The sequence below is a fragment of the Zingiber officinale genome, chromosome 1B (assembly GCF_018446385.1).
Source record: "Zingiber officinale cultivar Zhangliang chromosome 1B, Zo_v1.1, whole genome shotgun sequence".
NCBI lineage: Eukaryota > Viridiplantae > Streptophyta > Magnoliopsida > Zingiberales > Zingiberaceae > Zingiber > Zingiber officinale.
Genome location: NC_055986.1, coordinates 7643963 through 7785985, shown reverse-complemented (window position 1 = coordinate 7785985; position 142023 = coordinate 7643963). Strand labels below are relative to the sequence as shown.

At 37.9% G+C, this 142023-nt stretch overlaps 15 protein-coding genes and 2 long non-coding RNA genes across 32 annotated transcripts; 10 read left to right on the top strand and 7 right to left on the bottom strand.

Annotated features, from left to right (window-relative positions):
- Positions 1-8325: 8325 nt before the first annotated feature.
- On the bottom strand, positions 8326-10934 carry LOC122048726. The gene is made up of 3 exons (XR_006130737.1): positions 10753-10934; positions 9903-9981; positions 8326-8609 (listed from the first exon to the last, which is right to left on the bottom strand). It is a non-coding gene; the product is annotated as an uncharacterized LOC122048726 (long non-coding RNA).
- Positions 10935-32603: 21669 nt separating this feature from the next.
- Positions 32604-34935, bottom strand: LOC122048709 (L-type lectin-domain containing receptor kinase IX.1-like). Of its 2 annotated transcripts, XM_042610252.1 has the most exons (2): positions 34770-34935; positions 32604-34647 (listed from the first exon to the last, which is right to left on the bottom strand). In XM_042610252.1, the coding sequence occupies exon 2, from the start codon at positions 34527-34529 to the stop codon at positions 32736-32738; it is 1794 nt and encodes a 597-aa protein (XP_042466186.1). In that variant the 5' UTR covers positions 34530-34647; positions 34770-34935; the 3' UTR covers positions 32604-32735. The 2 variants fall into 2 exon arrangements, with proteins under 2 accessions (XP_042466186.1, XP_042466179.1); XM_042610245.1 differs by having other exon boundaries at positions 32604-34935.
- A 1291-nt stretch (positions 34936-36226) lies between these two features.
- Positions 36227-42250, bottom strand: LOC122048700 (abasic site processing protein YobE-like). The gene is made up of 8 exons (XM_042610237.1): positions 42039-42250; positions 41803-41965; positions 41073-41158; positions 40741-40853; positions 39315-39380; positions 37831-37937; positions 37453-37518; positions 36227-36838 (listed from the first exon to the last, which is right to left on the bottom strand). The coding sequence occupies exons 1-8, from the start codon at positions 42128-42130 to the stop codon at positions 36398-36400; spliced, it is 1134 nt and encodes a 377-aa protein (XP_042466171.1). The 5' UTR covers positions 42131-42250; the 3' UTR covers positions 36227-36397.
- A 533-nt stretch (positions 42251-42783) lies between these two features.
- LOC122034679 lies at positions 42784-43719 on the top strand. Its single transcript, XM_042594344.1, has 3 exons — positions 42784-42908; positions 43029-43241; positions 43328-43719. The coding sequence occupies exons 1-3, from the start codon at positions 42903-42905 to the stop codon at positions 43550-43552; spliced, it is 444 nt and encodes a 147-aa protein (XP_042450278.1). The 5' UTR covers positions 42784-42902; the 3' UTR covers positions 43553-43719.
- Positions 43720-55446: 11727 nt separating this feature from the next.
- LOC122048689 (induced stolen tip protein TUB8-like) lies at positions 55447-56264 on the top strand. The gene is made up of 2 exons (XM_042610226.1): positions 55447-55607; positions 55682-56264. The coding sequence occupies exons 1-2, from the start codon at positions 55593-55595 to the stop codon at positions 56069-56071; spliced, it is 405 nt and encodes a 134-aa protein (XP_042466160.1). The 5' UTR covers positions 55447-55592; the 3' UTR covers positions 56072-56264.
- Positions 56265-56713: 449 nt separating this feature from the next.
- On the bottom strand, positions 56714-62227 carry LOC122048679 (probable xyloglucan glycosyltransferase 6). Its single transcript, XM_042610217.1, has 5 exons — positions 61389-62227; positions 58767-59075; positions 58157-58447; positions 57948-58061; positions 56714-57864 (listed from the first exon to the last, which is right to left on the bottom strand). Exons 1-5 carry the CDS (start codon positions 62115-62117, stop codon positions 57229-57231), a joined length of 2079 nt encoding a protein of 692 aa, XP_042466151.1. The 5' UTR covers positions 62118-62227; the 3' UTR covers positions 56714-57228.
- A 12386-nt stretch (positions 62228-74613) lies between these two features.
- LOC122048670 (kinesin-like protein KIN-12B) lies at positions 74614-82387 on the top strand. Its single transcript, XM_042610209.1, has 17 exons — positions 74614-75030; positions 75104-75241; positions 75335-75418; positions 75510-75635; positions 75709-75768; positions 75878-75931; positions 76016-76108; positions 76197-76292; positions 76906-77051; positions 78588-78737; positions 78801-78930; positions 79020-79247; positions 79324-80133; positions 80254-80352; positions 80431-80583; positions 80699-81460; positions 81886-82387. The coding sequence occupies exons 1-17, from the start codon at positions 74716-74718 to the stop codon at positions 82210-82212; spliced, it is 3771 nt and encodes a 1256-aa protein (XP_042466143.1). The 5' UTR covers positions 74614-74715; the 3' UTR covers positions 82213-82387.
- Positions 82388-83082: 695 nt separating this feature from the next.
- LOC122048644 (heat stress transcription factor A-5-like) lies at positions 83083-85004 on the top strand. Of its 2 annotated transcripts, XM_042610194.1 has the most exons (3): positions 83083-83436; positions 83534-84626; positions 84704-85004. In XM_042610194.1, exons 1-2 carry the CDS (start codon positions 83218-83220, stop codon positions 84584-84586), a joined length of 1272 nt encoding a protein of 423 aa, XP_042466128.1. In that variant the 5' UTR covers positions 83083-83217; the 3' UTR covers positions 84587-84626; positions 84704-85004. The 2 variants fall into 2 exon arrangements, with proteins under 2 accessions (XP_042466128.1, XP_042466121.1); XM_042610187.1 differs by having other exon boundaries at positions 83534-85004.
- Positions 84712-85507, top strand: LOC122048660. Its single transcript, XM_042610200.1, has one exon. The coding sequence runs from the start codon at positions 84712-84714 to the stop codon at positions 85234-85236; it is 525 nt and encodes a 174-aa protein (XP_042466134.1). The 3' UTR covers positions 85237-85507.
- Positions 85508-92037: 6530 nt separating this feature from the next.
- LOC122033839 (probable WRKY transcription factor 75) lies at positions 92038-92917 on the bottom strand. Its single transcript, XM_042593263.1, has 2 exons — positions 92551-92917; positions 92038-92320 (listed from the first exon to the last, which is right to left on the bottom strand). Exons 1-2 carry the CDS (start codon positions 92820-92822, stop codon positions 92143-92145), a joined length of 450 nt encoding a protein of 149 aa, XP_042449197.1. The 5' UTR covers positions 92823-92917; the 3' UTR covers positions 92038-92142.
- A 3112-nt stretch (positions 92918-96029) lies between these two features.
- On the top strand, positions 96030-97461 carry LOC122048633 (F-box protein At1g67340-like). The gene is made up of 3 exons (XM_042610179.1): positions 96030-96342; positions 96443-96605; positions 96679-97461. Exons 1-3 carry the CDS (start codon positions 96140-96142, stop codon positions 97384-97386), a joined length of 1074 nt encoding a protein of 357 aa, XP_042466113.1. The 5' UTR covers positions 96030-96139; the 3' UTR covers positions 97387-97461.
- Positions 97462-98697: 1236 nt separating this feature from the next.
- On the bottom strand, positions 98698-118929 carry LOC122048617 (protein transport protein Sec24-like At4g32640). 2 transcript variants are annotated; one of them, XM_042610166.1, is made up of 24 exons: positions 117808-118929; positions 117328-117564; positions 117119-117193; positions 116940-117038; positions 109525-109636; positions 109176-109303; positions 108139-108258; positions 107450-107530; positions 106181-106258; positions 105991-106083; positions 105754-105808; positions 104870-104946; positions 104373-104444; positions 104216-104299; positions 103031-103150; positions 102862-102930; positions 101562-101639; positions 101257-101395; positions 100890-101048; positions 100663-100808; positions 100389-100568; positions 99428-99516; positions 99312-99343; positions 98698-99173 (listed from the first exon to the last, which is right to left on the bottom strand). In XM_042610166.1, the coding sequence occupies exons 1-24, from the start codon at positions 118804-118806 to the stop codon at positions 99073-99075; spliced, it is 3423 nt and encodes a 1140-aa protein (XP_042466100.1). In that variant the 5' UTR covers positions 118807-118929; the 3' UTR covers positions 98698-99072. The 2 variants fall into 2 exon arrangements, with proteins under 2 accessions (XP_042466100.1, XP_042466106.1); XM_042610172.1 differs by having other exon boundaries at positions 104373-104441.
- On the top strand, positions 118824-120066 carry LOC122024339 (GDP-L-galactose phosphorylase 1-like). Its single transcript, XM_042582984.1, has 3 exons — positions 118824-118956; positions 119312-119604; positions 119708-120066. Exons 1-3 carry the CDS (start codon positions 118824-118826, stop codon positions 120047-120049), a joined length of 768 nt encoding a protein of 255 aa, XP_042438918.1. The 3' UTR covers positions 120050-120066.
- A 746-nt stretch (positions 120067-120812) lies between these two features.
- Positions 120813-122413, top strand: LOC122024255 (RHOMBOID-like protein 1). The gene is made up of 2 exons (XM_042582874.1): positions 120813-121346; positions 122236-122413. The coding sequence occupies exons 1-2, from the start codon at positions 121018-121020 to the stop codon at positions 122411-122413; spliced, it is 507 nt and encodes a 168-aa protein (XP_042438808.1). The 5' UTR covers positions 120813-121017.
- A 5475-nt stretch (positions 122414-127888) lies between these two features.
- On the top strand, positions 127889-129171 carry LOC122032856 (transcription factor TCP13-like). Its single transcript, XM_042592314.1, has 2 exons — positions 127889-128075; positions 128368-129171. The coding sequence occupies exon 2, from the start codon at positions 128376-128378 to the stop codon at positions 128970-128972; it is 597 nt and encodes a 198-aa protein (XP_042448248.1). The 5' UTR covers positions 127889-128075; positions 128368-128375; the 3' UTR covers positions 128973-129171.
- Positions 129172-130972: 1801 nt separating this feature from the next.
- Positions 130973-139833, top strand: LOC122048583. Of its 12 annotated transcripts, XR_006130730.1 has the most exons (8): positions 130973-131263; positions 131690-131816; positions 135872-135946; positions 136770-136920; positions 137142-137213; positions 138475-138949; positions 139022-139276; positions 139342-139833. It is a non-coding gene; the product is annotated as an uncharacterized LOC122048583 (long non-coding RNA). The 12 variants fall into 12 exon arrangements; XR_006130733.1 differs by lacking the exon at positions 131690-131816 and having other exon boundaries at positions 130974-131263; XR_006130731.1 differs by lacking the exon at positions 135872-135946 and having other exon boundaries at positions 130974-131263.
- LOC122048566 (carbonic anhydrase, chloroplastic-like) lies at positions 138038-139618 on the bottom strand. Of its 2 annotated transcripts, XM_042610128.1 has the most exons (7): positions 139476-139618; positions 139357-139405; positions 139163-139279; positions 139029-139082; positions 138656-138741; positions 138457-138562; positions 138038-138330 (listed from the first exon to the last, which is right to left on the bottom strand). In XM_042610128.1, the coding sequence occupies exons 1-7, from the start codon at positions 139532-139534 to the stop codon at positions 138196-138198; spliced, it is 606 nt and encodes a 201-aa protein (XP_042466062.1). In that variant the 5' UTR covers positions 139535-139618; the 3' UTR covers positions 138038-138195. The 2 variants fall into 2 exon arrangements, with proteins under 2 accessions (XP_042466062.1, XP_042466054.1); XM_042610120.1 differs by having other exon boundaries at positions 139357-139492.
- Positions 139834-142023: the final 2190 nt, after the last annotated feature.

Below are 142023 nucleotides of genomic sequence, written 5' to 3'. Positions count from 1 at the left end.
CTTGGCCCTTCTTCTTGGCCAATTTGGGGTACTTGCTCTTGTAGTGCCCATGTTCCCTATACTCAAAACATATAATATGATTTTTATTTTTAATTGAAACATTTATACCTTCATGTGTAGGGACGGCACTTGATCCTCCATTTGATTTAGCTTGACTTATGGAGGTGGAAGCTTCTTCATCCTCTTCTTCTACATGGAACAAGGAGTATGCCCTCTCCTTGCCCTCTTCATTGCATTCCTTTGAAGATGAAGCTTCTTGGACTTCTTCTTCGGAAGATGAGCATCTCTCACCTTCGGAATTCTCCTCCTCTTGGTCTTGCTCCAACGAGTCACCCTTTTTGGATTCTTCATTGTTTTGTACAGTGGAGGGGATCTCATGAATCTTGGCCAACTTGCTCCATAGCTCTTTGTCATCTTCAAAATCTCCAATTTTCTCCAAGATGTTACTCGGTAATAAATTGACCAAAAGCTTGGTCACTTTGTCATTGGCCTCACATCTTTGGATTTGGTCTTGGCTCCACTTGCTCCTCTTGAGAATTTTGCCCTTTGAATTCTTTGGAGCTTCGAAGCCTTCCATTAGAGCAAACCATTACTCTATCTCCACCATTAAGAAATTCTCGATCCTTGATCTCCAAAGATCGAAGCTCATCATTGTAAATGGTGGAGGCACCCTTGTATCGAAACCGAGTCCATCTCGGAATTCCATCTTGAAGTTGAGCTTCTTGAATGAAGTCTTCGACTTGTAGAATTTACCCCAACTTCTACACCTTCTAGCCTTGTTGCCCCTTCCGACGATGATTCCGGTGAAGAACGGTCTCGCTCTGATACCACTTGTTGGGACCAATTATGTAGCTAGAGGGGGTGAATAGCTCGGCGCGATCTCGTGCTTGTCGTTGCTTGTTTCTTGAGATGATGTGCATTGGAAAATACAAAGAAACACACACACAACGCTAACACAAGGGATTTACTTGGTATCCACCTCAAGAAGAGGTGACTAATCCAAGGATCCATACACTCACGCACCCTCCACTAATAAAAACCCTCCTTTACGGTAACTACCGAAGGCGGAGAAACTTTACAAGCTCTCAGTACAAGAAGAAGGAAAGGGAAAATAAAATACAAGCAAAAGCTTACAAGTTTGCACACGAAACCCTAACCCTAACTTCTTCCTCGCCTCTTGACTTGGATGTGCAACAGCACAAGCCTCCAAGAACCTTCAAGAACTGGCGATCTGAACCTGAGAGAGATGTTGTGGAGATGCGGTGAAGATCAGAAATGGAAGCTGTGAAATCTACCGAGAGAAGCGCTCGCCAATAGCTATATCCTGCGCCAACGGTCAAATTCCGATCGATTAGATTGCTCCCAATCGATCGGGGAGGCTTTGGATCTATCCGTCAATCGATCCAGAGCCCCTCTGTGCTCTCGGGAAGTGTCTGGATCGATCGGCTGATCGATCCAAGGCTTATCGTGCGAAATCACACCTCCCAATCGATCGCCCGATCGATTGGAGGCTCCCAATCGATCGGCTGATTGATTGGGAGGCTTTCTGTTTGCGCGACACTTCTCCTCAATCGATCCACTGATCGATTGTGAGGAGGCTTGTCACGGGGACTCTCCCAATCGATCGACCGATCGATTGAGCATGAGCTAATCGATCAGCTGATCGATCCAGCCCTTGTTTTTGCCCAAAAACAAGTCCAAAGTCCCCTAAACCAACATCCGGTCAACCATGACCTGTTGGTACATCATGCCTAGCATCCGGTCACCCTTGACCTGCTAGAACTCCCTCACCAAGTGTCCGGTCAATCCCTTTGACCCACTTAGACTTTTCTCCTCGTGCCAACTGTCTGGTCATCCTTGACCCACTTGGACTTATCTCCACCATGTGTCCGATCAACCTTGATCCATCTGGATTTCCCGTGCCAAGTATCCGGTCAATCCCTTTAACCTACTTGGGCTTCCCAACACCAGATGTCTGATCAAACTTGATCCATCTGGATTTCCTGTGCCTGGCTTCACTCACCAGGACTTTCCTTCTGCCTAGCTTCACTCACTAGGACTTCTCATTTGTCTGGCTTCACTCACTAGGACTTTCCATACTGCCTAGCTTCACTCACTAGATCTTTCACCTGGCTTCACTCACCAGGATTTTCCAGCTGCCCGGATTCACTCACCGGGACTTTCACCTGATCAAACTTAATCCATCTGGATTTCCTGTGCCTGGCTTCACTCACCAGGACTTTCCTTTTGCCTAGTTTCACTCTCCAAGACTTTCCAGTCAAGTATCCAGTCAACCTTGACCTACTTGACTCTCCTTCACAATCTCCCACATGAACAATTACACCTGCAATCTCCATGTCTTGTCTCTATGTATTGTCAAACATCGAAACCCAAACATCAAGACTCGAGCTTGAGCCAATTCAAGCTCAGTCAACCAGGTCAACCTTGACCTAGGGAATATTGCACCAACAGTGTGTCCCTTCCAGAGGCGCAGATGAGGAACACAAACCCAAACTTCTCCTGGTAACGGATATTCCAGTTCACCAATTCCTACAGTTTGACGAAAGAAAAAGAATTCAAATCTCAAATTAAAAGAATGATCTCTAAAATAAAGAGGGGAACATGATCAGATCCACCTGCAACGTGGTATCATTGGCAGTAGCCATTACAGCAGATTGTTCTTCCTTGGACCACCTAATCTGTGCAACAATAAAAAGTTAAAAGGATTCCAAAATATAAAAAGGAATGAGAGGGATTGGAAGAATAGTGACTGCGAAACAGAGGGAGAGATGGATCCGATCGGCGGGTGAGCCGCGAAGGCCTCGAGCCATCCGACGACGTCAATCTGAAGAATTAGAAGGTGAGGAAAGGGGTCGGCGAGGGTGATCGAGAGTAGAGAAGAGGGGGACAAAGGTGTGACCTTGTTGAACCAGATCCCGCAGGCGAACTGGATTGCGTGGCGGAGGTCGGAAAACAGCGAGGTGGAGGCGAGCTCCTTGGTGAAACGCTTGCTACCGCAGCACCGTAGCACATCCTCCTTCGTCCACGAAAAAGGCGCCATCTTTCGTAGATCTTTGAAGGGGAAGAGGGAGATGAGGCGAGGAGGAAAGTGGTGGTGGCATCACGATGGTATACGGTGGATGGCGCGATATAGGTTTAGGTTTGGAGGGAAGAGTGAAGTGTTGTAAATTTTGGCTAAGTATTGGTGGAAAAATTAAATTATTTTATTTTGGTTCATTAACACTACTTTAACAATGGTTTTTTCATATATGATTTCGTAGATAGAACAAGGAAGCTATCATAGACACCGGGTTTTAAAAATCGCTATTAAAATCGATGTCTATTAACGAAAAAAAGGCGCTCAAAGACATTGGCTAAAAAAACCGATGTCTATGAGCGAAAATCTGCGCTCATAGACATCGATTTTTGGAAAAATCAGTGTAAAATACTCAAAGACATTGGAATTTACTTAAAACAGTTGTTGTTCCACCGATGTCTATAAGGGTTTTTCTTGTAGTGTCAATGTTGCAATATGACATATTGAAATATTGTAACATCTTAGTGATATAAACTTCTTGAGACAAACCCAAAAGTTTTTTTGATCGATCTCTAACGAATTCTCTCCTAAGATGTACTCAGCTTCTCCCAAATCTATTATGTCAAATTATGGTGAAAGCCATGATTTGACTTCTATCACACACTTTATATCACTTTCAGCTATTACATATAATCAACATATAATGATAAAATAATAAACTTTTCTTTTTTCCTTTCTTAAGTAAACACAATGATTCTTATTAATCAATTCAAAATCATAAGATAAAATGACTTCATTAAATTTTATGTTCTATTGTCTTGATTCCTGCTTTAGCCCATATATAGACTTCTTAAGTCTACATATTCTATTTTCTTAGCCTTTAGCAATGTAACCTTCTAGCTGTGCCATATAGATTTCTTCGTCAAGATTACCATTAAGGAAAGTCATTTTTCCTTCTATCTGATTTAATTGCATGTTAAATTGTGCTATTGTAGCTAAGATGACACGTATTGACACAAACTTCACAACTGGAGAGAATGTCTCTTTAAAATCAACACCCTCCATCTGTATATCATTTTACAACTAAACAAGTTTTGTATCAATTAATCGATCCATATGCTTTTCTCTTTATTTTGAAAATCTACTTATTCCCAAAAGCCCTTCGGCTCCGAGGAAGATCGACTAAATCCTAAACTTGATTCTTTCTCATTGACTCTATCTCCTCATCCATTGCAATTTTTTATTTTTCTTTTACTGAGCTTTTCAAAGCTTCCTCAGCTGTTCGAGGTTCCTCATCGTCGACTAGGAGAATCATTAATGCCTCATTCTCAATGTCAAACTTTCTACGAGGAATAATCTGACGACTACTTCTTTGTTGGTTAGATTATTGAGAAACTGACTCATTCAATAGCAAATTACTCCCACTAGGTTGACTAAATTTAGACATCTTCTGATTTGTTGATAAAGGAACATTATCCTCCTCCACTATTGCATATATAGGAATTGTCTTATCAACTTCACCTCGTGTTAGAAACTCAGTTTTGAGAAAAGTAGCATCTCTTGACTCTATTTCAGAGATGGTCACAGCTTGTCGCTCACCAATGTTAAATTTTATCATTAACATCAGCATTACTAGTAAGAGCAATGTTTAAAAAATAATCATCATTATTATTTGGTTCTACATCAAGAATCATAAGATCATTTGTTACATAACTATGCCCAATTAATACAAAGTTAATGCGAAGTTTCACACAACGACTATAAAAGTTCATACAATAACCTAAATCAAGAAAACAAGTAACAGAAACTAGATTCCGTCTAATCTCAGGAGCATACAGGACATCATGTAGAAACAAGGTTCGTCCACCACATAGGTTCAGGTTGCAAGTGGCAATTCCTTTGACTTCAATTCTTACATTATTACCTACATATATCTATTTGTTGCTAGCTGGTACCCGATGGTACTCCACATATGTAGCTCGATTACAAGCTATATGGTTCGTTGCTCCTGAATCTATAATCGACAAAGGATAAGAATCAGCTAACGATACTGTACTTGCAATATAATACTCATGGAAAGAAATTAAAGATAGATCTACCTTTTTTAGGCTCAGTACAATCCCAAGCAAAATATCCCTTCTTGCCACAGTTATAGCAAGTTAACTTGCTCTTAGGTTTTTGTCCATATTTCTTTCCTTTCTTCTTGATTTGCTTTTTTGCAGCAACAACACTAGCCTCCTTTCCTTTTTTCCTTTCCTTTCTTAAATCATCTTTTCTTATTCTTGAAACCCGAATCTTCAGCTACAAAAACTTGACCAAAAATCCTTATGGATTCAATTCTCTCCGCCTCAAGTTCTACATGATGTGAGACATCAATGAAAGTCTTGATACTCTCACTGTGGGTAAGGTTCTATTTCATCATTTCCTAAGAATCAAGAAGGGAAAGGATTACTGCTTGAACCTGTTGTTATCGGTCAACTCATGACCAGTAGTCTTCATCTTTCGTATCATATTACCCATTTCCCTTAGATATTGGGTCATCATAACATTTGAGCACTTTTTATAGTTATCAAACTTAATTGTTAGGTAACGAAACTTACTCAGACTTACTCCACTTTACTTCTCTCTAAGGGCTGCCTAGATAGCATGAGCTGATGGTAATGGCTCATACTCGAATACCAGATCATCAACCATTGAACTAATCAATATTCCCTTAGCAGTGGTGTCCTTCCTTTTCTATGCCTTATAAGCATCAAGGTCACGTCTGTGCTGTATTGTAGAACCATAAGCCGGTTCTTCCATTAACTAATTTATAGTCTCTATCACTTCTTGTTCATCAAGAATGTATTGTATCTTGATATGTCAGATTTTGTAATTATCCCCATACAATATCTCTCCTTTATTAAGTTCAACTATGATGTTCTTAGTTGTCATAATCTACAATAAATAAATATATCATTTATTATTTCAGTGTAATTCATATGCATGTAATTAATTATTGACTCAGTGTAAATTAGAATTAGTTTACAAAATCAAGTGATAATTATATTTCTACTCATCATTGTATGTGTCAATCTAATCAACATTGATCAATTATATTGCACATATCCTATCAAATGAACTAATCATAAAATATGAACTAATCATTAGCAAGTTAGTTAAAACATAAATGTTTTTATTTTTCATAAAATATATCACTATTTATACAAAAAAATAGGTTCCACTGTATTATTTTCAGAAAAACAAAATGAGTTCGTACAGAACATTAATAACATAGATAAGCTAGCACCACTCTCACTAGAAAATATACTAGTGCAATGGGCAATACTATCTCGTTCATGCTGAACTTGACGATGGCAAGATCAGCCTCAAAATCATTCTTCAGATCCATATTTAGATTCATTTCTTGATCTTCTATACACTCTTCTGGATCCTCCTCTGATTCTTCAGGATCCATCTCTAGATCCTCTTCAAATTCTTTGAGATCCATTTCTGGATCCTCTTCAAATTCTTCAAGGTTCATTTATGGATCCTCCGATTTTATAGGATCCATTTCTTCGGGATCTGGGTCATCTTCAGATTCTTTAGGATCTCATTCCAATGTAACTCCCTGCACATCTCTAAATATGAGATGCGTCATTCAGAATGATCTTATAACTGGTGTGTTATATCACTGAGATGTTCTGGCAATAACTGAACAAGAGCCTATCTTCTATCTTTGTCCCGGACTAGATACTATCCTCGCTCGAGTTTCCAGAATATCTGATTGAGTCGATCAATAAGCCATCTAACTTTGTGATGTGGGTCATATTATAGCTCCTTGATTTCCTCCCAAAGCTTATGTTGTCATTCATAGTGACTAGTCATCGTGTATATTGTTAACGGTATTTGGAATTGAAAATAATGATATCAGTAGAAAATCGACAAACTAGTAACAAAACCGGTCAAATTCAATTCTCACATATGCTTAGAAAAAATATATACAAAATACATAAGCAAATAAAAAAATAAGGGGAGTATCCAGTTGACTGACACATTAGATCTGTTGATCAACTCCTGTGTTCAGTCTATTTTCTAATCAAAACAAATCTAATTAAACAGAAATGTCTTATCTATGTTTGTTGTGGTTTATATCTAATCTATTTCATCAAATCTTTATCTATTAGGTAATTTGACTCATTTGATCAAATCTCGCATATTAGAATGAATCTGGTCTGATTTGATTAATCCAATCCATGTAATTAAACTACCTAATTAATTCAATAATAAATTGATCTGATTAAACTAACCAATGGTTTGAACTAGATTTAGGTATTATTGAATCAAATTGGTATAATTAAACTAACCAATGGGTTGAACCAAATTAGGATCTTTATAGACCAATCTAATTTGATATGAGCTATTTCAAATAAACTAAACCGATTCGGATGGGACTATTAAATAGTCAGGTAAATCCAAACATAATTAATTAAAAATTCTAATTTTTCATTTAATTTTATTAAAAAAGTATTTAAAATTTTCGTTTTGCATGCTTGGAGAAAAAAACAAAGCAACAGACATTTTATTTTTTTTCATGCTTCGGTTTTTTTTTCACGTGCACACACTAAAAAAAATACGGTTTTGGGACAAATTTCAAAAAAAAATTCATTGCAAAAATTTTTGGAACTAATTCTGGGACGAAAAAATTTTTATCCCAAAATTCTCGTTGCTAACTTGGCGACGAATTTAGGATCGAAATTGACGACGAATAATATTTTTATCGCCAAATTCATCGCAAAGTTTGCAACAAAAATAATATTAGTTGCAAATTACTGCAAAATTAGGGACAAATTTGACAACGAAATTGGAAACAAATTATAATTTTGTCACAAATTCATTGCAAATTTTGTAACAAAAATAAAATTCGTCACAAAATTATCATAGACAACTATGCAACAAAAACAACTCTTGGGACGAATAATATTTTTGTTGCAAAATTTGCAACAAATTTGGCTATAAAAATAACAATATAAAAAAATGTGATAGCTAATTTTTTTTGTCCCAAATTTGCAACAATTTGGCAACAAAAATAATAATAATAAAAATTATGATTTGCAACAAATTAAATTTCATCCCAAATTGTCTCAGATTCTGGGACGCAAAATAATTACGATAATTTGACGACAAATTATTTTTGTCACCAAATTCAACCCTAAATCCCCAAAATTCCAACAGAACCAATTTATTTTTATAATTTCTAATTTAATATATATAAACTTATGCACAACAAAACTAAATACCACATCATAAATATTCAAGACATCCTGATTAACATTATCACATCCTATTTAACATATATACACATCTATTAATATTTGAAATCAATTTTACAATAATACAATTCCAAAGTTCTCAAAAAGTTCTACAAGAACTTTCTTCTTACTCCAAGAACTTATACAAGTCCAATACTCCAAAAAAAGTAATACAAGTACAACACCTCCTAAAAGTTATATAAGTTTTTCAAAATAAACAAACCATACATCAACTCATCTTCTTTTTCCACAAACTATCTTCCTCATCAAATCATCTTTTCCTGCATAAAAACAAACAAACAAACTAGATCAATAAAGGACACTTGAATGTTGTCTCATCTAGTATATTTTTTGTGGATATAGAACTAATAATTCCATTGTCAATTGTTAATGCGGATCTAATATATCTTTTTACCTTAAAGTACAAAAAAAATTGTATTTGATTAAAGAAAAAAAATATTTTGGAGATCTATGATGCACTCCAATAAGGAAGTGGCATGTTTTTTTGAAGCAACTATGTAAGCAGTTAATGAAAACAAATAATATGACCATTTTCAAGTATCCATAAAGGACACTTGAATGTTGCCTCATCTAGTATATAGGAAGGGGTGGTAATGATGCTCATATGCTCAAAAGGATGCATAGATGTAGAATCCGTTACCTTTTACATAATTTCCAAGACTCCACTAAACACACTTCAATACTGCCTCTTCTTGTGTTCAGGAAGGGTGATAATAATGCTTGTATGCTCAAAAGGATGCATAGATGTAGTGCATGCTCAAATATCTATTCAGCTTGTAGTTCTCACAACACAACTTGTGTTTTATTAATTTCACTACTAGTTTTCACATCTGTGTTGTAGTGTGGTGATGGTTATATATTAGGGATTAAGATTCAAGATAGCCATGCAATTTACAGTACAATTATTATCTTGGTGGGTCTTCCATGTATATGTTTAATATCATTAATTATTCTCATACAGATTTATGGTTCTTGGCATTGAATAGCAAATCACCAAAATGTTGATAATAGTAGACTTATTTCAATTCTGAAGACCTTAATATTTCATGCCTTCTTATGTATGCACATTGAAAATCCTTTCTTAAATTTTTGTAACTAAAAAAAGTTGACACAGGTATCAAGGGGTTTGTCTGTTGGATGCAATAGATTCATTGTAGACACCTTTGAGGGATGTGTCAAAGTCTCTTATTCTTCCTATATGTGATGTTGTCAAGACCTCTATGGGGAAGGTTGTAGCTTGTGGAAAATTGGAGATTGGGGCTATCCGTAATGGTTCAAAGGTAAAATTTGGACACTGCTTACCATTGATTGCAAAATCTACTTTGGTCTACTTAATACAGACACATATTATTAGTTTCCATGTAGGTTAACCATCAGAATGCCTAATTGATGTTGCCATGCACACACATATTATTAGCTTAAACCCTATAACCGTTTTTCTACTAAAGTTGTTTAACACTAAATATGTCTCTAATAAGTAGAAAGTTAATTGAATTCAAATTTAATAAGTTGGAAAAATCTAACAAGCATCTTAGTAACTAACGTAGATATACCTTAAACAGGTGACGAAAAAAGAGTATCTCCAAACACACTAAGCTCACAGGAAAATGTAAGCTCACAGGAAAATGAGACCTGCACAAAAAAAACCTTACGAACTCAACAATCAAATATAAGGGTAACAATAATTTATAACTATTTGTAATCCAATTGAAATATCTAACAAACATCATCAACATAAAGAAAACTATATTAAATATGAAGCAATTTAAAATTACCGATAACCGATCTATTCTAAATTGAATGCAATGCTTTGCAGGTTCGAGGTCCATCATGTGCGCATAAGTTTTTAGATTATTTATCAGAGATAAAATAAGATGCAAGAATCAACAATGTTATGGTTTTGGATGGCGGCTTTAATGGCTGGCATGCTTCTGGCAACCCGGTTTGCCAATGCACTACTAATCCTTTCACAGGTAATTGTTCTTAAGATGTAGGAATAATCCTGTTTGCCAATGCATTACTAACCCTGCACCAGAAGCCCTCCTCACGACGCTCACCAGCAGCCCTCCTCACGACGCCCAGCTTGACACAAGTAAATTCAGACACAAACTAAAACTCATTCGATGTCACAACTACAAAAAGCACAGGGCACATCTCAACACCAAACACAGACGAAAAAAAACAAGGGAGAAATGTAAATATATCCCAGAAGCACTACGAACTCAAGCACATGCGTCGGATCAAGAGAGTGATCCACTACCAGGGGCCAGACGCAGCCACCAGGGGCCGGACGCGGCCACGCCAGGACACCAGGGGCGGACGGGACAAGCAGGAGTCGGCCGAGGGCACCCACGACCGGCCGCCGTTGAGGAGGAGAAAAGAGAGAGGAGAGGGGGAGCTTACGCTTCGTTGCCTTCGCTGCCGTCTCCTTCACCGTCGCCGCCCTAGGGAGGGGAGATCGAAGAGAAGAAGAATACGAGATTGAGGAAGCTGTAAGGGGAGAGTGAATTAGTTATCGGATAGCTGGGGATATTAGGGATAAGTCCCAAATTTTTTTGGACAAAAAGAGAGTTCATCTCAAATTTTGGGACGAAAGATATTTTGGTCCCAAATTTTGAGATGAAAATAACATTTGTCCCAAAGAGAAAAATAAAAAAATAAAAAAAAATTAATTAATATATTAAAAATAGATCTATAAAGTTTGGAATTACAAAAATCACTATAATTAATATATTAGGTTAAAATTATGGATAAGAATATTTTTATGACTAGGAGAAAAATACAAATAAATAGAAACTTGTTTTATAAAATTCTGACATCTCTAGATTCATATTTAGGAGTTTGGAGTCTTTTTTAAAAATTTTTAATTCTGGGGTGAATCCTGAATTCGTCCCAGATTCAAATAAAATAAAAAAAATTAAAAAATTAGAAGGTCTAAATATGGGAGTAGAGATATCGGAATATCATAAAATAAGTTTCTATGGGTTCATAGTATTCTTATGATCATGAAAACGACATCATTCATAATTTTGACCCAATAAATTGAGTGTAGCAATTTTTTTAACACAAATTAGGTCATATACAAATAAAAAATTACTACACAAATTGTTCTTCTGATCATGAAAATGACCCATCTATAATTTTGACCTAGTAAATTGAGTGTGATAATTTTTTTAATACATATTAGGTCATACACAAATAAAAAAATACACAATTTATTATGTCAAATTATGGATGAGGACATTTTTATGACCAGGAAAACAATATGAACCCATAATAACTTATTTTATAAAATTTTGATATCTCTAACTTCATATTTAGGCATTCCTATTTTTTAATTTTTTTTAAAAAAAATTCTAATCTAGAACAAATCCAGGATTCGTCCCAAAATCTGGGACGAATCCTGGATTCGTCCCAGATTCAAAAAAAATAAAATAATTTTAAAAAATAGAATACATAAATATGGACCTAGAGATATCAGAATTTCATGAAATAAGTTCCTATGAGTTCATATTGTTCTCCTGGTCATAAAAATGACCTCGTCCATAATTTGACATAATAAATTAAGTGTGTACTTTTTTATTTGTATATGACCTAATATGTGTTTAAAAAAATTACCACACTCAATTTACTAGGTCAAACTTATAGATGGAGTCATTTTCATGATCAGGAGAACAATACGAACACATAGAAACTTGTTTCATAAAATTTCGATATTTCTATGTCCATATTTAGGCCTTCTAATTTTTTTATTTTTTTTATTTTATTTGAATCTAGGACGAATCCTGGATCCGTCCTAGATTTTGGGACGAATCCATGATTCATCCTAGATTTTGCGACGAATCCAGATTCGTCCCAGCTTTTGGACGAATCCATATTTGTCCCAAATTTTGCAATGAATCCAGATTTATCCTAGATTTTGCGTCAAATCCAGGATTCATCCTAGATTTTGGGACGAATCTAGGATTCATCCCAAATTCAAAAAAAAACCTAAATATGGACTTAGAGATATCGAATTTTCATGAAACAAATTTCTATGGAGTTGTATTATTCTCTTGATCATGAAAATGACTTCATCCATAATTTTGAACTAATAAATTGAGTGTGGTAATTTTTTATTTGTATAAGACCTAATTTGTGTTAAAAAATTACCACTCTCAATTGATTTGGTCAAAATTATGGATGAGATCGATTTTATGATCAGCAAAACAATACAAACTATAGAAACTTGTTTCATGAAATTCTGATATCTCTAACACAATATTTAAGGATTTGGATATACATTATGAGTTGAGCGAAACTCTAAGTGATTGTTCGTGAAACCTAGAGATACATTATACGTTTAACAAAAATTAGAATGCCTAAATATGAAGGTAGAGATATCAGAATTTTATGAAACAAGTTCTTATAGGTTGCTGTTATCCTGATCATAAAAACGACCTTATCCATAATTTTGACATAATAAACTGATTATGGTAATTTTGTATGTGTATATGATCTAATTTGTGTTAAAAAATTACCATACTCAATTTATTGGGTCAAAATTATAGATAAGGGCATTTCATTATCCAGAGAACAATACGAACTCATAGAAACTTGTTTCATGAAATTCTGATATCTCTAGGTCTATATTTAAGTCTTCTAATTATTTTTAAAAAAATTATTTTATTTGCATCTGGGATAAAATTTTTTGAAATAAGTTCCTATAGGCTCGTATTGTTCTTTTGATCATAAAAATGACCTTATCCATAATTTTGATATAATAAATTAAGTGTGGTAATTCTTTATTTGTATATGATCTATTTTGTGTTAAAAAAAATACCATACTCAATTTATTAGGTCAAAATTATAAATGAGATCATTTTCATTATTAGGAGAATAATATGAACCCATATAAACTTGTTTCATGAAATTTTGATATTTCTAGATCCATATTTAGACCTTATATTTTTTTTAAAAAAAAATTACAATCTGGGACGAATCCTAGATTCGTCCTAGAATCTGGAACGAATACTGAATTTGTCGCAGAATTTGGGATAAATCCTGGTTTCGCACCAGAATTTGGGACAAATTTAGTGACAAAAATATATTTTGTTGGTAATTTACGCCAAAGTTATTGCGATTTGGCGACGAAAAATATTCGTCCCAGATTTTTGTCCCTAAATCATTATTTTTTTTTGTAGCGACAGTGATTCTCAATTTTTTTTCTTCGCACGAGAAAATGACTTGAAAGATTCGTCATTTTAATCCATTACACATATTATTCAATATATTAAAATCTATTTTAATCGATTAAAACTTATTTTTGTTTTTTTAATTAATTAATTTTATCGATTAAAATTTTATTTTATTCAATCAATTTAAAAAATGGCGAAACTACTTTTTCATTAAAAATATTACAGTATTTTCTCTCCATCAAAATTTAAAAAAATGACGAAACTACTTTGTCATCAAAAATATTATAATATTTTCTCTCCATCACGATGAATGCGTTGGCTACCAATCGTCGGCCTTTCAACACAGTAGAGGGCGTTCACCGACCACGGACACTGGTCACCAGCCCCTCACTGACGCTTGCATCAATTCCGATGACGGAGAGAAAATGACTCGGTCACTTTTTCCCTACACAACTATGCGGTAAATGTCGCGATGCGATCTCCGATCGCTGGAGGAATTTCTCCTCTCCTAACTCCTAAGCAACGGCTCTGATACCATTGTTGCTCGTAATAACATACTTCGTACGAAACGAAATGAACTTACAGTGCTTTGGTGGAAAAACTCAAAGAAGACACTAGATACACTCTGCTGCTGTCGCGACGACGATCACCACAAAGGAGAAGCAATTGTCCCAGAGAAGTGTCGGTTGCTACTCTGAATATCGTACTGGTTCCCCTGTACAAAAATTTTATACAAGTCCTGAACCATTCCTAACAACCTATTGTGTTCTTTAGAAATTAAATTTGAAATCGTAAACAGAACTTAACATTATTGATTCCAAATTCAATTTATCTATTCTTAGAGGTTTAGACTTGGATCGCAAACGATGCTTAACATTATTAATCCAAATCCACCTATGTTACAAATTTAATTAAATATTTATTTCAGAGATCGACTTCGAGGTTAAACATGGCGAGGCACTAGGTCTCCTTGGTTATGGGAGCATCCACCACTTCCTAGACAAAGTCTTTCAACGAAATTCAATATTTAATCTCCTTATAGTAACCCTAGGTTTAACCAATAAGAACAATCGAATCACAAGATCGAAAAAACAAAAGAAACACAAATTCGAATCATAAATCCGAAACCTAGAAACGTTAGCCTCTTGTGTTTGGTATTTCAAGATCTAAACAAAAAGATGAACTAGTTATGATGCGGAAACTAGGGGTGTAATCGAGCCGAACCGAGCCGAACTCTTGGATGTTTGAGTTTGACTCGTTTATAATTGAGCCGAGCTCGAGCTTTATTTAACGAATATATTCATGGCTCACGAGCTTATTCGAGCTTTTATCAAGCCTAAACGAGCTTAATAAATATAAATTATAAATTTAAATATTTATTAAAAATTAAATTATATATTTTTAGAAAATTATAATATTCTTGTTAAAATTTATAATTTTATTCTAATAAATAAATTTAATATATTTGTCTATGTTTTTCATAATTAGAGTGTAAAATCTATAAATTCAATATCAAAACTATTATTTTTTTTATTTAAAAGTTGATTTATGAGCTTAACGAACATGTTCATGAGCTAACGAGCCGAATATTGTGAAGCTTGAGCTTGGTTTATTTATCTTAACGAGCCTCATTAAACGAACTCAAACAAGCTTTTATCGAATCGAGCTTCGAATAGCTCACGAGCGGCTTGGCTCATTTACACCCCTAGTGGAAACTAATAACTAGTTATACCTTTTGTAGCTTATAGACCTCATGATCTTCTATCGTATTCCTTTTCTTATCTCAAACGTCGTGTGGGCGACGATCTACCGAGACGAGAATCCACCCAAGCTTCCTTCTTCTCCAAGCAAGTTTCAGCCACCACCAATCTTCAAGAGATGAAGAACTTTCGGTCACCAACCAAGCTCCAAGGGATGCTAAGAAACAAAGCTTCCTATCTCTCCTTCTTCCTCTAACAAGATCCGGCTACCACCAAGCTCCTTGAGATGAAGATGCCGCCGGCCACACAAGGAAGAAGAATAGGAGAGGAAGAGGAAGAGAGGGTCGGCGACCACCAAGGAAAAGAGGAATAATAGAAGATATATTGTTGTAAGGTGAAACACCTCTACCCTCTCTTTTATATTCCTTGGTCTTGGCAAATAAGGAAAGTTTTAATTAAAATTTTCTTTTCTTGTTTCTATTTGTCGGCCACCTCAAATCCTCCAAACAAGAAAAGTTTTAAACACAAAATTAAAATTTCCTAATTTGTTTCCGGAAATTTTGTAAAATAAAATTTCTCTTTAAAAATTTCCTTCATGGTTGGTTATAAAAGGAAATTTTATAAATTAAAATCTCTCTATTAAAACATGTGGATGATTACAATAAGGAAAATTTTCTCCAAAATTAAAATCTTCCTTTCAATCTACATATAAGGAAAGATATCAAACCTTTCTCTTAATCTTTTGTAGAAACTATAAAAGGAAAGATTTAATTTTAAAACTCTCTTTTAAATCATGGCTTCCACATAAGAAAAGATTTTAAAAAATGAAATCCTTTTAATTTTATTGTGGTCGGCCACCTAAGCTTGGGTTCAAGCTTGGCTTGGCCGGCCACCTTGGGATGGGTAAGAAGGTGGGTTTGAGTGGGTATAAAACTTTATAACTAAGAGGCTATGATAGGGACCGAGAGGAGGAATTGGTTTTGGTCTCCCGATAAACTTGAGCTTCCCGTGTTCGCCCCGAACACCCAACTCGAGTTCATCAATAATAACTCATACCACTAAAGAGTTATTATTGAACTACCTCATCAATCCCATATTACTATATGGGCTCCTTCTTATCATGAGTGTGTTAATCTCCCTGTGTTTAAGATATAGAATGTCCACTAATTAAATGAGTTACTGACAACTCAATTAATATCTAGCTCCAAGAGTAGTACCACTCAACCTTATCATCATGTCGGACTAAGTCTACCTGCAGGGTTTACATGACAATCCTTATGAGCTCCTCTTGGGGACATCATCAACCTAGATTCCTAGGACACAATTTCCTTCTATAATCAACAACACACACTATAAATAATATTATTTCCCAACTTATCGGGCCTATTGATTTATCGAACTAAATGGCACCCTTTGATAAATTAAAAAAGTAAATACTAAATATATGCGCTTGTTATTATATCAGGATTAAGAGCACACACTTCCATAATAACAAAGGTCTTGTTCTTTTATGAAGTTAGTATAAAAATAAACTACCTTAAATGAGCCTGCTCAATACACTCAGAGTGTACTAGTGTAATTTTATAGTCAAGATAAACCAATACCAAATTACACTACGACTATTCCAATGGTTTATTCCTATCCATCTTAGTCGTGAGCTACTGTTTATAATTTATAAGGAATTGATAACATGATCTTCTGTGTGTGACACCACACACCATATTATTTACAATATAAATTAATTGAACTACACTTAGCATATAAATGTAGACATTTGACCAATTGATTCTTTATTTCAAAATAAATGTTTACAAAAACCTAGGCTTTTAGTATACACTCTAACAAGAAAATCACCATGTAGTAGTAACCTTCACCTCTTTCCATAAACCAAAACCCACTCGCCAAACATTCTTCTCTTTGATCACCTTCGATCTCAAGCCTTGTCGGATTGCTCTTGGACGCATAGTTATATAGGAAGAAAGCATCGATTTGTAATCGATGCTTTGATGGCCTTCATTGAAATAAACGTTGAGGGATTAAATGGGGGGAGGTGAACAAATCACCCCTTCACTTCTTAAACGCTGGCAACGTCTAACAATATGTACCCTGGGAGGTGTATAGTCACCGTTCGAGGAATCTTTCATTACCTGTGTGCAGCCTTTGTGTAATTGACGCTGTTAATGAGGTAGTTGAAAGAATATGCTGTTATAATGTGTCGGCTAATAGAAAATGTAGAGTCACCTTCGAGGAAGGTTTTATTGAATACCCATATAATAACAAAAGAATATTTACTGACAAATGGTTGTTATTCTCTGACAAGTTTTTGCAATTCTCTGATAATGTGATCCCCTGAGTATATCCCAGCTAGTCATTTAGCCGACCGAATGCATATTATAGTGGCAAATTGATATATATGGATGAACCACTGAGCTCTGTAAGGATGTTTGACCCCTTAGGACTACCCTAATATATGTCGTGCAATACTAGAGATCTGATTATGAAGCAAAGGAGAACCAAGTCCCCTAAATTTGGGTGGTTCTATGACGACTGACCATTTTCATGGATACATGTGATAAAAATGTAATAAGCAAAAGAGAAAAAAGAAATAATTGCTTTATCATTAATATTATCTAACAAACTTATTTATAAAGATAGTCAAATAATATATGTAAAAGTATTATAGTATATATGGTTACATATTGTGATACCTATAGTAATAATAAATATAGAAATAATGATAAATACGGCTGCGATTGCAATCCAAACATAGTAAGCCATCAATAATTGAAATCAATTTCTAATTTTATTCAGAACATGATAACTCTTCTGATTATTATTCTGGACACGTTGAGTTTGGTTGTCAATTTAAGAAATTGTTGCCGGGATAACGACTTGGTGAAGGTGTCAACAACTTGATCCTCTGTAGAGATGTATGAGACTGACAGTTGTTTATCTGCTATATGTTCCCTTACAAAGTCAAAATCTATCTCCACATGTTTAGTACGAGCATGAAAAACTGGATTTACAGTAATATATGTTGCTTCAATGTTATCACACTATATCTTAGGTATAACATCAGTAAAAAGATATAATTCTGAGACAAGGGATTGAAGTCAAATGATTTCAGACATTACATTAACAATAGCTTTATATTCAGCTTCAGTATTGATCGAGATATAGTAGGTTGCTTATTAGAATGTCATGAGATAAGATTTCGTTCAAGAAATATTATATATCCTCTAGTAGAATGTCTGTCTTCAAGAGAGCCAGCCCAATCTGTGTCACAAAATGCATTCAACTCCCGTGAGGAACATCAATATAAAAAGAGATCGCGAAGGATCCTCTTAACTCTTTCACAATGTTGTTCAGTGGGAGAGTGCATATATTGACAAGCATGATTGACAGTAAAAGATATATCTGGACGTGTGATAGTGACATATTATAAGGATCCAACAATACTCCAATATATTTGAGGATCGACCAAAGCAAGAGATGATGAGGGTGAAGAAAAGTTGCCTACAACAATCGGTGTTGAGATAGGACATGCACCATCCATCTTGGCCTATTGAAGAATTCCAGTAATGTATTTGCTTTGTGAAAGGAGATAACCATCAGGATTTAAGAAAAATTCAATACCAAGAAAGAAACGGGCTATATACCGAGATCTCTAATAGGAAATTTATGATTAAGAAGATGAAGTAGAGAAGTGATGCTTTCTTGATCATTACCGGTTAGAAAAATATTATCCACATAAATAAGGAAAAAAAACATAGAGTTGGCATTCTACTTATAAAATAAAGAGGAGTCAGTTTTTGAGCCAGAGAACCCTTGAGTGTGTAGCCAAGTAAAGAGACGATGAAACCATGCACAAGGGGCTTTTATAATGATTTCTTCAACTGGCAACCATGTGTTTGAATGTTGCAGATGAATAAACCCAGGAGGCTGCTCCATATACACGGTTTACTCAAGATCAACATGAAGAAGGGCATTAGAAATATCTAATTGGGGTATTGGCCAGTTAGAGATAACAACTATATATATTAATAATCTGATGGTTGTAATATTAATATCCAGACTAAATGTATCATTAAAGTTAATTCCTGACTGTTGTTTGAAACCTTTTGCCACAAAACCAACTTTATATCGTTTAAGAGAGTCATCAGCATGATACTTGAGATGGGAGACCCATTTGGAACCCACAATATTCACGGAGGCAGTATGAGGAACTAAGAACCAAGTCTCATTACGAAAGAGAGCATCAAATTATATAGTCATCGCAACACACCAATTTGGATCCTTAATAGCCTGTGTAAAACATGTTGGTTCAATGGATTTTGAGGAGATCACTAGAGCTCATGGAATGGTATATCGAGTGGCTTCTGGCGGACATCGTGTTATCCTTGTCATCATTAACTTGTTCTTGAATAATGGGGAGCTAAGTCTCGAGAGGCCCAGTCAGTACTTTCAACTGATCGTCCTGACGTTTGGAGACTTGTCCCTATAGTGATAATCTGAGCTCTGGAAATCCGGTGGGGTTCCTTCAGAGAGTTGCCTTTCATATTTATTATGCGGAGATAAAGATACTGAGCCCTGATCAGCATCACAACTTACCGTATATGGGAAGGAGGGCGAGTGCATGAACAATGAGGGCCCATATGTTTGACTAGCCGTATATTAAGTTGTACTTTGAGAGTGAAAGGTTGGATCACTTAGACCCGAACGAATATATTATCGGACAACCTTGTGGCAGATCGATCCTTCCGATCAGCCTAAGAATGATCAGTTATATGCTAAGTATCTTGTAGAAGAGCGACACATTAGGTCCCTCAGGCTCAGTTGGCTCTAGGATCGGTCGTCCTTGTACTGGGGTTCTTAACACTGAGCAAGAAGCCAGGCTCTGTTGAGAGTAGTCCTTTGGTTGTCACCTCCTGATGACTTTGACTGTCATATCATATTAACTTTCACCTCCACGTAATCCCAAGATCCGTATAAATATATATACACGGTCGACCTCCAGAATATTTATCTATTAAAATTCAAATTCTGGCCGATGGTAAATTTTTGTGGAGTCAGTGAGGCTAATTAAGATTCTCATTTTTTTTTTCCATTTTTATTAAAATTCAAATTCTAATCTTTTATTTGTCTTTATCATTCCACCATATGGGTGGAGACATGAGACATTTGATTCTATTTCGTCTAGACATCATATTGTTGATGTTCTCAATAATTAACTTTATTTATTCGTTTTAGTTTTTTTCCTTTTTAAATATATTTTACATACATTAATGCTCAAAGCCTGCTAACTTTAAAAACAGTATGACAATTACCACCATCATTTCCGCTCGAAGACAGAGAAGCCGTTGGAAATATTTTATTTTGATTATAAATCTTTAATAACCTTACTAAGTAAGGTATATTTATTAAGATTTTATTTTTATATAATCTTTTACCTGTATTAACAGGTTATATAATGTAAGATTTAAATTTAAATATATATAATTAATTAAATAGTAATGATATGTTCAAAGAAAAAATCTCAAGGAAAAATTCAAAGATAGACATATAAATTTATGATCCATCATTTCATTTTTTGTGGGCCCAATGAATTTATGTATATATTCTTGAACTTTTCATTGAGATTTTTTCCTTGAACATATCATTTTTCTTAATTAAAATTTTATCTTATATATCATATCTTTTAATATGGTATGATTATCTCGACATGATTTACCATAATACTAAGAATTAACTCATTGGTAATGAATCCCTATAAATAGTAGTCTTTAAGGTCCCTAAACATACATATATGATGCTATGATAAAGGTGGGCATACCAAATGCGGGTCAAGGGCGGAGATAGCAGTCAATGTGGAGGTCAAAGTCAAGGTGGTCAACACCAGAGAACTAACTGACTCACCAAAGGTGGACCGAGTGGAGGTCTACTGCAATTATAGATCAGGCATTAATGTCCGATCAACAAATGGTTGGTCCAAGCAGAACGCCCGTACAACCAAGAGCACTACGGCAAGAACATCATATACTTATCATGGAGCAGAGGAACGTTAAGACGACCAGAGCGCTCGTCCGGTCAGGCGGAAACAATCTACGAACCAAAGCACTGTAGGGAAAGCAGCAGAGGTTGATCAGGCGGGGATCTCCGGCCGAGCGGATCCTCGCTTGGTCAAACAGTGGGACCTTTCTCATATCTCTTAATATCCCTTTGGGAGATAATGTTGTTGACAACGAGGCAGAGTCAATAGACGGATCATACGACAGAAGTTTCTACTGTCTCATCAGGGATTTGCATACCATGTTAAGGTATGGTGTCAAAGACACTTTCTTGACAGATCTTTTCCTAAGACGGTTAGGGAAGTGTTCCTGTATCTTGGGGTGAGTGCACATCGCCCGCTGGGGAGCCATATAAAATGGGGGTTCATGTACCGACAGAGGTACGCGTTATTCACTATTCACGCATGTGCTTACTGTTGCTTCGCTTTCTTCCATTTTTTTGGTGACTGACTTGAGCGTCAAAGGGCCAATGCTGGAGACCCCTTCCCTGGCCTGGCATTGATGTTTTTGTGTTGCAGAGTGGAGCGAGGTCTACATGCGGTCAACCCAGAAGTCACATCCTGGCTAGCCTTCTTCATAATTTTCAGACAATATCAATATCTTTCAAGAATAACAATACCATCTATAGAAAAGGTTTGGAGTGTTCAGAAGATTCTAAAACATTGAACAACAAAAGTGGTGTTCAAGCGCTCTTCAATATTAATGGATGGAAGTAACAATCGATTTATTTTTTCACTTTCAATTATTATATTTATTTTGGACTCAGCATGATTTAAAAGTTTAACCATTGATATCAATATAATTTTTACTTTGGCTTGATATAATTTTCAATCAAGCAATTTTTTTTATTATTCAATTTTCTAACTTTCAAAATTAAAAAAAATGGAATTTAGAATTTGAAAATTTTGCCTATACTTAATTTGGATTAAAAATATCCTTCCAAAATTATGAATATTGGTTTTCTTGGAATAAATTTACCTGTGGTGTATCAATGATTGTGAATTATTTCTTATATACATATATGATTTACATGTATGAAATTTAAAATTTAGAAAAATTATACTTCCAAAATTATGAATATTAATTTTCTTGGAATAAATTACATATTATATATCAATTATTATAAATTTTTCTTTACATACATGTGATTTGATGTTGCACTTAAAAATTTTATATGTAAATTAAGTTGAAAATTTTGGCTAATGAAGATTCATTATTTGAATAATTAGGTTTAAATAGAAATTATAAGGTGACATAAGAAAACATGATTCATGGAATTATTCATAGACTAGCCTTGTTGATGCTCCCGTCTTGAGCTAACGCCTGAGCCACTAGTCTGCTTGGTAATGTTGTTATCTCTTAAGAGGTTGGTTTTTAAAGAGAACTTGGCCTACCAATTTTTCCTAGGAACACTCTTGGAAAGTGTTGATTGTGTTACTAAATAATTAATATATAAATATTAAGAAAAACAGTCTAGTGAACCGTATAATTTTAAATAATTGAGATTTAGCCACAACACCCTTAATTATATAAATTATACATTAAGTGGATTAGGATCATATAATGGACATAAATTGTACTTAATTATATAAACTTTACAAATTTTATCCGTAGGGATCTTTGTTATATTTATATGATTAACTAGAATAAAATACAAATTATATTTTTTTTAATGTACCCACAGGAGTTAAAGAAAATATAATTAGATAGTTTTATCATAAAATTATAGTAAAATCTAATTGAATTAAACTTTAGCCCATAGGCAAGTTTTATGTCACTAGATTTTTTTCTCTAAACATGATTTACATTAGTAAACATGGCATTTTTCTCAATTTTTTTTAATAAACATGTATTTAATTTATATAGCACGATCTTCAAATTTCTCTAATATGCATTGTGATATCCTCGAACTCAAGGGTGATAACTATAAAGTCTAGAAGGAAAGGGTTCTTCTTCATTTGGGGTGGTTGGACATTAACTATGTCATAAGGAAAGACGAACCATTTGCTATTAATGAAATTAGCATTCCTGATGAGATTAACCTTTATGAAAAATGGGAGGATCTAATCGTCTTTACGTAATGTTCATAAAGACCAAAATCTCTACTGGTATTCGTGATTCGATTGAGGAGCATGGAAAAGTCAAGGGCCTACTTAAGGGAATTGATGAAGAATTTACAACTTTTGACAAGGCCCTTGTTAGCACCCTAATAATGGAATTCTCATCATTAAGGATCACCAGCATGAAAGGTGTGCGAGAGCACATCATGGTGGCAGCGATTACGCTCGCCCCCAGCGCCTCCGCCAACCAACGAGAGCACATCATGAAGATAAGGAATATAATAGGTCGATTAAAGACATTCGAGGTGGAAATATCTGAAACTTTCCTTGTGCAGTACATCTTATGCACTCTTCCTCATCAATGTTGTCCTTTCAAAATCTCCTACAATACACATAAGGATAAGCGGTCAATCAATAAGTTAATGACCATGTGTGTATAAGATGAATGAAGGTTGTTGATGAAAATAAGTGATAATATTCTTATGATTGCACAAGGAAAGCCACAAACAAGGGAAAAAGTAAAGGGAAGATTTCATCCCAACCTGACATCAAGAAGGAATCCAAGTGTTTCTTCTGTAAAAAGAATGGGAACATGAAGAAGGATTGCACCACATTTAAGATTAGTTTGAAAGAAAGGTATTTCTATCTTATTTGTTTGTTATGAATCTAATATGGTTAGTACGATTTATACCACTTGGTGGATTGAGTCCGGTTCTACAATCCACGTCATAAATACCTTGCAAGGGATGCAAAGCCTAAGGAAGCCAATAGAAAGTGAGCATAGCATCTATTCTGGAAACAAGGTGTACTCATATGTGGAGGCAATTGAAACATGCTTTTTAATTTTGGATAGTGGTTTTATTTTACAGTCAGAAAAAATATTTTATGTTCCTAATTCTACAAGAAATTTAATTTATATTTCAAAGCTTGTACCGTTTGGATACTCTTTTAAATTTTTAAATAACACTATGAGTTTATTTTATAAATCTAATATGGTTGGAAAGGGTGCCTTTATTTTATATCTTTATAAAATAATAGCAATACCACTATGCTTGTTTGAGAGGGTATTAAAAGATGTGTTATAAATGAGGATTCCTCTACTTTGTGGCACCAAAGATTGGGGCATATCTCCATAGAGAGGCTAAAATAATTAGTAAATGGAGGAGTACTTGGTATTTTAGAGTTTGCTAATTTTGAGACTTGTGTGGACTACATTAAGGGAAAATAGGCCAACAAATCCAAAAAGATTATCAAGAGGAACACTAAAATATTAGAGATCATACATTCAGATATATGTTGTTCAAATATGGATATGCATGATCTAAAATACTTCATTTCTTTTATTGATGATTGCTCATGATATATGTATAACTATCTGCTTCATAACATTAGTGAAGTATTAAATGTCTTTAAGATATTTAAGGTGGAGATAGAAAAATAATGTGAAAAATAAATTAAGATCATGAGAATAGATAAAGTTAGAGAATATTATGGTAGATACACTGAGAGCGGACAAACACTTGATTAATTTGCAAAGTTTCTTCAAAATTTCTTGACCCAGTTCATTCCTACATATACTCCTACATATACGTATTTCGAGATGCCCATTTGAATTAAGAGTTTATAACACACAAGAAAAGAAACTTGACCCAAGGACTATAAGTGGGTATTTCATTATATATACATAAAAATCCAAAGGATATAGATTTTATTGTTCATTTCACATCACTAGAATTGTGGAATCATGAAATGTAAAATTTCTTAAGAATGACTTGACAGTGGAACTGATCATTCTCAAGACATAGCTTTTGAGAAATATCACATTAATGATCAACCACCTTATTCAAGTTATAAATGGGATGTCATTCACACCCCTCAAGCACAAATGAGTGTTAGACAACCAATTGAGGAGATTCCATAAAATATTGATGACTATAAGTGGGTATTTCATTAGATATACATAAAAATCCAAAGGATATAGATTTTATTGTCCATTTCACATCACTAGAATTGTGGAATCATGAAATGTAAAATTTCTTAAGAATGACTTGATAGTGACAGTGATCATTCTCAAGACATAACTTTTGAGAAAGATCACATTAATGATCAACCACCTTATTCAAGTTATAAATGGGATATCATTCGCACCCCTCAAGCACAAATGAGTGTTAGATAACCAATTGATGAGATTCCATAAAATATTAATGAAAAATTAGTCGATCAAATTGTTAATGAGGAACTACAAGGAATTGTTTGACCGATTGAACAACAAGTTCCTCAAGAGAATACCTTAAGAAGATCTACTAGAATAAGGAAATTAGAAATACCTAGTGACTATGTTGTGTATCTACAAGAATTGAATTTTAATGTTGGAGCCGAAAATAACCCTAAAACATTTTCACAAGCCATAAGTTGTAGTGAATCAAAATTTTGGTATGATGCTATGAAAGAAGAATTCAATTTTATGACATTGAATGGAGTTTGGGATCTTGCCGAGTTGCTTGATAATGCAAAAATCATAGGATGTAAATTGGTCTTCAAAACAAAGGACTCATTAGGCAACATTGAGAGATATAAAGTAAGACTCGTTGCTAAAGGATTCACTCAAAGAGAAATAATCGACTACAAAAGACATTTTCTCCTATCTCTAAGAAAGATTCGTTTCGTATTATTATAACATTGATTGCATATTTTGACTTAGAATTACAATAAATGGATGTAAAAATTATATTTCTTAATGAAAATCTAGAAGAAGAGGTTTATATGAAACAATTAGAAGGTTTTTTCTAGTAATGGTGAGCACTTGGTATGCAAGCTCAAGAAATCCATATATGGATTGAAACAAGCTTCCCGTCAATGATATTTAAAATTTCATGATGTCATCTCTTCATTTGGTTTCTTGGAGAATGTCATGGATCAATGTATATACTAGAAGGTCAATGGGAGCAAGATTTGTTTCATTATTCTCTATGTGGATGATATTTTGCTTGCAACCAATGATAGGGTTTTACTATATGAGATAAAACAATTTCTCTCTAAAAACTTTGATATACAAGATATGAGTGATGCATATTATGTCATTGGTATTAAGATACACAAAGACAAATTTCAATGAATCTTAGGACTATCTCAAGAAACCTATATCAACAAAGTTTTAGAGAGATTTTGGATGGAAATTGTTCACCAAATATAGCTTCCATTGTGAAAGGTGATAAATTCAATATGGATCAATGTCCAAAAAATGAGTTTGAAAGAAAACAAATAAAAAACACTACATATACTTCTGCTGTCAGAAGCTTGATGTATGCTCAGGTTTGCACTAGACCTGACATTGCATTTGTTGTTGCTATATTGGGAAGATATCAAAGTAATCCGATTATAGACCACTTAAAAGATGCAAAGAAGGTGATGAGATACCTTCAAGAGACTAAAGACTACATGCTTGTATTTAAACGAGCTGAGAATTTAGAGGTGATTGACTACTCTGATTCAGACTACGCCGACTGCATTGATTCACAAAAATCAACTTTTGGATATATTTTTATGCTATCCAGTGGAGTTGTCTTGGAGAAGTGCAAAGTAGACATTGACTGCTACTTCCACTATGAAGACTAAGTTTTCGTTTCTTGTTTTGAGGTGACCTCACATGGTGTTTGGATGAAGAGTTTCATTTCAGGGCTTAGAATTGTGGATTTTATATCTAAGCATTAAGAATATTTTGTGATAATTTAGCTGTTGTCTTTATGGTTAAGAAGAATAAAAGTGAGATAAGACAGTGGTTATTGAACACATTAAAAAACATATCAACATTAAATATCTAGCCATTAAAGAACGTGTTCGAGATAAGACAGTGGTTATTGAACACATTAGCACTAAATTCATGATTGTTGATCCTTTGACTAAGATATGACACTATTGAAATTTAGGGATCAAGTAGAGAGGATGAGACTTGATTCCCTTATGTAATTTTTGTTGTTAGAGCATTTTGGTTATCAATGAAACTCAATTATAATATTTTTTTATATTTGTCTACACATTAATTAATTTGAGAAATATCACTAAAGTTGGATCTTGAATAAATATAAGGTTTATTCATTAAGATATATTGGTTGAGAAGCATAAAGTAATGTAATACATGGAAGATAAATAGATAATGTAGAAACAGTGTATTCAATGTACTAGATGACATGATGATCTACAAAAATAAAATACATAAATAAATATCATATTCAGATCATTTAATTAAGCCTTTAATAAATGATTCTCCGATTGAATTGTAAATCTTGATATGAGCAAGTCATAGATGTGGTTTTACCCACACTACTAGTTCCATATCCAATAACAATGACGTTTATGTGGGGCAAGACCCATATTATATCTCATCCTAAGTTAGCTTTGACTAATCACCCAAGACTAAGTACAACTTAGGTAGGCAATGTTTACCAATTACATCCTATGTAACTCTTGACTCATTGGATGAATAAGACTATTTGTTCGTTTGTCCATCTTATGAAATTCATATTATAACTCATCTTGAGTTAGCTTTGGCTAATCGCCCAAGACTAGTATAATTTGAATTACATCGTATGAGAAATGTTTCTAAGTTCTCAATCCAATTGAGGTAACTTAGTTAAGTCACACCCAAAGTTCAATAGTCAGACATTACAATTGTCCTATCTCACTCTATTAAGATAAAACGAGTCACTTTGTTTTGCCAAACCTAACTACATATGATCGAGGTAGTAGTGAGTATCAAACTTTGATAGACATATGAAAAGGACCTAATTATGATAGCTACACATGCATCATATACATTCATGGCATATCATGGCATACAACAACATATACGCTAATTAAATGTGACATGGTTATAGCCCCATCAACTGCGATCTTCTCAAGCTAATGAGAAGATCGAAAGGTTAACATAGGTTAAAGCATCTTCTCTAAGTACTTCCTTGGTCATCATGTGTTGTTGTCCTTCTCCCTTTTTCACCATTATCCAGTAGACTGGTTCTTTATCTAATTTTTACATTACAAAATCTAAAGAACCTCAAGTTACATTCGAGGGTAGTCTAAATTTACAATAAGAATGAAAAAGAAGAGGCACAACACGCAAACCGTATTATGAATTACAACACACACACATCCAATCACATTGAGGTTAAAGGCCATAACCATGCACCATATCATATAACATTCACAATATTTTTATGACATAAAATCTACTATGATTTCAACAAAAACTTATGAGTTGCAACGCCACAATGATCCCACTATCCACAAAACCTTTGACCAAAACCTTACTATTCAAAATAGTGTTTTAGTTGAGACCTTGTTGTTCACAACAATTTTTAGGCTGAGACCTTTGGCCGAAATCTAACTCATAATCATGCAAATCATAGTAAATCTCTCATACAATTTCTATATTGTTGGTGCAATATTTCCTAGGTCAAGGTTGACCTGGTTGACTGAGCTTAAATTGGTTCAAGCTCGAATCTTGATGTTTGGGTTTCAATGTTTGACAATACATGGAGACAAGACATGGAGATTGCATGAAAAGTCCTAGTGAGTGAAGCTAGGCAGAAGAGAAATCCTGGTGAGTGAAGTCAGGTGAAAGTCCTAGTGAGTGAAGGTAGGCAGAAGAGAAGTCCTGGTGAGTGAAGCCAGGCAGACGTGAAGTCCTAGTGAGTGAAGTTAGGCAGAAGGGAAGTCCTAGTAAGTGAAGCTAGGCAGAAGAGAAGTCCTGGTGAGTGAAGTCAGGCAGACGTGAAGTCCTAGTGAGTGAAGCTAGGCAGAAAGGAAGTCCTGGTGAGTGAAGCCAGGCAAGGAAAATCCAGATGGATCAAGGTTGATCAGGCATCTGGTGTTGGGAAGTCCAAGTAGGTTAAAGGAATTGACCGGATACTTGGCACGAGGAAATCCAGATGGATCAAGGTTGATCGGACATCTGGTGTTGGGAAGTCCAAGTAGGTCAAAGGGATTGACCGGATACTTGGCACGAGGAAATCCATATGGGTCAAGGTTGACCAGACATCTGGTGGAAGTCCAAGTGGGTCAAAGGAATTGACCGGACGCTTGGTAAGGGAGTCCTAGTAGGTCAAGGGTGACCAGATGCTAGGCATGATGTACCAACAGGTCATGGTTGACCGGATGTTGGTTTGAGGGACGTTTGGACTTGATTTGGCAAGTCTTACATGGGCTGGATCGATCAACCGATTGATTGGCTCATGCCCAATCGATCGGTCGATCGATTGGGAGAGTCCCCACGACAAGCCTTCTCCCAATCGATCGGTGGATTGATTGGGGAGAAGTGTCGCGCGAACAGAAAGCCTCCCAATCGATCAGCCGATCGATTGGGAGCCTCCAATCGATCCACTGATCGATTGGGAGCTGCGATTTGTCGCGATAAGTCCTGAATCGATCCGCTGATCGATCCAGGCAATTCCTAGGAGCACAGAGGCGCTCTGGATCGATCAGTCGATCGATCCAAAGCCTCCCCAATCGATTGGGAGCAATCCGATCGATTGAGACCCGACCGTTGGCGACATATTTAGATGCTAACGAGCTGTTCTCTCGGCAGAACTTCCACGGCTTCTTCTCCAGCGAGCACAGATCTTCACAGAGCTTCTCCACAGAGTTCTCACCGTCAATTCTTGAAGTTCTTGGAGGTTCTTCCAAGTCAAGAGGCGGATCTACAACAAGAAGAAGAAATCTAGGGTTAGGGTTTTCTTGTGCTAACTTGTAAGCTTTTAGCTTGTATTTTGCTCCCTTTCCCTTTCTTCTTGTAGTGTGAACTTGTAGGGCTTCTCCGCCTTTGGTAGTTACCATAAAGGAGTATTTTCATAGTGGAGGGTGCATGAGTGTGTGGATCCTTGGATTAGTCACCTCTTGTGAGGTGGATACCAAGTAAATCCTCTTGTTAGCGTTGTGTATTTTGTTTCTTTGTATTTTCCGCTGCATATCTTAAAGAAACAAGCAACGAAGAGCAAGACGAGCGCACCGAGCTATTCACCCCCCCCCCCTCTAGCTACACATTCGGTCCCAACATATATCTCATATAAAAATCTAACTATAACTTTAGTATATGCCTTCGCAAGAGCCTCTGATTCCACTGTTAGGATCTAGAGCGTTAAACACGCAGAAAGCGCTACAAAAAAGCTAACTAGATCCTTCCAAAAGATACATGCGAAGGAGATAAATCACATATACTAAGTTAAATTAGGAGTTATACTTTTGTTGTGTGCCCTTCACTCTCCCGACAACAACTTTTCTTTGGATGCAGATCTCAACGTAATCAAGTGTTCTCGCCTCTATGGTATCCACACGAACACGTTCCGTCCGTCGCACGAACACGACTTCAGAGAAGAACCACCTTCTTGTGCTAGCAAGTAAAGAGTGGTTCGGCCATGAGGAAGGATCGGCTAAGAGGAATAAGAGGAGGAAGAAGGAGAAGGAGAAGACAAAATGAACATCCACCTATTCGATGGTCGTAAATCACCTTTTGTACTCTCATAGAATACCAAAAGTCCCTTTTTAGCTTTTAATCTTCCTTCATGAATTAACTCTTAGTCATCTTTCATGAAGAGGCTTTTCATCTTCCATGAAGAGCCTTTTAGTCTTCTTCTTTTACATGATCAAATCATGTAAAAGTCCTTTCCTCTTCCTTGGTGAATTCAAGTTCACCCAATGAGTGCAACTCAATAAGTTTAATTCTGATTAAACTTAATCTAATGATCCATCATATGAACCCATGATTTTTTTTCTTTTTGTCTTCCTCTTAATGGGTTGGATTATTATATTAGATTAACCATTAACTCAATAACCCGGCCAATAAGCCTAATCATCTCATAATTGGCTTTTAGGGCTAATACTAACACCCACAAAATCTTAGAAAATGCGAGAAGAGGAAAAAGATGTGAGAGTCGAGAGCGGCTCGTGTTGCTAAAAGAATGCAGTAGTTGATGATGTGTTTCTTGCTTGTTGGAGAATAGAAAGGGGAAGAAAAGAGAGTTTTTGTGCTTAACAAGAGAAGAGTAAAAAATTACAGTTTACTGTCCTTGGAGAAGAGAAGGAAAAGAAGAAAATAGGGAAAAGGAGAAAGGAAAAATAAAAGAGAAGGATGGAAGAAGATGACAGTGGCGTATGACATGATGGGGCTACATCGACAGTAGGGAGAAAAGGGAGAAAAAGAAAAGAAAAGAATAAGTTTTTCAAAAATATTCTAATTCATTTTGAATTGATTGAATCCCTTTTACCCTTTGAATGTGGTTCGTTAAACTTGATCAAATCAATTCCAAATCAATCCTGGAACGATGGAGGCTATTGTTGGATTTAGTTTGAATCTGATCTAATTTTAATTTAGCACTCTCAATTAGTGTTTACAATTTAGCTATTCATTTATTATTAGATATATATTGTTTAAATTCAATATTTAACATTCTAAGTCGTGATATTTTCTCATAAAAATAGTACCGAAGAATAACTTAGGTCGTATGGTCAATTTTAAGTTTTCAATGGCACGCGAACGATGATATATCGACAGACAAATTGATGGTGAAATATAATATTATTTTTTAGAAAAATGTCAACAGGGGTGTTGCTCCCCTTCCTCCCCACCTGGCTATGCCCCTGGCTATAAGGGCCTTTCAGTTCTTGGACTTCACTTGGGAGCATAGTGATGTAGTTTTGTATTAACTACCTGATGTAGTTTTGATCTCACTTTCCTCTTGTAATAATGGATGATTACGTTCATTCTAAATGTGTCAAATTGAGAATCTTTTCCCCCCGATTGGTCTCTCTTTCCTAGATAGAAGGAACATGGCCTTGCAGCAATTTATGGAGAAAAGGAATGGTCGCTGCCCAAATTCTGGTGGTTTTGTATACACACACGTAAACAAAGGTAGGCAACGCGGACTTGTGGTGTTGCATGTGGGCCCTGATATCATTGTCGGCCAGTCCTATACTATACGTTGTTCTGTGGTTCCATGAAGAGTTGACTCACGAGTCAAGCTTTAACGGATTGAGTTGGCTACCGTCTGCTGTTATAATTATTCGACTAATCTTGACAGTGACAGTGACAAAGGAACATTAACGGAATAAATAGGTCAGAATTAATTAAGTAAAACCTACGTCTCTATTATTATTATTATGATTATCTAGTGTCAAATATTTAATCGTTCAACATACGTAAATAACAACATCAAAGTTAAAGAACAAATCTAACAACGTTCTTGCTTATTTCAGAGTCCAAAAACAAACTATTCCCGCATCAACTTTAAGAAGGAAACATGAAACAATAGTTGATTACAGAAGAAGAAGACCGATTATATTGTTGTTCCCCTAAAACAAATGAAACGGTAGTTGATTACAGTTGAGAACTAACTACCTTCCAGTGGTGAGGCTTCCGAAGGTATTCGTCGGCGTGCTGGAAATGGAACCCTGAGGCGCCGGCACCAGCGGCTGGAAGACCGGCACCGGCATCGTCTTCGGGAGGCTCGGTATCGCCGTTGCCTCGAACCTCAGAGCTTGGATGGCCTCTCTCATGGAGGGCCTCTGCGCTTGGTCGGGGTGCGCGCACCACAGCCCCACCAGCATCAGCCTCTCCATCTGCGCCTCGAACTGCGCCTCCTCGAACTGCTCCTCCAGCCTCCGGTCGACCGCCTCTATCAGCCGCCCCTTCCCGTTCATGTCCCACACCCACTCCAACAGCCGCACCTCCTCCTCCGCCTCCTTGTCGTGCTCCACCGCCCGCCGTCCCGTCGCGATCTCCAGCGCCACCACCCCGAAGCTGTACACGTCCGACTCCTTGCTCGCCTTCCCCGTGTGGAAGCACTCCGGCGCCAGGTAGCCCAGCGTGCCGGCGACCCCCGTGGCGTGTTGTCCCAGCTGGTGGTCCACCAGCCGCGCCAGCCCGAAGTCGCCCAGCTTGGCGTTGAAGCCCGAGTCGAGCATCACGTTGCTGGGCTTGATGTCCCGGTGCACCACGCACTGCTCCCACTCCTCGTGCAGATACAGCAGCGCCTTCGCCAGACCCACCGCCACGTTGTACCGAATCTCCCATGGCAGCGGCGGCGACGACGACGTCGGCCGCCGGAACAGGTGCCGATCGAGGCTGCCGTTGGGGAGGAACTCGTACACCAGCAGGAACTCGCCGCGCTCGTGGCACCAACCTAGGAGCTGCACCAGGTTCCGGTGGCGGAGGCGGCTGATGATCTTCACCTCCGACGCGTACTCCTTCCGCCCCTGTTTCGACGTGCTCGATATCTTCTTAACCGCCACTTCGCTGCCGGACCTAACTAAGAACCCCTTGTAGACGCCGCCGAACCCTCCCTGGCCCAGCTTCCTCTTCTCCGAGAAGTTGTTCGTCGCCAACGCGAGCTCCCGGTACGAGAACCGCCGCGGCCCCGTCCCCGTGCTGAACTCGTCGTCCATCGACTCGCCCGAGCTCAAATTGCCATCTTCGCCCTTCCCTCTCCTCCGCATCAATCGACACCATAACAACGGACGGCGCGCAAAGGTCACGCCTTTCTCCACGCTCAGTATAATCCAATACAGGATCTTGGTTCTCAACGACCCTTCTCCTCTCCAAATGTAGAGTATCAGCGCCGCCAGAAACAGAGCAAGGATCAAAGCGATGGCCGGAGCCACCATCCATAGTTTGAGGGCAGATTTCTTACTTTCCGGCTCGAGATCAGAGGTAAAATTCCAATTCGTGATCCTCTGAAGAACCGCTGCCGATCCATTGGTAGCGGAGAAGCCCACCAGGACTTGATCCGGCAAGACTTTCCTCAAATCCACCCGATAAGTAAGATTCAGAGGGCTGGAGTTGGGACTAGCCTTCAGTTCCTCTACGCGGACGACGAGGAGGTTGGAGATCGCTGTGTAGGAGATTCGGGCGGCGAGCGAGTCATTGTTAACGGCGGCGGTGCCGTTGGAGATCGAGTTCGCCCAAAAGGAATCGAACTCCACGGCTAGAAGTCGATCGGGGGACGTTGTGGTGCCATTGGACAAGTTGATCGGATTGGAAGTTCCGTGGTCGAACGAGTCGACCGGGGCCAAGAAGAAGGCGAAGCCGCCAAAGGGGGATGAGTTCGCGGCGCCGCCGCTGGGGAAGGAGACAGAGAACTCGAAGTAGGTGGAGAAGTTGGCGGTCTCGTTGGTGGCGGCGCGCCACATCGGGATGGGATGGGCGTAGTAGGTGGAAGCTGCAGGTTGGCCGTCAGTGAGCTGGAGGGAGCCGTCGGAGGCGATGGATCTGTTGCCGGAGGACTTGATGGCTGACTCTGAATCGAATCTGGGGAAAGTAAAGCCGATGCATGATGAGATGGGAACTCGAGCAAGGAAGAAGGAAAAGAAGGCTAAGGATGAGAGGAAGAACAAAGGCATGATTTTGGGAGGAGGATTGGATTGGCAAACCTTGAGCTTTGATGATTAGGTTGGAGAAGGCATTTGATTAAGCTTGTGGAATCCGTCTTTCCGTAGAGTTTCTACGTTGACTCTCTGGAGAAATTTTCTGGTTGGTTGATTGGAAAAGTTCATTGCCGTGTGAGAAGTGCTCCTAATTTCATTCATTACGCTCCCGTGTCCAACTGGGCGCCATAAGCTAAAACTATGTCTCAAACATTGTTCGAGTTTAATTTAATTTATTTTTAATAAGTTTGATTTAAATGTGATTCGTTTAAAAATTATCAAGATATTAATTTAAATTTATTTAATTATTTAAAATTTTTATTTATTAAATTGATTATTGAGATGGATAATTTAAGTTTATTTGAGAGCAGTATTTTTTAGACTTACAATAGCTTCGTAGAATTTATCACAAATTTGTTGTAAGACCTGAAACTTTGATACTTACTGGTCAACGTCACCAATAAATTATCATGAAAAAAACTATCAAATTTGATCACGTTCAAAAATCGTGAAGAAAATTAGTTGAGGATATGATTCCTCAGTTGATCGTGTGAAGATTGTATCCTGCTTTGTAATAAAAAAAATGTCAGTGTCGGATCAAAGAAGGGGTCTCCGGTATTGACCCTTCGACATTCAAGTCAATCATCAGAACGATAGAAAATAGAACAATAATGAAAGTACAAGTGTGAATAGTGAATAACATATTTCTCTGTCGACATATGGATCTTCCTTTATATAATATTACAGTAGGCAACGTGTACGCTTCTCAAGGTACGAGCACATTTTTCCAACCGTCCTATAAAAGGATATGTTAGAAAAGTATCTCCGACACCATATTTTAACAGGGCATGTGGATCCTTGACGTGACAGTAAAAGCTTCCGATGTACGATTCTTCTGTTGATTATGCCCTGTTGTCAGCAGCATTACCTCCCAAAGGGATACTAAGAGATACGAGAAGGGTCACACTGTTCGGCCGAGCGACATAGCTGCTTGACTGGGACTCCTCCACTCGATCGACCTTTGCTGCTTTTCCCCGCGATGACTTGATTCAGTAGATTGTTTCCGTTCGACTGGACAAGCGCTCCAGTTACCTTAACATTCCTCCGATCCATAATGAATATATGATGTTCTTACCGTAGTGCTCTTGGTTGGACAGATGTTCTGCTTAAATAAGCCACCTGATCGATCGAACACTTCATGCCTAATCGACAGTTGACATCAATTTCCACTTGGCCATCTTTAGTAGAACCGTTAACTACTACTGATCATCTTAATTTTGACTTTCACGTCAACTATTATCTCCACCATTGACCCACACTGGATAGACCCCCTTTATTGCCACGTCAAAATTCAAATCCGTAGACAAATACATTAAAAATGCTTTCAAAAATACATTAATTTTGATTTAAAATTCTCTAAATCCATCGATCAAGAACGGATGGCGTGAAAGAAAGAGAAGCCGTATTTTGAGAATACGTTAGGGGGTTTGGATATTATGAAAAATGCAGCAATTACATTCACATTAGAACCGACCCAAGGGACAACAAAAGGGCCTGTCAGAAGATAACTTGGTTATACGACATGCATATGGCAGGCATCAAAAGCTACAAGGAACGCGTAGAAACATGAGAATTTATGCCTTTCCAAAATAAGATAGAAGGGAAGCCTGCTTGTCATCAACATTCTTGACCCTCCGTGCCTTCTTTAATAGACTGGAGACCTTCTCTGATGTTGATCCAGAATCAAGAGGTATTTCTTGGGTTTGTCTTTTGGTACCAAAGATATCTGGTGACACATTTTCTTTCTTGAGTAAACCATCGGAGCTATGCTTTTCATCTACGTGATGTTCACAATCTTCTTTCATGCAATTAAACATATCATTCTGAGGAGATTCTTCTTTAAAATTGGCAACATTTTCAGTTCTGCTAGCATCTTTTTTGGTATCATCAACTCTGTCTCCTTTTGGAGATAATTCTAAACGCTTAGTGTGTTCTTCCTCCATCTGGTTCTTTCCATCAGCTTTCTTCGTGAAGAATTTTGCTATTTGGTTTTCAACAGGTCGTTTTAACTTAATCTGCATTTTGTAGTGCAAGGAATAAACCTTAAGCAGTTGTTATGAGATGTAAAGAATTAGACTTACTATTTATCCAATTAATATCCAAAAATTTAACTTTAACTGTTTGAAATTCTAAAGGGTAAACCTTAGAGATCATCTTTGGTTTAGTCTACAATGAATTGACAACTATTACTTTCTCTTAAACTTTAACCTTTTTAAGAAATACACCTTGATGTTCCAGTACTACCTAGTCTTTAAAATTAATTCATTATCAGCCAACTCTAACTTCGGCATCAGGTCTATTAATCTCCATAAGATCTTAATACAGATCATATAATGAAGAAATAAATTTCTTGAGTTCCTATCCCAGAGTAAGCATGCTAACTATCCTTTTAGCACTACTCAAATCCTTCAAATTCAGATTTTAGAAAGCTGTCAAGGATGTTAGACTAGTGACTCTACAGACCAATAGACTACAGGAAGCACTTATGGATGAAATAATGACCTTGAGGTCATTCAAGATAAACACAAGCATCAAAATTGCATCTAGTTAAATTATGAGAGATTGTACAAGTATCAAACTTATTTTATAACTCACTTTTGAAGTGATGCAAGTTAAGATAAGATTATACCTCTGTAATGCAATCAGGCCCATCAAAGGATGGTTTGCCAACTGCAGTGGTCACAGGATACCAAACCTATTCAACAGTTTGCAAACAAACAACTGAGACCAAATATGCAATGGAATCAATTGAAACAAGAATAAAATCAAAGAATTGAGTCATGCAACCAAGCCACCATGAAAGCAAATGAAGAAGAAAGGGAACTGCTTTCAGGAATTTCTTTCTAGAAAAAAAAATAGGCAAAGGAATAATCAAAAAGAAAATTTCTGAAGAAATATTCATTGAGAGCATAACATTTCATTGCTGCAAAAGTTGAACAAGTTTGGGGGCATATTGACAAGTCTGATAAAAAAAAACTAAGTTAATAGCATCTGCATAATGACTAACCAAATCTTCATCCTCGTATGGCCTAAGTACAATTTCAGATTTTGGCATGCCATTGTTTAACCATACATCAACAGAAACATCATCCCCCAAGATCACAGGCATTCTATCTGCAGTTAAGTACACATTATTGAGTCAACAAAGTACATTAAAATTGAAGCTCAACAATAGAAATAAAAAAAAATGAAAATTTTGGTTGATGAATGTTGTCAATTTAAGATACAAACATATTCCACTGTATTGCTCAAACAAGAAGAAGCACAGCCAAGATGTAAGCACAGTGCACATAGACCAAAATTTGATGATTATAGGCCATGCACCTGATATAGTCCCACTATTTGGAATTTTTTTCTCGAGATAAATTTAATAACCAATATTACACAGTTTTCACTCTACAAAGTAGTGTGTTTTTCATGAATATCCATCCACGAAAACATCTTGTTCTGATTGAAAGTCTTTTTTCTTTTAAAAGTGATCATTTTGAAATCAAGGGGTATACAGAATCCCTTGAATGGCAAGGTACATATAGGTTTTTCTTTTTGTTGAAGTTAATTTGATAAGCAAATGTTGACACAGGACAAAACATATCACAACCAAAACTTAATTTCGCACTATGAAACCACTGCACTAGTGTTTTGGTAATCACATAAAACTTTTCCGTGGAGTCCATGTTGGCTTCTTTGTTTAATGTGCCTTAGAGCATCCACAATGCATCGCCATTATAACGCTCACCACCTCATCAAAAAGCATGGGGTCCACTGCCACATATTCATTATAACAACATATCTTTTTCACTCACATCTCTTTTAACATTAATACTCATTATTTATGGGTCCCACCGTCCACTCACTCATCTTAAAATTATATCATATTAAATAAATATATTTTAAATATATTTTAAATAAAATAATAATAATCTTACTTGAAAAAAAATAATTTTACTATTTTTTTAAATAATATTAAAAAAATTACAATTTAAAAATAAAATAAAATAAAATAAAAAAATTGAGAGAGAGGGTGTTTAAAGGTGGTCAAACCTTTAAACATCCTCTCTCCTCTCTCTTGTGAGTGGGCATTATAATGTCTCACAATGGAGAGGGGGTGTTAAATGGGCATTATATTCCCATTTAACACCCCATTGGGGATGCTCTTAGGCATACAGAATAAATCATTTGAGATAGGGGACGTGTACTAATTACATTTTATAAATACTTAATGTTTTGTTCAACATAGCAATACTAAATGATCATAAAATCAAATCATGTGTCTGTAACAAATTTTAGATTTTTATTCTAACAAACCAAGAATCTTGAGAGTTGCTTCAAGTGTCGCCATCTATCCAAAGTCTTCTGAGGTATTGTTTAGAAGTTCTCTATAAAGGTGATTCCTTTAGACAAGGAGTAACTGACTTGTGAATTAGATTCTTCCATAACAATTAAGAAACTGATGAATCTGAGCAAATCTGAAGGAAAAGAACATGAGCATACCATGAAGCCACTGCAAGGACTTTGATGAACCCACGGTTAAAATTGTAAAGGTGTAAAGAATATCCCCTGTGGAAAAAAAAAAAAAAACCAAAAGCATTTAATATATTGGAACCAAGAACAGGTGTCAAACGTGTGCAAACATAATCAAGTGGGAAGGCAACAATAAGTGAACAAAAGCAACAGGGGCGATACCACTAGAAGGATATCAATCTTAACTAAGCCTTTATGAAATGAAAAGATATAAGCTATCTCCAACTTGAAGTTTAAGTCAAATTCAAATCAATATCATGCACAGTGCTTGATTCCAAGTTAAGGAACACCTCTGTGACTATCATGTGAGTTGTCCTATGAGCTACATATCTTCAATAAAATGCTTCTGTTTCAGATTACAAATTTGCATAAAACCTATGTAATCATTAAAATATGTAGTGTAGTTCCAAATAGGGCATGTTATTAAGATACACCTTCGTTATTATAAAATGTGTTGTCTTATGAGCTATGGATCTTCAGCAAAATGTTGCCCTTTTGGGTTACACATTAATAATAATAATAATAATAATAAGTAATAGTATTAAAGTTATTATTTTTATTAATGTGTAATCTTAAAAGGAAACACATTTTCCAAAAGTAGTATATGTTTTAAGATGCATCTTTGTAATTATAAAGTGTGTGGTCTTTTGTGCTATATATCTTCAGCAAAATGTTGCTTCTTAGGAACACACAATAATAATATAATAGAAATTATTATTATCATCATTATTATTAAGGATATACTTTTAAGACACACCTTCATAATTATTATTAAGGATATAGTATTAAGATGCACCTCTGATTTAGTATGAATTTTGAAGAGCTTAAGTGTATGATTCTTAAGTTAAAGCCACTTCTTTAAGCATTACCATAAATGCTAAGATATGCTTATTTCTTATTAGCACTCTCAAAATACGATGTTTTAAACCATACACAAGGATTACAATCATAGCATATCATGTCTCCAGCAGACTTAAACATTGCTCCTTTGCCCATTTTCCTTTTACAATCTTCTTTTTGTAATCTAATGTTCATAATGACTGTGTTCTTGCATCTAGCTTTCACCACATTATCATAACATAAACAAAAAAAGAGGGTGAAATTACTGTCAGCTGTATGTGAATTGACCAAAAGCATAAAGCAAAAATTGGCCAATAGCCATATATTTTCAATACAATTAAAAAAATATATAATGGTTAACGAAAAAACAATGGATAAAAAACTAGATATTTCTATTCTTGGCAGTGTAATTTATTTTATTAATGAACTTAGGTTTCGATCCCTGAAGAAATATCTGCAAGCGGCAATTGCTTAAATATTTTGCCATTAACATTTCCAACTTTACCATCATAGACGTCTCTTTCAAGACACGTGAAAAAACAATCAATAAACTGACCTTCTGAACTCTTCCAAGAGTCATAGAGAGCAGCAAACACCAGAGGTCGGCTGTCTTTGAAATGTATATAGTATGGTTGCTTCTTTGAAGCATCCTTCTTCCACTCATAGAATCTACATTCATGCAGTATTACAATGATGACAAGTTACTAAACAAGATTATGAGACCAAACATGAAGCTTAACCTTAAGATCCTGATTGCTTTCACAGAAAAAAAAAATTCTCAGTGGAAATGACATATCCAAACACAATATTAATTTTAAAAACAAAGTGCGATAAGGATTTTGAAAACAGCAGCACAAAAAAAAAACAAGTCACTCAGTTGTGCCGTACCCTTCTACTGCCACAACGCATCGATTAGTAGGTAGAAGTCGGCAAAAGGAAGGTTTCTCCTTTACTGATTCTGAACGAGCATTGAACTGCATATTAGGAGAAAAAAAATCCTGACTTTGCAAAAGAACAATATTCTTTGTACTAAGTACAACAGTGGAAGAGTAAGCCCAATCATAAAACTAAACAATGCACTAAAGGAAAGATCATCCTTTCCTACAAACAATGTTCCACCACTTTCATGGAGTATTTTCGGCCATGAGTAAACACCAGACTTACTTCTGACATCTTGGAAAATTAAAAGACAGTTTGGCAATGGGCCAATTCTGATCAAAACAATATGAAAGTGATATAGTGGAGAAGAAAAATCAGGATAGACCAAGTAGCTTTCAATGTTCCAAGGAAATTAACCTCGAACTAGTGCAGACTCTAGTATTAACACAAACCACCGGGAACAAAATTCTTTGGAAAACAAATCTAAAGCCTAACTCGCACATCAAAAGAAAGATGAAATAGTGTTGTTTCTGTCTTATTTCCAACTTTTTTCGCTAATAATTTCAGAGACTTCGGCTGATATTTTTGGCAAAGAAAAAAACATCAGCGTTATAAAAACCCTGACGACCACACGTCCAAATGAACCCCCTAAAATTTTGTAAATTTTTTATCACATAAGTTTCTAGTGCCGCATCAAAAAAGATAAGTCAACAAACGTAAGCTAATAAAGCTCCAATACCATTTTGTAGTGATCAGGCTTCTCAGTCTTCTTGGTGAAGCTAGGAACCAGGCCCCACTTCATGCAACAAATGGAAGGCGACGCCTCCGCTTCCCCTGTCGTCCTCTCCAACAGCAACACCGGCAGGTACGCCCCTGGCGAAACATTGTATGACGGCCGATAACTGCAAGCGGAAATCAAACAAAAGCCAATCATCAACAAAAAAAAAAAAAGACGAAAATTACGATTTCGCTCACCGGTCGATTTGGCGGGTGGGGATTGAGGCAGCAAATCCACAAGCCCTAGCGACCCGGTCGGGGTTTAGAGTGCACCGAGTCCTCCCGCACATCGCTATCGCTTTTTACACTCTTTCCAACTCGCTCCAGGAGCTGCGACTCGTATACTTCGTCCCGTCGTCTCCCTCAGCTCTCTCGGGTCAAGATCGATCTCGGAAAAGAAGACCGAAGAGAGGCGCGAGAAAAATACTTATGTTGCGTTTGATGTTATTGAAAGTAGTTGGGCTGGACTGGGCTGGCCCAACACATCTCTTGAGGGCTTCTCCGCGTTCCAATGTAAATTTTGTGAGCAGTTATATTACTTGGACGATGTAATAACTGACACATATATATATTTTTTTAATATTTTAATCATTATTTTAAAAATTAATAGTCATTTTCAATTTATATTAATGGATTGATAGAGGTATCTTGAATTATTATAAAGGTGAGGTTTGAAGTTTAGTTCAAGAACTATATTGAAAACTCAATTTATTTTCTTTTTTATTTAAAAAAAAAAGTTGTTGGAAAATTTATTAGTAGATTTTTTGTGATGTGGTATTGATATGGTACATTGGATTTAAAAAAAAAAATAGGTTTAACTATGGGAGATGTACAAATATAATTTTTTTTAATTCCTAAATTTAAGTGCCTTGACTTTAGGACATCCAAAAACAATAGAAAAACCTTAAGATGAACCCTTCTTTGCGCTGACTGTTGAGATGGAGACAGTTTAAGCTCCATAACAATAATTTATGGTTTAAAATTTAGAAAAAAAAAACAATTCTCTATAAAACGCCTGTCAGGCCTCAGATCGCATTTCCATCTGCCAGTTTCTGTCTGCCGATGGAGGTATGTGAAAATGGCTACAGAGGCAGAGAGACTGCACCGCTAGCTCGGCCTGAGCAGCTGAGGCAATATAATTGTTCATAGTCGTCGTCGTCTTTAAAATCTTCTGGTAATTAATTGCAGGACACCATGAATAGGCGCCACCACTACATTCCGGCCTTCGGCAACTGGGACTACTCCAGCGATCTCCCCATCACGCAATACTTCGAATCGGCGATGCAGGCCGGTTTGGTCAGAGGCCACGTCCATGGCGAAGAACCCTCTTATGACGATCTCTTCAGAGCTTCTCACAGCATGAAGCGGCGGCAGCAGCAGGAGGCTCCCTGGACCAGAAAGGTGCTACTGATCCATATAGATCGTAATAACTTGCTTTCCAGATCTTAATTGTTCTCACAATTGACTTTGACTTAAACAACGTTAAGGCGAAGAGAGGAGACCAGAAGCAGCAGCAGCAGGTGCAGCAGAGAGAGCAAGAGAGGAAACAGGGGAAGGTTTATGATGCTGTGGCAGCACAAGCAAGGCCCAGAAGAGCTCCAATGGCAGTGGATGAGGATTTGTACAAAATCCCTCCTGAGCTCCTCCACAATAAGCCTAGAAGGGCGAAGAGCTTGTGGTCTGGTTGCCTGAGACTAAACTGCATTGCATGATCAGTCGATATTGCATGCACCTCTGTTATGTATGTTTGTTTAATTTGCTTTGGCTCTTCTATCTTCTTCCATCGATATGTAAAATCAAGTAAAAGAAAGATGGTGCATGTGCTTAGCTTGTTCGTCGCATGAATTACAGCAATATAATACAGACTCTTAAATTTCCAGATGACCACCATTTTTAGCCAGGCCAGTGCTTGCTCCCGCGTGTTTCTTTATGATCGGAGTTGAAAAGTTCCTAAAGCAGGGGAAGGGTGTCCTTTGACTGAAGGACATGGAGTCGCTGTTGTTGACTTGTGAAAGAAAGGGCACTGGAGATGTTGGAGAAGAATACTAATTTGCCGTAAAGAGTCGTTTGAGTGCTTCCAAAAGTCCACGGATCTTCAGTGTCATCAGTCCCTTCGCACTTCCTTTCGTGCTACATCTTCTAAAACTCTGAGCCTGATCATCGATCTGCGCTAGAAGTCGAGTGTTTAATTGACTGCAGAGAGCAGGTACCATGCACTAATGAAGCACTCGACTGAGGACACATCGAAAATATAGTAGCACTGTTCGACCCATCGTCGACATTAATATCCATGCATATGCAGTTTCCACACCTTCAAACCCTTACTGTGCATTTCTTTAATTTTCTGAAGGTCTCTTCGTAGGGAGAGCCGGAGAGGAAGTTGAGATAAACAAGAGAGATCGAGCAGTTGCTGTTTGGTCGCTCGCTCCCGATCCCATGCAGGTACGTGAGTCCAGTTCGCGCCTCCCCATGCACGTGCATCCATGTGTGGGTGATTGCTTCACGTCGACGGCGTGGGGAAGGGGCGCGGCGCAAGTGAAGGCCCGCAGCCACCGCCGTATCTACCGCTGGATCGGCGGATCCGTAGGGACTTAAATTGACTGTCATTGGTTAATGATTGTCTTAATCAGCGTGTTTCTATATGATCCTATTAAGTAGAAAGATGAAAAGTTAGTAATGTGGTGGCTTTGTTGATCGGGTATAGACCTTGCTCCGTTCTACGAAATAAGTAATGATACTTAAGTAATGTCAATGTCAAGTCAGGGAAGGAGTTTGGTCCTTTGATGTTCAAGTTAGTAACAGGAAGTGTAGAAGGAATAAGGAGCAACAGTAACGTAGGCGTAAACAGTGAATAACGCGTACCTCCGTTGATGATGGACCCCCTTTATATAGAGTCCTGATGGACGACGTACACGTTTCTCGAGACATGAGTATGTTCTTCAATACATCCTATAAAAGAACATGTCAGAAAAATACCTCTGACACTATACATTAACAGGGCATACATATTCCTTATAAGACAGTAGAAATTTTCGTCGTACGATCCGTCTGTCGACCATGTCTAATGTCAACAACACTATCTCTCAAAAGGATGTCAAGAGATACTGCAGTGGTCCCGTTGATTGACCGAGCGGGATAGTCATTCGGCCGGGACTCCGCTCCATCCTTGATCAGGTCCCATTACTTGGCCGGGTGGGGTAGCCACTCAGCGGGGACCCTTCATTCTATCGACCTCAGTTACTCTTCCGTATGATGACTATGTAGTAATATGTCTTCCTCCGTTCAGACAAATTATCCGGTCTTTTTTGACATCCTGTTGTTTCGTATTGAGCGTCGACTATCTTACGTATCATCTCAAATTAAGCGGATGGTCGGCTCGGACATGCCTCCCACCAATCGGATCTTGACTGTCTCAATCGGCCATTATAAGTTTTCTTCGTTTGACCCTTTGATCTTTTTATTTTGTCTTCTATCGTGACAATTGACCCGTATCAAAAGGACCTACTTCTATCGCCGCATTAGAATCTAATTAATTTCGTGTTAATTGCTGTAGTTGTTGATCTGTCTCGAACCGAATAATGTGGATGAGAATTTTGACCTTTTTTTTTTTTGGTTTGTTTTGGTTATAAAAATAAAACTAAACTGATCGGCATGCACTACTGTGTTTTTACGAATCTGCCTGTGAATTTATGACTCGTACTAATATATTCTACCGCGTCAGAATTAATTGTTCCAGATCACTCTTCGATCCGGTGGATCGGAGGTCGCCCCCTTCATTTATTACGTTACTACTGTTTCAAATTCTGTAGTACGAATTCACTATTTTGGAGACCATGAAGTTCTATCTTCCCCCATCTGAAAGCACACAGTAGCAACTGTAACAACGCAATCAAAGTATATATTCTATTTCAGTTCATATTCCACATCTTTATATATAGTTCTATCTTATCAAACTTAATTTTCGGCAAATTAGTCAATTAGTGAAATGTTAGAAATGTCTAAATTACTTATCTTAGTTTCAAATTATTAAATTAATTAGGTATCCAATTACCTCTCCAAATCAATTAATATAGTGTAGAATCGATTAGGATAAGATTCATTAGAATAATAATATCTTGAATCGGTTGTAACAATCGATTAAAAGTTTACTATTTTCAATATATTATATCTACTTAATATTTAAAATTATGAATATATAATTAAAAGAATCATACAAACACCTACAACTTAATTTTATGTCATTTCTAACTCTTTAAGTCCATCAGCGATTTTGATCGAAATTGATTGATAGATCTAGAAAACTTCAAATAATATGGAATCAGGTCTTATATGTTCGTCTCGTTATTCTGATTATATTTATGTTCTCAAATATAAATTTAATATAATATATTGAGAACATCAAACCTTTTATCATAGAAATCATTTTAATCATTTTTCTTTTTTTTTAATAGCAATCTATTAAAATTATCCTTCATTGTCACATAAACATTTCAAATAGATTCATTATCACATAAACATTTCAAATAGATTAATATACTATATTGATATTTAAAAAATTATTATTAGATCGAGCTCGGAATGATATGAAATTAAATCTTATGTGTTAATCTAGTTCTCTTGATTATATAAATATCTTAAAATATCATTTCCATATACAATATTGAATGTAGAAATTTTTTAACACAAATATGTTTTAAAAAAATTATTCATGTTAAAAAATTCATTACTCTAAATATGGTATATCAAATTAATACTTAAAAATATATATATAATCAAAAGAACTAAACGAGTCATATAATTTTATTTCATATCATTCTGATTTCTCTATAGCTAGGTCCATCAATGATTTTAGCTAAAATTGGTTGACGGGCTTAGTGAACTCGGAATGATATGAAACTAGGTCCTATATATTTATCCATTTTTCATGATTATATCTTTGCTTTTAAATATCAATTCAATACATCGTATTGAGAGCAACCAATTTTTTATCATAGGAGATTTTTTAATCATTTAAAAAAAAAAAATTTGATGACTATTGATCCTGTCCGAACCAGAAGTCAGCAGACGCTGGGCACGTGACGCTCCAAGGCTCGCTGATGTAGGTCTCCAACTAGTGTCGAGATGCTCCGGCTATCCTGCACAGAAGTCGAGCCGGGATTCCCTGCCGACCCTCCGACGCTCAAGTCGGTAAATCACGATGAACAAGGTGGCTCAGTCTCGGTACATACCCCTTTTTTTCATCGATGAAACGAGATTCTTTATATAGAGTCGTGAAAGGTTTGGGCACGGCCGTATCGGTGCATAAGTGTCCCGTCCTATCCTAGGTATGCGGTCGCGTAAAGCTTACCTCCTTTCCTAGGTGCAGGTTGTCAAAGTTTACCGCCCATATCGCTGATCAAAGCATGCCCTCGATGGGACAGATCCCCGTCACAAGATTTGGAGCATGACACACACGTGAAACCTACGGGTTGTCGGAGAAAGAAATCCTCCGGCCATTTCCTTTGCTCCAAACTTGTAGTCCGAGCGGAAAGATACCTAAACATCCGACCGGACATCCGCAGTGGTTTACTTGTGCTTTGTGGAGACTAACAAACAGGGTGCTTTATGACCGTGATCGGTCAAAGGTCAGCTCGGTCCATGACCTTTTAAGCGAGCGTCGGAACCCGATTTGACAGGTGCCTACCAACTATGAGTGCAAACCGCCGGACCTTTCCGGTACTCGATTCCATCGGCCGGCCGGCATCCGGTCGGACCGGCCCTCTATGGTCACCCTTCCGGTTGGACCACACTCTCCCCGGGTGGGCGGCTGTTCCGGTGACTGCCACTTGGCGTTGACTTTGCAAAAAGGGGCGCTTACTACCGGATCACTTGCCTTCCCTTCAAGTCTAGTCGAAGGAGGCGCATAGTCCGACTGACTGGACTGTGAGTCTAGCCGAACGGCTCTTCCATGCTAATCTTCTCCGCCCGGTCAGCGGCAGAGGTATCCTTGAATGATTGATTCATTCTTCGCCGGATCTCCTTGCGTTCTGCGCCAATCTTCGACATCAATGTCGATCATACCTTCATTAAATGCTCCGAATGATTGACTGCCACGTGGAGCAATGCCATCAGAGTACGGAGGCGGTTGCATGATATTTTGATGTGACCGAAGCAATTCGAAATAAACGGCTAGATGTATGCATTGATTCCCGTGACCTGGATCCGACGGTGGAGGCCGACCGGCCCTCACCCTATAGATTCTTCGTTTCCTTCTCGCCTTCACACGCCTCCGTTACCTCTACTGTTGCTCTCTGCGCTGTGGAGCTCCGGCGATCTTGTTGCTGCCTTCTGACGCTCTCCGGCGCCTTTCCTCGATTCATCTCCCCTCAGTAAGGTTTTAGATCTCTCCTCCTTCCTTTCCGGTATCTATTCCGTATTTCTTCCCCTAGCTCGAGTCTTTGAAATTCCATTCCTTCGTCTTTGGAACTTCCTTTTTGATTTCTTCTGCCCCGATCATGGCCAGTTCTTCTCATCCCGAAGAACAATCCTTAGGCCCATGGTATACTACCACGCGATCTCGCTTAGAACAATGATTTGATTTTAGGGGATATTTAATGAATTGCCTTTAAAAGATTGCCCTGATGATCTGGTTTTAGCAGTTTCGTCAGATGGCATATTCTTGGAAGGTCTCCGGTTCCCGTCCATCCTTTTATAGAGCAGTCCATATGCCACTAATCATGGCTAGATTTGTAAAACACCTCCTTTATATTGTTCAAGATTCCAAAATGGACTTTACTTCTTTTATCATTATCAAGGCGAGCCGGCACCTTTATGTTCCAAGCTCGGCCGGTTTGGTCTTCTTCAATAAACTACCCACTTCCAATAAACATTGGAAGGACTATTATTTCTACCTCCGCATGCCCAGTCAGCCAAACTTTCCGACCCAGTGGCAAGTCGGTCTACCTCCTCCTCCCGAACTCAAGAAATTCAAGACCCGACCGGACTATCTTCACGCCGCAAATGTACTAGCGGTCTACGACTTGACATCAACAAGCTTCTTCACGAGGGAGTGATGTACATTTTGGGTTGAGTCTTATACGACCCCACTTCCGAGGCTTCGGTAAGAACTTTGCTTTGGCACTTGCTTTAATTGCTAATCGATTTCTTTTCTTCTTTTCATGCGGACATCGTCATGGACTCCGTGATGGCCGTTCTAAAGAGGAAATCACTGGGCCAGAAGACAAAAAGAATGGGTATTGACGGTCGGTTCTCACGAAAAGCGAGGCAGTGAATCGGCCGCCTCGAGGCCTCTCAACACGGCATGGAGCGGCGCTACCTCCAGGGAACCAACGGCCCCGAGGAAGGGTCCGCTCGAGGAGGATCAGGCACGCAAAAAAGAGACAGTGGAGACCACCCGGCTACCTCCGCGTCCAACCTCCGCCGCGGCGAAGGGAAGGCGGCGGTGCAGACCATTTCATCGGCCGACGACGCGGTTGATACGAGTCGAGGCCACTCGTCGACACTCTTCCCCGCCTGGTTTCCCAACGTTCGACCATCCATTCGCGGTCTTCTGCGCCAGCTTCTGATCCCTTCCGACACGGTGTCGAGTTACTCTTCATCTTCCGATCAAGAGTTCTTTTGTTGGGCGGACCGGTGTGCCGGCGAAAATACTGAAAGGGCCCCTCGAGATGTGGGCGCCGCTGCCGTACAGTGATCCCCTCTACTTGCCATAGCTGCAAGCGCTGCTAGGTAAGTTCTTCGTTTTTTTTGTTTTACCTAAAATATTTCCGCTCGGCTTCTAACAAGCTGCGACTTCTCGTTGGAGGTGGGGAAGAGATAGCAGATTCAACCGTCTCGCATACGGCGACGAGGAGATAAGGCAATGTAGCGGTGGTCCAGCGGCTCCCAGGACCTTCCTACTCCGAAAAAGAGTCAAGAAAACTCAAACTCGCTGCTGAGCGAGAAAAGAAACAATTGATCGGGCCCACGCCCGAGTCGGCGCGAGGTCAAGTCGCTGACACAAAGATAACTCGGCCACCACTCGAAGAACACTGACCATCTCCGATCTGGAGAGAAAAGCGTGAGGCCGGCCGAGTTGAAGATAAGCCAATGAGGCTCGATCGGCGGGCCGGTAGGTCGGCACGGAGAAGATTGAACGTCCGAATGAGGCCCACAAGCTCCCAGGCAACCTTCAAGGAATACCAGGATGCCGAGCCGAGCCGAGTCGCCGCTCTCCGACAAAGTTACATCCGATCGCCCGAGTTCTCGGAGAAAATTTGCAGCGGATGTACTCGGCTTTCGACCGGCAATTACGGCCACTATGACCTATCTGAAGTCGAAGGGCCTTCTTCCGGAGTCCACTAATATTCCAGCCGGCGATCAAGTGGAGCTCTGAGCAACATTCGAGGGCGACTACATCGAGTAATTTTTGTAATTTCGCCACTCTACTGAACATGCACCTTTTTGTACTTAGGCCACTCGACCTAAGGTTCTAATTTTAATGAAATGCTTTCCTTCCGTGTACCCTATCTTTTGCCCTGTTCCCTGGCTAACACTTGCACGGTCCGCTCGTCTTCTATCACATCATACCTTGGGCATTCGAGGTGCATTCTTCCGAATGAAGTGTTTCCCAGCTCTTCGTCGGCGAATATCAATAAATTTTGCTTCAAACCAGAGTCGCTCGCTAAACCCGATCCAGAACCTTTATACCTAGAAGTCCGATCGGCAAATAACCCGGTCTGAATCGTGGGGAATACGAATAATCGCGGTGTCGACGATATTGGCTTCAGTTGTTATAGATCTGCGGCTCGTCTCTTGATTTTTAACGGCCGGGTGCTGCGTCGTGGCGGATATTGTTATGGCGGTCGGTAGCGGCTCCTGATCTTTAGCCGGGCTGTTCGGTTTCACTTTCGGAGGGTTTATAGGCGCGGCTCGTCTCTTGATTTTAACGGCCGGTGCTCGTGTGGCGGATATTATTATGGCGGTCGGTAGCGACTCTTCCCATCTTCTTGGCCGGAGCTGCGTGTTATTCCTTCGGAGGGTTTTATAGCCTGGCCGTGACTTTTAACAGACTGAGTAGCGGATGATTATTATACGCTCGTGTGGTTTATCCGGTGCTCTCGATTCTTATCGACGAGCGTTGTAACGGTATTCGGAGCCGTAGCCTTGTGACGGTCTCGAGGGTTTATAGACCGGGCTGCTCTGAGCGCTTGGCTCGTCCTTGATTTTTGATACGGTGCTCGTCAGTCGATCTTTGCAGCGAGCGCGGTTTTCGGATATTATAGCTTCGTGGTCTCTATGGCAGCGCGGCTCCGGACGGCGAGCTCTTCCGCGGAGGGTTTATACGCCAGGTCTCTTCGATTTTTTGCGCTTCGATCTTGATTATTTTAAGCGGTGGCGGCTCGATCTTTGCGGCGGTCGCGGTTTCGTCGCGATACGGCGGTGCTCGTGCTCGGAGGGTTTATAGACGGGTCCTGACTTCCTCGATCTTTAACGTTACGTCGGTCCTTTCTGAGGGTTTATGAGACGCGACCGTTCTTGATTTTAACGGTGCGGTCGTCGGTCGCTTGCCTGATATTATATACGGCGCTTCCTCCTTGACTTCTTTGACGCGGACGGGGCTCGCTCGCGGTTTTTCCGCTGAGGGGTTTATATGCAAGCCTGCGCTCTTGATTTTTTACCCACGGACGGTTTCGGATATTTATGATATTATTATAGCCTTCGTCGCTGCGTTCCTCCGCTCGCCTTTTGCCGCGTCGATCGTGGTCGGCCTCGTCGTCGGCTCGTGTAGGACGCCTGCTTTCGGGCTAGTGTGCTCTTTAGAATTCCCTAGGCCTGGTGCGCGCTTCGCCGTAACGAAATCCGCGGTATGTCTATAAGGTTTATAGACCTCTGTCTTCGGAGGGTGTATGCGCCTTCGGTCGCGTAGGACACGAGCGCGTCTCTTCGATATCCCTTGATAGGGTTAGCGGTGCACGGTCCATGCGGTCGGCGTTGATTTTACACAGCACCGTTCCTTGATTTTGCCGATATTTATATTGTTTCCTGTAGTGATAACATATAGGGGTAGAGCCGGTGGACGGTGCCGGATACCCGTTTCGCCGGTATTCTCCGCTAACGAGCACGAGTTGCTCGCGCGGATATTAATATCTTGATTTTTAACGGTATAACGAGACTAGCTTTTTCCTCGGAGGCGGCGGACGGGGTCGATCCGCGGAGGGTTTTGACGTCTCGCGCATCGCTAAGCCATCGCTCCTGTCTAGCGGTAGCCGTGAGGGATAGCGGCTCTGCGACCGTATTTAACGTGGGCGTGGTTATTAGACGAGTAGGAGCCGGTTATAATGGTCTCTTGTGTGCGTTGCCTTGATATTATATAGGCGTAGCGGTCGGCGCTAGCGGATTATTTAATAACGCTCGGTGCCGCCGATATTATCTCTGATCTGCCGTTTCGTAGACTCTGCCCTATATTTTTGGCTCTCGATCTTTTCGGTAGCTTTCGTATTAGCCGGTAACGACGGAGAGCGCGTAGTATTCGTTATATATCGGCCCATGCCCGTACGTAGCTCGTCTAAAATGCCGTCTCTTTGCGGTGTGCTTGTCGTTTATAGGCCGCTTTACAAATTCGTGCGCTCTGAGCTCGTCTCTCCTAAACTCGGACGGCGGAGAACATAAGCCACTACTGACCGATCACACACACATATGTCATAGATCTGGAGATTGCTCTCTTGCTTCCTCCGCATTAAGCGACCAAAAGAATATAGTATATAAAATTCAACAATTTTAGCACCCGTCCAAACAAATGTACGGGGCATCATTTCTTGCTGCTTCCAGCTTTCCATCTTCATGCTTCTGCTGGTTGGATCCCTCTTGAATCCGGCCGGTTGATCCTCGGCCGCCACCGGCTTGCTGGGCCGGCGCTCGCCTAACTCCCTTTGCTTGCTCTGCTTTTCTAGGTTGCATGATTCTCTGCGAGCCGCTCAGTTCTAGAGTTCATCAGCGCCTCCCCGCATGGAGCTTGAGCTAGAGTCTGGGAGTTCGGGTCCAATTCCTCGGATCGGTTGCGTTCCCCGTTGCGTGCTGAGTATCTCGCGCGTCCCGTTCGCCGTCACGTGCACCGGGTCCGGCGGTACGCGTAACTTGATCTCACCTACGGCTAGGATCACGCACGCGGCCGGCATTCGGAGGGATTCAGTCACCGCCGCTGGCGCATGTAGGTCCAACGTCCATTATCTCCGATTAGTCGAGGTGGCGAAGTCACACGAGATTCTTTTTACGGATTATCAGCACTAGTCAGCGGACATCACATGGTGAGACTCGTCAGCATGCAAGTCGAGTCATCATATCGCGCGATGACCCGACGCTATATCCTTTCTTCCCATGCTTAAACGTGCACGAGAAAGTTTACCATAAGTGTCCGAAAAGCCCTAAAATCTCAAAGCGCCATAACCACTTACCCGTCCTTTCCAGTTAGACGAGCATCCCCACTGACCGTAAAGTTTACCGCCCTATCGCTACCTAAAGCGCCTCAATCCCCTGTCCGCCAAGAAGCAACACACACAGACGGAAACATCGCAGTGTTGTGCAGAAACTCGCCATTTTGCAACTTGTAGTCCGGACGGGGTCCGGTTGGTTACTTGTGCCTTTGTGACATCGGTCAAGCGAGGTCTTTATGACCTTTGCAGCAAAATTATTTGACGTGCTTTTTAAGCAGAAAGCGTCGGCGTCGATTGTGGGTGCTGACACGCGACACACGGCAAACCCACAGTACTTCCAGTGACATGGCCGTACCACCTCGGACCTGACACGCTTCTTGGACAGTCCTTCCTATCCCTCCGTGGGCCGCTACGACGGCTTCTAAGAGAAGGGGGGGCCCGCTCTTACTACCGGATCAACTATATTTAACGATCGATTAAAATTAATATTCATTATCACATAAACATTTCAAATCCATTGCTATACTACATCAATCAATCGATTTGACGAAGAATAAAAATAAAATTGAGTAGGTGATTTAATAATTTTAAAATTATAAAATATATGATTTGAATATTTCGAGAACTTTACTATCTTCTGCGGAAAAAACAATGAATTGAGGGTGAAAATTAAAGTTCAAATTTTGCAGGCCGAGTTCATGGGCTTCTGTTAGATCTCAACCTTCACCAAATCGAAGTCCTTACTCTCCACTCATCTTCATCTTTTTTTTTTTCATTCTCAACCTCAATATTCTGGCCGTCCTTTTCCCATCAGTGCGAGCTCGAAGGCAGGCAGGTAGGCACAGTGGCCCTGCCCATTAATTTCATTCCAAATCACTAAACAACGGACGCAACTGAGAAAAGGACTCGAAGGAACATGGGCATGGCCGATGAGATGATTCACTAGTAGTGCACATAATTGATCTCGCTCCTTGTCATCGCTCATACATTAAAGTCATGGACACGTTAAGAGGAGTGATGATGGACGGCACGTGTGTCTTCCGTAGGAGCCTTTGTGTCGGCTAAAGTGGTGATGACCGCCAACTAGATCGATAAAAGAAGGATGGATCATCAAGGCACATCTTCTCGTATGCATCTAATTATATCAATAATGGCCTATATAAACATATACAATCTAAGCTTTACCATCTTTGAATAAGTTTTTCAGAGTAAAATTGTAAATGAATCAAACGTTAATCAATTAAATGAACTTTTAAATTGAACAAATAAATTTATATTCAAATTTAACTCGTTTATAAGCTCGAAAACATTCATCATGATGAATGGTCCAGTCTATGCCACTTGTAATTATTAATTGACATGTCACGATAGATCTGACTGGATGAGATTCTTGATAGTTAGCCTTTCGGTGGGATGATCAAATCAAAGCGCTACTCCTTTCCTCTTCGATCGGCGTGGAGTGCCAACAATGAAAATAAAAAAATAATTTTTATATTCTTAATCAATCGGGCTTGGCTTTACTCGATCGAGATTTGTAAGTTAACGATGTGAACTTGAGATTTGTGTGGAAATAAATAATAATTAACGAATTAAATTGAATAAAAGTTTGGGAATTGGAGTTGGAATTGAGTTCGATGAGTATGGTTTGTCGTGAGGCGTGACCGGATGTGCCTGTCCGTTTCCATTGCGATCGCATGTCACGTCGCATCCGCGGAATTATTGAGGTGGCTGACTCATGTGATTAAGTTAAATAAGCTTTTACTGCACCAATGAACATTCAGATTAACAACTAAATTAAATAACTATTTTAATGTGGGCCGAGTCATTCTGAAGTCCGTGGCACGTCGGCTCAGAGCGGGCCCCAACTAAGCGGCGCGGGGGCCCCGGCTCAGCCACAGCGTCAGCGTCGACTCATCCTCGCATGGTCGAGGGCCCACCTCCCACCGCCCATACCCGGCCTCTCCCCCCACCCTCCCTCCTGCGGGACCCGCTCTCTTCGTTCTTTTAATGAACAAATTTACGGATCGATCCGTGTCCGACTGAGATCGCGCAGATCGAGGCAATCTATGCGACGGATGAAGGAAATTATGCGAACAGGTAGAAAGGTACGTGCATGCGCGATAGTGGTGGCAGCATGGATCGAGTAGACTAATTTACTGGACTCGTCCAGCCAATAGCATACACGTGGCTTGCTGCTGCCTGTCAAGATTCTCATGGCCGTGAGGGGTTTCACCTCTATAAATACCCTCTCGCCCCAACTCCCAACCGTTCAACTAGCTCTTGTGCTTCACTCTCCTTCTCCGCCTTCTTCTTCTTCTCCTTTAGTTTTTCACCACCTTCCATGGCTTCTGTCGAGGTCAGTTCACTGTGGTGTTCCGAATTTCATTTGAATTGTGGTTGTTAATTGCGCTAGGATCGTGCATGTTGCAGGTTGAATCAGCTCCGGCAGTGGAGGCTCCGACCGAGGCCCCGCCCGCCACCGTGGAGGTGGAATCAGAGCCAGCGTCGGCGCCAGAGGAGGTAGCTGCCGAGGTCGAAGCTGCCGCGCCGGCGGCGGAGGAGGAAGACAAAGAGGAAGCTCCAGCTGCCGCGGTTACAGAGGATGCACTGCCGGCAGCCGACGTAGCAGCAGCAGCTGAGGCTGAGCCCGAGGAGGAGAAGGTGGAAGAGGAGCCAGCTGCGGAGCCCGCGGCCGAACCGGCAGCGGCTGAGCCGGATGAAGAGGCGAAGCCGCAGGCCGAGCCAGAGGCCCCTGCTCCGGAAGCTGAAGAGGCAACCGAAGCTCCGGCAGAGGAGGCGGCTCCTCCGGCCACAGTGTGATAGAGGACAAGGAGGACCGTCGTGTGGTTGGTCAAATTCGTCAGCGATGATGTTTTGCATGCTTATGAGATATGGAGGTTTGATTATCAATAAGCGTGGAGTCATAATTAATAGCGGTTTGTCGTAATAATGTCTGTTATTCGTTGGGCCTGTTCTTGTGTGAGATTTAAATAATTGAGATTTTGTTTCTTAATCACTTGTTCGTGGTTTAAGAGTTAATGGTTTAGCATTTAATAAAACATGAGAAAGCAGAACATAAATTGCCATGTTAGACGTGAAGGGAAATTGATTTGAGATTGACGTAACATAATCATAGGGCTCCTCTAGATTTCATATGAATTATAATGATACCTCTAGAATTATTTATCTTAACGTCGTCTCTTAATAAACTTTAGTTATGACATTTTATACTCGACTCAAATTCGATAAAATTGATAAAAGAAATTATTTTAATTTAATGTTTTTTAAAGATCTTATATCAAATTTCATACTCGACTCAAAAAAACAAAAAAAAAAACACAGCATGGCAAGAAAAATTGTGGAGAAAAGAGACTGTTGTTCGACGAAAACGACAACAAACTACTTGAATCACATACGACCATGGAAATCTCGTTCATAAGACGAAAATGTTTGCATGAGAAATGGAATATTAAACAAGAATAAAAGTAATTGCAAACTCTTAATTCTTCAAGTTTAAAGCAACCAATTACTGCTATACCTCAATACATTCTAGTTTGCTATTGTCCTGTGTCATATGAGTACATATAAGTCATTTCCAAATAAAATACAAAAACCATATTGAGAAAAAAAAATGAAAATGAAATGAGAACTCCATATCTGTATCTGAATCATAATAACAGACAAGGAAATGGAGAGAAGAAAAAAAAAAGACTAATAAATAATATACTGGGAATTGTACAACCTTCCTGACCAAGCACAGGAGCCACTCTGATCCAGTTGTGACTTGAGCAGGGCTTTTGAGTGAAGTATACAACGTGAGCTTTGAAAGAATGAATCGGTACCATTGTGGACACCTCTTCGTAGTAAAGAGATGCTCCACCAGTCAGCGACCTCAATGGAGGCATTGCATTTGTTACGTAAGCCGGGCGGCTGTGGATGACAAGTTGATTGTCTGGAAGCAAGTGAGACAACATGGATTAGCTTACCTGCTCCCCGATGAGATCTAGCCCAACGGCAAGGAAACTGATTCCTTGGAACAATAAGAAATAGAAATGAATCCCCTGTGCAGACAATAGGCTTCTCACAGAGGCAGTCAACAAAATAATAGCAAGAGCAAGCTCCTTCCGATATATACGATTCATCTTGGCTTTTTGTGCCTTATTGGTCAAGTCCAATTTATTTAACTCAGCGAGACCAGACTCCGAGGATGCTCTGTGAATATTACTTTCAACACTTTGCTCAGGATCGTTCTTAGCATACGCAACCAAATTGGCCTCGGATGACCTCCCCAATTTCTTAGTTACGATCCACTCATATGAACTTCCAAATTTGAAAAGTCCAGATATCATGGCATTAAATTTGGTGACGGACATTGTATTTTCAAAAAGAAGGTATGGTACTATAAATGGGAATGATCGTGGCGCTGGAAGTATGCTGATAACAGACATTATACCAGGGACATAACAGACAACCCAAGCAGACAAATGAGCTTCTGGAAGGAACATGGTCAATGGAAGTATGATACAGAACAGTGTAAATGAGTAAAATGGCAGGATCAGCTTCCTCAACAAGAAGAAAAGGAAAATCAAATTAGCCTTCTTAAAGAAACTAACCTGTTATATTAAGAGAAACATCAGTTCAAAATCCATATAAAGGTTTTTAATGAAAAATTAGTGATAGATACAGGAAGCCTAACCTTCGCAAGAACTATGTCAGAAAAGCACAAGCGAAAGAGCTGCATTGGACCTGAATGCCACCTGTGTTGCTGTTTCTTATAAGCCTCGTAGGATTCTGGCAGTTCACAGAGACACTGTAAAGATTTGAAGGAAATATATTGTCAAAATGTCAGTAAGGACATGTACAGGGTAAACTATGAATTAAGAAAAAGGTAAACTTGCAAGGAACCTTGACATCATTGAGAAAAATAAATTTCCAACCACAAAGGTGAGCACGGACAGCAATATCCATGTCTTCGACAGTGGTTCTCTCCAGCCAACCACCAGATTCTTCCAGAGCTTTTATTCTCCATACTCCAGCAGTTCCATTGAAGCCAAAGAAATTGAGAAATATACCATTGACTTGTTGTTCAACCTCAAAATGGAAAGATAGATTTACGTTCTGTAGTCTTGTGAGCAGATTTTCATCCTTGTTAACAAAGGCCCATCTAGCTTGCACGAGTGCCACATCAGCATTCCCCTACACAGTATACAAACATCCAACATTAATGCTATATCATTTGTAGTCTTGTGTATGAAGTTCTTCAACTGAGTTTGAGATACCAGATAATATTTCTTCTGTCCGAAAATTATTCAAACACTTAAAGTAACTTAATTTTTGCAAGTGTGGACAAGGAAAATCAGATTTTCGCAACATTAAGGAAAAGCATGATGAATAATGTTCCCTTTAATAGCAGGAATCCAGGTTAAATAATGTATTTCACTTCTCAAAATTGATAATTGTACAGTTTAAGCAGAACCTTTTTTTTGTTAGTGGAGATGAAGAACAGAAGAGATACCTTAAAATGGGGAATTGTCTTTTTTAAGAAATCCGGTGCCGGCTGAAAATCTGCATCAAATATTGCGACAAATTCATAATCCTTCACATAATCACAACTCATAGCTGATTTTAAGTTCCCAGCTTTATAGCCTGTGCGAATAAGCCGATGCCGATAAATGATATACACTCCTTTCTGTTGCCATTTTTGCACTTCACTGTTTATAAGGTGCTGCACTTCCACATCGTCAGAGTCATCTAATATTTGAACAAGCATTCTCTCCCTAGGCCAGTCCTGGGCACAGACTGCTGCAATTGATTGTTGGTAAACCTGTTTCAGGATTGAATTAAATCTAAAAGAATTAAAGTATAACATTCTGAAATTAAAAGAAACATATATTTACTAAAAAATATAGAATAATTCTAACAAGAGTAATCCTAGCAAAAGAATTGGACAATAAATAGAAACTCATGTTATTTTCAGAATTAGGTTTAATTGAGTAAATCATACAAGTACAAGAGAAAGAATTAAAGTCTAAAACCACTGTTTCCATAGAGTTCCTAATATCATTAAACTAAATATCACATTGTATTTACCGTGAAGTATAAACTACTCTTGTCATATTATGATTAAACATACTTCAAAGGAGCATGTATCATAAACCTTGAGTAACAACATTCTAAGATTGCAAGAGCAAATAATACCTACTAAAAAAGGTCTCAGAAAGGACACGTGGTAAAGAGTAAATGTAACAGTGACGATTAGGAAATAATACACCAGAAAAGAAGTCACAAAAAGGGAATATGGTAAAGAGTATGTTTGAATTTAGATGATATGCTTCTTGATTAGATGAATTTAAGTGAGTTATCGTATATTATTGGTTAAATAATTTTGCACAGGTTGAATCATGTGATAAGACATGATCTGACTGGTGTTACAAGGTTAGGTAGGTTATGGCATTTTGAAGTAATAAATTTGTTGTGTTTAATAAAATTGGTCATGGTTCATATGGCATGCAAGCCATTATGGTCAGCTGATCTGACACTAATTAAACAAAGCAAAATTTGCTACAATAAAAAATAAAACAAAACACAAGTTTGACTTACCTATTATCCAGATGCAGATAACACAACGAGTCAAATCAACCCCTATAGCTGATGCAAGGATGCTACTATTTAGGCGAATAAATGGACTAAATCCACATCAAGCATTTCTTTGTCCAGTACATCTGAAGTATGGATCTTCTTTATACATTTCTTTATCTAGTGCTGATTAAGCTATGTACCTAATTATAACTCAATCCTGCAATCTTTTAAAGGCCTTAAAGAGGATTACTTGGAAAGTTTCAAGATAACCAGATATATTATTGAATAGCATTGTGAGTATTAAATATCCACCTTTATAGAGAGATTCATTAGGTTGTCTTTGCCTTCAGTGCATCATATGCACAAGACAAGTACCACTGGTTTGCGCCATGCTTCTATCTGTCTCCTTAATTTCATGAAGTATCTTTCTCAAATGTGCAAAAAGATAGTAACTTTCCATTCCGTTATGACAGAAGCAATAGTTGCAAGCTAAGATTATGATTGCAAAGACATCCTCGTGTATCATAGCTTTATAAAAGTTGTTGACAGTATACTAGCTACAACTGTTCTGTCAACGTCATAATTTTCAATGTAAACTAAACCATATGTTCACTATAACGTAGTCTAATAATAAATCTTTTCTTTTAGCCTAAGGAGACAGAATGATCACAATTCCACAAGCTCCTTGACCTTTCGCTAATCCATTCTTTCTTATTAATTATCTCTTCATCAATATATCTTCTTATTTAATAATAAATTTTAGATAACTAACATTTTACAAAAAATTTATGTATATCCATCTTAACTATTCCATCAATTCTTTTTTTATTACTAAAACTACATTGTATATACTCTTTTTTTTTCTACTTATCCTAAAATGCTTTGAATTTAATCCAATTACCTCTCATTGATTAACATAATAACTACAATAACATATACAACCAAATTGATAAAAAAAAACTAAAATACATGAAGGACAACCTAAAGCAAAGGTTGCAGAAAGGCTCCATGAGCAAAAACAACGGAAATAGGAAGAAGAAATGGCCGAATTTGGTCCCATCTCCCCTTTCTCTCTATTCCTTCCCAACACCAAGTAATCAATCTTATACCTTTCTCACATCCTTCCACTCTCCACTCCTTCCCTTCCTTTTTCTCCCCATTTCTCATTGAACATAATCACGGCATAATGGATCGAGTTTCTTGCTCTTCTCTCCTCCTTCTAATACTGAATTCTATGTTTTATACCGTAGCTAAACCATCTAATTTCACTCCGCAAGCATCTTGATAAAAAATAATTAAGTAAATTTAAAATATTTTTCAGTAGGGAGAAGCAATTTAAATGCACTTTGCAGAAATAATTTCCCTTGCTCGATGATTGGTTGAATTATTCTTCAGCAAAACAATAATATGAATGGTTCTCATCTTGCTAAAGGAAGGCTAAGTTGAACTTATACCCAATACTCAGGATAGAATGTTCTTGACAACAAATTGCAGAAAGGAAATGAAATATCAATATACAATAAGAGCAGCAGGAGCGAGAGAAACTATATAAGCTTACCTCCCGTTCATTGCACATTGGGATCTGAAGCAAAACCTTTGGATACTCATCAACATCTATCGCATTGCCCCCATCCAATTCTCGCTGATTTCCATAATCGACCTGTGCGACGGGCTTCAAACCTCGGAGTTTAATGTAGAAGCACCCGAGCGTCAATACTACCCGATCCACCGATTGAATAAGAAATAGCACAGTGCATATGTTAGCCAACGTTTGGACTGGAGGAGCGAGATACGTGACCCTGATCATGAGCCAGTTAGCATAAATGAACTCAAGAGCCTCGGCTGAGGCATAGGACGGGGGGCTGAAGTGCCAGCCCTTGAAATAAGCAGCGAGCTCGAGGACGAGAAGGAGGATTGCAACGACGAGGAAGGCACGGATGAGGCGGTAGAGTCGGGAAGCGGGGGCGGTTCTGGAGTTGGATGTGTAGATCCGGCGGCCGGCGGTGCGGAGGAGGACTACGAGACGGGAGGGAAGGGAGGCGAGGAGGGAGGCAGAGCTGTGGAGGCGGAGGAGGAGGAGCCATGACAACTGACGCGGGCTACGACCTCGGGACTTGCCGGCGGCGGCGGGAGTGGTAGGCGTACCTACCTCGACGGCGACGGAGTCTGAGGCGTCGTCCCCCGCCGTCGAAGGCTGAGGGGTGGAGGGGGAGAGAAGGCCCTGAGCCTTGAGCCGCTCCTTGTTCCACCATTCTTGGAATTCGTAGTTGGGAGGCCGAGGAGGCATCGAAGCGACGAGATCTCTCCCGCTCGCTCGCTCTCTCTCTTCCCCTCTGCTTTCGCTGTCTTCCTCGATCTAATTGGGGGCGACAGCGCGGAGGGCCAAAACAGGAATCAAAATTCAATTTTATTTCACGAGAGGACAACCGAATTTAGAGGGTGTCAAAACTCAGTGCAATCCTCATTTCACCTTCCGTCGACCATCAAGCTACCTACGTGGGCCCTGCAAATATGGCCCACGGGTTGCTCGATTTCTATTCGTTCGTTTTTGCTGTTGGTTATCATAATGGATGCGGAATCCGATTCACGGGATGGCTAAGGGTTACGTGGCGGAGTAGGACAGACGAAAGCACAGCACTCAAAATGGTGGTCCCGATCACCGACGGTGGCTGGCAGCGTGCTGTTACGCAAGGTAATTGGTGTGCCATAAATAATTCTACAAAACCATAATTAACTAATCGTGTGTGATGATCAATTAAATAAAAACAATATGATTTCACTATAACAAAAAAGACGAAGAAGTACAAGAATATAATTTCGCTATGGATCAAAACAAAAGAATAGCTTCACTAATATATTATTCATAAATTATTTTAATTTATTACTTTTAAAGGATAAATGGAAACATTATTGATATGATGATAAAGGGGGAAGTCTCATCCTGCTGTCATGATAGAGGTCAAAGTTAAGACGGTCAAACACTCCTATACCACTGGTCGATCGGGGAGCACGCTTGCCCGATCAGAATAATGAAGACCTGATCTAATATCATAATAGCTCGGCGAGGTTCCGAGCTTCCGACGCTCGAGAAAGACTATCTGCAAGGGCACACCGAGCGACTTCCGCGCTCGGTGATAACCATGATTTTACTACATTATTTTGATTCATAATGCATATTTGTAATGATCTATTCATATCTTAATCTCATATTTACATCATATTTCATAATTACATGTGATCTTGGACATAATTACAAATTAGTAAATTATTATGGTATTTGATGTTAATATTCGATTATTATTTTGTAGGCATCAAAGGGGTCATGGACCCGATCAGATCAGACCACACTTGGGATCAAATTTAGGGCTAAAAGAGGCGATCAAGCTTTGGATCGATTTGGACCATCCATTGAAGATCAGAGAGATCTAAGCCATTCGTTGAGAATCTAGTCCATCCGACATAATGAGGAGCAGATCTCGTCCGTTGATGAAGATCCAGAGGTTTTGTTCCAGATCTGAGTTCATCTAGCCGTTGATCAAGCCACGAGCAATCTGGACCGTTCGATCAGATTGGGAGAGGTTTAAAACCCGCGAGAAGCTATAGTGCACTGGGGCTCGACTTCGCAATTTCTTCTACAGTAGCTTCTTCTTCTTCGCAGCGACGGCTGAGTTCCCATTCCACCTTCAGATCCGAGAGCTTACCTTCTTCATCCCCGGCGATCATTGAGCTGCTGGCGTTCATCGTCCGAGGTCAGATCGCGGCGGAGGGCGTTTCCCCAGTCCTTGAGTTCGATTTTGATTCCCGTTCACGATCTAGGCAGAGGGTGTTTCCCCAAGATCTACGATCTCCATTAGCCAATGAAGCTCGAAGGGCGTTCCCAGAAGCATCCGATTTCAATCCGACTTCATTTCATCTGCTGCATTCAAACCAATTTGATCAATTGACCGGATGAAGCAAATTCCAGAATAGAGCTACTAATCTTCGTGCGATGTGAGTGCCAGTCGATTCGTGAGCCCGAAGGGCGTTTCCCAGAGGTTGTGATTGAAAGGTTGCACTAGTTGGAAGCTTGATTCATCGCCAGTGGTTACCCGAAGGGCGTTCTCAGAGGTGACTCTGTTTTTCTGACAGAATGAAGAGGATCGGATCCGGATTTGGGTTGTGGAATGCTTAGGGTTTATGTTTTCTTTTGATTTGCTCTTGAACTTGCTCAGATCGTCAGATCTGATTCATTTCTTACCAATTCATTCTTGTTTGAATTTCTTATGCAAAATCCATATCTGATTTCCACTTGCAATTCTGATTTTCTTAAGATGTCTGCAATTTCAACCATATTCAGTTACTAACTTAGTTTGCAATCAAAATCTTATGTAACTAACTAATTGTAGTTAGCTAATTAGTTGTAATCTAGTGTTTGTTTTGAATTCTCTATTTCGGTTCATGTAAGTTAGTGTTGATTTCAATTTAAGAAATCAGGAAGCATTTGATTTATTCATTGGATTTGTTGTGGTTGTGATTATGCTTGAAAATTGAATGCTTAACTTGAGCTCGCGGTTTGTTATTTCTGTTTAATTTTAGTTTGCTTGAGCTTAAGAATTTAATTGAAATTGTGATTGTGAGTTGGAGAGAAAGTTATTGATTTATTTAATTCAATGATGCTTAATTGTTGTTAGTTTGATGATATAAGAAGTTGATTTGTGAGTCAATTCTAGAGCACACACACTTATTAGTTACCCTTGGAAAAATATGACTTGGGACTCCATACTTTTCTTTAGTTTAATGAGTTCCTAATCTTTATTAATTTGATGTGCTACTTGACATGCAAAATGGCTAACACCAAATTTTGATGTCGTTACCGGGGATATAACTAGTAGTGTGTGTTTGTTTTAAATTGAGCATTGATTGATTTATTTTGTAGCATCTTTCTTGATTTGATTGATATTCTTTTTGTATTTTCATGTTGGTTTGTTCTTGAATTGTTAAATTTTTTAATGTTTATATTATCATGTGTTTGAAACTTTATGCTTTTGAGTCTTCTAATCTTGATTTTTAGTGTTGTAGTGAAGAACAGGAGATTTCTTTAGCATGAATCCTTATTTTCAGAATTTTGAAGGTGGAATGGAGAATCAGTATTTTCAGCCTGAGTATCAATTTACCCAAACATTGATCAACAAAATAGGTATGAGTCATTTTTAATGGTTTTAATGCTAATTGGGTGGATAATTCATGTTTTAGGTGTGAAAATGAACAAGGACCATTTATTGAGCCATATCCAATCTACCAAAATTCATATGGATTTCAAGAGGTTTCAACAAATTTTATGCCACAACCTTTTCAACATAATGATCTTCAGATGGATGAGTCAACATGGAAATTCAGAGAGATTATACAACAAATGAGTGAGCATCAAGAGCAGTAATTTTCAAGAATTCAAAACATACAGTTACAATTGGATCAAATTGCATCATCCATCAACCAGTTGCAAACACAAAGCGCCAGTGAAGAGATGGATTGTGGAGCTCTTGTTAGGTCTGACACTGCATCTACTTCTTCACTAGATTCTTTAAGTACTTTTTATTGTTGTGATGATGTAGTTGAACATAATTTTGATTCTAGTGATGATGTTGCTTTAGATGATGGAAATGATGCAAGTATTAATGTTGAAGATGATCTAAGTGTAGGGGATTGCTTACTGGAAGCATTACCTCAAAAATCATCAAGAATTGAAGATGTAAGTGTAGGGACATGTGCTATGGAGCCAAGCACCTAAGAATCACTTCATGAAGTTATATATTCATCTGAACCATCACTTGAACCAGAACTTGAGCATTTACATGATGAAGAGGAGGTAACAATCATCACTCCAAGTACCTTTCAACATGACAAAGTGAGAATTTTTTTATGATTTTTCAGAAAATTTCTTAGAGGTATCAATTGTTGATTTTATTAGATGTGATTCATTTCTTGATAAATTTTCTACCCACACTAATATTCTCCTATTTTCTTCTTATCCTACATGCATGTGGGAGGTTTTGTCTTTTATGATGTTGTAGGAGAATACAAGCTCCCGGAGTGGATGCTTGAACTGAATCGCCTCAGACCTCCAGAGAGAATTTTCAAAGAAAAAAGGATGAATAAAAAGAATTTGAGTGGAACTTTGATTACTCCACTATCGGCATGGATTCTTCTTCTAAACCTTCTTCAACCACCTGAAATGAAATGAGAGTCGGTTCTAATTTTACTTTATTTTGTATTTTAATTCATACTTTGTTAATAAATTCTTGCTTTATATATTTCTTTAGTTTCATACTTAGCAATTGCATTTTATTTCCACACTTTGCATTTTGTTTAGCATACATAACATTTTCATTTTGAATAAAATCCTTCATAGGAATTTTCTAGTAATATTTTTAAGATGGTAAAAGTTTCTTTAATTTGATCATCAATTTTAGGTAATGTGACATGATTGGATACTCTACTTACATGATATTGGTTAATGAGGTAGTGGATTCCAATTTGATTAATTAAGTTTGATTGCATGAAAATTGCTTAGAGAGACCACCTCAAGCCTATACTTCATTAATTTATTTTGTGTGACATGTACTCATGGCAATTGAACTCTAGAACTTACTTAGTTTCTTTTCAAAATCACAATAGCATATGTATGCGTGGAAATGAAGGATTGTATCATTTTTTTGCCATCCTAATTTCTAATTTCTTTCCCACAATTTTCTTAAAATATTTTCATCAAGCATTCTAATTCTTGATCACTTTGCTTCGTCTTCATTTTATTGGGAGTTTTGATTGAATTCTTGATGAGTTGAATTGATTAGATGGACAAAGATTTAAGTGTGGGGGAGGATTGCTTATGCTTGAGGTTTATGGAGGTTTCTTACTACTAATTGATTGAAACTTCTGAAACTGTGGAATCAATTCAGGATGTATTATGTTTTCACTACATTTCTGTTAAATAGCAAGTCTCATTGGTTACTAAATTGATAGGCACATTTCAATGAATGTGTGTAGCTGTTGGGAGGCAATAATGAAGTTAATCACTGAATGTTGGTGCCAATTTTTGTTGCTATTGCATTTTCTATGCAGCAATTTCAGAATTCAGAAGTGTACAAAATACTAACAGAACATGAAAATGCTGAATTGTAATGACTTAAGCATGGATTGAGATCTTTTTGGAAAAATTCTGAGCTTGAGCTAATTACAGTTTCTGGACTAATTTCTTACTTTCTTCAATGTGATTGCATTACAAAATATCTGAGTTTTGAAGTTGATTTTAGTGCAAATGCTTAAGAGAAATCCATGTGCCATTTCGTATCAGCAATAAGTATTGAGTGTATCCTGTTGTTGAATTTACTAAGGCTGGAATGAGCTATATTCCTTTGTTTAACTTATCATATATGATTCTAGTTTAAGTTCATTCGAGTTCAGATTATGAAATTTAAGTGCTATAAATCAGAAATTATTAAGTTGAATCCTTGGTGGATAAAAATTGCATTGTTGAATGAAATCCCTTCTCAAGTTTAATTCCTTTTCATAGATTCTGATTTCTGAAACTCACATTGCTTCAATTAAAAAATTGAAATTCTTGAACTAAAGTGTCCTGGAATTAATAAAGTGGAACCGTGCTTGCATATTTGAGGCACCAGCTGAAAAACTGAAAGAGTATGAAATTATAGGAGACGTGTGATAATAAAAAGCAAGAAACACTAATAGAAAAGAGACCCAAAATTTGCTGATTACTTTGTTTTCCAATACTGATAATTAATTCGGCAAGTTGGGGCTGTGGACAGAACTTAAACCAGATTCAAGCTTTGAATTATCCAAAAAATTGGAATTTCTTGGAATTTGGAATCTGAAGAGAGGATGAGTTGTGATTTATAGATTTGCTTGTCAAGTCCGAATCTGGAACATTCACAGTAAATAATGTAACAAGCTGTTTCTTTGATCCAGAAAGAAAGAAAAGAATACATGGGAACAAAGGAGCACTAGAACTATTTTGTGCTAACTTTCAATATAAAAATTTGGACAGCTGTTATGCCAAATTGAGTACTTAACTTGTGATGAAATTTGATGCATTTTCTTTTCCATGAAGTTTACCTTTATTGGTCTCAAGATCTTTGAGAAAGAGAAGTTACTTTTAAAGTGGCAAATATGAACAATCATGGAGCTGGAATCTGTCATCCAGAAATCAGAACTGGAACTGAATTTATCAAACTGATTTCCTGGATTCAGTTGTTGAAGTTGTAGTTACTAGAAGATGAGAATTATGGAATGTTAACAAACTGAAGTGCTGGAATTTCACAGAAGTTGCAGAATTAAAATGTGAATTGGTGTATCAGTTGTGTGCTAGATTCTGTTATAAGTATCTGGCCTGTAAAAATCCAAGTGGAGCAGTTGGTTTTCATCTACCAATTGGGTTTCTAATCTCCTTAAATTCTCTAATATTTGAGCATGTAAATATAATGGTGGAAGGGGAGTAGCTAAAATTTTCTGGAATTGAATTCTGAATTTACAAATTTCCATTCAGCATGAAGATGAAGAGTGAAGGTGAAGATTAGTTGAATTCAAAATCAGTTCAGTTTGGTAATGGTGATTGAATTTGAAGAAGGAAAGAATGTTACATAAAGGAGAAGTCCAAACTGTAATCAAGCTGCACTAACACATTTAGAATTCATTTTGGAGTAGTACCAGTCTAGAAAAATTAGAAACCTGCAAGATTGGAATTTGCAAGTGAAAATTTGTGGGAAATTCAAAACCTTACAACCAAGAAAGTTCTAATTTTCTAGCAGAGAAGACACAAGAACCAATGTAACACAAGGATTTGAATTAAGCTAATAGAAGCTGGAAATGAATGTATCAACTACAACATGTTGTGTGCTAAGTTGAATTGTGATTTCTAACCACAAATAGCTTGGATTCGATTTCCTGAAATTTTAGTGCTAAATGAAGTCTTTTATTCAGCTTAACTCTTCATGGTTTAAAGTAATATTCTTTGTGTTTACAAATTTAGAGACTGAAGCTCTGAAATTTGAAGCTTGCATTGAATTCAGAAATGAGCCCTGAAATGTTAGGGAAGAAGCAATAGAGAAGCTGATTAGAATTAGATTGTTGTTCAGTATCTAGAAAAGAGTAACAAGACAGAAAATCTGCAGAATGAAAGAAAGAAATAAAAAGGTGAAGCTTCTGGGATACACAGCTGGGTCTGCTAAAGCTGTTTTCTGGTTACTGAAAATGCAGTGCAGAATTCAAGAAGTTGGTATAAGTTTCAAGAGATTTTGTACAGAATTGTTTACGAAATAAGCTGGAATTGCTACAACTTTTGAATTCTGAAACTTTTCTGTTGGAAGAAAAGGAAAGAGGAATCTGTTTGGCTGATACTCAAGTAGGACATTTCAATTTTTGTGTGTTAAATTGATTACAGGTTATCAACCAGAAATCATAACCAAGTGAATTCTTTGAGTGCTCCTTGACATTTGAAATGTTGTAACTTCAAGTTTGATGCTGAACCAGATTGCTGATCTTATGAAACTTTCTTTGTAAGTTTTAATTTTGTGACACTGCTGATAATATCAATACTGAAAATTTATCAACAGAGCTTGTAGAGTAGAATTTGCTGCCGATTGTTTATGTAATTTTTGAGTACTAAAATGATGGAGTTTCAAGCTGGCTTTCTACTGGAAATTAAACAGTAAGATGACACAGAACATAAATGAAAAAAATTAAAGAGAACCTGCAGAATGAATCAACTTGGATTACATGATATATTTCATTATCCGAGACGACTAAGATTTTAAGTGTGGGGAGGGAATTCTTCTTGGCAAGTTGATGTGAGATTATTTTAGTTTCAAAATGCTGAAATTGAAGTGCAAAAACAGTGAAGAAGAAAGGAATAACAGTGGCAAAACAAAAGAGTATCAAGTGTGGAGATAGAGTATCAAAATTTTTGGATAGTCATCAAATTGAAGGGGAGTTTAGCTTGATCTTTTGTATTGATAATGACAAATGGTATTCATCTTTTACACATCAAAATTGGTCAACTCATCAAGTATATTCCTCCAATTCTCTCATCTCCTCAATTTTTTCATTGAATTCTTTTCTTTTGCCTATTTCACTCACTTTCATTGTTCTTTTTGCTTTCATTTCAATTTTTTATGATTTAATCCTTTTGATTCATGTATGCTATGTTTATAGTGGTAGAGAATTAGAAAATAAGCAAACTTATGGTAGTGAAATATTGTGAGTGGCATTGAGTGAGCTCCACATATATGCAATTTTGAGTGGGAGAGTTAGAATAGGTAAATCCCTTGTGAGATTGCAACTTGCTTAATTTTTTTCAATTGGATTGAAACTACCATACCTACTGATTATTGTTTGGATTGTATTCATAATTGTTGGTGATCTTTAGATGACTTTAGTTAACTACTTCTTACCATCTTCTTAGTATTGCTAGGAAATTTGTGTGGAGATAATTTTTAGTTTTCTTGACTTGAACGGGACGCCCAAGATTAAGTGTGGGGGATTTGATAACCATGATTTTGCTATATTATTTTGATTCATAATGCATGTTTTTAATGGTCTATTCATAGCTTAATCTCACATTTACATCATATTTCATAATTGCACGTGATCTTGGACCTAATTACAAATTAACAAATTATTATGGTATTGGATGCTAATATTTGATTATTATTTTGTAGGCATCAAAGGGGTCATGGACCAGATAAGATCAGACCACACTTGGGATCAAATTTAGGGCTAAAAGAGGCGATCAAGCTTTGGATCGATTTGGACCGTCCATTGAAGATCGGAGAGATCTGAGCCATCCGTTGAGAATCCGGTCCATCCGACCTAATGAGGAGCAGATCTCGTCCGTTGATGAAGATCCAGAGGTTTTGATCCAGATCTGAGTTCATCTAGCCGTTGATCAAGCCCCGAGCAATCTGGATCGCCCGATCAGATTGGGAGAGGTTTAAAACCCGCGAGAAGCTACAGTGCACTGGGGCTCGGCTTCGTGATTTCTTCTACAGTAGCTTCTTCTTCTTTGCAGCGGCAGCCGAGTTCTCATTCCACCTTCAGATCCGAGAGCTTACCTTCTTCATCGCCGGCGATCATTGAGCTGCTGGCGTTCATCGTCCGAGGTCAGATCGCGGCGGAGGGCATTTCCCCAATCCTTGAGTTCGATTCTGATTCTCGTTCGCGATCTAGGCAAAGGGTGTTTCCCTAAGATCTGCGATCTCCATTAGCCAACGAAGCTCGAAGGGCGTTCCCAGAAGCATCTGATTTTAATCCGACTTCATTTTATCTGCTACATTCGAACCAATTTGATCAGTTGACCGGATGAAGCAAATTCTAGAATAGAGCTATTGATCTTCGTGCGATGTGAGTGTCAGCCGATTCGTGAGCCCGAAGGGCATTTCCCAGAGGCTGTGATTGAAAGGTTGCACTAGTTGGAAGCTTGATTCATCGCCAGTGGTTACCCGAAGGGCGTTCTCAGAGGTGACTCTATTTTTCTGACAGAATGAAGAGGATCGGATCCATATTTAGGTTGTGGAATGCTTAGGGTTTATGTTTTCTTTTGATTTGCTCTTGAACTTGTTCAGATCGTCAGATCTGATTCATTTCTTACCAATTCATTCTTGTTTGAATTTCTTATGCAAAATCCATATCTGATTTCCACTTGCAATTATGATTTTCTTAAGATGTCTGCAATTTCAACCATATTCAGTTACTAACTTAGTTTGCAATCAAAATCTTATGTATCTAACTAATTGTCGTTAGCTAATTAGTTGCAATCTAGTGTTTGTTTTGAATTCTCTATTTCGGTTCATGTAAGTTAGTGTTGATTTCAATTTAAGAAATTAGGAAGCATTTGATTTATTCATTGGATTTGTTGTGGTTGTCATTATGCTTGAAAATTGAATGCTTAACTTGAGCTCGTGATTTGTTATTTCTATTTAATTTTAGTTTGCTTGAGCTTAAGAATTTAATTGAAACTGTGATTGTGAGTTGGAGAGAAAGTTATTGATTTATTTGATTCAATGATGCTTAATTGTTGTTAGTTTGATGATGTAAGAAGTTGATTTGTGAATCAATTTTAGAACACACACACTTATTAGGTACCCTTGGAAAAATACGACTTGGGACTCCATACTACACGAGTTTTCTTTAGTTTAATGAGTTCCTAATCTTTATTAATTTGATGTGCCACTTGACATGCAAAATGGCTAACACCACTCGACCTTATATAGAGCTATGAGAACAGAGCGGATGTACGACCGAGCTATATAGAAACAGACGGGCGGTCGAGCAGCTTTCCCGCTCGTCTAGATAATGGATCATGCTTCGGGACAGAAGGAGCGTCGGTCGAGCGGCCCTCTTGCTCGACCAGATAATATACTCATCCGAGCAAAAAGTAAGAACTCGAGCCGAGCGGTTAGCCTTTGAGTGGCTATCACGCTCAGCCCAGTAAAGGACACCACTAGTTGGATATTATCTTTTTGGGAGCATGCATTGCTGACAGGCGGCATGGTCGACGACCGATTCAGACAGAAGATCGTACGACAGAAGCTTCCCCTGTCACTTCATAGATATGTTCGCCTTGTTAAAGTATTGTGTCAGGGACACTTTACTGATACATCTTTTCAGGGAAAGCTTCGGGAAGCATGCACGCCTTGGGAAGCATGCACGTGCGCTACAGGAGTCTTATATAAAGGGGTCCAAGCTTCAACGGAGGTATGCAATAATCTACTGTTGCTGCTGTTGGTGCGGTTAACACTAACGGTCTAACTCAAGTTTTGATAAATGACAAAATAGGTTAAGTTAGTTTCGTTGTTATCTAACACTCTGATCGAGTGCAGGCGAAACCCAGACAGGTCGACGGACTGACCGGATGTCTAGCACGAAGCCCAGCTAGGTCGACGGGCCGACCGGATAACTGGCATGAAGTCCAAATGAGTTGACGGGCTGATTGGACGTTTGACACGAAGTCCAGACGGGTCGAAGGGTTGACCGGACGTCTGACAAGTAAGTTAAGGTAAGTCACTGGAGGGGAGTGACTGTGAGGACGCGTTCTCAGGAAAGGAACATTAGGCGTCGATCCGACTTAGATTCATTTCGGATATCTAAGTCAAGATCGTGACTAGATTCCGGTCTCGAGGAGACGGAATCTAATTACTATTATGTTTTATTATAAACTGTGCTAACACTCTGTTTTGTAGGATATATAATTTACATTACCTCGGACTAACGTTTTCTTGCAGGAAGGAGATTGCTGGAGAACAAGGGTCCGGGTGCCCGGAGGCAAGTTTTATCCCCAAACGAGCCTCGCCACACGGAGCACCCTTGTTGGTTTGACAACGTCACATTCAAGATGCCCTGAAGGTATCCAAGCGCCCCGAACCTCCTATATAAGGAGGGTGAAGGCTGAAGCAAAATAACAACTCACGATCTACGCTTCTGTGCTCCTGCGACGCTGCGAAGGTTCTCCGACAAGTTTTTTTTCTGTCTTATTCTCTTATTGTCGGTTTTTCTTTTACTAAATAATTCCTGTACTATTTTTGTAAAAACCTTTCGAATTATTAGTGATCGCCCAACGAAAGCACTCAATGAGTGCGGACCTTGGAGTAGGAGTCGACAAAAGCTCCGATCAAGTAAAACAACTTTGTTAGCATTGTGTTTTCGTTTTTCCGCTGCCTACTCTATACGCCGATATTTTTAAATCGCTATTCCCCCTTGCTAGCAAATTCTCGATCCAACACCTGCTATTGTCTGCTACTTTACTTTACTTCCGCACATCACCGGTAACTGACTTGAGCGTTGGAGGACCATCTTCGGGGATCACTTTCCTAGCTCAGCACTGACGCAGTTGTGGTTGCAAGGTCACGAGGAGTCAATACATGGTTAACCGGAGCGCCACAACCCCAGCTTCCATCACCTCGACTATCGGACATGATCAATTATATTTATTATAGTACCTAAGTCGATTTTGAATTTGGATCAGACACACTCGGTTTGAGTTTGTGATTAGCTAAACCACAAAGGTCCACGCTGATCCCTAACATTGCTGCACGGGGCCTCCAACAGAGCTGACTTGATCCATGATAGGATGCTCCCAACTCGCATCAGTTATTTGATAGGATTGGATGAATTAATTATCATCTTAGTAGTTTAAAATTTTTTTAATCTAATCGAATCGACGAATTATAGATTAGACCGATCAACTCATAAGTCCATAAAAAAAAATTAAAAAATTTGAATTTGAGTTATGGATTTGATGGGTTGGAAAGAAAGGATACCCCCATGATTTCTTTGTATCTCATGTGTTCAATGTTTGTAACTGACTTTGTATGAATTTTCAACTTATTTATTATTGTAATATATGCTTATTTTATAGATGTGCTCTGGAATAAAAAATGATTATTTTTTTAAAATGAATTATACAATATTCTTGACATTAGGGGTAGTAGTGTAGTACCATGAGCGGGTGAAGTTGCTTTTGAACTTATTACTTGTTAAACTCATAGTCCATCAATTTTTTATTTTAATTTTAAATTTTAGAGAATTTTTTTCTCACCGAATTAATCAAATCCAAATCTATCGCGGACTGATGCTCACCGAGGTCGACCCGACTGGTCCACTACAAATTGACCGTGGTTAAACATCGGCGCCAATAACTCAGATCTAAAACTGTTCCGCGGATCATCTTACGCTCAACGTTTGAACAGCTTTCACGCCCGGGTACAAAAATGTGTCGTTGCAATGTTATCATCAGTTTGACCTCCTCGAATTCAAATCCGCCCACTCTCATCTCCCTCTTCACCCAACGTCTCGTTCTCCCGTCGCTAGGGTTCGGTCTCGCCGTCGTCTCCATCGTCATGAAGGCCTTCGGGAGCCCAAGGACCGGTAGAGTTTCGCCCTCTGAAGCCCTTACTCCTTCGTCGCAGAAGCAGCGGCCTCCTCGAATCCCCAAGGAGAACGTCGACCCTTGCCCCGCGCCGTCGGATCGGTCTCCGTTTAGGTCCCCCGCCAACTCCGGAAAGCCACTCTCAGCCAAGAACCGTAGCCTGCTCCCCCCTCGCCCGCCGATTTCCTCCAAACCCGGCGCCAACCCTCTCAAGAGGAAGCTCAGCTCGGAGACCCCAGCTGAGAATGGGGTTTCCCCCTCGTCAGCCTCGGATTCTGGCGTCCAGGTATTGTTGGGAAGCTTGGTGAGGGACGAGTCTTAATCAATTTCTTTTGTGAGTTATTTGTTGGATTTCTTAGGTGATAGTGAGGATGCGACCTCCAGACAAGGTGGAAGAGGAAGCCGATCTGATTGTGGAAAAAGTCTCTGAAAATTCTGTCACTGTCTTTGATCACAACTTCACCTTCGATTCAGTAGTTGACATCAGATCCACGCAGGTAGTTTATTAATTGAAGTCACAAATATTTCCCTTCTAATTTTTAGAACTTAGCTTTCACATCAGATCCCCGTCTTGTTGTAATTAACATCAGGAAGATATGTTTCAACTTGTTGGGCTTCCATTGGTCGAGACCTGCTTGGCTGGGTTCAACAGCTCAATATTTGCGTACGGGCAGGTGGATGGTGCTTCAGTGTTTGAAATCCAGTAAAATTTCTTTTATACTGAAAAAACACATAATTAGTAGCTTTGTTGATTTTTTTTTCCAGACTGGAAGTGGAAAAACATATACTATGTGGGGGCCTCCCAGTGCATTGTCAGACTATGCTTCATCTAGCATTGATAAAGGTTTGACACCCCGTGTCTTCGAGAGGCTGTTTTCTCGCATTGATGAAGTGCGTACTTCTAAACATTCTGCATTATGGTAGTTTTTCCATAGCTTCATGCTTAAAGCTGTTTTTGGTGTAGGAACGATCAAAGCACTCTGATAAACAGCTGAATTACCAGTGTCGTTGCTCATTTTTGGAGGCAAGTCTACCATGTTGCTTGATATTTTACTTTTCCATTTACTTGCTAATATAAGTCCCTCCTAGATTTGCTGCATTGCTAGTTGATCATATAGTTATTGAACTTACAGATCTACAATGAGCAAATCACAGATCTTTTGGAGCCAACTCGAAGGAATCTTCAGGTGACAAATCATAATGTTCCTCTGTTGCTTCTTTATTAATCTATAAAATGCTCTTCTCCTTTATTTTAATTTGGAACCTTTCAGATCAGGGAAGATGTTAAAACTGGTGTTTATGTTGATTTCTTGACGGAAGAGTATGTATCTACTATAAACGATGTAAATCAGCTATTGATGAAGGTGAAATTTACATAATGTTTCACATGTTTCTTTGCAAAATCATTTTTTTCTCCCTTTATGCACTCTCTGATTAATTATTCACATGCAGGGGCTTGCAAACAGGAGGATAGGTGCAACACGTATAAATATGGAAAGCTCCCGATCACATTGTGTGTTTACTTGCATCATCGAGTCCCATTCAAAGGTAATGTCTTTTTTCTTTCTGATATTGTTCAAATTCGCTTCTATGTTTTAAATTTTCATAAACTAATGGTTGGAATAGTATGTCATGTCTTGTAAGTAAAGGTTTTTGATGTATATTTCAGCATGGATTGATGCAAACTGTTTTTTTTAGTGCTGGTGAAATGTCGAGAACTGCTGATATTTTTTTTCTTGATTATGCCCAATGTATATAATTTTTGTTAATTTGCTACCTCCCTTTCTGGCAATTTAATATTAATTTAATTTGATTAATATCATAATATCAACATTTCTTGTATGAAAGTTGAAAGTGAACTCAAAACTGTTTGCATTTGTTTTGCCTGATGCAAATGGTAGCTGTGTTCCTAGATTTTTTTTTTCTTTATATATATATATATATATATCTATCAAATCTCATGCTTTTCTGTGAACCTATGACAAGTGACTAAATTTCATTGCCTTTCTGTAGTATTAGTATGTGTTTTACTGACTAGCTTGAGAGAAAATAATTGCCTCCATTTTGATGCGATACTTTTCCTACTACAATCTAATTGCTTAATGTTTCAATAAATTGATATTTGTCACTGGAATCTAATATCTCAATAATTACTTTGTAGAGCACTGTGGATGGTTTAATCAGCATAAAGACTAGCAGAATAAACCTTGTCGATTTGGCTGGGTCTGAAAGGCAAAAGCAAACTCGGGCAGCAGGGGAACAATTAAAGGAGGCTAGCAACATTAATCGCTCCCTATCGCAACTTGGGTAAGAGTTGTTTTGGTTTGAATGCCAATGCCATCATGATCATGCACATATATGTTGCATGTATTTGGAACTTGTGAGTGTTGTTATCTAGACTATGATTCATTTAATTAAGATACTTGGGTGAAACAAAAATTCATGATATTATGGTCTGTTCAAGATCTACCATTCTAAGGGGTTCAATTGTTGTAGCTGACATGAACACAGAAAAGTTGGTGGAGTAGAGAGAAATGTTTGGAGTTGTCTTGGATAAATTCATGGTTTTATCAAAGTATCGCCCATAAGATTGGGTCTTCTTGTACCTGCACCAGGCATAGTTAGTATATCCATCCATGTCCTTCTAGGCTTCAACGATCATTCAAAGAGAATTGCAGCCCTTTAACTCATGAGAAAATTTCTTTGGATGTGATCAATGCGTATATTCACTGCCACAATGAATCTTTAACTTCTGTTGCTAGGATCGCTCCTAGCAGTTCTCCCTTTAATGCCAATTATAGATAAGAGCCAAACTGTCAAAATTCTAAATCCAATTCACATGCCACTCTCATCAGCCAAGAACCATTGTTGAATTCTGAATAAGTGGTTAAGCACTCTTCCAAGTTCATGTCATTAATTCTGACAGTTGCTTTTACATATATTTGAAAATTGTGAGCATTTAATTTGTAATTATATAATATCATCATTAAAGACAAAAAGTGAGCTCAATTTGTCAAAATGCTACCACAATTAGATGTGAAACTGTTTGGTATTTACGAATGCTTAATAAGCCTCACTTAGCGAGTGACAATAAAAGGGTAGAGTTTCTACCTTCTGTGGTTCCTCTTTACCACTTTGGACATGTCGTCTTTTGAAATGCCCCCTCAAACTCAACATCATTAGGACTAACTATGATACCAAGTTAAAGAGTAGAGGGATTCCAATCCAATCCAAATTTTTAATGCACTTAGGCAGGGACCTTTTGATATTTGAAGACGCTTAAGAAGCCTCAATTAGCAATTTGAGAATAAAGTGGCGGAGTCTCTACCTGTCATCCACTTGTCTTTGCTTTGCTCGACCAATCTTCTTTTAATAGTCAGTTAATTAAAAAAATCACAATAAAAACTTTTTCAGTGGACATTGATTTGTGATCTACCTGTAACTTATTAGATTTTGAGTCTCTTGGGTTTGATTGGTTGTCGCTTTAGGGTTGCCCTGAATCATGAAGAAGTCTACCAGCATCCTTTCACATTCATAGCATAAATTGTCATGACCAACTGGTTTTTTTAATCATGCACTTATAGTATCTCGTTTAAAAGCAAACTGATCTTGATCACATTGCTTACAGATATCCAGGTGAATTTTATTTTGTTTTATATGTGACCAACCTTTTTATCTTTAGCATGTTAAATCTTTGTGATTATTATATGCTACATATGTCATTATCCTAAATTCTTTCATAGAAGAATTATCATATGAGAATTTCTGACAGTTGCATGGTTTCATATATCATGGTTGTGCTTTTTGACTTAAGTTTTTATGGTGTTCATTTGTGTCTCACAGGAATTTGATTAATATTCTTGCTGAAGTCTCAAAGTCATGGAAACAAAGGCACATCCCATACCGTGATTCAAAACTAACATTTCTGTTGCAGGAATCTCTTGGTGGAAATGCAAAGCTAGCCATGATATGTGCTATTTCACCATTAAGAAGGTAAAATTAAAGGTGTCAAAGCTATACATCCTGAGTTCATTGACTGACTCTTGATTTATGCAGCTGTAAGAATGAAACTTTAAGCACATTGAGGTTTGCCCAGCGTGCAAAATCAATAAAGAACAAAGCAGTTGTTAATGAAGTAATGCAGGACGATGTTAATGTTCTCCGTGAGCAGATACGCCTATTAAAGGTTGTATTAAATTATTCTTTCGAGTACTTGTATCTTGTTAGTAATTCTGTTGTTGCAGACTAGTGCTCAATGCATGATATTTTTAATAGGATGAACTCCTACGAATGAAATCTAATGGATCATCAGACAACAATGGGGGTTATTCCACAGCATGGAATGCTCGCAGAAGTTTGCATATACTTAAAATGAGCCTTGTTCGCCCAAAACCATTACCTGTTGTCAAAGATGACAGTGATGAAGAAATGGAAATTGATGAGAATGATGTTGAGATGCTTGATGCTCCACAGTCTGCTTCTGCACCACTAACCATATCAAAGGTAAGGTCCTTTATGCACCATATGATTTGCTTCTTTGTGGAGCCTGGTATTTGATTGTTCAAATTTTTCTATCCAGGAAACCAAATTAAGGGAAATAGAATTGGTCCAAGTCTCTGCAAAATCTGATGAAAAAACTACCTATGCTTCCAATACTGATGGTCTAAACAATCAACAGGATGACAACTGTGTAATATTAATGAATGATCAAAGGGTTCAAACTTTTCCAAATGATAAATTGCCTACTGAAATAATCCATTCCACAGACATTGGACAAGTTATAGTAGAAAACCAATCTAAAAATTCTCTCTCTCTCAGTTCCACACTATTACCATCTAGTCTTAGCACAGTGCCTTGCAACATTACCCCAGTCCCTCAGGTACCTCCTTTGGGTGCTTTAGCTGTCATTGATGCTTGTAGCAGGAAGAGTCTTAGAACGTCATTGTCAATATCAGCATCTCCAAGGAATACATTGGGAAATTCTAAATCAACAGGAATTACAAATGCATTATCAACAGCAACGTTGTCTGCTTCAAGTTCTTCCAACTGTCAGACAAAGAATTCTCCTAAACCAACTGAGTACTTGGCTGCAAGCCTCCAATGTGGTCTACAAATGATTGATAAGTGGCAACACAAATCAGTCCAGAGAGACTCTTCTTTCACTGTCAGGCCTACAGATGACAGGCAAATTATTCAAATAAACAAGGTTGACATTGGAACACAGACGCCACTACAAGATTCACAAGAACTGGAACTATCTATTATGTGCAATTACTGTCAGAAAGTTTCAGGAGTTGAAAGTGCTAATGTGAACAGGAGCAGGGATATGCAGCTGGTGCTTGCTGATGGATTAACAGCAAATGATAAGCATAATAGTCATGTTCCAAAAGTAGGTTTCAGTTCAAATGCTGTTAAATCTTTTGTTGCCTTGGATCTAAAATATTGTGCAATTAGGTTTTTTCCCCATATTTTGTCAAATGTATTAAAGACCTTCTTAATGATTATATAGGCCGTGGAACAAGTGTTGGCGGGATCCATCAGGCGTGAAATGGCACTTGAAGATCTCACTACTGAGCAAGCTGCTGAAATAGCACAGCTGAAACTATTGGTGTTTGTCTTTTTTCATTTATTAAATTTCATTTGATTCAAGTGTTTGATATGGTTATCATCAATGCCGACTTTGCAGGCCCAACAGTACAAATATGAACGAGATTGCAATGCAATGATTGTTCAAACTCGTGAGGATAAAATTGCCCGTCTAGAGAGTCTGATGGATGGCCTTCTTCCAACAGAAGAGTTTATGCAGGGAGAGTTCATTGCACTTGAGAACGAACATAAGGTCTTACTAATCCTTGTCTCCATAGCTAATTTCCTGTCTTTGCAGTTGCCTTACCAGTTTCTTTTCCGTTATAAAGTTTTTAACAATTAAGTTTCAAATTTTGATTGCTCTGCAGCTTCTGAAAGAGAAATATGAGAATCATTCAGAAATTTTACAGTTAAATATCAAATTGAAAAAGGTCCAAGATGAACTTGATGGCTATAGAAACTTTTTTGAAATGAGTGAAAGGGATGTTCTCATGGAAGAGATTCAGGACTTAAGAAGTCAATTGCTGTATTACATAGACCCCACTTGTTCTGAATCAACACAAAAACAAAGTTCTTTGCTTCGGCTAACTCATCAGGGAAGAACTATAGTTCCTCTCAGCACATTCTCAGAGTTTGGTGAAAGTGATGTTGATAATAAGGAGAGTAAGTATTCTCTTGTTGAAGAACTTAGGTTTGAACTTGAAGGGAGTCGCCATTTGGCTAAAAAACTGAAACAAGAACTTGATTCTGAGAAAAAATGCACTGAAGAGCTTAAAGACGCACTGCAAACAGCGATGCAGAGTCATACTCGAATACTAGAGCAGTACGCAGATCTTCAGGAGAAGCACACTACCCTGCTTTCATGGAATCGGGAAATCAATGATGGCATTGACGATGTTATGGAAGCAGCAACTGAAGCTGGGATTAGGGGAGCAGAATTAAAATTTATTAGCTCTCTTGCATCTGAAATTTCAGTCTTGAAAGCAGAAAGGGAAAGGGTAAAACAAAAATGGCAAGACAAAAACAGAGCCCTTGAATCCCAACTCGCTGACACTGTTGATGCGCTAGAGGCTGCTGGAGAAGTACTTGTACGGCTAAAAGAGGCAGAGGAAGCTGCTGCAGTTGCAGAGGTATTTTCCTTTTTTTTTTCCTGTTAAATGCATTTGCATATAGGAATTCATATTTTCCGCAGCTTATCGTCATCACCAAACCGTGTTTCTGCAGCTTCTTTTTATTCAAATTTTCATGCACAACATAACCTGTCTGTGCCTTTCCCACATAAGAAAAAGCGTCAGATGGAACACCAACCAAATTGTGTTTTCTCCTGTTGAAAAAAGGCAAAAAATGTGTTTTTTAGCTTTCAAGTCCATTTAATTCCGATAAATCTTTTTTACCAAGTAAATTTCATATAAGGTCAAATGCCTTCCAGTAGATTATTGTCACGTTACCTTATGATTAACTGTTTATGTCATGTAGGATCGCTGTGAAAAGTAACGGATGTTTTGTTTTCACCTTTTCTATGCTTATATTTCTTGTTTGATGGGACATCTTGCAGAGAAGAGCACTGTTGGCAGAGAAAGAGACTGAAAAGATGAACCAAGAGATAGAGCGGTTGAAGAAGAATCTTGACATAATAACTCCTCCAGTGAATTGCACAACTGAGGAGTCAAATTTTGATCATACTGAAACTGGTGGTTCCAAAGAGGCTGACTCTGATTATACTGAATCTGATGGCTCTGAAAAGGCCAAATTTGATGCAGGAAAGGGCACTCACCCATTGGCGCAGGAGTTTGAACCTTTCTGCAAGAGAGGAGACACTGAATTATCCATAGACACGGACCCTACCTCATGGTTCTCTGATTACGATCGCTGCAATATGTAAGAATTCTAAGGACATGAATACATTTGTATCGTGAAAACATGTTGTATACCACCAGAAATGTTGGGAGTGCAAGAGTGATATCTCCGGTGTTCCTCAATTTTCTTGTTCTCACCTATTGCGAGAACCACTGTAGTCTGAAGGCATTCCAATTTCTGAGTATCATTTATTCCTTTCATGTCGATAATTGTCAAGTAATTCAATCTCTATTAGTGATTCACTTGCAATTAGTATATGTTCGTAATGATCTTAGTAATATTTGTGCTTGAAGTCGACAATAGTTTCTGGACCTGGCGATGTTGCTGAGAAGCATTGAAGCATGAAAAATGAGCATTGTTTATTTCAATTGGGGAGAACTAAGGTTGGTTGCATCATTTGACTTATTTTTTCTAATGATGATGATCCTGAATTGCGATAATATGCTTATAAAGATTAAAAACATAGTCCTAATATATTTTGTAAGTTATCAACAAGGCAGGTAGGCGATTGCAGGTAATTTGGACAATTGATCTAAGCACGTATCATTCATTAAATTTAGCTAGATTTAATTAAAATAATTGAGAATGAAGATTTAGAAAAAGTATTGATATAAAAGCAAACTTTATCATTAAAACTAATAAATTTGTAATAAATAGCATCTTCATTAATCTGAAATGGCCCTTCATGCTGCCATTAATATTCTTTAATGGAAGATCTTACAAATATAATTATAATAATTTTAATTTTTAGAAATAATATTAATTAAATTTAAATAATATCGACAAGTTAGTAAAATCAACGCAGCAGATACTCCGTGAGTTTTATATTATTTTAACAAATAAAGTAGAGTCGCTATTTTGATTTTTGACCAAAATAAAAACAAATGAGACGAGGAATAGAAACAACTACGCAATCACCGCCGTGGTGCGCGCCCACGCTCCACCCGTTAGTTTTATCCATCGCAATCTCTCTCGCCTCTCTCAATCGATCGAGCAATTCGTTGAACACCGGCGAACCCCTCGCCGAGAGATGGAAGGCGGCGCTTCCGGTGGCGGAGGCGGGCCTGCTCCTTTTCTGCTGAAGACGTATGAAATGGTCGACGACGCCTCCACAAACGACATCGTCTCCTGGAGCTCCACCAATGCGAGCTTCGTGGTGTGGAATCACACGGAGTTCGCCGCCCGCCTGCTCCCGACTTACTTCAAGCACAACAACTTCTCTAGCTTCATCCGACAGCTCAATACCTATGTATGAATAGTAAACCCTCGCCCTAATTTCTCCCCCTGTTTATTCTACGAATGATGCGTGGATCGAGCCTCCGATTCCTCTGAATCTTGATTTGCAGGGCTTCAGGAAGATCGACCCGGAGCGGTGGGAGTTCTCGAACGACGACTTCGTCAAGGGGCAAAAGCACCTCTTGAAGAACATCCACCGGCGCAAGCCCATCCACAGCCATAGCCATCCATCGGGAGGTGTTTTTCCTGACGCGGAGAGGACGGCGCTGGAAGATGAGGTCGAGCAGCTTAGCAGGGAGAAGTCGAGCCTCGAGTCTAGTTTATTCAAAGTCAAGGAGCAACAATCCGGGACGGAGATCCAGATTGAGGATCTGGAACGCAGGGTGATGAACATGGAGCAGAGGCAGCTCAAAATGGTTGCTTTCCTGCAACGTGCCATGAAAAACCCTCAGCTCATGGAAAGTCTAACGAAGATGGCCTCAGCCACATCAATAGATGTCTCAGCCATTAACAGGAAGCGGAGATTGCCGTCGGATGGGGATTACTGCCGAGATTGTTCCGACAACAGCTTCTGCGATGATACCGGGTTCATGCTCGATCAAGATTTCTGTGAGAAGCTAAAATTAGGTCTGTGCTCAGCTGTTCCGGCCGATTCTGATGTGGTGATCCTCAATGCGCAGCACTTTGATCTTCACCATGGCACAGTGCAGGCAATTAGACAAATTGACTGTGACCATGAGCTGCCGGAGTGCCCCCCTCAGGCGTCTGAGACACTACAGCTCCGTGATGCCGGGGCTCCTGTTTCTCCATCAAAGAATGATTTGTTTGCTAGAGCTGTTGACGAAGACGATGTGCTTCTTCCATGCCGTTTGAGTCTAACGCTTTCAATGGAAATCGATGCCGACGATCTCTCATCTTCTACTCAAAGACATAATGATCTTAATACGCCAGTCGCAGGCATGCGAAGCATGACTGCTGATTCTGCTGCTGATGCTGAAGCTGTGTCCTGTGAAGCAAACGATGCATCCTCGGCCCCTTCAGGTGGAACAAACGATGTATTCTGGCAACAATTCTTAACTGAAAGGCCAGGTTCGAATCCCATTGATGGGCTGAATGAAGAGAGGATGCCAGGATTAAGCAAAAAAGATAAGGAGCAACTGTAACTTCGACTAGCATCTTTTGTTGGGCATCATGTTCTTACAGGTAATACTTTTTGATCCACCTGTTCATCTTGCTTCTGAATTATATGGTTTGGTACTCAATCATTCAATCATGGTAAGGCTGGACCATGAATTCTCGCTTGAATGAGTGCATGTTGATCTCTGACGCCGTCCATTATGAAATGAGTAGCTGGAAGCCAAAAAATTTCTGTCTTCCAAATTCACCACTGCGATTCCTTCTTCCCGAATTGAGCTCTTTAGGGCTGGGCTGGCTGACCCACCGCAAAACCAAACAACACACGACGACTCACTGCATTAAAGCCTTGTACTACTCACAAATGAAGCACACAGATCTCATCCAGCAGAGAATGGCAAACAAGACTCGCCTCCTCTTGACCTCCCTCCTCCTCCTCTTCCTCTTCCTCCTAGGGAAGAAGAGCACTGCAAGTGAACTGAGCTCAGAGGAGAGCAGGAGGCTGCTGTGGGCAGTGACAGGGAAGAAGTACATAAGCTATGAGGCCCTGAGACGGGATGTGGTGCCCTGCACCAAGCCTGGAGTGCCTTACTACAACTGCCACACCCTCCCAAGTGCTGCAAACCACTACAGGAGGGGATGCCAGATAATCAGTGGCTGCAGGAGCGACAGCCCTTAGCAAGCCAGTCTGCAAGTAAGAATGACAGGCTTTAAACCTCTGTTTCAGGTTATTGTAGATGATCGGTATACAACATAAATGGCTGGCAGTGGATTGAGTATGCCTTTTCTTTTTCTTTTTGATTTTAGAATTCATTTCTTGAAAAAAAAACACACTCAGTGCATCAGATGTTTCAAAGGACTTGGATTATTGTCATTGATCTCTGCAATTTCCAGTTGTATCTAAAATTAAAATAAGAAAATCCCCAACACGGGGCAGCAGATTTATCAAATATTATGCGAAAGTTGCTGAGCCAAAATCGTTTAATATATTTGGTCCGATCTAAGCACAGTTAAGACTAAAAGGAATGTTTAAATAATAATGGGCATATTTCTTAAGTCATTGTAAATTAATTTTAAGTCAATGTAATTAAGCAAATAAATAGATTGTGTTAGTGTTAAATATTTGTTTCTTTTTATCACATAAGAATGAATAAAAGGTGAAAAAAACTAAATTTATATTAAAAATATAATATAATTAATAAGAAAGTATGCAAGATGACGTTTCGTATGATATCTTTAACTTGTACTCTAAGCACATGTTGTTTCTTTATAATCTTTTTCGTTGGATAGCGTCCAAAGACCTTGACCCAACCTGATCCAAGCCATTGATTATCATCCTCAATTTCTCGAGTCAACACATTTTATTTATCGATTCAATATATTTTTTTTCCAATCAATATGCATTTAGAGGAATAATTTAGAAGATTAAAGTTCAAAATTTACATATGAGTATTTGAAGTATATATATATAAAAAGAATTCGTTCATGGACTCCCAGAAAATGCTTAGTTATTAATGTTATAGCTAACTTGAAAATCATAATTTCATGGCGCTCGTCGTTCTGCTCCAGTTCCTCTTCTCGGTCATAAGCTCCCTCGCCTGCACGCTCTACTTCGTGGCCTCCCAGCCGGCGGCGCTACTACTGCTCGCCGTCACCCAGCTCCTCAAGCTTACCTGGTGGGTCTCCGCCGGCGCCCTCGGCTTCGTCGCGGATCTCCTCCGCTCTGCGCTGACACACGCGATCGGGCTCCTCGCCAACGCGGTCACTTCGGTCGCGTGGGCTCTAATCGAGGCCGTCTCCAGCGCGGCCACCGGGTCGGCACAGCTCGCGGCTTCAGGTGCGGCGGAGGCAGTGTCAGGGTTGGTGGCGCAGATCGTCGACGGGATGTGGGGCCAGGTGGAAAGAAACCGTTAACTACTGTCACGGAGAACGCGCCTTTGACCGTTGGTTAGTTAAATAATTACTGTGTTTTTACCCTTTTAGGTAATTTAATATTACATTCAGGAGGATACTATAAATAATTTTTCGTATAATTAAAATTATTAAATAATTCAAAGAGAAAACATATGAGTAAATTAATAAAACCTCAATGGAGTATAATTCAATGGAGAAATTCTTTAATTTTTGAGGTATAATCAGTTTTAATAAATTAATAGATAAATTTTTTTAATAGATAAATCTAATGGATCATTCGTTATAAACACTTTCTAAATGCCAACTAAAAATTAACAAAATCAATTAGTCTACTGCAAAGCGCCGGACTGGGGAGGATAAGTTACCGTGTGTTAATTAGCCTACCCAAACAACCCCAAGCCTTATCAATGGCCATTCCTGTGGGTTCCACATAATCTAAATCACATCCAAATTAGGTGCCTAGCAAGTTGTTTAACTTAATTAACCGACACGAGGAATTAAAATATTCCATTTTTATTTTAATGTCTTTGTCCCTGTTAGACTCGGGAGAGAATAATTAATTTTATCTTTGAATTGTTTTACGTTGATCATTTTACAACATCAGGAAATGGGTTTTGACCATAGTTTTGTCTTTTAAAAAGTGAATAAATATTAGTTTTCAGATAAAAAGTGCTTGATCATTTAGGTTGTCTATTTTTATCTTCCCCTCTAAAATTAATTTATCTTCTTTAAAAATAGATTATTTAATAACTCACGGATTTTATTTTGTTTTATCAAATAATGGTATATTTTCCATCTGGATATTTATGCATATTGTTTTCGTTACTATATAAGTTAGGACTGATGCGAGCTAGAGGGGATAAATAATAATTTCAATCTCTTCTCATTGTTACATGCGCAGCGGAAACTTTATTTCAAACTCGACTTTACATGTATAATACTTTGGTTTACTTGGTATCCACTTTATTGAGATGATTAATCTAAATCGTTAATACCAATTATCACATACACTATGAACACTCTCCTTTTTTGAAACTTTTCGGAGGCGAAGAAAACTCGTGCAAGTTTATTCTTACAAGAACACAACAAGAGATAAGAAAGAAAATATAAATGCAATGAATACCTTATTTGATCTCTTATTGCTCAGAAATACCTCTTTTTGACCCATAAATGGAGTAGCACTTCGTTTCAGAATCTCTAAGAATTGGCAGCTTGAAAACTTCACGAAATCCCCCTTTTTAGGGGGTTTTTTGACATGAAAAATGCCTCCTAATGTATTAGCTTTACCCTCAATCGATTGTCACGTTAGATTCAACCATTCAAACCTAAACAACAACTCTTTTCCACCTTACCAATCAATTTTTGAGTCATACCAATAGATTGATAGCTTTCAATCGATTGAGCCAACTGATTCCAAAACTTTCTCTTTGAGGAGAAAACACTGCCAATCGATTGACAAGAAAAAATCGATTAGGCCAATCAATTGGCAAAGCTAATTTGATTAGGCCAATCGATTCGGCAAGTTTCTGTTAGTGGAGAACATACTTTCCAATTGATTGTCTCAGTCGATTACTTTAATCGATTTCAAACCCTACTATGCTCCCGAAATAACCCACAATCTATTGAACCAATCAATTGCTTTGGGCAAATCGATTACACCAATCGAATCGATTGCCCAACCCTAAACTCATATTCTGAGTTTAGGGTTCCTTTACCCAACATCCCATCATTCGTGGTCTGCTAGAACTTTCTGTTGTCTAGTATCTGGTCAACCTTGTTATGATCTAGCTGTTGGTTAGTCCTAGGAAGATTGTACCGGTTCCAGTGTACAAAAATTTTGTACAAGTGTCGAACCTTTCCTAAATAACCTATTAAGATTAGTTATTAAATATCTAGATTTTAAATTTTACACTTACTAAAATTATTTATTAAATATCTAAATTTTTAATTAAATAGTAGATATAACATTTTTAAAATTTACATGGCTTTACTGTTTATTTCTAACAATTATATTTTTTATAAGTTATATAACGATTTTGATTGAAATTAACATTTAAATTCAAATTTAATTTAACATTAGATTTAAAAAGAACAATCGAATCACAAATTCAAAAATAAAACAAAACACACAATTCAACCTGAAACATATGCCTTCGTATTTCCAAAAATCAAATGTTTTGCAAAGAAAACTAGAATAAAATGGGGATTACAAGTATAATTGTTAATTTTTTTGTAGCAAATAATTAATTAACTTAATCTTCTAAGCTGGTGTGTCCAGCGATAAAACCTACCCTAGGTGAGGTTGAAACCACAACCAAGGCTATCAGAGGCGGAGAAACAAAACTGGGATTCTTCTCCTGCTAGCACTGCCGGGCGCCTCATGGGAGCTGACGGAAGGAGGAAGAGAAGAGAAGGAGAAGAGGCTAGGCAGGCCACACCAAGAAATGGAGAAGGAGAAGTAGAAGGAGTCGTTGCTGGTCTCCCTCTTTATAATTCTTGGCAAATAAAGAAAGTTTAATAAAACTTTCTTATTTTCTTATGTGAAAAAAAAATTAATTGATAAAATCAATTTTATTTTCTCTTATTAAAGTGGCCAACCACGCTTCCAAAACTAGGTAAGTTTTAAACAAAATTAAACTCCCTTTTTGTTTTTTCGAATTTTAAAAATAAAATTTCTCCAATAATTTTCCCTTCATGGTGGTTTGTAAAAGAGAATTTTATAAATTAAAATTCTTTTTAAACATGTGGATGATTTTCAAAAGGAAAGTTATCTCTAAAAATTAAAATCTCCTTTCAATCTATAAATAAGGAAAGATATCAAATCTTTTCTTAATCTTTTGTAAAACTTATAAAAGAAATATTTAATTTTTAAACTCTCTTTAATCATGAACATGGTTAGAAAGTTATAAAAATCTACCTTTCAATCTATAAATAAGGAAAGATTTCAAATCTTTTCTTAATCTTAAAGCTATAAAAGAAAAGATTTAAATTTTAAACTATCTTTTAAAACCATGGAATCCACATAAGAAAAATTTATAAATAACCTTTTAATATTATATGTGGACCGACCACCTGGACTCCAAAGGGGCCGCCCACAATCTTGGCTCAACTGGGTCTTGGCCGACACTAGTTTCAAGCTAGCCCGGCCACCAAAGAGGGTAAAGGTGGGTATAATTCTCACAAGAGGCTACGATAGGGACCGAGAAGAGGAATTGGTTTTTGGTCTCGATGAAAATAAGCTTCCGTGTCAGAACACAACTTAATTTCATCAATAATAATACCATACCACTAAAGAATTATTATTCGCCCAAAATTTGGGCTCATTCTTATTATGAGTGTTAGTCTCCCTGTTTAAGATGTCGAATGTCCACTAATTAAATGAGTTACTAATTACTCACTTAATATCTTACTCCAAGTAGTACCACTCAATCTCTCGCCGTCACATCAAGTCCACAGGTTAACATCACAATCCTGAGCTCCTCTTGGGGTCATTCTCATTGAACATGCCCTCTATAATCAACAACACACACTATAAGTAATATCATTTCCTAACTTATCGGCTTATTGATTTATCGAGTTAACTCACCCATTGATAAGAAATAAATACTAAATATATGTGTTTGTTATTATATTAGTATTAAGAGAGCACTTCACTATAATAACTAAGGTCTCTTTTATAAAGTCGCAAGACAAAGAACTTACCTAAAATGATTCTACTCAATACAGTGTATCAGTGTAATTTATTAGTTAAGATAAACTAATACTTAATCGCACGACTTCAATGGTTTGTCTTTCCATCTCTTAGTCAGTCAATTGCTTATAATTTATAAAGACTCGATAAATTGATCGTGACATCACACATCATATTATCTACGATATAAATTAATTAAACAACTACATAAATGTAGATATTTTTGACCAATATGATTTTTTATTTCAAAATAAATATTTACAAAAGCTAGACTTTTAGTATACATTCCAATACTAGCAAGCTAAATACGTAAAAAGTGCAGCGGAAAAACTTACTAGATCCTTTCAGATGATCCATTTGTTAAAACAGAGTTATTATATATAGTCTCAATATATTTCTAATTTTAAAATTATCTTTACTCTAAGTTATTATATATAGTAGCTTAGAATAACTACTATAATATGTCAAAATAAATTAACTCAATTTTTAAAAAATTAATTTGACCAAAATTATTTGAGAGAAATCAGACGTGACTTAACTGATGCAGCCGAAATATTTTTTTTTTAATCTTTCTCTCATCTACATGCAAAAACTTTCCTCTCTTTCTTTTTAAATTAAAATGAAATTTTATCTTCTCTCTCCTATTATTATATGCAAAAGATTATTGTGGCAGTGATGATACAAAGTTGTAGCAGCTACTATGCAGTAGCTGCTACAGCTTGTAGTAATTAGTATACAGTAGCTACTACAACAGTGCAATAGCTGCTACAATTGTGCAGTAGTTGCTATAACTGTGCAGTAGCTGCTACAACACAGTAACTACATAATAACACTGCTACACGTTATAGCAGCTATTGTACAGAAGCTGCTACAACGTGTAGCAGCTATTGTGTAGTAGTTGCTACAATATTGTAGCAGCTACATCACCTTTAAAAATTAGCAGCACAGTAATTATTGCATGCAATCAGATGAGAGAGAAATGAGAATTTTATAGTTGTTGCATGTAGTTGAGAGAGAAAAGTTGTTGAATGCATATGAGAGAGATTAAAAAAATTAGATTTTGGTCGCATCAGATAGCTCACGTCGGATTTCGCTCACGGTGCAAAAGTTGCTACAACGGTGTAGAAGCTACTACAACAGTGCAATAGTTGCTACCATTGTGCAGTAGCTGCTACAACGGTGTAGCAGCTGCTACAATGGTGCAGCAGCTGCTACAAAGATGCAAAAGCTACTATAACAGTGCAATAGCTGTTATAACATAATAGTTATACAATAACACTGCTACACGTTATAACAGTTACTGTACGGAAACTGCTACAACGTGTAGCAACTATTATGTAGTAACTGGTACAACGTTGTAACATCTAAATCACCTTTAAAAATTTACAACATAGTAATTATTACATGTAATAAGATGAGAGAGAAATAAACTTTTTATTGTTGTTGCATGCATATAAATAGAAAAGTAATTTAATTATAGGAAGAAAAGAAGAACCGTAGTATAAAGAATTGTATTATAAAAATGATTCTTCTTATAATTTTACATGACTCCTGAACCTACTTCAATAATTTTCAAAGTAATTTTGATCGAATTAAAATAATTTTAGTTGAATTCAAGTAATTTATAATTCATGACATAATTAATTGCTAAAAGAGCAATTCATATATAATAATTTTAATTAAATTAGAACAATTTTATCATATGTTACAGTACTATTTACTTTTAACCCTTAAAAAAAAAAAAAAAAAAAAAAAAGTAAAGAGCACCTTTTTCATGAAAAGCATAATTAAACGCTGCCTGACATCCTAAAACAGACATTACGGCACCGTAATGTACCAAAGTATCATGATTAGGGAGCTACAACATAAACTCCATGGGAACTTAATCAATCAATTAACCTTCCATTAATTTACAAAACAAGATCCAGTTTCTAATTAATTAATTTACCAACGAAATTAATTAATTACTTATTTAACAAGCTAGAATTGGGCATAGACCTGCATTTGCTTGAGTATGTGGTCGAAGTTATCGTTGGGCTTGTCGATGGGATGACTGTGCACTCCCTCGTACGTCGTCACCACTACGCCTTCGTCCTTGGACAGCCTCTGCACTTGCTTCTTCACGTTGCACCCTTGATGAGTGCATCTGTAATAGCTTCTGCTTAATTCCATATGAAACCAGCAGGTTAATTAATTAATTAATTAATTAATTCTCATGTTTAATTATTCTATTTCTCTTTAATTAATTAATTACAGCTATGCATGCAGATTAATGATATTTCGCCTATTGATTATCTTTTATGAACAAAAATTTTCATTTTGAAAAAAAAGAAGAAGAAGAAGAATAAATACATTGGTAATTAAATTAAATTAAATTAAATTAATAACCTGGGGAACTTGTTGTTCTTGACGGCTTTCTGGCCGTACTTGCGCCAGCGATAGCCGTCGTCGAGAATATCCACCTGGCTCCGCGTCTGGAAGGCGAACCGGTGCCTCCTCGCTGTCTTCTCCTTCTTCTTGGCGCCGCCGGCCTTCGCTAGCTCGCCTTTTGACGAGGCGCCAGCGGCAGATGATAAGGACAGCTGATGGCGAGGCGAGGGCGAGGAAGATGCCGGCGGCGGCGGCGGCAGCGGCGCCACTACTGGAGCGTATCCCTCCATTCGATCAATCAATCTCTGCGAGGAGAGGAAGATGCAGGGAAAATGTGGGAAAATGCTGCAGATAAAAAAGAGAGGCGTGAACGTGAACGGCAAGTAATTAGTTTATCAGCTTTCGTGGATATATATATATATATATATATATATATGCGATTTTATTTATTTTATTTTTGGAAGAAAATAAAATAAACAATTAATTAAGGACAATTAAAACAATGACAGGGCAGAAGATAAGAGGTGATCTACAATTTAATTATGGTAGGGTAGTGGCTCTAATGTTATCGGGTTATAATTGATTGTGATTTTTTTTATTTATTTTTTCATCTATATTGTAATTTAGATCGGAACATATGACGGACGTTGTTCAGAGGCCGCCATGGTGGGAAGATGACCGGGCTAATCACAATTATATGGAAAGATGAATATAAGAAAGATCATAACTAATTACGATCACAATTTAACTGTAATTAGATTGTAGATTATTTGTTGGAATCTCAAGGTATTTTTGGTATGATCAATTAAGTTAGGTTAGGTCATGTTATGTTCTGATCCCTGTGTCTAAGTGTGCAGGAACTTAGGAGCACAGGAAGTCAAGCGGAAGACGCGACTAGCAAAAAGGACAACACGAGAGAGAGAATAGGAGTTGAAGGCGCCTCCGCGACCTTCAGGCAGAAGGCGCCTTCAACCAGCATGGAAGGCACCTTCCATGGTTATGGAAGACGCCTTCGACCAGGCAATCTGACCGTTGGCGGAAAGGATAAAGTTTTATCCTTTGCCACGCTAGAGGCGCCTTCCAACCTTATGGAAGACGCCTTCAGCTTGAGGATAAGTTTTTTCAGGGGTTATAAAAGATCCCCTAGACCTAGGAAAGAAATAATAATTTCTGTATTCAGTTTTCTAGTTTTTCTGAGCTATTAACGAGTGTAAAAGGTTTCTCCGTATTTAGAGAAGGAAATACTTAGTGAACGTTCATTTGTCTTGAATTAATAACTATTTAAGTTGTAACTAAGTAAATTTTATGATGCTTTTTATTAATTTTTAAAGTTGTTATTTCTATTATAATTATATTACTAATCAAAGAAAAAGAAGATATTTTTTTTTTATATTTCAGACAATTCCGGACCAACACTATCCCGTTCAAAAAAAATATGAACGAGGATCCGGTCTCCCTCCATCGTTATTCCTGACCTAACTCATTAGACTCGTCAAATTGGAACCGTCTGTTCGTATTAAATTCCTAGTTCTGTCAATATTTGAACACGTGACCAAATATGAAGCATATATCTTCTTTGAAACTCACCATTTAAATATTATCCTAAAAAAATAGGATAACATTTCATCTAAATCCGACGGCATTTCATATAATATTTTTTTTTTGAATTAGCAGTATTTAAAATTGAATATTGAAAAATCAACTTCATCTGAGTTTGACGACATTTTAGATGAAGACAAACGAGAACACGTGAGAACATATAAAAAAAGAATACTTTAGAATGGGAATTCAAATGTTTAGGAGGACCATGGAAGTTTAGAATTATTAATCTAATTAAATATTTCCATACGTATTAGGGAGGATTCAATGTTTGAAGTAGGAGAATTATGAAGTCAAAATTGTTGACGATTCAATGACATTCTCATTCTACAATTTCTGTTAATAAAAATAAATCATAATTCATTATATATATCATTTAAAACTAATCATCTCAAATTGGGCCTCCGGATCGACATTATTGGGCTTCCATATTGCCCTCGAGGAAAATTGACCAACTCGGACCGGTTGGTTCAATGTTCATCCGAATACAGAAGTGTTAATTCGGATGCATCAGATGAGTTAGGATCGGATCAAAATAAATATATTATAAAAATATTTTAACTCGAATTTAATTCGAATCTTAGCACAATTTGAAAATTCTAAACTCAAATCTAAATAACTTGAACCAACTCGATTTTAAAAAAACTTTTTTTACTATTTTTCTATAAATTTTTTACTTTTATCTCGTGTAATTATCATATTAACTTTCTGTTGTTATTTTACTATTTAATTAAAAATATAGACATTTTAATAACTAATTTTAGCATACTGAGAATAAAGACTTATTAGTAATTTTTAAATAAAAAATTACATTGTCATGGTCCTTTTTAATCCCACGTATTAGGATTGAAACACTACAGTGAAATATTTTTTATAAATATCTTAAGTAGACATTAAAAGTATACCTTTCTCGGCATTTAATTAAGATCTAGTGTAGTATATATTTTTATCAATTTAATTTCTGCTATAAATTTTTTTTATGAGGAAGAATTTATTATAGTAGTTTGTTGTTGCTAAGGTTTTTTAGTATTACATAATTGCATGAGTCTAACACACTCTTGCATAAAGTACTAATTTACGTATATTCATTCATTATATTACATATACAACATGTATATACGATACATTTTTACCTAAAGCACTTTAATTTTTTTAAAAAAATTTAATTTAACCTGAAAACTCCCTAAACCTTAAATTCATGTCAAGCCGAGGCAATTCGGTTCTAAATCAACCCGAATCCAAAAATCTCTAACCCGAATCGAAAAACTCCCAATCCTATTCTAATATTTGTCCGTAGACTTCGATTATATTAACGGATCGGATTCATTTTTAAAATGAAATATCTATTCGCAGAATAACCACAAAAAAAACGTTTCCTCCGGATAATAAAAAATTGCCGTTATTTAGAAGTAATGGTTTGTGTTGAGAAGGATCCAAAAGCTGGCACTAAAAACGTAGAGAACAGGCATCATATTGAATCCAACCTAACTTCATTTTTTTTTGAATTTTTTTTTATTTTACCTTGTACTTTGAGACAATAGTTACTATATATATATATATATAGTAATTATGTTATAATTGTTATTATAATAATGTAAGAATAAGAGGATTAATGTAATTTTAATTTTTAAAATAATAATAATGAACGTAAATAAGGTAAAAAAAAAGTAAAATTTCGAAATTGTGCGGATGAGATCATAAATCAATTCTCTATCCTGCCATTAGAAAGTAAGCATACATCCGTCCTCATTAGTCTACCCGTAGCATACCCGTCGTATTAGATCGATGAGATCAATTACCAACGGTTCAGATTACCTGTGTATTGTTTGAGTTTATCGTCGTTCGTTCTGGTGTTTTTTCCCCTCAGCATCGCTCTATTGCTTAACATAAAAGGGAGCTGCTTTGTCTCGTACGAGGAAATGAGGGAGAGAATTTGAGCCCTTGAATCCGGAAGAGCCCTCCCGTTGATGCTCCGCCAAGGGTCGCCGGCGATTGGGCTTCGGTGGTGATGGAGGTGGGAAAAGAGAATGGACTGACGCATAGGAGAGGGGCATCCGGAGGAGAAGGAGGTTGTTCCGGCCGAAAGAGGCCCCGTGCGGCGGAGAGCGGCGACTTCTTTGATGGCCTTCCGGACGAGCTTGTAATATCCATCCTCTGCAAGCTGAGTGCCTCCGCCGAGAGACCATCCGATCTGATCGCCGTCTTGACAGTGTGCCTTTTCTTCCCCATCTTCGGTTCTCGGGGCGATTTGTGTGTTGTTTTTGCTCAACGATTGAGGAAAATCAGGGTTTCTTTCTTGGATTTGTCGCAGGTGTAAGAGGCTGAATCGTTTGGGACTCGATCCCGCGGTTCTGTCCAAGGCGTCGCCGGATTTGCTCGCGGTGAGAGCCAACAGATGGTCCGTTTCCTCTAACAGATTCTTGCAACGCTGCGCTGATGCCGGAAGCCCGGAAGCTTGTTACATCTTGGGCATGGTAGGGTTCTTGGCTTCTTTAATTTGGTGGAAATGGAAAGACCGATGATTATTTTCTCTTGTTGCATTTGCAGATCCTGTTCTATTGCTTAAGGAATCGAGAGGTGGGCGTCTGGCTTATGGCTATGGCGGCCCTCAAGAACCACGCGGCGGCGCTCTTCTCCCTGGCGGTCATCCATTTTAACGGCAGCGGAAAATTGAAGAGCGACAGAAATCCCAAGGTCGGCGTCCTCCTCTGCACCCGGGCTGCGTCCCTCTGTTACGTGGACGCTATGCGTCTCCTCGGCTACTGCTTCCTCGACGGTCATGGAGTTCACCGCGACGTCTCTGAGGGTAACGACTATCTCCTCCTGGCCAACGCCCGTGAGTTCTCCGCCTTCCTGCACTACTCCCCCTCCTCACCACTCCGCCATACCCGGCGCCTTCGCTCTCTCTCCGAAGGTTTAGACTTATGGCGTGCCACGCCGCCGCCGGAGCCTCACCCGGCGAACCGTTTCTTGGTGGAGTGGTTTGCGACGAGGAGCGGAGATGAGAACGGGGAGGGGCTCGGGACGTGCTCCAACGGCGGATGCGGCCGGCCGGAGACGCGCCGCCATGAGTTCTCTATGTGCTCGGCCTGCGGCCTCGCCAGGTACTGCTCGAGGGCGTGCCAGGCGACGCACTGGAAGTACTCGCACAAAGCTGAGTGCACACCTATCAATCAATGGTTGGACGCCGGCATTATGGCCGACGAAGCCCCGTTGGAGGGTGGTGCCGGCGGCGCGGAGCTGGTCCTGGATTAGGAATTGGAAGGTTGAAGCGGATTGAAAATTACAGGTTGGATTTGTAACGTTCCCCACTATTTTCCTTTTTGGGTGAAAAATGGTTTTTTTTTTTTTTTTTTGAGAAAAGTTTCGCAACAGCAAAGAACGGCAACTTCCCCCCTTTTTTATTAGATAAAAATTAGATAAAAAATTGGATGCGTGGAATTGTTTTTAATAGGGATTGATTGAGTGAGTGCATGCGCAAGCTCACCCACCGCAAACAGCCACTTTGCAGAAGACACGTGCCAAGCACGTGTTTAGGGATGAGACGAGGTGATAGGTAATGCTAGTCCATTATTTTATGATAGTAATTTTGATTAAAATTTTGGATCAAAACTAGACCGTTCAGTAATATTTAATAAATTTTGATTAAATTAAATTACTTTTACTTAATATTTTTTTTAATAATTTTGATTAATATTAAAATAGTTTTTTCTATAATTACTTGGTAGTTTTGAGCAGTTGACTACAATTATTAACTTTTAATATTTTTAAAATAGGATATCTTTTGATAACAATATAAATTGTCCTTTTAATTATTTTATCAATAAAATAGGTAATAAGGGTAGGGAGTAGGCGAGTCATGCTGAATTAAACCGTGTTGTTCAAATTTTTTTTAATGATGCAACTGAAGTAAGCCAAATTGAATTTAAAATTAATTAACCAAATTTTCTTTAGATAATTTATTTTTTTAAAGATGCTTGATATGTTTAATATCTACAATTTTCCTTATTTACATCGATTTATTTTCTCAACTTGCTTTTATCTTGATGATTGATTTGTATAATGATTCAATTGGTCTAACCTAGTTTTCCCCAATCGGTTTAATTGATCTAGTCAATGTGATTGAATGGATTGACTTAATAGATTTATCTAACATTCAATTCATTCATTAGGTTAATCTTTACTTAGTTTTTTAAAAAAAAACAAACTTATAAACAAGATTTTAATTGATAGAAGTGGACATTTTTTTTTACAATCAAATGAAATGATACAAGTTCTTCAAATTGTTCAACAAATATTGAAATGTAATTATAGAAAGAATAAAAACCGTTTCATCCCTCATTACCAAATGCACATCTAGAGATGGTAGGATCATACAAACCAAATGTTAATTTCACATAAAAAAAAAAATTAATATCAATCAAGCCGAGAATAGATTGGATGATTCAAAAATGACTCAAGCGAGTCACACAGGCCAAGCAACTAGAGGAACTGAGAGGTTTGTGTGAGCTTCAAGAGGGAAGAGCTGAGAAAAAAAATGGATTGGGTTGAACAAGCAAGCCAAACTAGTCAAATAGAATAAGCCATTCTCTAATATTGCAAGGAACATTTTATCATTGCGGTGACTTGTTTTGAAATAATAGTCCTGTATATGGACATTAAAATCAAATGGTACATGAATTTTTACCAATCATCTTGTTCACAATCTAAAAAAAAACTCATTCTGCACGTCAGGTGTCATTACTAACAAAGTTGAAAACATTCGAATCAGCAATTGTGGCCATTGTGGCCGCTCACCTGACGGAACTCAGCATGAGCACCGAGAAACATTTGATGCTCCTCTTGTTCTTGTCTCTCAGTAAATTTGGTGCCAGAAAAAAAAAATGCCAATAACCAAAATTGTTTTTGAATAAGCACACATTCGGATCAAAACATTTTTGTTTAAAATGTTTTGATTTGCTGCTGCACATGCATAAAGAACTCAACGTAGGAGAGTTCACCAGGGGTTTTGTCGTCAACCATATATGAAAGGAATTGCAAGCCTGCCCAAAAGTGATACTACAATGAGATGGCAGATTGTTTCGGCAGCAAAAAAGGTTCCGTGGCAAGCAAACAACAACAAAGGCCAAAATACTTGAACAAACTAAATGTTGATTTATGAGATTGAAACTTTTACTAACCTGAAGGAGCTCCCTTTCGGCAAACCCATAAACTGCATTGGATTTTAAAATTTTGTTGTTATAAAACTATAGAACTATTATTTTACTGAATGAGAAAAGCCAAATAACAGCCATACCGTAGATACGAGCATCTTTGTTGTCTTATCTCATTAAGTACATCATTAAGTTTCTTTGACAGAGGATTGTCAAATTGTTGCAATGCAAGCTACATTGATAAAAAAACTCATCTCATCAGTAACTAGCCTACGTCTAAAAAAATCTATGGCTAACAATTGCACACGGCTAAAGCTGCATCTTGCAAAGTTGTTTTAAATTTGATAGATAAGTGAAAGAGAGGGATATCCAGCAAGTTTTGAACTTTATTTTTGGTGTTCTATGAAATTAGAACTCTATTTTTGGTATTGTATCAGATTGCTGGTTTACTCGACAAAGAAAAGTAAGAAATAAGAATAGAATTCAATTTTCTAAAGAATAGAGATTGAAAACACTAATTGGTCAAATCTGCTTTGAGAATTCCTTCAAAAAAAACATGAGCAAAGGAACCTCGGATATTAAGATAAACAAGTCTTGTGATTCTAAACAAAAGGGAAAAGGAAATGGAATTCAAATTCTCATTTTTTTTCACTCGATTCCAAACATAAATCCAAAATAACAATTGAAATTATGATTTTTAAGAATTCTTTTATGGTATAGAATTGAAATTCTTTTACACGAAAATTGGTTCCAAAACGCTGCTAGGATTCTCATGATTTGTGTCGACACAACTCACGAACTCTGAGGCCCATGAACACTCATGATCAAGATAAAGATGTTTTGCTTATGCATGTGAGTGGATAACAGAACCTAAAGTTTGCTTATACATGTGCCTGGTTAACAGAACTTAAATCTACTGATGGTTTAGAACTGTTGGAGCTGTAATAGTGGAAAATTTGCCAGGTATTAAATTATTGACAAGTTTGCATATGTATTAGTTGCATCAGTAATCATCACAAATATTCTTGATTGAAAGAAGATTGCCAAGAAGGAAAATGAAGAAGAGGCCAATGATAAGTAGAAATCCAAGAGAAATGAAGGTACCTGAGATGGAAGCCCTTCCACAGAAGAAACTCCAAATAGCTGTTGAAGAGTGTCTTGGTTGGCCATGTTTCCGATATAAATTAAACCATCTTCACCATTTTCAAGAAGATAAATCCCATCATCTTTTATGTGCTCACTAGAGAGAAAAATAGTAGATGCTAAAAGGGACCCATTCTCTTCCTGCGTCATTTGAATTATCATGAGTCAAGGCTAATTATTGGATATCAATAGTCTGTTTGAGGAAAAATTAAAAATGGAAACCAACCATACAGACCTTGGTAGCAAGATCATGAAGTGATATCATCCTAGGATATACTAATGGGATAGCTAATGGTACAGAAAGAGATGCAACACGGCTGACCCAATATGATCGATCATCGACACTTCCATCGTTCCGCAAACCAACGCTTTTAGACAAAGCTGAAGTAGAAAAGAGTAAGAACACCAATGACACCAATGATACAATAAATGCTCCAATCTTTGTCATGCATAGAAACATACCTAGAGTATATAGAGGCAATAGTTCGAGGGTCTCTGGAGATTGTCTGAATGATGATACTGTTGCACAATATTTTCTGTGGGAATGTAGGATGTTGATACAGAGATCAGTGATTTGCTGCCTTACTTGAGAAAGAGGGCTCATAGGGATGCTGCTTGCAGCTGCAAGCATAGACAAATGCAAAACATTTAGCTAAATCTGAATTAAATATTATAGTTTATACAGCACACTTGCACTTTCAAAACTAAACAAGCAAAAACATACACTTATAAGCTTCAGAATTAACAAAACTGTAGTATGTTATATTGCAGAATTCCAGTAAGCAGAAGGCACTCGTGAAGATAATAGATAGTAGAAGTAGAACTTTACCTTGCTTGAGCAAACAAGTAAATTGAGCATCCAAATCAGCGGATTGGCACAAACTGCTGATATTATCAGTGCAAGTAAGGGACAGATTAATAACTCGAATCCTTCGTTGCCCATACACAGTGGTATAAAGAAGTGCACACTGCAGAAATAGCATGACCGAGTGATACTATAAATATTAGAGAAAGGAAAAATGTGACTTGCAAAGTTATCATGTCTTTAGTAGCAGGACATCATTAACAAAAGTAGGTCAGGACATGGGAGATACACCAATTAATCCCAGTATTCATGTAGGTTCCACCACAAACCTGAAATGTACATTCTGAATTCACCTGGAGCTTGCCCTCATGTTTAAATGTGACCATTATGGTTTTGTCACTGTCAATCTGGATAAGAAAGACTTGATTAGAGGAATGAAAAATACTCTGAAATAAAATAATTAATGCATGGAACGTTAAGATAGTCAGTATAAGATACTCCAATTATATATATATATATTGGAATTCTACCAGAAATGGTGTTAGGATAAATCACATTAACCTTTACATGAATCCAATAGATACACAAAGGTGTCAAAAAAGAGAGTACAAAACTGATTGCGTAAGCACAAACATCCAGGTGCATCTTGATGGCACCAAAATCAAGGTCGGTTTGCAAGTTACATATATGTTTGAACTTTGAAGTGACATTAAGGTTAAAGCTAACTAGATGATTCACGCCACACATTTTTGTCTATTTTATTCATCAGTTATGCTGAGATTTCAAGAACTTTTGGAGAGCCTATGCAGCAAGTTAGCCCAAGGAAAAGCTGGCATAGTTGCTTACATACTGCCATGCAATAATCTTCACTAGGTCTCATAAGAATGCGCTGGTACTTTTCCTCTGTTTTTCCCAGATGTGAGAGAGTAAGTGCACTACATAGGACTCTGACATTTATACCCTTCATCTGGTCCTTCAATACCCATGTTGGATATCAACACTTTTGAGCAGACACTCGATACCGTTGATTACATATAAAAGTTTCTAACAATAATCGTATCAGACACAATGATCTACACACATATTTGACACTCGTACCCAAGTCTAGTTATCAAACATAGAGCTTATCAATTCTTGAATTGCAATGTGACACAAATATGGAAGGATTCCTCACTATCAATTTGGCATTTAAAACTGCATGCTTAACAAGCACGAATTGTGGTGGTAACTTAGTTGGGCACACATCTGATGCAGTTAGTTGATATGGGCATAAAAAATTTGTAACATTATAGTTTTTTTTCAATGTTTTGGGAACTCTGGTTTAACTATTGCAGTTATAGCTTCTTCTGTTTTGTTAATACTGATGAAAAAGAAGAATAGAACAGATAAATGTCCAACAGACTATTGCAAAATGGTTCAGAGCTTTATACATGTATTCTTCATAAGAAATAGTAGTTATTCCATGTGTATACCATATTGTTTCTAGAAACAAATCTAGTACCTTTATCATCATGCTCAAAAGCAGAATTTAACTTGATGTTGTTGTAGCTTTAGGAGAATTATTAAAGTAATCAAACAATATAAATTAGCTAAACATCAGTTAGAAAGTAATATTAAGTAGCTACTTACACCAGGAAGATCAATATCACTGGGAACACTTTTGCAAAAATTTCCAGAGTATTCTTGAACTTCAAGACCCTATTAAATAAAACATTTAGGCAATAGTTCTGGTTATAGAAATTGTCTAGCAAACATGGTACAGGTTGTAAGGAAGTTTTAAATGCAGAATCAAGTTTACCCGGCTACATCTAACACGCATCACTGCTTCAAAACCTTGCGGTCTACTAATGTTCCATTTAAGATCATTGTAGAGTTTACCCGGATCGGAAAGAGCAGAAAATGGATAATAATAATAGACCTGCAACAATGCAAGTGAAAATTGAGACACAAGCTCCAGCATCAAGGAACAAGGTTTCTCAAGGTAAATAGTTTATTATTTTGCAAAAAGAAAGTACTCATGACCATTGAACATTGCAATGTGCTGATGCCTAATAACAAAGGAACAACAGCAGCTGTAAATCTATAACCCTACTGCCTGAAAATTATGATTTGGGTGACGGATTCACATCACAGCAGATGATGTAATATGCACAAATTGTAACAATAAAATTAATGAAAGAAGGTTTTGATGCAAAAGATTCTTTCTGAAAGCAATGCCAGTGAAGGTTGAAGTTGAAGCATTTTATATAAGACCATTTTCTGAAAAATAGAAGATACTTTCTCTGCCTTGGTAGAGTTCTTATTAGTTGTCTTTGAAATGTAGATTTTATGATTTGTATTTAAAGGAGACTACTACCACTGAGTCAAAAACATTATAGATAAAATCAAACTCAAAATCAGGATCTGCTAAGAATAATAAAAAAAATCCAATAAAGATAATGTAATGCAATAGTTGGTTATACAATCACCACACTAATTACAGTAGGGAGACCAAAGAAATCATTATCATTAAATAATGTAGCCCCATCTATATATGGGGCCAGTTATATGGACTTTATCTTTCTATTGAACTCTATGTGAAGGTATATTATTAGTTATATCCGTATATGGCTTCCTTAAATCCCTTAGACCTTTGAGTTCCAATGCTTTCATCTTGTATGACTAGATACTGCTCATCTTTGAACTTGTTCATTCTATCTTAACCTTTGTTACTTACTCATTTTATCATCTGCTGGACTAAATCTAACTTCTCTAAGATAGTAAAGTTATGATAGCATTTGAATTTCTTTAAATATAAACCATCAATTCATCGTGCATCTGGGCAATGATAAAACAACTGTCTATTATATGAGAGATTCTAATAAGGAATTTAGGTTAATTAATATTAACTGGAGCTGTATTTGAGAACTTCTAGTGTAAAGCAATTTGCATTAGTATAATTTGTGAGCCAGTTCCTATTATAGCATTAGGATAAAAGCAATACCTGCCCTCCTGTAGTTCTTGGAATAATAGAAATGGAAGCAATGTCAACAAAAGTCTGGGTAGTGACAAATATATCCACACACACCTGAAGAACGACAAAAAACTTACTTTCCACTTTATTGATGGATAACACACAAGAAAGAGCCCAAGTGACTTGCCTGGTGCTCAGCAAACTCTATGGCCATGGTTTTAAGTGTCTTGTCTGCTGGCTGAAGTAACTTATGAGCCTTCTGGAATCACATGATATCAGATTGACAAAATTATAGATAAGACATTTTCAAAAACCTCAATTGACACCTAATCATTGACTATATATTATATGTCAAATCAAGTAGCAGAAAACTCATACAAACTTCAAGAAGTTATATACAAAAGTCATCACAGGGGCATTGTTATATATTGGCAACTTAACTGGAGAAAATAAATAAAAACCATCAACAACAGTGTCAAGCAAATACAAAAATGAAGGCACACATCACTTAATAAAAAGGTATTAATCATTGTCAAAATTCAAATATTGAGTGGAATTGTTTTTACTGAACAAATTATTTTTGTTTCTGCTAAATAATTCTACCACTTCCCAAACAAGTTCCATGACACTAACAACGGGAAATCATCTTGACAGGGTAACAAAGGATACAAAGGGTGCCCATACCTTGTCACTAGCAGGGACATTGGTTCTTCCTTCAGCTTCTCTGGAAGAAAGAGACCCGATACCAACTGATGGCAGGACTGCAAAATGAAGAAAAGTAAAATTCTTGCACAATACAAGTATCATATCAGCAAAACTAAAGGATCCTATATGAATTAGGTAGAAGGAACACAAGAAATTAATTTAGTTTGTGGACAGTTGACTTGAACTTGTGCCTATTCAAGTAATATGAGCTGAGTACAGTTTACAATGTTCTCAACAATTTTGGTACCACAAAAAGTTGTTTTCCATAAGGAATCAATGGGGATGATCCATTCTTCAATCTATGCCTTATATGAGCTTATGATTCATCAATAACCTAGAATTGTTGACATTTAGATGAGTTAGGTAGAATCCCAATTTGAACAAGAAAAGGATATGAAGAAATATATCACATAGTATGTAGTATGTACACAACACTATCATTGAGTGTGACAATTCTTATTGCAGAAAAAAAATTGTTCTTCAATAAACCAATTCAAGTCCACCTACAACAAGGAATGCTCTCATGTTGATTCTACCTGCACCTCAAAACTTCCATCTGGCCTCACTTCAATGTGGATCTAAAAAAAGAGCAGCCAAACCTACACTCATGGTTCCTCTACTGCAGAAACATAATCAAACAAACAATTGAAATGAGAGCCAAAATTCTACACCGGTATTAGGATCAGGGATTTAAAAGCATGTTAATATGATTAATTATTGACTAGTATTTATCATTATAATCATATAATTTTGTGTCAATCTCAGATATGCTAGTACATAGAGGTTGATCGTGTGTGTAAAGGAGTAAAGGACTGCTACTTTGATTGGTTGGGATTATAGTTCTCAAGAGTTTTGCTGGTTACCTGATTGAAATACAAGTAGTTTTCCCCCTGTTGGTTTCAGAGCCAGAAACCCAGCCTGCAAACAAATGAAATTACCCTTAATTCGTCGCTGCAAGGACCCTCAAATTCTTGACTGATTTAGTGCAGAAAATAGTTCTTAAGAAATAAAAAAATTTTGTAGTGTACTCATAATTCCCAATTCAAGAAAGGAAAAGAAAATGAGATACCACTACTTTTATACTAGTACATAATTATCACCTTGATAGCGGCACCAAATGCAGATCCAGCAATTTTGTTGCTGCCAAACATCCCTGGAATGTTCTCTAGCAACTGTTCTAAACTTTGGCGGCACTGAAGTCTCAGAAACATGAAACATTTTAAGTAAAAAGACAAAAAGGGTGATTATTTACATCTTTGTAATCTTAACAAAAGGGCAAAGACAACTAACCTCAGTAAGCTGCACAATTATATCCATGTGGAGAGGTGTATAAACATCATCTATGTCGGGAACAATGAGCATTAGAGGCTGTAATGCAATATGCAGATCACTGTTAGTCTTGAAGACTAATGCATAGATTACTCATCAAATTATCTTATGTCAGAAATGCATGGTGGAGTGAATAAAGAAAAAGTCATAAAGTACACTAACATTTCTGGAAAAAGCTTACATGCAATATAAAATATAGATAAACTAGACAAATCCTCAAACAAAAGTATTCAAAAGTACAAAAAACAGTCTTGGACTTTTATTTGAATAGAAATATTCTTCTATATTTTTATGCACTTTGTAATCCAAATGTAACATCTATAGATTAAGTACTGAGAAAACATTGGGTCATTTTGATGATTAACAAAATATTTGAGAATCTGTTGTGATCAGCTAAACCTCATCCTAAAATGGTATAAAGAGTTGTTCTCTAATGAGCATATATAGTTAATTTATGGTGAGACTCAAATAGTGGCACCATATTTTAGTACTACATATGGTGAGCTAACAAAGTGTTATAAACTTAGAGGTGTCATCTACTATTAATTTAGGCTTAAGGATTTGGGTTAGTGGTTCGGCTTAACAAGTTATTAGGTTAGTTGTTTTATTTAAGCGAGTCATGACAACTAGCATTAAACAGACTTAATTATAGACACATTGAGGCATTCAAAAAGGCATGTGTGATGGTGTAACCACCATAGAGCTTCACATGCCACCTACTAGGGAAGAATTCGAGCAGTGAGTTTGACTTTGGGTCTTGAAGGGATGTCAAGTCTAAAGCATAGATTATGGTAGTGATACTCTAGTGTAGTACCACATTATGAGTTGTGGACTAATAAAAAAGCTTTATAAGCTTAGATAAGTAGGCTTGAATTTAAGTATTTTGCATCAATTGTGAGTCAAATAGTTGGTGGTTTAGTTATCTCATCTAAGCAGTTCAGAAATAAAAACTACAATGCTATATATTTCAGTTCGATAGTATTTCTTATGTTTGATATTGATTAAATAAGATAATCAATATCTCCTCTTCAAGATAACTCTTCTTTGTTTTCAAACTTGTCAAATTTTGCATATTAATTTTATGTTTTAAACTTAATATTCAAATAATTTAATTTGAATACAAGTACTTTAGGTAAGATATGCACAGGCATTAAGAATTAAAAAGCTTTGACTCTTAGCTGAGAAACACATTGATCAAATGCTTGACAACATGATACTTTAGTTGAATACCTGTTGTGAGGATCTCGTTAAATTGTAGAAATGAACAGTGCAATCAAAAGTGGCAATACCAACCATTGTTCGAGGGCCATCCTGCAAAAAAGATGTCTTTTTAATGCAGGAGACAATTGAAATACCCAACTAGTTAAGAAAAACAGTATAAATTTCAACCATCTAAACTAAATGGCAAATGATCAAGTTAAAAAAAATAAATATGGGAAAGAGTAGGTTAGAGGAGGGTTCTTCAAGTGTCAAGTTATTTACATGCAGGAATAAGGAGATTCTAATTAACTTTATGAGCATACCAAGAAGCTTCATGCTCTAGGACACTATATCCCAATATTCTATCCTAAAGTTGCTCATGTGCATGGATAAATTCTTGTACCAACACTCTAATGTCAATTTGGGCTCAGATGAGTATGCCTTCTGGTGAAGCAGATGATATGAACCAAGAAAACATATTGGTATAGTCACATGCAGTTAAATAATTAAGTTACTGTCCAAATCTGGCCAATTAACATTCTGTTGGAAACAAATATCTAAGGTGCATAAATAAACATGCCCATGCAAATATAACATTAGTTTATCTGCTTGCTACTTGGATATATTCTTTGTATTTCCTCACTGGGTGTGTGTTGCAATAATGCAGCTAAGAGCTAATTGAGGCTCCACAAATAAACAGCAGAATAGAAGAAACTTACAGGAAGATTAGCAAGAGACTGACTAATTGCACTACAAGCTGCAGCAGTTGCACCTGTTTGTACAGCATTCACTGAAACATCGACAAGGAAGAAAAAGACAGCAGGCATGGGATCACGGACCTGACACAAGGTGATAATACAGAAATTAGCATAACTCAAAAGACCATATGATAGCTTAATGAGCATTGAGTTTGAAATGATCATTCTTTTATCTTGTGATTGACACCCATGAAGACTAGAATTTCTTACAAAAATAAAAGTGTGACAACAAAAGAACTGTTCCCCAAAGGTTCTCATTGAGAAACAAAACAAGAGAACTAATGTTTTCGGAAAAGATTTTGTGGATTAACATAACTGAATTTACATTCAATCGTGGTTTTCTTATTCTTTCATTCTCTTTCATTCACTTCCGTTTTCGCTTTCCCTCCCATGCAAAGTTTATGTCCATTCTTGCTAATTAAGATTGTGAGATTAAGTTCTTCCAGATAAAGGAGGTTGAAAACCACTAGAATTCTTGTCATTTTGTGAATGTTGTTGTGGTGATGCTGGTGGATAAAAAGCCCAACTGAGAAGGGTTGCGTATTATTTTTTTTCAAAAGAGAAATTAAATAAATAAGAAGGAAAAAAAGTGCATCAGAGAGGTAATAGAGGTTAAACAGTGCAGGGAGGAAATGCCCCTATCCCTCAATCAATGATGAGCTAATTCACCACTGTGGAACTCATCATGACTCCTCTTCCAAGGAACTAAATCATATGGCTTAGAGAAGATTTCACTTACACAAGATATAAAACTGTTTCAACCTACTTAAATCACAATCTACTAACATTGTGTTAGTCAATCGTTCGGATGCAAGCAAAGAATATATTTACCGGATATCCAAAATGGTGCACCAGAGAACAACCTTTGTGGAATAATACTTATTTCACAGGAATTATCTTTTCATTAAATTATTCTATTAGTATTTGCACCTTTGTCAATAGTTAAATGAGCACTAAGAAATCTAGAATTAGATCAGAGACAGCCAAAAGAGACTCACCATATATTGCCTAGTAGCAACAAATTCAACTGTTCCTCTACACAGTTCAGGCCTTTTGTCAGCATCGTGTCTCCTTCCATTTTGCCCAAGATTAGAATAGTAGTCCTGTGGCGTGACATTGGTAGAACCTAAAAGATATCCATATCTAGAAGTTAGAAACCTCAAAAAAAAATTAATGAAGGTGTACTGCAAGTAGTCAATGCTTCAGAAACCTCCTAAGAGTAAAATTGATGAGCACATTCTCAGTAAGAAGATTGAGTTGCATAACCTCTATATAAATGGAAATGAAAAAGCAAAACCCAAAGAAATAGACTAGAGTTATGTGTCATAGCCAAATGTTAAAACTTACCACATAAGTTGCAGATGAACTTTTCCCCATGGTCAATAAATTTAAAAAAAGGGTTTATGTAACCCCCGCACCCCGAACACCGGATAGGCCCATTTTCACCAAAGTCCACAATCTATATTTCTCCAAAGAAAAGGCATAAGAAGAGGGTAGATGGTACAAGCTACATCTATGAGAAAACATAGCAGATTAATAACAATTAAGATAGTCAATTTAAATAATCATGACAAATAAGGCTAAACATCAATTTAATCATGACAATAATCATTTTAACTTGTGTATGAATGAAAGATAGTCAATTTAAGCTTGTATGTTAAACATTTCAATTACAAAAATAAGGCTAAGCATCAACCTTTTGTTCATGACAAATAATATATTTAGATTGACAATAGTACATATGCGAATCAATAGCCACAATCCAACATTTCATCATAGACACAAAATGTTACATCAAGATAAGAAACACCAGCAATCAAGCCTTATCCCATTAGGTGGGGTTGGCTATATGGATCATTCTACGCCATTGGAATTTTATCTTATTTTATTGTTAAGTCTTTTTAGGTCTTGTTTTTCCTCATTTGATATGAACATTTGTCATAGTTTCACATCATCTAATTGGAACATTATTGGTCGTCTAAATGCATATCTGTACCATCTTAAATGTGTCTCCCGGAGTTTTCCCTCAATAGGTGCAACCCCGACTTTCTCTCTAATATTTTCATTCTTTTCTTGTCCATCCTTGAATGTTCGCACATCCACCTTAACATCCTCATCTCTACAATGCTCATCTTCCGCTCATGTGCTCATATCATAGCTTAACATTCAGCTCCATATAACATATCAGGTCTAACCGTCATATTTGTAAAACTTTCCTTTAAGTTTTAAAGGTACTTTACGATCACAAAAAAATACCTGATGCTCTCCTCCATTTCAATCATCTCGCTTATATTTAAAAACATACTAGAAAGCAGTCTGTAGAATATCTTATCTTATCTTCCTATTTTATCTCTAGCTTATCTTTATCTCTTGTAAACATATAACTACAAATATATGTCTTGTAATTCATTAGATAATAAGATATATAGTTTAGTTATGAGTTTCTTCCTATTTTTAGTTCTTTAATGATATAAAAAAAAAGACAGCCCGGTGCACGAAGCTCCCGCTATGTGAGGTCCCCGGGAAGGATCCATTGTATGCAGCCTTACCCTAGTTTTTACAAGAGGCTATTTCCAGGATTCGAACCCGTGACCTTTTGGTAACAAAGCAACAACTTATTGCTCTTTAATGGTATCAGAGCAATAAAAAATATTTTTTGAGGAAACTCAATTTTTAGAAGTGAGCAGGATGAATGATTCCGATGTGTCTTAGGACATTGGCCAATCAAACCCCATAATTACTCCCACTAATTTTGATAATTCTTTACCCTTCAAGTCACTAGCTTTAAGCTCTTTGGCCAGAATTATCTTCAATGGTCCAGATCCGTTCAACGAGGGAAGGGTCGTTTCAGCTATCTTGATGGTTATATTCCCAAGACATCTTCAACCAACCCTTCCTTTGCTAATTGGGACATCCAGAACTCCATGGTAATGGCATGGCTCCTACTCTTGATGGACGACACCATTGCTGAGATTTATTTCCTCTATTCGACGGCGAAAGCAATATGGGACGCAGTCAACTTAGCCTATTCAGATTTAGAGGACTCTTCACAAATGTTCGATCTGCGACATCGTTTCAGAAATCTACGTCAAGATGACTGTATAGTCACTCAATATTTCAATTCTTTAACCAAACTCTAGTAGGAACTTGATCTCTTTACTCAGTTAGCCTAGACTGTCACTACCAACAACGAAATCTGTTGCAAATTACTTGCAAAAGAACGAACCTATGATTTTTTGACCGGACTCAATCCTATTCTCGATTATGTTCATGGTAGCATCCTAAGCATTAAACTGCTCTCGAGTCTTGATTCTATTTTTTTGGAGGTCCGTCGTGAAGAACAACACCACCACGACTTTGACAGATCCATGCCTCCGGTTGCAGCCAAATCAGATGCAGCATCTTATCATCTTTGACCTTCACCCAGGCCCAACTCATTCAAATTGGTCAAATGTTCTCATCCTCTATATCCTTGATGACTCATGGTATTTCCTCCTCTACTATGAATGAGTCAGCCACATCGGGTGAGTCTTGGATTATTGATTCTGGTGCTTCTGAGCATATGTCAGGTACTCGCACTATTTTTTCTTCATACAGTCGATATTCTGGTACTCGTACTTTTACTTTGGCTAATAGATCTGATTTACTAGTAGCGGGAATTGGAACTGTGACTTTTAGTCTTAATCTTTTGCTGCATAAAATTTTATTTGTTCCCAAGTTGTCATATAACTTACTCTCAATTAGCAAACTAACTCGGGGTTCAGATATTGTGGCTAATTTTTTCCAAAACTCATGTGTTTTTCATGATTGGAACTCAGGAAAGACGACGATTGGGTGTGCTGTTGAAGTGGCTGGATTGTACTACTTTCTATGTGCTAACTCTGAAGATTCCTATTGTCAAGTTGTTCGTAGTTTGGTCTCTCCTCACCGCCACCACCAAATAAAGTTACTCCATCATCGCCTTGGCCATCCTAGCTTCTCTTATATGCATCGCCTATTTCCTTCATTGTTTCTTCCTTCAGATCACTTTGTGTGTGAAATCTATCAATTAGCTAAACACACTAGGGTTCCTTTTTCAATTCATCCATATCATGCTTCGAAATTTTTTCCCCTTGTTCATAGTGACCTATGGGGTCCTTCACGTATTTCTTCAATTTCAAATAAAAGGTGGTTTATTTCCTTCATTAATGACCATTCTCAGATTTGTTGGATATTTCTTTTACGTGAAAAATCTAAAAGTTGTTCATATATTTGAGTAATTTTATAACATGATTCTCACGTAATTTAACTCTCATATCCAAATTCTTCGAACTAATAATGGAACCAAATTTATTAATTCCTCACTAAATGATTTTTCTTCAAAAAGGGTTATTATTCATCAAAGCTCATATGTCAATACACCACAACAAAATGGTGTATCTGAAAGAAAACATCATCATCTTCTAGAAGTTGCTCGCATACTACTTTTTACTAGCAATCTAAATAAATATTTTTAGGACGCTATTCTAACTGCTTGCTATTTGATAAATCGGTTACGATCTAGGGTGTTAAAATTTAAAACCCCAATTTCCACTCTTTAAGAATGGTTTCCAAAATCTCATATCTTTTCTGATCTTCCTTTAAGCATATTTGGATGCTCGATTTTCGTTCATATTCATAATCAACAGTGTTGTAAATGGCGGCAGTGACCGCCTACTGCCTCGGTCGCCTAGGCGGTTGAATTTTTTTACTTTTTTTATACATAATATTATAAATAATCATTATTCTTTATAATATTTACTTTTAATCAAATATATTAATTTAAAATTAAATATTTGATCTAAATATTTTTTTTAAAAAAAATTTATATATATTAAATTAATAGGATAATTTTATTAGGTTTTAATTAATTCTATTTAAATTATCCCAATCATAGTTAGGAGTTGATTAAAATTCTTAACATAAAATAATTTAATTAAATCCTAACTTACAATTTACCCGCGTACTCTGTTTCAGTCGGGCGACGAGTTTGACACATCACAGAGACCGCGCAATGAGTTCGGACGTGTCATTGGGTTCGAGCAATGTCGAGGCCTATCGCCGGGTCCGTGGGACGCCTCCGGGTCCGTTGCCGAGCTCGAGCGATGGGTCGCGATGAGTCCGAATGCGTTGCAGGGCCCGGACACCACGTTCGGGCTCGCATAACCCATCCAAACTCGTCGTCGGGCCCAAGACATGCATCTGGACGTATCGCAGTGGAGAAACGACAGTAGTGGCGATTCCAAGCATGGCGATGGTGGAAAAAGGTGAGTTACTGCCTAAAGCACCGCCTCAGCCTAAGGCGGTGCAGTTGATGCCCGCCTCCCGTTTAGGCGGCCGCCTCAACAACCATTTAGAATACTGATAATCAAATTAGGTCTAAGTTAGATCCTAAAAGTCACAAGTTCGTTTTTGTTGGGTACTCTTCCACTAAAAAGGTTATAGATGTTATTCTCCTTCAAAGAGAAAATATTTTATCTCTAGAGACATCACCTTTTTTAAACATCAATCCTTTTATTCAAAGCCTTCTACCAAGGGAGTCTCTGATTAAAAATTTGTCCCTATCACATATTTCTCTAACTAATTGAGAATATTTTTGGGAAACAAATTCACCTCCTAATCGAGCTCAGGGGAGATCTTAACTCCATAAAATAAGGAATCTATCTTACTTCCACAAGACCCAAAAATTCAAAATTCAGAAATTCAAGATTACCCTCCTTCTGCAAATCTAGAAATTCCAAGTCAGGAAAATCCATAATCACCTCGAATATCTTCCCGTATCACACTAGTACTACAACAGAAGTAAGCACATAGAAACCAAGTCTGATCTGATATCTCCATCGCCTCACTCCTGGCTTAAGTTTTGGTCCTGATGATACTAAGCTGCCACAATTGGATATGTCAATCGCACTTCGTAAAGGTACTCGTATGTGTACTCAACATCCTATCTCAGATTTTTTAGGATACTCTCATTTATCTAGACATATGCGTGCTTTGGTAACAAATCTCTCAGAAACAGCAATACCAGCTAATATTGACGAGGCTCTTAAACACAAATATTGGCGTACAATAGTCTATGAAGAGATCAAAGCTTTGGAAAACAACAATACATGGGACATAGTCAATCGACCAATAGGAAAGAACCCGGTTGGCTGCAGGTGGGGTCTTCACGATTAAGTGCAAAAGCGATGGTTCGATTGAAAGATACAAAGCCCGTCTCGTGGCCAAGGGGTACACTCAAATTTATGGAATTGACTACCAAGAGAGTTTTGCTGTTGTGGCAAATATCAACACTATTCGGGTATTGCTATCTCTTGCAACAAACTTAGATTGACCACTTCACCAACTAGACGTCAAGAATGTCTTTTTCAACGATGATCTAGCAGAAGAGGTGTACATGGATCTGCCACCTGAGTTCAACAAGAATAAAGAAGCCTCAGTTTGATGTCTAAAGAAGGCTCTCTACTGTCTAAAGTAATCCCCCAAGGCTTGGTTTGACAGATTTGCCAAGACGGTTCAGCAACTTGGTTACAAGCAAGCTCACACCGACCATACTCTATTTCACCATAGAGTAAAGGATAAGATTGTCATACTGATTGTTTATGAAGACGACATTATAATCACCAGTAATAACCTTGAAGAGATGGAAAGGATAAAGAAACATCTTGCAGCAACATTTAAAATGAAGGATCTTGGGAAACTTAGATTTTCCTTAGAATGGAAGTGTTGCTCAAAGCATGGAAGGAATATTCATCTCACAAAGAAAATATATTCTCGACTTACTAAGAGACACCAGGTTAGTGGGATACAAACCCGTTGATACACCCATGGATCCAAATGTAAAACTTGAGACTCATTCAGAAGATTCACCAGTAGACCGAGGCATATTTTAATGACTTGCTAGTAGATTGATTTATCTTGCACACACTAGACCTGTATTAGTCAATTTATGCACTCACCGTATCAATGTCACTTGAATGCTACAAACATAATTTTAAAGTATCTAAAGGGAACTCTTGGCAGAGGGTTGATATTAAGAAAGAATGTCACAAGAAATGTTGAAGTATTTGTTGATGCTAATTGGGCAAGGTGTCCGAATGATCGGAGATCCACTTCATGTTATTGTTCTTTTGTGTTCGAAAATCTGGTCACTTGGCGAAGTAAGAAGTAGTCTATTGTAGCAAGAAGTAGTGACGAGGCTGAGCTTTGTTCCACTGCTCTTGTTATATGTGAAGCCCTTTGGCTGAAACAACTCCTTGAAGAACTACACATACCGAAGCAAAGTTCCATAATTATTTGGTGTGACAACAAAGCTACGATCTCAATTTCACACAACCATGTCCATCATGAGAAAACGAAGCATGTTGAGATTGACCTACATTTCATTAAGAAAATTGATGAAGGCATTATTGAAATTTCCTATGTACCTATCACAGTTGCAGACAATCTTACAAAGGCTCTATTTAAGCCTATGTTTGACCGGTTAATAGAAAAGCTTGGGATGTATAACATATACCATCCAGCTTGAGGGGGAGTGTAGAATATCTTATCTTATCTTCCTATGTGATCTCATATTTTATCTCTAGCTTATCTTCCTATTTTATCTCCTATTTTATCGCTAGCTTATCTTCCTATTTTATCTCTAGCTTTTCTTTCTCTTGTAAACATATAACTATAAATATATATTTCTGTAATTTATTAGATAATAAGATATATAGTTTAGTTATGAATTTCTTCCTGTTTTTAATGCCTTTACAATCAAATGCTAATGAAAGAGTAAATGATCAATGCCTGATGGTAATATAATATCATGGAGGAAGTCTACAGTGAAGAGGTTGTTTTAGGGAGCAACCTCATGGTGATCCTACGGCTCATGGTCTAACTATAAATCTGAAGGAAAACAATGTCAAAGTCCATATTTAGCAAATGGTGACACTAATTACAAGTCATTTTATTGTAGCAGTTTTGTGATACTTCACCCATTCCTTATTTCTTCCTGTTCCCTTACAAAAACTGATCAGTTGCAACTATATCAGCAATGGCAGTATCCAGCAGTGTTCTTATCTTCTAAGTGTTGAAGTACTTTTCTTATACTCATTTTCCCTCCAAGTTTGGTAGTTGTTGATGGTCAGGATTTTTTCGTTGATGGGATGCAACAACAGTTATCAAGGAATGTCTCCATGTCTTTGAACCTGAAACTTGTTTTAATTCCTCTAACGATGGGATTAACAAGTTGACAAAGATGATTGTGGATCAGTCTTTGTTAGTGTCATGCCCTCAATAGGTGTGGATACCATTCCAGGAAGAGCAAGGTGGATTCTACTTCATTAGTATTGGGGGTTTGCATTCACATCATGGTATTGACAGATGGAACTAATGATTAGTAGATCATATAATTTGTCAAAGTATGTTTGTGTACAGTTACTTTGTTATGCATTCATTCTCATATATTATTCATCTTATGAGTCTACTTTGATCTTGTTGAAACAGAAATGCTTCACGTCCATTAATCCCCTATATGGACAATGTGGTGGCCCATTATATGAATTAGTAGCTTTGCTAACTGCTCGAGCTTTTAGCACAAGTTTACAATGAACCATGGAACTTCTATTGTATAAATGGTTGGTTCTTGATTGATTAAGTTTTGCAAGAGATGATGGTAATGTCAAGGCTACAACTTGTAGTTGCTGCATTAGTAATAACCAACAAATGCTCATCGTGACCAAAAAAGAGAGATACGTTACTTCAATAGGCTCCTCAGATGGATGCGGTAGTGCCAATGGTTGAACTAGTAAAGCTAAAGGCATGCTAGATGTAGATAGAAGATCTCCCGTGCATGGTATCTATCAAATAATGAGCTTGGTTAAGCTTAAAGGAACTTATTCTGAGCAACCTGCATAAAGAATATGTCTAGAAACCATACCTTGTTCATGGTGCACCTCATTAAACGAGGACTGCAATTACCAGTGTCATTAGCAATAAAATTGCTATTGGCAGGCTACAATCAGAAAAGTCAGAAATCATTTGAGGAAATGCATTAACGAAGATAGGAGATCTAGTAAGCAGATGTGAGGAGAATAAGACAAAAGTAGACATATGCTTTACAAGTAAAGATAGCAGATGAGTGTCTACCGGAGGAAAGTTTGCTTGATTTCCTTGTCGAGTCTCATAGTATATGATTGATGAACTAGGCAGGGGTCGTGGAACTTGGTTAGGATTGATCTTTTGTAACATTGATACTCGTGAGCCTGCAAGAGATAAGTGCCCCATAGCAGAAGGAACAGAAGGTAGAGTTTGGCCTGGTGCACGAGGTGGCATGCTGAACATTCTAGGAGGTGTTTGACCAAAACCAGGCACGGAAGCAGCCATCTAACACCAAATTTAAGGATTATCATGGCATCAACTCTTATTCTATTAATTCAGTACATATTGCTACCGACTGCGAACCACAAAATTGCATGGTCCTAACCAAAACGACATAGAAGGAAGAGCATCAAGTTAAATTGATGCTTATGACCAGTAAGAGAAAGAAACAAAATAACTTCCTGCTAATGTATTTAGATAGACGTTGTAGGCGGATAACTTATTTATTCAGAAATCAAATTCACCAACCTCCTGTGGTTGTGATGACCAACCTGGCGCCTCAAAAGGAGCACCTGTGGTCGGAGGCCCTGAGAATGGCCGTGTAGGTAATGGACCTTCATACAGTGGCGAAGAAGGCCTTCCAGCATATGGCTGAGAGGTTGGGATTCCCATGTACGGCTGTGGGATCGGTGGCCTACCAAGTGGTTGCGAGGTTGATGATCCGGCGAAGGTTGGTTGTGATGCTGTCGGCCCGACTAAGGTGAGTTGTGAAGGCAGGATTCCAGCTAAAGGCGGCTGCACGGTCGACCGGGCAAAGGTGGTCTGTGAAGGCGGGATTCCAGCTAAGGGCGGCTGCAAGGTCGACGACGCACTGAAGGGCTGCAAACTCGACGATCCTCCAAATGACTGTGAGGTCGGCGGTCCTGCGGCAGGCTGTTGAGGAATAGATGGCCGGGAAAGAGGGGGCTGCGAGGTCGGCGGTACGGAAATGGGTCGCTGCGATGGTGGCGGTCTAGCAAAAGGTAGCTGCGTCGGCCGCGGCCCAGATAAGGGCGTCTGCAAAGTCTGTGGCCTAGCAAACGGAAGCGACAACGGCGCAGACACAGGCGCGGCAGCTGCATTCGTGCTCCTTCCAATCGAATGAGCACGAGGAAGGGCGACAGAAGGAGGCGCCGTGGCCAACGTCGGGGCGTTCTCTGGCGGAGTTCGCTGCGCCGGAGTGGTTTGGGAAATCCGAGGCGCATCCAGGTTGTCAAACGAATGCCCGTTGCTGTCCGCGATCGCAGGCGCAAAAGCCTCTGATGGCGGCGGTCGAGACGCTAAGGCTGGAGGAGGCCCCCGGTGGGAGGACGCTGGGGGAGGAGCGGAAAACGGAGGCGGCACGGAGGCGCTCGGTGCGGGAAAAGGCATCAGTGGCCCTGCGAACTGGGTGGCGGCGGCGGCGGCGGCGGCGACAACGTTGGGGTTGGCGGAGGGGGAGGAGCCCGGCCTCAGGCCGGAAGGCCCCGACACGAAGGGCGACTCCATGATTTAGGGTTAGGATAATGGGTGGGGGAGAAGAGACGGCGGAGGCGTGGTGCTCTAGAGTGGAAGAGAGACGGCAGATCGGGATCTGGGAGACTCCGGGGAGGGGATCAAGTGAGATGGACATGGGGAAGCCAAAGCTTCCAGAAAAAGGCATGCCGGATGACGAAAAATGTCCGAGGTGGCGTGAGGACATTGGTGGGACAACGTGGAGACAGCGGCGTGCGTCACCGGGTGGGACCTGGCGGTGATACGTTACGAGGTTGGCAGGTTGAGTCCAGATCCTCTGCGCCCGCCTCCCGTGCGCCCTCTGCGCCTGTCGCTACGCGACAAAAAACTCACGCGCTAAGCACGTGCGTTTCTCCGCTCCAGTAATAAAACCCAACTCCAACGCACACATATCGTTTCCTGCTGATCGGTCTATTGACCGATCAGCAAGAATTCTGATCGGTCAGCAGACCGATCAGAAGGAATGCTGATCGGTCTTGCTGACCGATCAGCATTCCAGCAGGATTTGCTTTATTAACTTTTTTTTTTTTTTCTTTTTTGTCCATACCTTTTCCTGTGGAGAGAGCTCCTACTCAAAGAGTTCCAATTGCTAAAGGTCTGCTGTGCCATGGTGGAGTGAAGATCTCACTATTGCTGAACTATCCAGTGAGGGGCCTTGTTTACGAGGGAGGAACTAGTTTGAAAGACTTATCTGATGTAGTTTCCAAGTCTTGCAAGTGTCTTCAAGAGAACAATATCCCATTTAATGTTCTTATTTCTGATTCAGGCTGGAGGATCTTTCTCTTTCCCCAGGTAAACTTCTATTGATCACATGAACTTACTAGTCATATTCAAAATATAGCTCTTAGATTTATCAGTCAATAAAGAGGTATTATTTATCGTATCATTCTGGCAGTGTTATGCCGAAAAACAAGCCTTGGGCGAAGTGAGTGAGGAGATCCTAGAGACTCAAGTGAACCCTACTGTGTGGGAGATCAGTGGGCATATGGTGCTGAAGCGCAAGAAAGACTTCGAAGAGGCAACAGAGCAATATGCTTGGAGGCTATTAGCTGAGGTCTCTCTTTCGGAGGCAAGGTTCAAAGAAGTGGAAGACTACATCTTTGGGGCCCTTGGACTAGAGGAGTCTACGAAGGAAAAGATCAAGCTGGAAGAGAAAAAGGAAACCTCATTTCAGTCATTAGCCCCTATCGATCGAGCTACTTGTAACCTTGCAGAAGGTTGCCTAGTCTTGCAGTGAGAAAGATAACATTGTAAGTTGCGTATGAAAATCCTGCTGGAATGCTGATCGGTCAGCAAGACCGATCAGCATTCCTGCTGATCGGTCAGACCGATCAGCATTCCTGCTGATCGGTCAGACCGATCAGCATTCCTGCTGATCGGTCTTCTGACCGATCAGCATTCTTGCTGATCGGTCAACAGACCGATCAGCAGGAAGCGATATATGTGCGTTGGAGTTGAGTTTTATTATTGGAGCGGAGAAACGCACGTGCTTAGCGCGTGGATTTTTTGTCGCGTAGCGACGGGCGCAGAGGGCGCACGGGAGGCGGGCGCAGAGGATCTGGACTCTGGCAGGTTGGCTTTGCGGCTCCAGCGTAAAGTGCAGAAGTACGGACCGGGGCGACACGGATCAGTGGATCACCAACCCGTCGCGAAAAGAAAATAATAGAAAAATATTGACCCGATCACGGCTGAGCGGTTGAATCCACAATTTTATTAAATTAATAAATGATATTTTAATATAATAATATTTTATATATATAGTAAGTTTAAGATCACGAAGGGATATTATTTAAAACATTTTTTTAAAAAAAAATTAAGGTAAGCGAGTCAAGGTTTACTAGTGTACTTATTATTATTATTATTTAAATAATAATAATAATAATAATAAATACATTTGCGCAAAGTGCGGGTATACCGAGCGTTTCCACCGCAAACGAGAAAAGCCAAGTTTTGCGCGGTGTAGGAATCAAGAAACGAATTCTAATAACTGACATCGTCGTGTTTTTTCCCTTTTCCCTCCGTGCTGTCCTTGGTATTGCCTCATCTTCAAATTGCGATGCGGCAAGTAATCCCTCATTCCTTGCTCTCGATCTCGTCGTCCTCCCTTTGATCCCTCGATTTATCGATGTTTGCTTTTTAATTTTGTTTTTGTTTGCCGGATTTGTTAGACAATATCGTTGATATTTCCAATCCTGCGGGAGGGGCATGGGGAAGGAGCCCGCCGCGTCGCAGTTCGAGGTTAAGATCCAGATGCGGCCAGGGGACTTCGAGCACAGCTGGGCCTCTTCGCCGGTCCCTCCGCCGCAGCTGTCAGATCAGCGTCGCTCGCTCCCGGCCGACAGCCTGCCATTTCGGCGGTGGACTCCCTGGTTGGCGCCGACTATCGTCCTGGCTAACATCGCCGTGTTCGGTGTCATAATGTACGTGAACGACTGTCCCGAGAATACCCCCGGGCTTTGTGTTGGCTTATTTCTCGGCAGGTTCGCCTTTCAATCCATTAAGGAGAATCCCTTGTTGGGGCCATCGTCCTTCACGTAGGTTGCCCTCTTCTCCTTCTTAAGTTGTATAAATTACGTTATATTTTCATATTGTTAGTTTTTGTCGCATTTGTTGCCTGCTTAATCTTGGAAAAGAGGATAAAAAATTGACCTTTTGAGCTATTTCGAATTGCAATTTTTTGACAGTGCATGGTGGCTTATGATTCTCAGAAATGTGAATTAATCCTGATTGGAAGTACATTCTAGTCTATAACATGAAATCAGGTCACTAATGTTGTCTTGGTTCCTCAACTCTTTAAGGTTCTTTTCTTACAATCAGGAATCTTGATATGTACTCTGTTTGTGCAAGAAGTTGTTGCTCCTTCATAATGTGAATGAGAAATTATCTATTTATTTTAAACTGCTACAAACTAACATTCAATAGTTATGCCTTTTTCAAAATGTAAAATCATTTTGACTATCCAATTTCCTACATTTGAAGCATTCTGGCAATTGGTTTTTTAGTTTTAATCCAGTTCTAGTCCTGATGTTATTGTTTAGCAAAGGTCATACTTGTGCTTCTCATTTGAGATCCTTGTAATTTGTTTTGAATGACTGCAATATATGGATGGCTAGTAGATTTTAGCAGGGGAACATTCTCATATTAGTTCCATTCATTCTCTAGTATTCTCGTCTTAATTTTAGTTTGCACCTTTTGTTTGTAGATACATCTGCTAGACAGCAACTCCTAAAGCCTCTTCAACCAAGAAATAAGTGAAGAAGCGTTCAATATTTTAACTTTTAATTATTTGCTGAAATGGGTTAAAATAGTTGCCAATTATGAATTATTTACTTCTTTTTACCATAATGTGCCTAGTTGAAAACAAATGAATGCTTGTTATTTCATATTTATTTTTAACATATTTAATAAACTTGAAATTATCAGGTTGAAGAAGATGGGGGCTTTAGATGTGCAGAAAGTGGTCCAGGAGCACCAAGGATGGCGCCTACTTGTATGCATTTGGCTACACGCTGGACTTGTTCATGTGCTTGCTAATATGTTGAGCCTTATCTTAATAGGAATACGACTTGAGCTGCCCTCGCGGCGTGGACCCAAACGGTAATACTTATATCTGGAAGGGGCCAAACGGTAAGAAAACAATAAAGTTTGAGCCAAGTCAGCAAAGAAAAAGAAGGCTCAGTTTGCGCATGGTCCCATGTTTTTCTCGATCTGCTAACGATGGCAGTGAAGGGTCACCTATGTGAGTGTGAAGACAGGCCGCTTCAATGAAACACTCATGAATCCAAGATGGTATCCATGGCCAAACGGAACCAACCATGAAAACCTAAAGTAGGTGAGATAGGTCTCTGTGTGGGTGTTATTGTCTTAGTATACACAAACAGCTGAGCAGTTCAAGACATCACGTTCACTGCGTAGCCTAGTATACTCGATAGCATTCCACTACGGAAGGTTCAAAGCCACAAGCTACCTCTCCCGATGCAGTGACTTATCGATTGAACTCTTGTAAAATGTCAACATGCATACACGCATTGCATTAATTTCCATTCATGTTTAGAGGAAGGAAGCCATCAATTGTTGAAAGTCGTAATTGACTTCAAAATTGAAATCTACGTTTCGCGTAGATAGATTTAGACTATTAATTTGCTCAAAACCGATTAAGGGTTGAATGAGAAATTAATGTTCAAAGTCGGCCCAAAATAACGTTGGTTATTCATTAAGGAAATGCAAGGAGAATAGTCCCACATCGAAATTTTTTTTTCTTACTTATTAATGATGTTGAGTTATTGGAGTTAACTCAGAAAAGTAACCACGGCGTGCTTCCTTCTCATCCGCCACGTGCCGACCTTCTCGCTAGGCGCGCTTTGTAGGCGCACTTTGTGTTAGGACCAAAAGTAGCTAGAGGGGGGTGAATAGCTCGTCGCTGCTTGTTTCTTCAAAGAAACTACATAAACAAACACAAACACGCTAACACTAGGATTTTACTTGGTATCCACCTCACAAGAGGTGACTAATCCAAGGATCCACACCAACGCACACACCTCCACTATGAATAACACTCCTTTATGGTAACTACCAAAGGCGGAGAAGCCCTACAACACTAGATCACACCAAAACAACCTTGGGGGTTCCAACACATCCTTTAAGTTACGTGTCCCATTTGGAGTAAAAATTTCTACAAATTCGTCATAGCTGGGGCTCGAACCACGGGTGCTTGGGTGACAACTTGGATGTCCTGTCGCTGCACCATAGCCCCGGGGGCAAAAATGATTAACCAGGTTGGGTAACGTCGAGCCTGGGGTGACCGACCTAGTTCCATGGAAGTTTTCCACCGGCCACCAGGATAAATCGGGAAGCGCTCGCAACGAATAACCCAGAAGCTCAGTTTCCTTTAGTTGTGTGTCCTATTTGGAGGAAAAATTTCTACAAATTCATCATAACTGAGTTTCGAACTATGAATATCTGGGTGATAATTTGGATATTTTATTATTGCACCATAACCCGGGGCACTAGTACGTATTCTATGCTCTTGTTTGATGGATGGGTCCCAGGACACTTAATTTGATAGATCAAGGTCGACAGATCAAAGTCGACGAAGACCAAACGCTGGGATGCCTCAATAATTAAATCCACTGTTTAATGCGACATGGCCTGTGAAAGATCCACTGCCCTTGGAATAATTTTGTGCCCCTAATTGACTTAACATAATTGGCAAAACATCTTCTAATTATGGCATCAAAATAATGAAAATTGTGAGTGCGATTGTGAAAGTTGTCATAAAATTACTACAACTTGCAAGAAACTTTAAACTTAATGTGGCAGCATATTACAAAGCATCTTCAATCCAATCGGACCAATATATTTTCCAAACATAACAATATATAAATAGCCCTAGTCGATCCTGCCGGTCACAGTCTGAACCAATAAAAACCAACTGTTTATAAAATACGAGTAGAGAATTAATGCCAACTAGCTCAGATGCTGATTAAGAACTTTGATAGTTGTTGCGGAGTATATATGTGAGTTTGAAATTCATTTCATCCGAATTCCGAAGAATACAAATGTTGAGAATACTTTAATTATAAGAGTAAAATTTCATTGAAGCTCAGGAAACTTTGTTAAGAAATGGGCCGCCAACGTTGTTTGTTCTGGCTTGAAGCCCATTATACAATGTGCTTCTTGTTTATTGGGCAAGTGAAGCTTAGCCGGGGGAAATTTGAATATCCAAATTATAGAAAGTAATTATTTTTTTAGGAGAAGCCCGAGATGACCTAAGAACACATTCAAAATTATGGAATTCAAAAGTGCATCTAATCCTGTCCGAATGCTGAGTCAATGAACGCTGAGGACGTGGTACTCTTGTTGACTGGTCGAAAACTTTAAAGATGTAGATCCTTTGCCGTCGTGAACCTGCAAACACAGTGCCGAGCCGGGGAGGGGTTCCCCAACGATGACCCTCCGACGCTCAAATCAAATCTCCGGCAGAAAGAAGTAGAACGAAGAAGAAATGAGAACTATAGCTACAGTGACTAATAGCGTATATCTTCGTCGAGTCCGAGGGTCCTTTTATAGGATACCTGAAGGGTGCGTGCACGCTCTTCAGTCCGGACGGCCCAGATTAATCCACCCAAAGGTCACACCCCTCCCTAAAGCCTCTTCCTTCTGTATAAATAGAACCCTCCAGATTGGAATCAAATCACTCAACTTAATCTTCTCTTCCTCAAGTATTCACTCACTCATCTTGTGCATTCAAGAGTCCAAGAAGCCTACGAGAAGGTTCGCTGGTCTCGGAAGTCGGAGTGCTACGATTCCGAGACGATTGTCGTCGTTGTATCTTGGGAACGAATTGCAACAATCCGTTAAGCACCGTAGCGGAGCAATATCGTTTACGGAGATAGTGTCGAACACTAGCCTCGACGATCAGTTTGCATACTCCGGAATTTACCGGTTCCAACAGGTTGTTGACCGCCTTGGCTCTGCCTGACTTTGACTCTCCGTGTGCCGTTGACTTCTCTGCTGACCGGGCTTCGCCTTTACTGCCCGGATCAGCATCAAACTTTTAAACATGTGTATTTTTTTTATATTTTACTTCTCCCGCTAATTATTATAATGTATTATTTCATTCAAATTAAAAAATAATTAATTAAATTGGATAACGTTAAGTCTAGAGTGATCGGTCTGATCCATGAAAGTTTTCCACCGATTATCAAGACAAATTGAGAAGTACTTACGGTCGGCGGCACAGAAGCCTAGCATCCCTAAGTTGCAAGTCCCATTTGGAGTAGCATGGAATAGAATCATGGATATCTGGAAGACAACTGAGCATCCTTACTGTTCTATAAAATTTTTCTATCAGTTACCAAGGTAAATCAGGAAGCGCGCGCGTCGGGTAGCTCATAAGCCCAACATTCGTTGGTTGCTTATCCCATTTGGAGAAAAAATTTCTACAAATATGTCATAGTTGAGGATCAAATTATGGGTACCTGCATATCTTACCGTGGTACCATAGCTTCAACTATACTTATTACATTCAAATTAAGAACCATATTGATATCATTACAATGAATTTAATTACATAAACCTTAAAAATTAGTACCGCAGTGGTAGTGTTAAATCTAACATCACAATAATTGATGGAAGGGATAAAGTGAGAAACAAGTATGCCATTTGAAAAATATGAAAGTTAAGTGGGCCTTATAATTTGGAAATTCCGTAATTTTAAAATTGCAAAATTCTTAAAAAGTGTATCTAACTTTCAAATTTTCTAAAAAACACATTTATTTATTTTTATTTTACTCCTCCCACCAGCTACTACTATGATATTACATTCAAAGAATAACAATACTACTATGATATTATATTGTATTTTAAAAATCAACACCATATTAGTTCTACATAAACTCTAAAATCATTTCACAATGGTAATGTGCGGTGTTGTTCTTTGAATCCAACATCATAATAGTTGGTGAGAGGGATAAAATGAGAAACAAGCGTGTCCTTTAGAAAATCTAAAAGTTAAGTGTCCATAATTTTGGAAATATTGTATTTTTAAATGCGTGAGAAAATTGAGTGAATATGATAAAAGAGAACGAGGAATAACAGAGATCCAACCAAAACTTTCAGATTAAGATCACTTAGTTAATTATACTGAAAGAACTGACATATAAATGGATTTAGTAGTCAGATTTAATTACAAACCACCTGAAGAAATGAAAATCAATTGCACACACATATTTCCGGACCGGCAGGCAAACACAAACCGTATATGCTTGCACTTTCACGAGCATATATATGACTTGACTCACTGTTGTGGCATTGTTTAGGGAAACAGTAGTGCGTGCATATGCTCTGCTCATTTGCACTCTTCCTTTTCTTTTCTCTCTGTTTCATGATCCTCCATTAATTTACATGAATCAAATGCACTGTTGTTCTCAGGACCACGCCTCCTTACTCCTCACCTTAAACTTGAGGCCTGCTCAGTACTCTACCTGTGAGTACTGGCTACAGCAACTAAACCCTAAACTAAATGGATGACATGCATACGAAACCCTACAGCTGGAGTTTCAGGGTTTTCAGGTCTTTTCAGACCATCACCAGAGTCCTTCATCCATAATTAAGTCCATTAACCTAGCTACTTTCTTTATAAGGAAAAATAAAAAAACAGTGGATTGTCTCAGTATTTCTGTAACTATTTTCCTGTTCTATCAATATTCAGAATGAAGAGGCATTGCTGCATTAGTGCATAGAAAGCTTGCAACCTTCCATGACTTAACTGGCTGCACACTGCACTGCATCCCTAGCTATAAATTGCTTTTGCACACAGAACTGTTGTCCAGCAAAAGAAGGCTGGCAAGCTTTTGTGGTCCTATTCAGGCATTGGTGTTGGTGGATGCATGCCTTAAAGAGCTTCAGAAATATTACATATATACTACATACATGGTCCCCTGGCCCTAGCTATATATATATTTATACTACCTCCATAATTAGGGTTTCAACTGTAAGTAATTAGTGTTGTGTCATAAATGTGCTTTAGCTTAATATATACTGAGTTATAATTATCATATTTATAACTATATGTTAATTTGAAGATTAATTATCTGGATATTTGAATGCCATCTTAATTACATGACTCTTTCTAGTTTAACCTTGAATAAATTTAATGTTCTTATAGGTATATATACAAGGCCTTCCACTTATTTAGCTTCAAAGGGTTTTATATATTAATTTAGAGTCTTTTCAGTTGTGGGCCTCTCCATTGAGCATGCTTGGCTATAAAGATTTTTTTTAAAAGAATGATATGTCTTTGATAATATAGTCCTTATTTTGGATGGCTCAATCACTTTTGACCATTGAAAATAAGCATGCATCTATAGTTGACATATATATTTTTTTTTCTTGATTAATATTACTTGAACAAGTACAAGTATATATATCTCCATGCCTCTAATCATAAGAACTCAATACTTAATTTGCACACTAATACGTATAACTTTATTGTGTCATATAGATATTTAGCCTACTTTTCTAGACCAAACTACCCTCATGAGCAATTAAAGCATGTAGAGAGGGATATATTATGATTGCTTGCCCTTTGAACAGGCACAAACATCCACCACAAGTATGCAAATGGACTGCCTTTTCTTCCCTCTTTTAGGGTTCCTGCTAATCCAGCATCTCTCAAAGGCGTTGCTTGTGGTTTGAGATCTGTGATCAAACACAAATACTTCGAGGCGATCAAACTTGGAAGACCTTACAATTTTTCCCAAGTATTCTTTCTTTCTTTTAATTTTTTTTCAGGTGTTGTTGTATTTGCAAGTATGTCAATCTCACTCCTCTTCCTTTTTTCACATAGCTATTGATCATGATGTTCTTTATATGTTTAATTGTGAATTAAAGATGACAAATTTCTTGCTGCAAAGATATTAGTAGTTGATCATGGGAGAGATTGTAAATTAGATGCTTTTTCTTTAAAAAAAAAAACAATTTTATGACCATGAACTGTTTGAGGATAGTTCAATGACTCAACAATCTTATTATGACCATGAACTGTTTAATTAGATTTTAAGATGATCCAATCTTCAAGAGAAGGTGCTGATGATCACAAGGGCCAGCCGAGTTCTTCGAGAGCGAATTGGCCGGCGCTCAAGAACCCTAGAATCGTGCGGGTGACACGAGCCTTCGGGGGCAAGGACCGGCACAGCAAGGTGAGAACGATCAGAGGGCTAAGGGACCGACGGGTGCGGCTATCGATGCCGACGGCCATCCAGCTGTACGACCTTCAAGATAAGCTAGGGTTTAACCAGCCCAGCAAAGTGGTGGACTGGCTCATCAATGCTGCTCAGCATGAGATCGACAAGCTCCCCCCACTCGAGATGCTGCAGGGGGACCCTACGATCTTCTCATGGGTTCCTCCAACGGCCAACCCTGACATCTCGAGCATCAGCACACATGATCACCTAAATTTAGGGCATCCAGGTGTTGGATGGGAGAACAGTAGTAGTGATCAGGCCACATATAATCCCTACACCTTCCAATTGGAGAACAACACTACTAACGGTTCCCTTCCCATAACAATTCTTGCTTCATATTTGGCTGCTGCATCAAACAATGTGGAAGCGAAGCAGCAGTATGCATGGCCACATTCTGATCAGCTCTTCAAATGATCATGCATGATTTCACAAGTCTGCACAAGATGATCAGAAATTGAATCAAGTACTATATATTTCGATATAATAAAGCTTTTGGCATGCAATGAAGTGATGATGATGATGATATATATATTTATGTCATGTATAGTTATCGGTTTGGAAGATACAGTTGTATTTACATGCATTCATATATATCTTATTGAATTGAATCTCATGCATGTGTTGGAATTATGGGGATCAATGATGACGAGGTTGTCTCTCAGAGCTTATTGCAAAATTTAATGCAGGAGGTATTTATTAATTAAATAGTATTTTTTTGTTGATTGTAATTGATCCTGCCTGATAATTGAAGTGATGGAAGTTGGAGATGTGATGCTCTAGTGGACCGTGTGTCGACTCCTCGTGACCCTGCAAGTATAACTATGTCAGTGCCGAGCCAGGGAAGGGGTCCTGGTGATAACCCTCCGACGCTCAAGTTAGTCTTCGACGGTGTATAGAAGCAAAGCAAAGTGGTGAATAATAGCAGCAACAGCAAATTATTACATACCTCCGCTGAAGTTTGGACCTCCTCTTTATATAAGGCTCTTGTAGTGCGCGTGCATGCTTCCCAAGGCGTGCACGCTTCTCGAATCTTTTCCTGAAAAGATGTATCAGTAAAGTATCCCTGATACAGTACCTTAACGAGCCGAGCATATCTCTGAAGTGACAATGAAAGCTTCTGTCGTACGATCTTCTGTTTGAACCAGCCGCCGACCATGCCGCCTGTCAACGGCGCATGCTCCCAAAAAAATAATATCTAGCTAGTGGTGTCTTTTTCTAGGCTGAGCGGGATATCTGCTCGGAGGATAACCGCTCGGCTCAGGTTCTTACTTTCTGCTCGGGTGAGTGTATTATCTGGCCGAGCGAGAAGACCGCTCGACCGGCGCTCCCACTGTCCTGATACATAAGCCATTATCTAGACGAGCGGGAAAGTCACTCGGCGTGCCCTTGCAGATACCTAGCAGTCTTTTTGAGCATCGGAAGCTCGGAACCCACTGAGTTATTATGATATCGGATCGGGTCTTCATTATTCCGATCAAGCGAGCGTGCTCCTCGATCGACCAGTGGTGTAGGGACGTTTGAGCACTTTAACTCTGATCTCTACCATGACATTAACTTCTACTATGGCAGCGGGATGAGACCTCCCCTTATCACCGCATTAGTAATAATTTCATTTACATTTGTTTGCCTCCCTGTATGTGAAAAATTAACAATATATTGTAGGCATGTGTTTATCGTAGGAGTTGAATTAAAATGAAAAGAAACAAACAAATAAACAAGAAAAGTATAACTTGTTTATTGTGATATTTTAATTTAATGCTCAACCACTATATGTGACTGCCATGTGAATATGATAATATATGATATTGATTGTTGGTGAGAGTAATACAATCTAACTTGACTAGCAAATCTAATCTAATATATAAATTGCTTACACTAAGACCATTACTTCATTCATAAATTTATTTGCAAAGTTATGACTCGTCAATCATCGAAAAATGAGATTGCAAAAACTTAAAATCAAAGGAGATTTGATAGCTTTTAAAAGGTCGATGAGAGGTGATCTATGGCAAGTGGAGGTCCAAATTAAAGAAAAGGAAGTGTGTAATAGGTTCAAAGGATCGCCATTTCATGCATGTCCTCTTCACTATGGACCACACTATACTATGCATAGCTTGATCCTTTGTGGTTACTAGTAGAAATGATTTATTAAAAAAACCACAAGTTTTCATTTTATTTTTTTAAAAAATGGAAATTGAAAATAGAAATATATGTACATCATTATCGATCTTTGACTCTGTTGCACCACATCTCGTTTTATTCGCACGATGCGCAACGCGAATGGCTAACGAAACAGACAAGCACGAAGGGCGGTGGAAATTTTTATTTTTGCCCCCGCCGCCTGAAATTTACCATTTTCAAAATGATCTCTAAACTTTTGAAATATTCATAAACAACCCTTGTTTACAAACCACTGTCAGTTCGCTCCCCCCTGGCGCCTATGTCGGGTCTTGATCGATCGGTTCGGGGAGTCGATCGCCATCGATCATCCGCGACGATTTCTTCCCCCAAGCTGCAATCCTACGCCAAGAACGCCCGAAGATTCTCTCCCGAGTAAAGCGATTCTCAGGGCGGAAGATCTCTGACACGGATGCGACCATCATCCAATCAGCATCCCATTCTCGTGAAAAGCCTTAGGAGTCCGGACCAAGCTCAAGCGCCCCAAACCCTCGCTCGAAGGAGAGTTCTTCTCCAGGGCTCGTCAGGTATGCCTACGGAGATTTGTCATGGAACATACAAATGCTTTCCGAGATCTCTTTGTTAATGAATTCAGTAACTAAAAGCATGTATGGAATAAGTTCGACTTAATGGCTGTTTATAATTGTAAAGCTGCTTCCTTTTCAAATTTGTGAACTTAAACGAAGTATATACATCATTTTTTTTCCTAAGTTTACATTACATGTAGCCTAGTTTCATGAACAGAGAATGCCACATCCCAATGCACATAAAATGTGTGTGGATATTACAACCATTATCGTCCACCTAAGACATGTAGATATCGAGGGCATAAAATTGATAAAACTCTTCATTTAAAATAAAAAACACTTAGAAAGTCATCAAGACATTGTTACATAAGATAAACTAAAAGAAGATAACAGCTGATTCTCAAATGAACTTGCTTTTGTTTGCAGTGGACATGCTAGGCCGCTCACTAAGATCGCTAAAAAGACTTTGCGTATTTTTATGGATGAATTTAGGAGTAGGTCTTACACAATCAAAAGGTCTGTGCTCTAGATATTGCACAGAAGGCAGCTTATGGTGAATATGCTTTTGCTCTGCCTTCTTATAATTTGCCTACACATGTCTGTAATTTTCTTTTCCTTCTTAATTTCATCAATCGTCTCATTTCAAAGTAGCTTACACATGCATCTTTGGGAGGCCTTTGGCTTTCCACTAAAAAAGAGAAGCATGCTTTTCAGATTATTGAGATATTTAGAGCATAATTATACTATGTAGTTTTTTCCCCCCACATGTTTGTATTCATAGAAGAACTACTCAATAAATTTAAAAATGTTATTTATATGTACTGATTTGATGAATTTTCATTTACATAAGATCGTTTGTTATACTAGAATTGAACCAAGGAATGGGTATTATTAAGTAGTAGGTTTTACTATTTATTAGTTTTTGAGACGATAGGTAAAGTTAAGGTTCATTCCATGCTCCATTTTGCTCAATAAAGCAAACCAAATTCATTTATCGTATTTATTGATAAATTGGAAACAACATGTTTTAAGCATTCAGAATTTGTTGCAGATTTAACAATGTATAATTGTTCAACACTATTGCCTTTTACTCAATCTCTTATTTTATATAATTGTTCAACTAGCATATGCTACATATTACTGCATCATTAATTATGCTTTGATATCACTAAATAAACCAGCCTAATGATGACAATTTTTACTATAACTTTATTAGTAAATTGACCTTGAAATTCTTTTTAAATAAAAGCAGAAGACAAATTGTTTGCATGCTAAATCATTAGTTTCTAGGTATATTTTAGATTCGTCGAATATATTGTTTCACTTCATGAAACTGATTAGTTCTACCTGAAATTATTTTTAAATAAAAGCAGAAGACAAATTTCTTGCATGCTAAATCACTAATTTAATTTCTAGGTATGTTTTATATTCTTTGAATATATTGTTTCACTTCATGAAACTGAACTGATTAGTTCTACTTGAACTAAATTATCCTGCAAAATCTATTCAAAATGTTTGCTCCTGGAGAAGCTTTCACTAATGTACATAATCACTATTCTTGCTCTGCTTGGCCTATTCTATGTATTTGAGTCTGCCTAGGGGTGGGGGAAATACCAAAAATTTTGATATGCCGCACATACCATACCGATATTTACCGTTCATACCGAAAATTATGGTATTTTGAAAATTTTGATACGGTATTATACTATACTCAATTTGTTGGTGTCGGTATCAGTATTGGTATGAAATTATTATATTTCGGTATATAGCGAAATACCTAATATATTATCTTATAAATTATTTATTATTCTAATTGGGTCTAATATTGGGCTGAGATATGAAACAGTAGTCCAAGCCAACTTCATTCTCCCCTTGAATAAGTGATATAAGATATAAATTAATTATTATTCTTATTACGCCTAAAAGTTGTATTGGCCTAAAATGATTGGATCATCTATTGAGATAAAAGTTCCTCCTTTCAAACTCTGTTCTCCATCGTCGCCCACTCCGACAGCAAACCAAGCCACTCCTCTCCCACGAGTTCGTTAGCTTCCCCTCCATGGCCAACTCCCCTCCTTGATGTCTTTCTCCTTTTCTCTTCTCGAAAACTCTACACAAGACCTAGTCCTCTTTAAACCCTAACCCAAAACCATCTTCTCATTCTTATTTCTCTTCTTGAAGTCTTTGTCCTAACCCGAACTCATATACACTCCTCGATTTACTTAAAGTATTTGTTGAAATATTCATCGTCTCCACCAAGTCCGTTCTCGGATTTCGGCAAGAAAGCCAAAGGTTTGTTTTTTCTTACCTAATTTTAGTTTTCCAATTTTTTACTCTCTTTTTTGGATTTAGCATTGTATTAAATGGTTATGTTTCGAATCACAAATTCTTTGTTTACATGTATAGTGAATCATATGAATTATTATCTTTTTCAAGATGGAGTCTAATACGCTGCCAAGTTTATCCCCAAACATCAAACGCAATAGAATATGAAATTCAAAAGTCCACGGGTCGAAAAAGATTAAGAAAATCTTTGAAATCAAAGCCTCCTATAGCTTCTAAACAATCCAGGAGTATATTTTGGGAGCATTGTGAAAAGGAAAAAAAGAAAGCTGTGTGATGGGAGCAAACAACAAATAGAGATATGCAAATATTACAAAGTTGAAATCCCAACAATTTACGGAAGTACTAGTGGTTTAAAAAATCACTTAGTAAAGAGGTGTAAGTCAAATCCGCTATATGAAGCAAGTGAGAATGATAAAAGTCAACCTACATTGCCGAATGAGATTATGGGACAAGGAAGTTCCTTGGTTCCTTATACTTATAATCAGAAAAGATGTGAATTGAAATTGATAAGGTATGTGATTGTCGATGAAGTGTCTTTTAGGGTTGTCGAAGGGAAGAGGTTTGCAGAGTTATTGCATGAATTATAGCTGAGATTTAGAATTCTTGATCGAAAGAAAGTTGCAAATATGATTTATGATCTATTCTTAGTTGAGAAAGCTAAGATACAAAGTGTGATTGGCGACCAAAGGGTAAGTATAACAACTGATACTTGGACATCCATTTAAAACATAAATTATATGGTAGTGATAGCTCACTTTTTGGATAGTAATTGGAAGTTACATGAAAGAATAATTAACTTCACAAAAATCACTAATCATGTAGGGGAAGAAATTTGCAAGGTGGTTGAGGTTTGTTTTAGAGAGTGGGGAATATAAAAAATCTTTTTAATTATAGTCCACAATACTTCCTCTAATGACACTGTAATTGTTTACTTAAAAAGAAGAATGAAAAGTGAAAATTCATTGTTATTTGAAAGGAAATACTTGCACTTGAGGTGCATGTGTCAATGCTTAATTGTTAATGATGACTTAAGGAGCTTAATGTTTCAATTAAAGCTATAAAGAATGCAGTTGTTTTTATTCATTCTTCCCCACAAGGTTGAATAAAATTAGGAAGTTTGCCATGCTAGCCAAGTTTTCTAGTACGTTAACAGTATCTATGGATCTCAAAACAAGGTGGAATGCAACTTATAAAATACTCGAAGTTGCATTGAAGTATAGAAGGGTGTTCAAAAGGATGGCCGAAGAATGGTTGCCTTTTATGAATTATTTTTGTAAAAAAGATGAAAAGGGTAACGAAAGGATGGGGCCTCCAATTGCTGATAATTGGGAGAATGCAAAGGCTTTAGTACACTTTCTGAAAACGTTTTATGATGTCGCTTTGGAGCTAAGTGCATTAAAAAGTCCTACATCCCAATTGATTTATCAATCAATGATTGCATTACAAATTGAGACTGAGAGAGAGAATTGATGATTTGGATCCGACTCTTCAAAAGGTTGCACGTGCAATAATGTTAAAGTTTGACAAGTGTTGGAGGAATTAGTATAATATGAAACCTTTGATATTTATTGAGAATATTTTGGACTCGAGGAACAAGCTTTAGATGATCAAAGTCAGTGTCAAAAAATTTGAAGGTGCTCCTGTAAGAATCCAAGTGTTCGTTGATAAGGTCAAACAAAACTTGGTAACTTTGTGGATGGAGTACAAGGGAATAAATGATATATTGAATGTTGAGAGTTAAAGTATACAAATAGAGTTTGATGGCGGAGATGGTTGTACTGGTGGTGGTGATATGAATTGTTTGATGATGTGGAAGCACAAAACGAAGAAAAACAACTTCAAGAGATATTCAATGAAGTGGATAAGTACCTAGCCGATGAGATTGAAAAACGATCTAATAAATCTTTCAATCTTTTGGAATGGTGGAGAGGAAGTGAAACTAGGTACCCAATTCTTTCAATTATCGCCAAGGATATTTTTGCAATTCCATGCTCAACCATTGCTAGTGAGTTCGCTTTTAGCTTGGGCAAAAGGGTTGTGAATCCTTTTAGAATCAGTTTGAGTACTAAAATGGTAGAGGTAGTGCTTCACTAAGAGCGGCGGAGTTCAGTTTTTGGAAAGATCCAATGGATGATGACCTTGAATTATATAAGGAAATTGAAGAATTTGAAAGAGTAAGAGTTTTTTATTTAATTAAATTTAAATTTAAATAATAGCTATCATTGTTAATCTAACATGAAATATAATGCTTCTATTTTACAGCTGCAAATGCCACTCAAGACTGTGCCAGAGCTACTACTGTTCTACTTCCGCCTCCTCTTTGGTCTAACTTGAAGAGTAAGATTATATTTATATTGCTAGCTTGATGTCTATTGAGATCAAAGTGTAGGGTCACTAGGAGAGATAGACTAAGATGAGAGGCTCTCTTTAGAAAGTCTAGTACTACTCAGTTGAAAAAATAAATCAGAGTTAAAGATTTGCAAAGAAAACATATAAAATATTATTAACCAAAAGAGATCTAAATTACTTAGGCATTATTAATGGTATGTCTTATGTGGCAATCAATGACTAAGTGATGCAATAAAACCCATATGCCTACCTTTAAAGATATAATCATGTAATGAAGCTCAATTGCCCTTAGTTTGTTAGAAATGCTTATTCATGGTTTCCATGATAGTCCCATGTAAAACAATATGTAGATTTATACAAAAAAGAATTCTAAGAATAGTGAAAGGGTCGCTCCGTCCTTAAATGGAACCACTATATTGTTTAATGGGAAGATTGCATATAAAATGTTAGATTGTGCTTAATAACTCAATCTCTTTCTATCCATATATTATTTTTTGAAATGGAACCACTATCGTTATCTTGACATCAAGTTTTTACACACAATGCTTGCTATTTGATTGTGCTTATTTTGGCACAATATGTTTTCTTTGTTGGTATGTTTTTGTGTTTCTTCTTAGTGCTTAATTTTGGCTAACTTTGGATTCTTAAATTGTTTTTAGCTAGACATTTTTTATTGTCAAACATTTTGTGGTGCTAGTCTTTTTTTTCAGCATTGTATGTATTCATGAAAATATGTTTCTGCAAGAACCATGTTTTAACTTCGTTTTTTGACATCATGCTTTGCTTATTATTTGTTGTGGTCAATTATCAGATTACTAGAATCATGCTAGATAGAAGATGTGTGGAAAAAGAGGGAAACACTCACAAAGTCAATTCCAGTCCTTTCTCTCATATCTTCCATCTTAGTAATCAGACACTGAAATACTTGGTGAACTCTTTTAATGATGTGAAGTTTGCATGCAGTAAGTTTTTCTGAGACCATACAACAGCAAGAGTTATTAGAAAATTGAAATCCTTATGAAATGGTATCTCATCTGATGATCTCAGCATATTAATTTCAAGCGGCTATTTGTTTTGTTCACTGTAAAATGGTTTTGACTTTTAACATTTTGATATTAACATCTTATGCTGTATTCTTAATGGTCAAATGTTTGATGCTCATTTTAAATTTTTGCTACTGCAGGACTTGCAAGTTAAGTCCTCTCCACCACCTGCCCAGTCAACTACCATAAATAATGATCCTACTATAATTCAGGTAGGAAGGTGATCTGCATATTCATAATTGTTGACTTTAATATCCTCACAGATGGATATCTTATCTTCAAATTATTAACAGTCATATTATCCTCATCCTGCATCTACTTCTACAAGTGTGTCTATTATTGACAGTGGAGGTGGAGCAGATGTTAATTCCCATTCTGGGGCTTGATCTAACCTAATGCAAATTACAGGGCACTTGCTTTTGTTTTTTTATATGAAAAAATACTTCCTTTTTAATCAATAATTTAGTTCTTCCTTTTGTAGTCAATACTTTAATTGTTGTTATTAGTTGGTTGTGTTTTTTTAAATCTGATTATTTGTTTGTGTCTGATTGTTGATGTCTTGTTATTATGAACAGGGATATTATATGTGGCTTCTGGATTGATTGTATCTAGTTCTGGACATACAATTGATTTAAGATATATACGGTATTGTAAAATGATACCTTACTGAAATTTCAGTATATTGAAATTTTTGGTACAAACGGTATGAAATTCATACCATATCGAAAATTCGGTATACCAAAGTTTCAATACAGTATCGGTAAGTACGGTATACAGTATGATAGGCAAAATTCAATATACCGTACCGAACCAATCCTAAGTCTGTCATCATTGATCTCAAATTTTTATTATGATTGATCCTCGATGCCTTTGAATCAATACTTTCTTCAGTTGCTTGTGATAAAGTTTTTCTTCTTTGTTTTGTAAACTAGGTTATGATGCTTAAATAATAAATTAACTCTATTCAGCTATGAATGCATATTTTAGATCATTTTTTAAGCTCAAAGATCATTATAGGTATTGCACACTTTCAAAATATTTGAAAGAATAAGAACCTGCATTTGGCTGAATTATGCAACTGTTGTACATATAAGGATCAAATCAAACAGCGTAGTCTATAGATGCCACAATCTGGTTCACTAAGGTAACATAGTTACACTATCAGGCTTTCATCATGAGAAACCAAGGACGAGATTAGGCCTCCCATATCTCAAATTTGCCATCAACGAAATCATAGTGTGCACCAAACAACTTTAAGTTTCCCTTTTCTATACCCTCTGTCACAAAGGGATACGTCTTGAGGTTAGCTAGGGACGAGTTCACTGCCTCCTGCAAAAAGTTGAGGGGAGAACTGTAAGCTAATAAACCCAGTAAAAATATGTCCCATTAGGTTTGTCAGAGTCCATAATTGTTGCTTTGTTATTGATTTTTTTGCAAAGTTTTCACTAAGGTTACCTTCTCTGCAATCGCCAGCTTCTCTTCAAGTGGCAGGGCGGCATGCTCCTCCTCCACCTTCTTCTTTGCCGGCAGACTAATCTTCATCCAATCCTCAATGAAGTCACTGACCAAGCTCAGCCAAAAGAAATGTATGATCATTAATTGGATTGGATGCTCATGGAGCAGTAGAATGAACAACATGAACTCGAGTTTTTACGTGCTGGTGGAGCCATCATCCTTGGTGGCCAAGAGTGCCTTGATTCCACCGCACCGACTGTGACCGATCACTATTATGTTCTCCACCTGCACAACACCATCCAATTTGTATTTGTGCATATCCTGAGGGAAATAAAATGGCCAATTGGGTGGGCATCAGGTTTGTCACTAGTCTTCTTCTTTACTATACTTTTTTTTGTTTAAAGTTTCCAGCTCTTCTTGGTTGGCATTCATCCTTCATTCCAAATGCAAAAAGGGCGATCTGATACTTGCCCAATTGGAGGCCATGAATCAGGTTATGCTTAAAGTTCTTGCTTTATTTTTGAGTGAACAACTATAGACTGACGAAACTTAGGAAAATACACAGTGCAGACCTTGAGATAGACCACAGGATATTCAATGGCTGCCCCAATTCCTCCATACTTCACCTGAAAAGAAGCATCAAACACATAAAACAGGGCAGCTGTCGGCGATCACACATCGGAGCAAATAAAGAAAAGAACCCTACTGGGTCATAGGGAGGGACTGTGTTGGCGATGTTGCGGATTGTGAAGGCCTCACCGGGTTGAAAGTTGAGCACCACCGATGGGCACACGCGGGAGTCAGAGCATGCGAAAACAAGGTACTGTGCATCATTGCTGCTCATGTTAGATCATGGATAAATATAAAAATTTAACTTGATGGCAGTTCATGAAGACTAACCTTGGGGCTTTGGCTCTCCTTGAGTGGACCAAACAGATCAGGCTTCTTTCTGCAGTTGATCGGTGTGATTGCGAAGCAACAAGCTAAGCATGCAAAGGGAAGATGTAATTGGGACTTACTCATAGACCTCCTTCTTGAAGAGCTCGAAACCGGATTGGAAGCGCTCTATAGTTCCCATCTATGTCTGAAGATGAATTAAAAGCTATTGAAGAAGAAGAAGAAGAAGAGACGGAACGAATCTAAGAAATATAAAGAGAATGGAAAAGAAGGCGAGGTTGGGAAAGGTTGACGATCTTATTGTCTTTATGTCCTGAAATTGTGGAGGAGATTGAGGTGGGCGGGAGCATGATTGGTTCGTTATAAACTCAACACGACAAATACATGAGTTGTGCTTGGTCCACCACAAAATTTTATTATGTTTAACATGCCATTATTATCTTTTAACTCGCAGTTCTAATCATAATTTTCGATTTTTTAGATTTATTATTATTATTATTATTATTTATAATGGTTGCTAGAAGTGGCAGTGTTGACAGGGGGTGAAAACGATGGGAAATATAAAATTCTGCAATTAAGTCAAATAAGAATTATTGAAGCAGTGGAAAAGAGACGTGGGACAGACCTAGAAATGATCAGTGGGGCCCATTACCACAAATGGCCGCCTGAGCTAACTTTGTTTTTCCTTGAAATTAATTTTCTAGCAATCTACTATAGAATATTTAGTGTTATTTTACTTTAACCAAAATAAAATCTTGTTTCAAGGAAAAAAAAAACAGAAGAGATGTGTTAATTTGTTGCCCTTTAAATTTTAATATCGTCAAAAATAATCTCTGGAGCCTTTAAACTCTTGCATTTACCCTGATTATTAATAGGAAAGGACGTACAGTATAGAGGTTGTCCACTCTATTTTTTTTTAAACCTTATTATTTCATGGCTAGGTCTAACATGGTCCAGTAGAGTTTTTTTTATATAGAATTTAGATATTCAATTATTCAAATTGAGTAATTATAAAAGTGATTGTCAGTCCCATAGAAATTATATATATATAGATGATGACGGAGAACTCAGCATCATAAATAGTTTGAATATCACAAGTATATAAGGTATCTTGTGACTTTTGAATCCTCATCATATGGGTGTTGACGTCGGATAAAATAACAATTATCCTTTGAGTTGATGAGAAAAAGAAATTGAGGAGAAAATAATAAAAGAAATCATCGTCCTATTTTTTTTTATTTTAAAAATTTTATTTAATAACGAAAAATAATTATTCAAACAACTAAATACATATTTATATAGACTCTAAACCCTAAGACACAAATAAATAAAAGAAATCTTAACATATAAACTCTCAATTCCTAATTTGTAAAGAAAAAAATAAATTATAAAAAGAGGAAAGACTCACAATCTTTAAATTCCTAAACAAACTCAAAATTAAAAAAATAAAAAATATAAAAATTATCAAAAATGCCTAAATTATAAAAAAACCCCTAAAATTATAAGAAAGAAGAATTTACTAAAACATTTCCAACGAATTGTCCTTCATCAGTCGTCTTAGGTTAAAAAGAACTCATTCTTAAATTCAGAATAGTGTCAAGTGGTAGTCTAGAAGGAAGATCATCTGATATCAATTTGGTAAAATCTACTAGTAGATGTTGGACCTTGGCAATCCTTGTCCATCCACTGATGAACATAATATCGTGGACGCTACTCTTGTCCATCTTTGCAGTCCCCGCTAGCACTTCTCCACCAGTCCATGCACTTCTTGAACGGGTCCATGTTGAGATCCTCAAATCGAGCTCGGGTGATCGTGGGGTAGAAGGTGATGAACTCGAAATGCTTCTTGATCAAATCTTTGAGGCATTGTTTCTTAAGATATTCCAATTGATCCTCTTTGAGGGAAATAGTTATCTTTGTTTCTAAGTTCTTAACAAGTACATCGTGAATTTTACTTTCCTGCTGAATAGAAAGTTTGTAGATACTCATACAGTTAAATGAAATCGCAAGAGCATGATACCAGACTGCAGTTTGAATATGATCAGGATCGAGAACCCGTTCATTCTTTTTCAATGTTTCTTGCAGATACCGTAACACAGATTTCATGTTCCCAATATCCTGTTACATCATAGCAATATTTATGAAGGTTGTTGCAACATCAATGGCAACCTCTCCTTTGACCTTCATCTCTTCATCCCATTCAGTGTACAATCCCATGTCTAAGTATTTAGTAAGAGCAGCTAGAGTTTCAGAATGTCTGCTGGCCTCCGGACGCAAATCAAGCTTCATTAAGACCATGCCAAAGGTCGCTACTCTTCTTATCAGATCTATTAACCGCCCATCAACAAGAATGCCAGATCCACATGAATGCAAATACTCATAACAAAGAGCAAGTGGTTCAAGAAGCTGTTCTGTAGTTTCATAGTATTCTCTAGGATCGTGGTCAGATGGCAGATCCTCAAGTTGAAGCTCTAGTTGTCTTTCAGTCTTGAGGAGCTTATCTTTGACATTGCCAAGAAAACCCTATAAGTGAATCCAGGACGTTGATGCATGCTAGGTTCTAAAATCTTCTAAGAGCTTGACCAACTTATTTGAGATTCAACAAATAATTTCCCTTGTGCAGGATGCTGACTTGAACTTGACCCATTCAATTTTTAAGACCCTGTTACT

Coding starts and splice junctions, on each gene's coding strand:
- LOC122048709 (XM_042610245.1), bottom strand. CDS start 34,739: ATGCCTTTGTTCTTCCTCTCATCCTTAGCCTTCTTTTCCTTCTTCCTT.
- LOC122048700 (XM_042610237.1), bottom strand. CDS start 42,130: ATGTGCGGGAGGACTCGGTGCACTCTAAACCCCGACCGGGTCGCTAGG. Junction 41,966..42,038: donor CCCACCCGCCAAATCGACCG/GTGAGCGAAATC, acceptor TTCCGCTTGCAG/TTATCGGCCGTCATACAATG. Junction 41,159..41,802: donor AGCCTGATCACTACAAAATG/GTATTGGAGCTT, acceptor CCTAATATGCAG/TTCAATGCTCGTTCAGAATC.
- LOC122034679 (XM_042594344.1), top strand. Junction 43,242..43,327: donor AGGCTCCCTGGACCAGAAAG/GTGCTACTGATC, acceptor AACAACGTTAAG/GCGAAGAGAGGAGACCAGAA.
- LOC122048679 (XM_042610217.1), bottom strand. CDS start 62,117: ATGCCTCCTCGGCCTCCCAACTACGAATTCCAAGAATGGTGGAACAAG. Junction 59,076..61,388: donor CAATGTGCAATGAACGGGAG/GTAAGCTTATAT, acceptor ATCCTGAAACAG/GTTTACCAACAATCAATTGC. Junction 57,865..57,947: donor CTGACATAGTTCTTGCGAAG/GTTAGGCTTCCT, acceptor TTAATATAACAG/GTTAGTTTCTTTAAGAAGGC.
- LOC122048670 (XM_042610209.1), top strand. CDS start 74,716: ATGAAGGCCTTCGGGAGCCCAAGGACCGGTAGAGTTTCGCCCTCTGAA. Junction 75,031..75,103: donor CCTCGGATTCTGGCGTCCAG/GTATTGTTGGGA, acceptor TGGATTTCTTAG/GTGATAGTGAGGATGCGACC. Junction 80,584..80,698: donor CACTTGAGAACGAACATAAG/GTCTTACTAATC, acceptor ATTGCTCTGCAG/CTTCTGAAAGAGAAATATGA.
- LOC122048644 (XM_042610194.1), top strand. CDS start 83,218: ATGGAAGGCGGCGCTTCCGGTGGCGGAGGCGGGCCTGCTCCTTTTCTG. Junction 83,437..83,533: donor TCCGACAGCTCAATACCTAT/GTATGAATAGTA, acceptor CTTGATTTGCAG/GGCTTCAGGAAGATCGACCC.
- LOC122048660 (XM_042610200.1), top strand. CDS start 84,712: ATGAATTCTCGCTTGAATGAGTGCATGTTGATCTCTGACGCCGTCCAT.
- LOC122033839 (XM_042593263.1), bottom strand. CDS start 92,822: ATGGAGGGATACGCTCCAGTAGTGGCGCCGCTGCCGCCGCCGCCGCCG. Junction 92,321..92,550: donor AAGAACAACAAGTTCCCCAG/GTTATTAATTTA, acceptor GGAATTAAGCAG/AAGCTATTACAGATGCACTC.
- LOC122048633 (XM_042610179.1), top strand. CDS start 96,140: ATGGAGGTGGGAAAAGAGAATGGACTGACGCATAGGAGAGGGGCATCC. Junction 96,343..96,442: donor CTGATCGCCGTCTTGACAGT/GTGCCTTTTCTT, acceptor GATTTGTCGCAG/GTGTAAGAGGCTGAATCGTT. Junction 96,606..96,678: donor CTTGTTACATCTTGGGCATG/GTAGGGTTCTTG, acceptor TTGCATTTGCAG/ATCCTGTTCTATTGCTTAAG.
- LOC122048617 (XM_042610166.1), bottom strand. CDS start 118,806: ATGGAGTCGCCCTTCGTGTCGGGGCCTTCCGGCCTGAGGCCGGGCTCC. Junction 107,531..108,138: donor AGTCTCTTGCTAATCTTCCT/GTAAGTTTCTTC, acceptor TCTTTTTTGCAG/GATGGCCCTCGAACAATGGT. Junction 101,396..101,561: donor ATTCAGAATGTACATTTCAG/GTTTGTGGTGGA, acceptor CTATTTCTGCAG/TGTGCACTTCTTTATACCAC.
- LOC122024339 (XM_042582984.1), top strand. CDS start 118,824: ATGGGTGGGGGAGAAGAGACGGCGGAGGCGTGGTGCTCTAGAGTGGAA. Junction 118,957..119,311: donor GCCAAAGCTTCCAGAAAAAG/GCATGCCGGATG, acceptor TCAGCATTCCAG/CAGGATTTGCTTTATTAACT. Junction 119,605..119,707: donor GGATCTTTCTCTTTCCCCAG/GTAAACTTCTAT, acceptor TCATTCTGGCAG/TGTTATGCCGAAAAACAAGC.
- LOC122024255 (XM_042582874.1), top strand. CDS start 121,018: ATGGGGAAGGAGCCCGCCGCGTCGCAGTTCGAGGTTAAGATCCAGATG. Junction 121,347..122,235: donor TTGGGGCCATCGTCCTTCAC/GTAGGTTGCCCT, acceptor TGAAATTATCAG/GTTGAAGAAGATGGGGGCTT.
- LOC122032856 (XM_042592314.1), top strand. CDS start 128,376: ATGATCCAATCTTCAAGAGAAGGTGCTGATGATCACAAGGGCCAGCCG.
- LOC122048566 (XM_042610120.1), bottom strand. CDS start 139,479: ATGAGTAAGTCCCAATTACATCTTCCCTTTGCATGCTTAGCTTGTTGC. Junction 139,280..139,356: donor AGGAGAGCCAAAGCCCCAAG/GTTAGTCTTCAT, acceptor AATGATGCACAG/TACCTTGTTTTCGCATGCTC. Junction 138,742..139,028: donor ATCCTGTGGTCTATCTCAAG/GTCTGCACTGTG, acceptor GGTGTTGTGCAG/GTGGAGAACATAATAGTGAT.